This window comes from Girardinichthys multiradiatus, chromosome 18, assembly GCF_021462225.1.
Source record: "Girardinichthys multiradiatus isolate DD_20200921_A chromosome 18, DD_fGirMul_XY1, whole genome shotgun sequence".
Classification (NCBI taxonomy): Eukaryota; Metazoa; Chordata; class Actinopteri; order Cyprinodontiformes; family Goodeidae; genus Girardinichthys; species Girardinichthys multiradiatus.
Window position 1 is genome coordinate 7,657,891 of NC_061810.1, and position 144,179 is coordinate 7,802,069.

Sequence of the window (144,179 nt, forward strand, 5' to 3'; positions counted from 1 at the left end):
GTCAATTTTCACAAAGTGCACCATGTAAAGCAAAGGATGGTCATGCTTGTTCTTTAATACAATTCTGGAGGCAGAACAGATGTCGATGTGTCCGCTAGGTGGCGACCTAGGGCTGACGAGACTCAGCTCGGACTGCAGATATGCTGGATCAGTACAGCGTGCCTGCTGATGAGCGCAAAGGAGAAGAACAGACGCACTCCTCCTCACTCATGCACCGGCTGCTTTATGGGAAGCTTTGATTGCTCATGTAGAGTAAAAGATGAGGTGGTGTTCCTTAATAAAGTCTGGGTGCGCACACTCGGTGCGCGGGAGCGCGCTCAGTTGACAAAATTGATAAAAAAAAAGCTTATAGTTTATTTGGTATTCCAGTTGGTGGCTCACATATTCATTATCTTATGTGTATCTGAACACGCCATGCAGGTAGCCCACTTTAGATTCTATGACCATGCTGATGATACTTGAATTGGGGGCTGGGGGGAAAGTTAATGATTATTCGCACCCCGATTCCGTGTCCCCGAAGTTTCCTCTTTGGATTGACAGGGTGCGCGTCAGAGCGCACGGTCCCGCCTCCTGCCTGTGGAGCGCTTGGTGCGTCTCTCTCCTGCTGTCTACTTCAAACCCATATTCCGCTGGGGAACGGCAAAAGAAGACAGAGGGAGAGAGAGAGGAAGATTGAGTGTGTGTGTGAGAGAGAGAGAGAGAGAGAGAGAGAGAGAGAGAGAGAGAGCGGGACCAGAGAGAAGAGAAACGCGAGAAAAAGAAGAGAGGAAAAAAGCAGAGCCGCGTTGCAAATGGCACTCATGGCAGGGATTTTGTTCACAGTCACCGTTCTTATTTCTGGGATTTCTACGATTGGTTCCTCGGCACGGGTATACCCTCCAAACGAAGGTAAGAAGACTGCAGCAGACTTAGACTTCATCCACCCTCCCAGCTCCGCACCGTCCCTGTGTGTGTTGGTGTCGCGAAGCCCTCTCACTCCTTGGCCCCTGGCTGCGTTTGCACAGGGATCCTCAAAGAGTTTAACAAAGGAACAAATAGCGAGGGTCACTTTTTTCAGTTGTCTGTAGATAAGGGTTGCCCAAATGCGCATTGCTCGTTTTGGTCTCAGTTGCATGGAGAGCCTGGGTGCATGGACACATCTTGTGGCCCCGACGCAGGCTGTTAAGTCAAAAAGAGAAGGACAACTATGCTGATCTCAATTCAAAAAACACTCAAGCGTTGCCAGGTTTATACAAACAAAAAAATCCGGACAAAAACTCCAGAATGAGACTAGTAAAGCAGGTCCGGAGCCAGGAGTGTGAGAACTGGTTGCTCTTTATGCCACTTTGTGTTTTGGTGGAAGACGGTGGCTTTTATTTCTAAATCAAATTGTAAAAGTTGAACTGCGCCACTCTGCGCGTAATTTCCGCACCAAATGTACATTTTCATCATAATTTAGTTAAATAAATATAAAAAATATAGACATATATTTTAGCCTGACCATGAGTTGAATTAAAATAGACAGAATAATATGAAAAATGTTTACACCAAGATCGCAGAGGGTTTCGGCTTCAACTTTCTCCTGAGCGACCTGAACATCTTTTTTTTCCAACATGTTCCCGATTCTGCAAATAAAGCAATATTTTAAATAAATCTCCCGTGTGTCCCGATCAGTGGAGCAAAGCTGCGTTTGACCCAAACAGACGCGCGACTCCTCACTTAGTCTTATTTTAATTTAATATGTGATAAATAATTTCACGACTTTTCCAGAGATTCATACCGTATGCTTATTTATGATACGTGTATGGTATTTAATTAAATTATTTTCTCAGAGCAGCAGATAAAACATTTTACGCACAACACTAATTCAGCAGTTATGGTCCATATTAATAACCTAATTACAGATAACGGTCTATAATAGCTCATTGTGTGACGTCAGTCAGTCAGTCCTTTTTTATTTTAAGGCTGGTCATATTTGCACTTCGAACAGTTTCAATTTTTCGACCTTCAATCAGACACGGATGTAAAAACGCCTCAATCGCTATAAATCATTTTTCTCAACGAAAATCAACCAGAACGGCCCTCGCAGCGGGGGAAATACGCAGAACACAACACACGCAGGGACAATCCAGTTTTAATTCCCTCGCCGCACTGACATTCCTCCTGTGAGGATATTTTTCAATTTGACTGTTATTCCCTTTTGTTAAAAATTAGGAAACCATTTTTCTTCCTCCATGTGTTAAACCTTATTGGGTCAAGCATGCTGGTGTTGTGTGGACAGTCCGAGGCTTGCATGCTTAAAAGTCTCCCATTCTTGTCTTCCAGTCACCTTATTGGACTCCAGGGCCGTACAGGGAGAGCTGGGATGGGTCGCCAACCCGACGGAAGGAGGGGTAGGTACCGCAAAGAAGTGTCCTATAGAGAGAGGGTATCCATCATTTGCAGGTTAAGCGTGAGAAGGGGCCGTGAAGGGGTGGGGTGAACTATCGAATAAATACGCAGTCCTCCCTGAGTCCCTGAGTTTTTTCTGGTGGGACCATTTCAAGAATATCTGTGTAGGAGATTTATTGTGTCATCTGTCCAACCTGTCAGGATATTAGTCTGAGGGTGAGGAGGCACTAGTCGTTTGAGATTCTCACATAGAGTAAAAAAAAAACCTGTTTGTCAGAATGAACATAATAAAATTCATTGAAAACAAACTAAGACACAAATATATAATAGGATCTAATTGCTTTGTTAGAAAAGCATAATTTATTAATACCACTGCAAAAATAATATTATTGATTGTTAAAGTGACTATCTGTAGCATTTATTTATTACTTATGATTTGCATACATAAACTTGAGGAAACCTTGAGTAAAAATGCAGAATAACCAGGGACTACATTTAGAAGTAACTTTCAATCATACCTTTTAGTCATTCTGTCCATCATAGAGGGAAGACAAGTCAAGCAAGCTGATATTAAGTGATACATTTGTCAAACTATCTGCTCTGGTAGCCAGCCTGCAGTTGGCTGCTTTACAGGGATACTTTTAGTTGTTTGTATATTGTAGCTTTAAAACACTAAACTACATGACAGTCAGGGGTTTTTCACGGCAATATTTCCAAACAGCCACATTTGTCTTTTTTTGTAAGTGAGGAAAAACTGTAGCAGTCTTCTTTTAGCCAGCTGACTGGCTGTGTGCAGCAACAGTTGGATGAGGGGCAACTAAGCGTTACCCTATGCTCCAGACAGCTGGAATAAAACTCCCTCTGGCACTTTTTCTGGCATCTCAATGAAAGGACTTCAGTGACAGAAAATTTTAGTGGATTTGAAATGGCAACTTTTAAACCTTGGCATACCTTGAGACCGTAACTGGGTCATGCCTCAGGGTGAGATCATTTCTTTTAAGCTACACCAAAATATTGATAAAATAAAACGTGATACTTTGTTATACATGTGGAGACACTTCAGAACACCTGGAGGGGCCCATGAGGCTCCAGAATATATGTTGAGAACCCACACACACCCCGCATCCCCCATGCCAGGAACCCCTGCTCGCTCCCCTCTCCCTTAACCACTTCGTAATGGTCAGATGCAGGGCCTGATACTGCAGCGAGCGTCAGGTTTCCTGAATAGACGTTGAATTGAATCGGTCTTTGTGGAGAAACTTTATATCCTTTTCCACCATTCAGCCAAGGAGGGAGGGAAAGAGGGAGAGACAGGGGGGGGGGGCTTGGCAGCTTAGAGAGGGTCCACTGGAATGGATGAATAAGGCGGAAAGTGCCGTGGGCTTCAGGGCTTCAGTCTCAACTCCGGCTACAAACCAGAGAGGAAGAGGGTTGACTAAATGCGTGATACCACACTCTAACTGCCTCTGATATTAGATGTCACTGCATGAATAAAGGTTAGACACATCCCCTGGCTCTACAAAGGGTACATTTGATAATATGTTGAATTTCCTCAAAAGCCTGAATGAATACATTCTTTCATTAAACAAAGGCTCATCACTCTTGTCTTTGGTTTACTTGCACAAATGAAAAGGCAGACACAACCGAGCCTTTTAAAGTAAAAAAAAAAGTCTGCAAATTTGCAACAATTTGGCTTGTTACTAAAAATAAAATCATCACCAGACATGTTGGACACTATGCTTTGAGCCTTCCCAAATGATCTTGCCCTGCGCATGAGTCCTGCTATCGGCCATTTTATCACAAACCAGTGATTGACAGGGTCCTGGCAGCTCCTGGAGCCTGCGTTCACCCTCTCATTATAACCAATTGATCTCATTCTGCCTCATTCCTGCTATCAGGAAAAGGGGCAGCCTTATCTTAGCGGCGCTAGATTTTCACAACAAAAGGGAGAGGGGTGTTTGTGTGGTGTGAAGGGAAGGGAGCAGAGTGGAATGGAACAGCAGGGAATGATAGACGTTTTCTTAAATTATACAGCTGCAGCTGTATTTACTATTATCCCTTCTTCCTTCTGGGAAATAAGGTTTTAATCCAGAGTGTTTATGATTAGCCATTGAGTCATATCTGCCAGCATCGCCCATATCTCCCATCATCCCAGTTTTATTCACTTTCGTACAGTTTTCTAAATGGTCAAGGCTACGCCAGCCAAAGGCCCATCTTCTGTTTACAGTCCAGCTTAGTCAAAGATGTTTTTAAAACAGTTAAAAAACTTGAAGGAAGCATACTGCATTGAGCCTCGCAAGACAAGGCCCATATTTGCTCAAGGATGCTGTGTCAAGAGGGGGAATTTTTGTCGTAAGTAAAACAAACACTCCTTTTTGGCAAAAATAATCCAAATTACACAGGGTAAAATAATCCATGTGCCTCACGTCAGTGACTCCCTTCTCTCTACGTGTTCATGCTGACCTCATGTGCGCCTCGGTTTCCAGGTCCCCCTTGATTAAGTAGACGCAAAGCAGGCCTGGGCACATTAGATTGTTAGCACTTGTTCAAAGACTTTCTGCATCTGTGTAATCACATGATGGCATTCTTCCCTTCATACCTACTCTAATGTCCTGAAACATCCACCTCAAGGTTTGTGTGTGTGCTGGAAGTGGATTTTTTTCTATATCACTCCCAAAGTAATTGAACTGAATATAGCTGAGGCATAAAACTCATTACACACATTTCCTTTCCTATTTCAGTAGAAGTGCTGAATAAAAGCAGCTTTGTGATTAAGTGCTAAAATTTATATTAGGTGTCATTCTTAAAACGGGTCTTAAGGCAGCTGAGGTATTGTCTAAAACAGTCAAATGCTTCTTCAGGGTTAAATACCTAACAGTCATGTTCAGAATTACACAGCCCGTTTTGATTATGAGATATTTTTCAGATATTGTTCTTAACTCTTAACAGGTTTTTCATACTGCTTGTTACCTTACTGTTTGTGGCACATAACTTGAGTTATAAGATCCATCAAGCTTAATTATATTCTTGTAACATTTTTACTCTTGCCCTATCCCCAGTGGGAGGAAGTGAGCATTATGGACGAAAAGAACATCCCCATCCGTACATACCAGGTGTGCAATGTCATGGAGCCAAATCAGAACAACTGGCTCCGTACTGACTGGATCCCCCGTGGAGGTGCCCAGCGTGTCTACATTGAGATCAAGTTCACCCTGCGGGACTGCAACAGCTTGCCAGGGGTCATGGGAACTTGCAAGGAAACCTTCAACCTTTACTACTACGAGTCTAACAATGACAAAGAGCGCTACATCCGCGAGAATCAGTTCAGCAAAATAGACACCATCGCTGCAGATGAGAGCTTCACTCAGGTTGATATTGGGGATCGCATCATGAAGTTGAACACGGAGGTCCGGGACGTGGGCGCCCTGACACGGAAGGGCTTCTATTTGGCATTCCAGGATGTTGGAGCGTGCATAGCTCTGGTTTCCGTCAGGGTTTTCTACAAGAAATGCCCTTTATCCGTACGAAACTTGGCCCAGTTTCCTGATACCATCACTGGTGCTGATACTTCCTCGCTGGTGGAAGTTCGTGGCTCGTGTGTGGATAATTCAGAGGAAAAGGAGGTTCCTAAGATGTACTGCGGAGCTGATGGAGAGTGGTTGGTGCCTATAGGGAACTGCCTGTGCAACCCTGGATATGAGGAACGCAATTTAGAATGCCAAGGTAAACAGCTGACATTTGTATTTTCTTTCTTACAGTGTTTTTTTTTGCTATATTCTGCATTTATACATCCGCCTAACCCATGAAATCCTGACCACATTCATCCTGCGGTACTAATACTATGTTCCCTTCCCCCACCTGTAATTCCTTGTTTTTATCCCCTTTGTTTTGTCTCTTTGTCCTATGGTTTCCTCCCTCAGTTTGCCCACCTTGCACTCTGTTGGATAATTTTATCTCCTCGCTCACTTACTCTCTCCAGTTTTCTTTTCATGGTGTGCATGGGTGATGGAAGCAATGATGACTGTAAGTGGAGTAATTAGCAGGCCCATTGGGAGGTGTTGTGCAAAGGGACGTATCCCAGGAGTACTGGTAAAACTGGGAATGGAGTGTAGAGCTCCAACTGGTTCACACCGCTACTGTGTTTTGCACCCCCACCTGTTCTTTCTCTTGCTCCCAATAGAGCCAGAAGCTTGGAAAGGAGATAGACAACTTTGGGGAGAGGGGAAAGAGAGTAAAAGGCGTCATGATTCCAAGCATGTTTGGGAGGAGAGAAAATCTTGTGTTGAGGTGGTGTTGTTTGTTTGGAGACTAGCCTTTTGTGGACAATTATTCCAGACGAGATTGCTGTAATTTTACACTTGGCCATTCAATAAATATTAAAGGACATTTTTAAGTCCTCTTTTAAATCTGATTCATGATAGTCCCTAAATAGTAGTATTGAAGTCAGAACATTTTACTGTAATTTCTCAGTATTTTCTATTCCTTCTGCTTGCTTCATTGTGCACACCATGAAGTGAAACACATGTGATACAGCACTTTTTATGGAGGATCGTTGTGAGGGTTTTACCAGTCTCAGTCAGGGTTGTCCAGCAGAGCGGCTGCCAGTTTTGCTTCACTAGTTTATTGGTAGACACCTCCAACAAGCCCATCACCATTGCATACAAAAAGCAGTGGGCTGCAGCAGCGAGGGGTCAGAGACTGGGCATGGGTGATTAACGGGGAGACAGACCACTACACCTCTCCTAATTTACGAGGGAGCCTTTATCTTGGAGGACTAATTGCATGACAAACAAGTCTGGTGATTTAGGGGTGCCACTGGCTGCTTGGGGGAAAGGAGGGGTAAAGGGGTCCGAGTAGTCACAGATGGGATTTGGGGATTCTTTTTGTATATATGGCAGAAAAAAAGGCTCCTGCAACATTTTCCTTTATGAAGTTTGCTTCAAAAAATGGAGAAAGGAGATCAAAACATGGTTAGTTGTGGAGCTTTTTTAGTACTCTGTAATGACTTTTACGATCATACTGTCTAATGTTTGAAAAAGAATAATGTCCTTGATCCCATATAATACATTTTTATCTTATACTGGCTGGTGAAATTGAAGTAGTATCCTTATCACTGTGATTTCTGTTGAGATAAGTAGCTCTAACTTGCCACAGAAGGCTGTATGGATATGCAACCATAGATTTTATTGGACTAATGCAGTCTTGTCGTATTTTGCCAGCCCTGTTCTGACACTGCTGCTTTTTAAGCCAATATATCCATTTAGTTCACATATCACTGCCGCTCCTTGATTGTGTTTAAGTTAACAATGCCAGGCACTCCATTACCGTTTAGCTTCAGTTACACTGTTTATATTTTAATGATTCACTTTCAATCGGTCTCTGGATGACACGCCTCGGGTGCAGCCTGAGGTGTCAGTGAGGATAAAGTCCACTGACTCCAGGGTTAAAAGGTGCTGTCCACTATTGGTCCTCAAGTGCACTGATGAGCTGGTTAATATTCCCATAAGTGACAGACTCCATGAGAAAGGGGCTCTACTCTTCTAAGGACATGTTGACCAAGAAGCTCAGACAGAAGCTTGTTTTGGGGGCAGGGTGGTTTTCGTGACTAAGCTGAGGGTTTTGCTTTTCTGGTTGGTGTTTTTAAATTTTAAACAATTTTAATAAATCTGTGTGTCAGACTGCACTTTGACTAGATAGCTGTGCACCCGTATACTTAAAGGTTTTCTGTGATACGCACACCACAGCTGTAAGAAGGCATGTGTTTGGAGGCTTGTGTGTCCTTTCTCTTCCTGTGTATGCATGGGGTTACAAGGGCACCTTGGCCCCTGGTTCCCAGCCTAAGATGAATGGGATCTCCTCCATCATTGTTTGGGTGGCAGGAGAGCCGACTGAGGATGGTGATGTTTGGGGAGAAAGGGGAGCCGAGGGGAGCTTATGGGGCACAGAGAACTTGCATTCTACTCCTTGGTAGAGGTCAGGGGTCGTCACCTTCTGCATCCATCTTACTGCTGTGTCTGACAGGGTCGTGGATCCAGGATCGATTAAGACGTCAGGGTTTTGACAGCTGTGTCGGTGGAGTTTGTAATCGAAGTAGACCTGGGGTGACTATGGCATACTCACAGGTCCCAAGGAAGAGGAACAACCAGGGAACTGAGGGCCCCCCTGATCTAATGAGAGGGCTCTATCTGTATGCTCTGTAAGGATGGTGGAGGACTCCCACTTCTCATCTAGTGAGGGGGTTTTTAGTGTTGGAGGTACTGCAGAGGGAATGAGGTGGTGTGATCAAGAGATTAGTAAAAACTCAGCATGTCGTTACATGCATGTCATTGCATGACATTATTGCTACCACTGCATTTTTGACACGGACAGAAGAAAACGGTTTTCCAACAGCAGGCCACACAGAGCAGTTATGTGTGTTTCCATTAGAATAAGTAGATTTGCAGTTGTGATTTATTTGCTTTCATGTTGCATGGGTTTATGTATGTTGAGGATGCCGTCTTGTTAAGGTGCCAGCAGCTTCAGGTGACACTGCAGACTGCACGCTCACTGAGTTGTGAACAAGTTTCCCTCATTTCAGTCAACATACAGCATGTCTTTTGTTCTTTTGTGAGATCCCTTGTTGACAAATGCATTCCCTTCCCCTCCTCTATGTGTACTAGATTTTTGTGAGAGTTTACACCTAACTTGCTGGTTCAGAACACGAGTCCACATGAGAACAGTGTCATGTTAGTAGGAGAGATGTGATGAGTTAATAACCTCACAAAAAGACCAGAAACAAAATTGGTTTCACCAGATCAAGACCGGGAGATTTTACAGCCATTTTTTAGGGAAACTAATCCACATTTATTTAATTATCCACTGTGTCTTAAAGATGCTGTCATTGTCTTAAAGATGCTGTCAGTTCACAATAATTCAGTCCAGTCCAATTTTTTGTGGTTTTCAAGTTAGTCTTCATCTAAAACTTGTCTAATGCAAAAAAAAAAAAAAAAAAAAATAGTAAATGCTACTATAGTAAATGCTAAAAATAGTAAGTGCTCGTGCGAGTACGAGTACAATCAACTGTAAAATTTTGTTTTTAAAAAATGCTTTCATTGTACAGTTATCAGGTTGAAGTTTAGTTGGTTTAAGTATTTTAGATTCTGAACTATAGATGACCAAATGCCCCTATTAAAACTCAAAAACTGTGAATTTAGTTTTCTGGACCATTTGGAAGCTTTAAGGTTGATGCTAACCTTACCGTAGTTAGCGGCTAATAGTTAGCTAGTCATAGTATAAACCGTTCAAGTATTGCCTGTCACTCTGTCAAAGTTTCTTTTTTTAAAGAACTCAAAATGCTGCCAAATATTTTGAGACTTCTTCGATGTCAATGCAGTGTTGTCAGCCAGCAGTCAAAAAGTCTTTCTTATCACACTATGTCAGCACAAGAAGGCAGCTTCCCTTCTCATCTTAAAATAAGAGTTTTAAACATGGATAAAGGAAGTTAGACATAAAGCGCTGGCCTCAATATCTGGGGCACACAATGATAGCTTAACCTAAAACAGCCCATCGCAAGACAGACTTGACTGAATCTCGTGAAAAGATCTCATTACAACCCTTTTTGTATCGTTTTGGCTTTGGATCTATGTGGAACATCATTTTAGGGGCTTCAAAACATGTTTTTTGAATGGTTTCTAAGGTTAAAAAAAGTAAAATGCTATCTTTGAGTGTTAATGTAATTAACCAAAACACCAAACAAAAATGTTGAGGTCAGGACTCTGTGCAGGTCAGTCAGCTTTCTCCACACCAAACTTTATACACCTGCAGCCGTGGAAGTGATTGGAAAACCACCATTGATTTGGTGGTGTGATCAAATACATTTGACAGTATAGTGTAGAGTCATTTGCTGAAGAGTAATTCAGACCTAAACTTTGGTCAAAGCATAATCTAAATCTTAGGTTCAAGCTTCCTGCTAAAGTATAAAACATTATTTTTGCTTTTTCTTCTACATTTCTGGTGTCGATTACGCTAACGCTAATGCTTTAATGGAATTCTGTTAAATTAAAGATTTTCCTAGCTTTGTTGTTTTCTTGCTATCTACTCACAAAGTTTCAAGTTCACTTCATGGATCCATTTTTTTCAGCTTTCAGTTTTTTCCTGTATTACCTGCAAGACTGAGTGGATAAAAGCTTAAACTCAGACAGGGATGACAGTGTGGGATGAGAGCTTTTCCTCACCTGACGTGCTCTCCCCCACCTCATTCATGCACTATTCCCAGCAGTCTCTGCTGAGCTGGAAACCCTCATTGGTGCTGGATTAAGAGGTTTTAAGGATGAAGTTTCTCTCCTCATTGTGTGCGTGTGTATCTGGGTCTCCCATTCTCTCCATCCCTCTGTTGACAGTTTTAAATATGCGCTTGGGAGCATCATTCTAAATTCACCACGTAATTCTATTTAGCCTGCCGGTCCCCGATGGCTTTAAGTACATAGACCCAGTCTCCCTCTCCTGTTTCACCATGTGTTCCTCCCCCTCTTCCTCTGCATATGCACAAATTAGGTATTTGCATCTTCTTTTATGCTGGCTTAGTCGCTTGCTTGTTCTCTTTCTCTCCCATGTCATCCGTCTCCTTAAATTTCCCTTTGCTTCAGTGACTCATTATATGCATTTATCTTTTTTTCATCTGTATCTTTTTTTATACTCTTTTACTTTTTTTGCCAAGCTCCTGTTAGTAATTTTCACCCATTGACACCGTCTTTATTCCTGCGCCTTTCCCTTTTTTCCTCCCTCTGCGCCGGCCGTCGAGGTGGTTAGTGTTTGTCAGCCTGTCTGTGGTGGCGGCAGCAGGAAGTGGACTGAATAATGGGATTATACCTTCAGCGGCGGGGGTGGGGGGTAGCACACTGAACATCATCACCCGTCATTCTTCTCTCAGACGTGCATTCACAAGTGACACTTGTGAGTGCTCACTCTAACTCTAATTATAAACGCTCAGGCTCATGCAGAGGAAGAGGGAAATCAGTGTGCCTGCTCACACACATGCATGACCCTATGCTTGAATATCCTGGTATGCACACGTGCAAAATAACATAGTAAGCAGTAATCTTAGAGTACACTAACACATATGTACAGCAGATGCAAGCGTGCACAGCCAGAGCCGAGCTGAGTGCAGGAGAATGGAGGTGAATGTACTCATCACTCTCCCTGCCACCAGAGAGGCTCATTTTGTGTTGCTGAATAGAGACGAGGAATCTATTACCTACTGAAAGTAGGAAAGAACAACAGGTACAGAGGGAGAGGACAGAATATCCCATAAGGTTTTCCACCCACTGCTGCTAAAATAATTATTAAAATAATTTTCTCCTAAACGTTGTTGCTAAAATCCACTCAACGCACAAATCTTATTAGCCAGAGGAGGGGCTGGTGGTGGTAATTCAGACATCATTAACTGAGGTGCTGAAATGTTTTTCCTGCTCGGCCGGCCGTCCTGCCTCGATGTTTGTTCCCTTTGCAGCTCTCTGCACTCAACACCTCTCTCTAGCCCCCAAATAACCCCCACACCCCTTGTTGTGCCCTGTTTAGGGCAGGAAGCAAGCGGTGATAGAATGTGACCCACGGTGATAGTCGCTCCCACAGTGCCGGGCATACCGCAGCACGTGATTATTACAGCAGTGCTGCACAAGAAAAAACCCACCTCTGTTCATTTATCCCCCAATGAGTTCTTAACCTCTCATTTTGTAGAACCAAAGAAATTCAAAACCCTGTTTCCAATTGTTTTTCTTCTACCACCCATCCCCTGCTGCAGGGGAATTATATGTATCGTGTCAAACTTAAGTTTTACATAAAAAAAAACACTAGCCTTAGCAGCAGTTTAGAAATGATTAAGAAAATTAATATAGAGAGCAGCAGTTCCACCAAAGTGCTGTACACACAGATTCTGAATAGAGCCACCACAAGAAATTAAAAGGAAATGGATTGACAATAAAAATAACTGACGAATAAAATAAAGCATTGCTCAGAACCACTCGACCAGATCAGAAAACCTGTTTAAAGGAGTGTGTTTATAGAAGTTTTTGAAATAGCTTGAAATGTTTAATGGACTGAACTTCCAACGTGCTTTTCTTGTCATGCTGATTGCTCCAAACAGCTTTTATAGTGGAGCGACATTCACCGTTAGACACTCACAAGCACACACACATTCATACACCCATATGCTGTTCGGCAGGCAACTTTGATGAAGAAAGCTCAAACCCACTACTCTCTGTTCTGCATACACCTTAAAATATTAAACTGTATTGAGGACGGATGGCATTGTGCTTTGCATTGAGTTTTATGGTGGACATTTAGTCAGTCTGAGGCTTTTGGAACAGATTTAAGCATCCACATAGTTTAAATTCCTAAATCAGGCCAGTGTATACTGTAAGGTTGGAAATTAGATTCAGATCAAAAATGATTACACATCTATTAGATCTTCGTACATTAGCCACAATTACACAACCAACTAATCAAGCTCAACAAAAGTATGCAAACATTTTCTTTCAGTTTTATTTAGTTTTTGTTTAGACAAAGCACCTTATCTTCAATAGCAATAACAATACTCAAAAGAATGAAAATAACTTCATATTGCCAACCATCTAACAGCGTGTATCCTAAAAAAAGGATGTTATTGTAAAATATTTATTTTTGGTCTATTTATGTTTAACTCTAACAGGCAATAGTCTACCAGCAGGACTTTTCCTAACGGCAATAAGTAAATCTGTAGCCATCAGCTGGGGGTTCTCCAACTTCTTTGACAGCCTACAGTTTAGAATGACTTTCTACAGTTTAGTCGTACTCTACTGTAAGCAAATGTACATATGTATCTCTAACAAATAATATATAGGTACTAGCAGAAGTTCACTTTGACCTCCTGAAGGAGGTCCTAACCACATATTTTATGAGACTCAACTCACCCAAACTGGATCACAGTCAAAAAAAGATATAAAAATGGGATGTAATACACAGTTTTGAAAATATACACTTAGATAAATTATACTTGTGGTTTGAGCATTTTAATTTCTATTAATATCCATGGTTTATGAAAATAGTCATAAAGAAAATATTAATTTGTTGCAATGTATGAAGGAAAGGAGGAAAATGGCACTGCATCAGTAAAACAAATGGGGACATGACTTAGCAAAGATTAACAGTTTAAATACTACGAGATCTTAAACTTCTTTCATTTTTATTGCATATAACTCGGAGGACATGGCTCAACAGGAAACATTCAAAGCTTTTGTGTATTTTGTCTATTGGGTATTAATGAGTGCATGGATACAGTTATTTAACATCACAGCTTAAAATAATGATAATCGAAAATAATGATATCTGACTGTTGTCCTGTGTTAGCTGATGGTCATGTATGTTTGTGTTTTCATGTTCTGCAGAAGAGGAACCTGCTGAAAAACAGGCCTGAATATTTCAATATATTTCCTGTTTTAAAAAATCTAAATATCAGATAAAATAAATTTCATGTAACAAACCTACTGATAAAACGTTTTTGCAGTGTTTTAATTCACATTTGATCACATCTGAATTTGCAAAAACATAACATGCAAGCTTTGCATTGGACAGTAAGTACACTATTTTCCTGACAGATCCCGCTGTGTTTGTACAGAGGAGCTAGCACGGTTGTCAGATGGCATCAGCGCCATATGTGGCATGGAAGTGAAAAAAATTGACAAACATTTCTACTCTCCTCTCCTCCTCTCTCCTCTGCACTCATCCTTCTGAAAAGCATCCTCTCTTTGAAGCCCGCGTTGGGAAGAGGGAGCGATTAAAGCAGTCAGCAAGCAAATTAGCATGTCAAAAGGCCCTGAATCAATACCCCAGCTCTCTACCAACACAACCCCCTCCGTCTCTCTCTAACCATCTCTGCCATTCTCCCCATTCCTCTCCCCCTCCATTTTCTCCTGCACTCCTGCGTGCTCTTGCTCTTCTTCCTTTGCCCCTTCTCTTTTTTGCTGTGCTCAATTGAAAATCTTCCTCGCCGTTCTTTCAGCTGGCAGATGACTGGGAGAGAGGAGGCTGGGTTTGTAAAGGGAGATGGACGGATGCATAGGCAGAGAAAGACGGGTAGGGAGGGAAAAGTGGACAGGCATCGAGTGGGCATGGGTTGGCGGGCTCTGGAGAGAAGGAGGCTATGAAAGACAAAAAAAAAGGCCCCTGTCACCCTCTTTGTGCCGACTGAGAGGCAGAATGGACCTCTCACGCCAAGAGGAGCAGAGGAGATAGAGATGAGGAGGCAGGGAGTTGGAGAAAAAAATACGACAAAAAACATGGGAGGAAGTGAAGTGGAAAGAGATTTAGTTCCAGTCTGGCAACTATACATTTTCTGCACTTCATCCATCTGTTCACCATTGCACAGAAATCCCTTTGATCTAGGGCAATATGCTGCTGTATGTGTGCAAGCCATTATCTGTCCTGTATTTATTCTGTGCATCTGTCTCAACAGGCATATCACATGCTATATCATAAACCTCCATTAATGTCTCGATATGGTTGCACGATCTGAAGCTGGAGACAAAGCGGCCCAGTGGCTCCTTAGGTGGATGGCCCGCTCTCTGCTCGCTTTCTGACAATGGGAAGCTGATTGCAAACACCTTGAAAATGCTTTATCTCTCCCTGTCTCTTTTTCCCACTGATTTCTATCTTAAGCTCCCTCAGTCCCACCGGGCCAATAGTAGGTGGTCTTTTCTTCTATTTCCCCCTCATCCTTTTTCTCTTGGGGCACAGGGTTCAGTGGCCAAATCAAAGAGCTTCTCTGCAGCAATCAGTTAAGGGTTATGACAAAAAAGGCTTGCAATAAAGAATTTCTGTGCAATCTGATGGGCCCTGAGACTGGACACAGTGCCCATTTTAATGAGCTCACATCCCTCTTTTCAAATCATGGTCGCTGAGAACTTAACACCATTTTTTCACCTGTGGAAAGACATGCACACAATCAAAATATGTAATGTGAATCTCAGAACACATGCAGGTAGATGCAAGAAAAGAGTTGCTGATGCAGTAATTATCACTTTTTATAGGGTTGCAGTAGTAGAGATGCACCAATCATGTTTTGAGGCCGGTTTCAGATCTTTAGTTTTTGCAAAGATTTAACCTGCCAATACAGATTTTAGCTTCTTGTAAGCATCCAAACAGGAGTATGCAACATTATTCCAATTACTTTGTTCTAGCATTCTATGACTGGTCATTAATATATGTATAGTCAGAGCAGAAGTGATACCATATCCTGTGTGAGACAACTGTCACAGTTTACAAATATTTTAAAACAAATACATGATTTTGGAGTAGCCATGCCTTTAGCATCTTATACTGGCATGGCTAGCCTTAAAACTCAAGCCTTTGTGTGAATTCCCTAGAGAATGTGAACCCTAACCTTACTCTAAGATTTCCCAAAAGTTTCTAACTATTCCAAACACAGCACACTCTAAGACAGACAGATGTTTAAAGCTCAAAAGGATAAAACACAGTTCAGCCTTCCTGTTAATTGCTAAATGACTTGCTCTCTTGTAGCCTTACTGAGCAACAGACATGTTATGACATAAAAAAAATCTAGTTTCCTTTTAAACACATCTGGGTGGTTTTTCTGAATTTAATACTTGTATAAAATTTATAGGAAGGCCACCTTAAGTAATTGTGATGGGTGACACCTGCCTGATGTCCAAAAAGACGTTGTTGTAAGCAAGGAAGGAGTAGAGAAAGGACTCCCCCCACAATAAGTAGAATATATGGGGGAGGGGGAACAGGGCGTTACTACATAAAGCCCAAAAAAAATTCAACTCACTTTTGCACTTTACCTGGCAGTTTTTAAAAGTACTATATTCCACAGGAACATACAGCGTAAAATGTGGGTGGTTTTGAAATGGGAACATTTTAAAACTAGGCTATAGCTTAATACTGGAAAGTGGTCCTTGCCTAATATATAGAAGCAAAATTAGTTTTTTTGAAGCTTGAAGTATGCTCAGCAGTTAGGATTTGGCCATTTTTGGTTTCCAACATTTTATTTGGGAGACTGGTTTAATCTCTGTAGCAATATGATTTAAGAAACTCACAGCAGGTCCAAAATGTAGTAAACAGTGAGAAAAAAAACTCCCCTCATCTCTCCACTCACTCTTTCTTTTTCTCAGGATCTATTAAACTTGCAGGATGATGTAAATATTATGTTACAGCTTTGAGCATGCAACACATGTCTTGTGAAGATGTTCTGTATAAATTTAATTTTGAATTTGTGGGGAGAAAACAGGCAATTATTGTGCTAACTTGGCATGTTGAATCAGTCAGTAAAAATGTAAATGTCACTGATAATTGTTAAAGCTACGATAGACTTTTTTATGCTTTCTAAACCACCCATACTGACTGTGCTTATATCTCCACTGAAGAAGGTAATTTGATGGTACTCCGTGTGGTTGGTCTTTCACAGAATTCTCCAAACACTTTAATATAACAGGAAAAACATTTGAGCTAACATAAATGATCACATTTTAATAAGCGCTATTGACACTGGGAACTAAAGGCAATGCTAAAGAAGAGCATAGGCATTATTGCATACTGCTCTTGGCCAAGGGCAAAAATACTGTTTTATGCTAAGCTAGCTGTATACTAGCTTTAGTTTCATATTCAGCAGTTAGACACTGATAACATTGGATGCACCAATCCTCTAATGCAGCTCTTTGTAAGTGATTATCCCATGAAATCAAACTTTTTTGATACACCAATTATGTAACACATTTGTTGCTATTTCATTCCTCTAAAACACACAGAAAAAAAATCTGCTGAGAGCTAAAGAACCACATTTGGGAAGTTTTGCTAACTCAGTTCTTGGTAAAATATGGACTGATTCAACCCTAGACTGAATTAACACAGCAGGGTTTGGGTTATGGGTTTGACCCCTCATACTGGCTTAGCTTAGTAACCTAAAAAAAAATGATTAAATGTGTCTAAAATTAAGGCTGCCGAACACAAGGTTGAAAAAAATAGAACATATCATGTATTACTAAACTAGCCAAGTAATATTATGATTTCAATCAACTTTTTTTTTTTATTTATTCTGAAAAAAAGAAAGGAAATTTCAATATAACAGTGCATGCAATCATACTGCTCCTCCCCTTTTTGGTTGAAAGACCAGTATTAAAATAATTATTAAATAAATATGTCCAAAACAAGTATTGCTGAAATGCAATTGCAAGAAGGCTGAAAGTAGAACTATTTATATAACTTATATTGAAGCTAAAAGACTAATGTTATGTTAAGAGAACCAACTCATTTTCTAATGTGAACTAAAGTCATTAGCACAGCCAGCTGACATTAATTGTACAGCATTGTTTTGCCATGATATCATGTCTTATGTTTCTTCTCTAATCCAATAAACCCAGTCAGACCCAATGTTTGGTTAAAAATCCCCAACTTCTGTCCAAACAGCATAAATCCAGGATTTTCTTCAAGGAAATAGTCCTGTAGTTTTTGTGTGTGCAGGTAGAGATCTTTGGTCTCACCCCAGAACTCTGAGATCAACTGACTGCCCTCCTGCGAATCATCTGCGTTTCAAAATACAATCCTGTTTGTGCATCCAGCACACTGTGGGGCTGCTTGTGAGGTGCAACTTCCCTGTGGGAAAGCCGAAATGTAATTTGGGGATGTGGAGGTCTTGCAGCGTTGGGAGACCTGAAGCTGCAGCGCTCCAGCCAGAGGCAGAGGTGCGTCCATGCCCTGGCATGGACACAGGGATTAGAAACATTGATCCTTTCATTGAAGCCAGTCATCTAATAATGCTGGAAGGGTGGCTAGGAGAAAAAAGAGACGTGTTCCTCTTGTAGTTTCACACCATGTTGGTTTGTAAGAGAAAGGAGAAAACAGGAGTGGAGAGAAAACCTAAGGAGGATATGATAAAGATTGAGAGAAGAAAGGTTCTAAAATGAGATAGCTTTACTAGATGTCCTAGTGTGTATATGTGACTGAAACAGTCTGTGTGCAATAGAGAAGAAAGGAAGATGAATCAATTGTTGCCTTCTGGCTCTGATAAATGGCTGGATATATAAAGGTGAAGTGAGGGCTATGGGTATAGAGTGATATGGCTCTTTGAACAAGCCTGGTGTGGTCGTATCTCGAGCTGCTGATTGATATTAGAGCCGATATCGCTAGTGTCTATTGTTGAGCCGTTTCACCTGACACTGAACTGATTTCAGTGGGATAGGGAGCACCTTTAATAACACCTTTTTATTGAAACAACCTGAGACCCAGCAACCCTTTTGTTTAACAGAAAAAAATACCTCTAGCAATCAGTTGTAATATGGTGCTGTGTAATACCTCTGTTTTAGTTGTGTAATACATTATTGAAAGTGTTAAGCAATAGTATACAGAGTTATGAGCACATTTCTGACAAGCCTTGGGGCATATGGTATGGCATCTCCCTATAGAGTTAGGCAACATAGTTTTCATAGTGATTAAATGTTTTTCACGTTTTGTCCTTTTACTACCCCAAACGTCAGTGTTTATTGGGATTTTAACTTACAGATCAACATAAAGTGGTGCACAACTGTGGAAGTGAAATTAGCCATAATTTAAACATTTTTTACAAAGAAAAATCTGAAAAGTAAAGATTACTTTTGCATTCAGCCAAATTTACTATGATACCCACAAATAAAATACAATGCAGCAAATATTGTCAGATGTCTGTGGTAACTCTGGAGACGCTGCAAAGCCCAGGTGAGAAAAAAAGAAAAGTGGCAAAAACAAAGTCGCTGTTAATACAAAACCATAGAAAATCTGCAGTTTGTTACAAGCTAAGTAGGAACCATAGTAAACATATATGTGCCCACTGCCCACTTCTCTGAACACACCTTCTCCATGGTGAAACACGACAGTATCACGGCAGCATCATACGCAGGGAATGGTTTTATTTAGCAGGAACAGGGAAGCTGGTCAAAGCTAATGGGAATATAGATGGCAATCCGGGTGGAAAACCTCTTAGCTGCTGCAAAAGACAGGAGACTTTAAATGTGAAGGCATATAATATCAGTCTCAATGTACAAAGCTGCTAGAGACAAAGACAGACTACATAGAAATGCTTGCATACACTCCTAGTTTTTTATTTTATATGATTTTTTTCCGCTTCACAGTTATGCAATTCTCTCTTTTGGTCTATCATATAAAATCAAAATAAAATAAATTGAAGCTTGTTTTTTTGTAAGATGACAGAATGTGGTAAGAGTTTAGCAAAAAGAAAATAATTCATAAATAACACAGAGAGGGAAAAAATATTCCAATACAGAATTCAGGTTCTGTGCTACCCAAACACATGATATCCCTTTGACTCTCATACTCTTTTATTGGTCTCTACTCATAATCCTCTGCCTTTCCTCACATCAACACATCAAAGCTACATGCTACAACACATCAGCATAAGATCCCTGTCTAAGCAGATACTAACCTAAGACTCCTGTTACCACCACCGCCCCCCCCCCCCCCCCCCCCCCCCCCCCGCCCCCACCACACACACACACAGAGTAGGCTACACATGGACAACTCAGCAACATTTATGCATATGCATGTTTACTACTGGCTTAGGAAATGCACACAGTTGTTGTGCCAAAGCATGCCATGCCAACAGGAGCCTACACCATTTTAAATCAGGGGTCCCGTTTAAGGCCATTCCATTTTCATGACGGTAATGACCTCAATCGTGTTTGGAAAGAGAAAAAAAAATAACCTCGAGGAGGTAACACCACCATAGGGTAAAGGTCACTGCGTTGACACCTACACTGGAGACCACCGCTGAGTTGACATGAGCTATGAAGAGCTACTGACCTGAGAAGGTTTTTATGTACCCTCAGTGTACACACACACACACACACCCACACACACACACACACACACACACACACACACACACACACACACACACACACACACACACTCACGCCCTCACACACACATCTACGCACAATAGAAGGTGCTTTGAGGCCCCAGACAGGCTGTCGTCTAGGAGCTGCCTGTAGATTACCTAAACAAACAACCTAAAAATACTTTCCTTTTCACCCGCGAGCCGACCATTCCCGAGCCCTCCTCACGTCCCTTTACGCTCCTTCCAGAAAACCGCAAGAGGCTGATGTCAAACTTGCCCTTGAGATCACAGACAACTAGGCAATTAAACTTTTGCTTGTGTGTTTCTGTATCCTTAAGCACTGACAGATGTGTGTGTCACATACTGTAGGTCACATGTGAATGTGAGGTGTGTTTATAATCTGACTTACTACAGGGGGTTTGGTAAGATCACGTCTGAGTTTAATGTAAATGTGCCGCTGTGAGGAAGTTGCCATGTTCAAAAAATCAGATAATTTTTATTTAAAAAAACCAACACTTTTTCTGATTTACGTATAGATCTGAAACGTGTCTTAATGTAAATGTCATCAGGCTGCAACTAATTTCATAGTAATAAAGCCACCTGAAGGAACACACCAAGGAGATCTAATAGAGCTACTGGTTCTGCATAGTTACCCTAAGTGATCAGATCATAATCTCAAGAGAGATTTGTGTCCATGAAGTCCTATTTTAGAGTAAAACAAAAAATCAATAAAAATGCCATCTTTCATTAAGTTCAATTTGCTTAAAAACATATTTAGATTTTTTTTTCATCTTGTGCATTAGGTCAAAAAACTGTACAGTCAGTCAGTCAGTCATTTTCTACCGCTTATTCCATAGTGGGTCGCGGGGCAGCTGGTGCCTATCTCTAGCAGTCTATGGGCGAGAAGCGGGGTACACCCTGGACAGGTTGGCAGTCCATCGCAGAAAACTGTATAGTTCTTCAAAAAATTATTTCTTAAAATCTTTTTCATTTTCTGATGTTACAACCACAAACCTTAGGTTTTTTATTGTAATGTTTTTGATTGAAATTTTATATAATAGTAAACATAAACAAAAAATAGTAGAGCATAATTGTGACTTTGAAGGGGATTAGCATGTTTAGCAGTTTTTTTGAACAAATACAAATCTTAAAGGTGTGCATTTTTTTATTTGGCCTCTTTACAATGACACTCCTAAAAAACCCAGTGCCTTGAGAAGTCACCTGATTAGTGTGTTATTACCTGTGTGTAATTTAAGGCTTAATCCAGCTGATCAGTGAAGGCCTCAGAGTATGGCTAGAGAACATCAGAGAGCAAACAGCATCATGAAGACCAAGAAACACAGGAGGTCAGGAAGAAAGTTATGAAGACGTTTAGGCAGAAGGGTTAGATCATGAAATAATTTCCCAAAAGTAAATATGTCATTGAGCAATGTACTATTCGAAAAAATGGAAAGAGTATGGCACACCTGCAAACTTACAAATAAATGGCCGTCCACCTAAATTGACAGACCTAACAAGGAAAACGTTAATCAGAGAAGCAGACAAGAGGCTCTGGAGGAGTTGCATAGATCCATAATTTAGGTGGATAAATCTGTTGACAGAACAAGTATTAGCTATAGACTTGACGATCTTTGGCATTGTTAAAAAGTTATATTAAATTCTCTCTGCAGTTTGACACAAACCATGTTGCTTTCACAGTGGAAGAAGGTACTCTGGTCAGATGAGACCAGAACGGGACTTTTTGCTCTAAGAACAAAATGCTAAGTGTGTTAAACTAACGCTGCACTTCACCCTGAACACACCATCCATATGGCAAAACATTGTGCTGGCAGTATCATGAATGTCTTCAACAAGAACAGGGGGGCAGACCAGAGTTGATTGGAAGATGGATGGAGCTAAATATGGGGCAAATACCGGAAGATAACCTGTTAGAGGCTACAGAGCCTTCCAGTACCCCTAATGCCAGAGCTACAATGGAATGAGATAGATAAAAACCTATTTGTGTGTTAGAATGGTCCAGTCAAAGTCCAGACCTTAACCCAATCGAAAATCTGTGGCAAGACTTGAAAACTGTTGTCACAGACTCTCTCCATACAACTTGACTCAGCTTGAGCAAAAATAACAGGGAAAAAAATATTCACTGTCTAGAAGGGAGTGCTGGTTCTACAAAGTATGGACTAAGATGAAAACCATTCATTATTTCTTATCACATCACAAGCTTTTGTTGCTTTGTAATAATCCATCACAGAAAATCGCAATAAAACACAGATCTTTTTGGCTGTAACATGACAATCATGTTATATAATGGTGTAAAGGTCCAAAGGGTATGAATACTTTCACAAGGCATTCAATATGCTATTATTATCTGACTGGATTCTGCTTTTTAAATTATTACTTCTGACAGGGATTTCACACTGACCAATTTAACCAGTATAGATTTATAGTAAAGCTGGAGATAATAAGAGGATGTTTGCAGGTGCAATTAAAGCACAATAAGTAAATAAAACAGCGTGTTGCTTCACTGTGTTCTGTTTTGATTTGTTATCGATTTGCATTACAGAACGACGTGTGGTTCATACTTGTTTACAGAATTGGATGTGAGGCCCCTTTTCAATCTGCTTCCTTATCGCTTCCTCTTCCTCTTCACCTATTCTTACTGTGTGTTTGTTGTGTTTTTCTCACACATCCTCCATTTTCCTGTCCCATTCTCTTTGACTCACCGTGAGCAGAATGGTCCAACTCGCCTGATTGTTTGGCGATGTGTTGCAGCGCAGGACGATCATCATGCTCCCTTTCCCTCCCATGCTTTTGCCTATTTTTCTGTTATTATTTTGATAATAGAATCAAAATGAAGCTCTTCTCATTGTAGACAATGCCAAGAAAGGATGTTAAAACACACATATGCAAATGCACACAGTCCAACATTACATTCAGTTATTTGGAGACCTCCAAAAAATTGGTCTGACATAATGCCATGAATGTTTGTTTATCGAACATTGTCCCCGCTGTGCTGCTGTCCCCTTCTCTAACCTGCTCTCAGAGAAACACATCTGTTCAGTGGATGTGTGTGTGTGTCTGTCTGTTTGTGTATTTGCATGCATGGGTGGTGCTCTGAAGTGCATCTGCAGCGCAGAGGGCTTTTGAAGGGCTTTGTGCTTATACCTGAGTGTGTGCAGGTGTGCAGAGGTTTGTTAGCCTCTGTTTGTGGATAGCGTATATATTCTGGCCTTGTTTGCCTTGAATCATGGTCAATTATCCACCTGCTGTGTGGATCTTAGGTCACAAAAAGCCCTCAATCTGTTGGCGCTATTCCCAGCTTTTGGTGGTGCCACCTATTCAAACTTGGCTCTCAAACTTGGATGAATCTCAGCTGCACAAACCCAACATGTCCAAGTCCAACAGGATTTCTCCAAAGAAAGATGACACTGTTTTCTCCTTCTCTCATTTTAAGCTATGTCCTCTTTTCGCACTTTGCCCTCAATGTTTGTACTTTCCCTCTCGGACCTTTCTTTAGTGTTTGATCCATTTCCTTACATTCACATTCAGAAACCTGTCCCCTATTTTTAAGGAGTGGCTGTTTACAAATTAAAGTGGCTGGGTGGAATAGTTTAGAATCTTCACAATATAACCATTGTGCTAATATTCCTTCTTAAAACCAGGCTGGACAAATTAGAGGAAGTTGAGGCCCACGTGTCAATATGAACGAGGAGACCATGGTGAACAGGAAAGCCTTGAGAACAATATAAAAAAATCTTTCCACCTAAATTAGTAACAATACAGGTGGCTCCACATTTCAGTCTTAACAAACGGTACTACAGGTCCTTCTCAAAATATTAGCATATTGTGATAAAGTTCATTATTTTCCATAATGTCATGATGAAAATTTAACATTCATATATTTAAGATTCATTGCACACTAACTGAAATATTTCAGGTCTTTTATTGTCTTAATACGGATGATTTTGGCATACAGCTCATGAAAACCCAAAATTCCTATCTCACAAAATTAGCATATTTCATCCGACCAATAAAAGAAAAGTGTTTTTAATACACAAAACGTCAACCTTCAAATAATCATGTACAGTTATGCACTCAATACTTGGTCGGGAATCCTTTTGCAGAAATGACTTCTTCAATGTGGCGTGGCATGGAGGCAATCAGCCTGTGGCACTGCTGAGGTCTTATGGAGGCCCAGGATGCTTCGATAGCGGCCTTTAGCTCATCCAGAGTGTTGGGTCTTGAGTCTCTCAACGTTCACTTCACAATATCCCACAGATTCTCTATGGGGTTCAGGTCAGGAGAGTTGGCAGGCCAATTGAGCACAGTGATACCATGGTCAGTAAACCATTTACCAGTGGTTTTGGCACTGTGAGCAGGTGCCAGGTCGTGCTGAAAAATTAAATCTTCATCTCCATAAAGCTTTTCAGCAGATGGAAGCATGAAGTGCTCCAAAATCTCCTGATAGCTAGCTGCATTGACCCTGCCCTTGATAAAACACAGTGGACCAACACCAGCAGCTGACACGGCACCCCAGACCATCACTGACTGTGGGTACTTGACACTGGACTTCTGGCATTTTGGCATTTCCTTCTCCCCAGTCTTCCTCCAGACTCTGGCACCTTGATTTCTGAATGACATGCAGAATTTGCTTTCATCACTTTAGACCACTGAGCAACAGTCCAGTGCTGCTTCTATGTAGCCCAGGTCAGGCGCTTTTGCCGCTGTTTCTGGTTCAAAAGTGGCTTGACCTGGGGAATGCGGCACCTGTAGCCCATTTCCTGCACCCGCCTGTGCACGGTGGCTCTGGATGTTTCTACTCAGTCCACTGCTTCCGCAGGTCCCCCAAGGTCTGGAATCGGCCCTTCTCCACAATCTTCCTCAGGGTCCAGTCACCTCTTCTCGTTGTGCAGCGTTTTCTGCCACACTTTTTCCTTCCCACAGACTTCCCACTGAGGTGCCTTGATCAGCATTCTGGGAACAGCCTATTCGTTCAGAAATTTATTTCTGTGTCTTACCCTCTTGCTTGAGGGTGTCAATAGTGGCCTTCTGGACACCAGTCAGGTCGGCAGTCTTACCCATGATTGGGGTTTTGAGTGATGAACCAGGCTGGGAGTTTTAAAGGCCTCAGGAATCTTTTGCAGGTGTTTAGAGTTAACTCGTTGATTCAGATGATTAGGTTCATAGCTCGTTTAGAGACCCTTTTAATGATATGCTAATTTTGTGAGATAGGAATTTTGGGTTTTCATGAGTTGTATGCCAAAATCATCCGTATTAAGACAATAAAAGACCTGAAATATTTCAGTTAGTGTGCAATGAATCTAAAATATATGAATGTTAAATTTTCATCATGACATTATGGAAAATAATGAACTTTATCACAATATGCTAATATTTTGAGAAGGACCTGTATATTAAAGAAAGAAATGACTTTTGAAACCTTGAAACATTCATGTAGCAAATCTTTGCTCGTATGCTTAGTAAATACAGTAAGTCTCATACAACCATGCTTCTCAAACTGTGGTACATATACCACTGGGTTTAACTATTTAAAAGCTAAATAGGATGTAAATTAACCAATGTAAGCTAATCTATACTGTAAGGCTAAACATAAAATGCCAAAAAGATTTTTCTGGGAAATACATCTGTGCTAAAACTTCTCAAAAGACTTGGTGCAGTGATAAAATACTTTTAGAACCTCTGGTGGAAAATACAGTGGATGACTGGTAAAGGTGGAAAAGGAACAAGTACTGGTGGCTATCTATGTACCTTTATCTACCTCTGAAGTGGAAATTATATCTTTGCTCATTATAGTGCTCAGGGTAAGTTTTTTTAGCAAGGCAGTAAGGCAGTAACGATTGTTTTTCGTAACGATGTCTTCCATTCAAACACTATAACAACATGTTTATTAGCAGATGTTGTGCAGCCCTATGGACTGTGAGTGTCACATACTGACAGAAGCACAAATAACCAGCTGAGTACTGTAGCTAGCTCTGTGTCTTAAATGCATAGAGGCAATTTTGGATTTTAAGGTTCAAGTAAGTGAGAAATCTTCATATTTGATTTTCTGTTTAGAAGAAAGTCGGAATGTTGTTTATAAATGCCATGCAGAACAAAACCTAATTTTTCAATCAAACACCCATGACCACTGAATAACTTTTTATTTTGTCAATATTTGTTTTTTTCATGACATAACATTACCATCTTTAAAAGACTGGTTCATGTTGCTGATTTAAAATGTCTGTAAATATGGTGGTACTTGGAGAACTGAAAGGTTCCTCAGACTGCAGATATTATTAAAACTTTGACAACCACTGTCAGTTTGGAGTTTGGCTCTTTTACCAAATTTTTTAAACTGGGTAAAAAGTCAAGGAATCAGCACATGACTGCCACTAAGTATTCCCTGGTATGTACTCAGTGCAGAGTTTGGTGGTAATTTTAATTGTCACAATGTGTTTTACTCAGCTGGGCCCTTGGCTGGTGCTCCTGTCTGCCAGATACAGATATTTTAATGAGGGCAACATTTCTGGTAGCACTCAGTTGATGGATTGGTGCTGCTAAAATAAGTTATAAATCATCCGACATCTGACAGACAAATTGCTGCCAAGTCTCGTTCCCCCCGGTATTGGCCACTGCTACCGAAGCCGCGGTGATTGTCAGAAATGTTGGCTCTTGTGTTAATAATGTTGTTTAGCCCTGTTCGCTTTTGTTTAAATACTTCATTACCACTAGTAAGGATGTCAACCCAGATGTGACCATCCGACTTTTCTATTTGCATGTTAAAGGATGATACAACTAGTGTAGCACGTTATCCCCCCGATCCATGTCAAGGTCAAGATGTGCATCGAGTATACGTCATCAATCATAGTGATCGGTTTCGCTGGCCGTGTGTCCCTCATCCATCATGCTGATGTGTTTTGCTGGCCGCGTGGCTCTGCGTTGCTGTCGGGGCCGGAGGTAATTAATAATGCGGAGTGACGGAATTAATGAGTTAACCTGCTCCACTCTCCTGCTGTCCCCGTAACAGATGCTAACGGTCAGTCGTTAGTTATCCTGTGCTTATATGCCAGCCGTTCAGGTGAACTGATGCATAAGCTTTTCAATTGTCTACATTCTGCACAGTTAGAACATGCAGCTTTTGACTGAATGGTCAAGAAGACAAAGCACTAAAACATAGCACTACTTTCAGCAAGAGTCCCACAGTTATCATCAATCCACAGAAAGAAAAATAAACATGGTAGGAGGCCGTGCTGCATAGAGAAGGTTGTCTTAAGGTGCACAAGAAGGAAAGACTCTTCTTTGCCTGAAGGCCTGAAAGCTGATCGCTTGGTTTTTCAAAGAGCTGCTTTGTTAGGACACTTCTGATTGCTCATCTAAAGAGTGCTCTCTCTCTGTTTTGACAAAAAAAAAGGGTCTTACTTTTCGTCACTTAAGGAAGATAAAGTGAAACCATGAAAGCAGGTAAATGCCATCGATTGAACTTAATTCTCTTTTTCTGATTAAAAGACAGCTTTTGTTCTGTCTGGGTAGGGCTAGTTATTGTACGCCATGTGCTGGGTGTTACATTCCCATAGCTTTGGACTGCTATTGTGGTCTGCTTGCATAGTTTCAGTCCCCAGTGTGTCGGATACTTTGTTGTGTAGGCTGCAGTATAGCTTGCCTAACAGGCTTTGTATGTGGGTTGAACAAGGTGGGCTGTAGTGGGTGGATGTGTGGGTAGATGTGGTTTTATTTGGCTGCAATACCAGGAGCATGTATGCCTGTTCAAAGCCTGTTGTGTGGGTTGTTGCCACTCTGAAGAAAACTTTAGCTGGCATGCATGTGGGTTGCCATCATTGCATCACTAGGTTTTTTAAACACCTGCTATTTCTGTAGTTGGTTCCGTTGATTGCTTTGTCTTGAATAGATTTTTTTGCCACCCTCATACACACTGCCACAGATTCAGCCAAAGGAATCCCCACCACACTTACAAAACTACTCATTAACTTCCTCCCGCCCTCATCATCTCCTTTCCTCTCAACAGGCTTTAACTTGGATACAACAGGGATGGGGATTGGGCAAGTAAAAGACTGACAAGGGGGGTGGGACTGAGCCAGAGAAGAGGATTGAAAGAGGGAAGGATCTGCGGGGAGAGAATAGGGAAAGAATGTGATGCCCCTGTATTTGAGGGATTCCGTTTTTTCACCTTTCCAGAATAGAACAGTAAGTCACCAGTGTCTTTGTCTGCCTTTGATCTTTGAGCTCGAGGATTTGGCACCTGACAAACCCTTTTCTGTATGAAAGGAGGCTTGCCAAGAGAATGCCAAGGAGAGTGGGAGAAACAGATAGAAGGCGGAGGGAGAGTCAGTAAAAAATAATAAAGAAGATCTAGAAAGTGACAGGGGTAAAAATGGAAACTGTCAAAAAGACGGTGTGGAAAAACTGGGTTCGTCTTTTGAGAGCTTTACAAAATGATACGATGAGGGATCTCAACCCTGATCCCATATAAACTAAACACACGTGTTCAAGTGTGTCTGTATTTGCGGCTGAGTGAGGGTTTGCAATGGCTGGCCCGGACAGTGATAAATCCAGAGAGTCTTAAGGGAGATTCATGGACCACCCACTGCTGTGGTTTCTACCTTTAGACACACTCTCATGCTACTAATAGGAAGCAAATTCCCCTGCTTTACTTGGATATCAACCTCTTTTTTTCATTCTGTCATTCCTTTCTTTAGGGCAGTTGCTGCTATAAACAAGTCCTCATGTATTGGCTTCACATTTTCAAACATTTATTCTAAAACCCCAGTGTTCAAGATTGCAGATAAAGATGCCAGCACATCTTGGCGGGCATGGATTTGCACAGATAATTCTGGGACAGCCTTTGGGGACTTTGACACAGCCTGTATGGCGTAATAACTCACAAACAAATATCTCATGAATTGTGCACAGTTGGAGTTAGGCTTGGTCTTAGGCTTTAAAGATGCACTGCACTGAAGACCATGACGTTTGAGACACAATTAATTCTCCCTCCATCTTTTAGCATCAAAGACAGACGGTTGACCTCACTCTAAACTACCGACACTTTTCTGGTCAGCGCACATGTAAAAACTGTCACTGCAACTTTGTGTTTTGCTACCTGAGGTGGTCAAAACTGCTTAAAAAAACACCCAAAAATCCCGCTGTTCTTTGTCTCCAAAGGTTTTCAGGGATTCCCTCAAAGATACATAGATAATTGAAAGCACCTCCTGACTAATCTCCACTCTTTTTGTTTGTGAATCTGTGAAGAAAAGAAGAGGCTTCACTCACCCCTGCAGTCTGTAGTCAATGAGGCCTTAGGTTACGTTAGCGAGTGAAGCGGCAGGGATTTAGCCCCGATTGAGTGAGTGGAAACGAACAAAGATTGACTCAGCAGGTAGCAGCTAGCCCCACTCAGTTAATGTCCTTGTACGCTAATCCAGCTGCTCCAGAGGATAGGCTGCGAGGCAAAGAGTTTATTACGTTTACAATAGAGGGATTTTCCGGTATTTTAGTGGGTTTGTGGAGCGTTTCCTCAGCTGTTTGTATCTGTGAACGCATTGGCTGCTTGGTGGAATAAATGTTTATCTTGGACTTTCTCAATGCTGTGGTGCACGTTTGCTGATTTGATTTCTAGTGTGGTTAACATATGGGGGAGTTACTTGACTTTATGTAGAAACCTCTGATGTATTTATGACTGGTTTGGAAACCAAATGAACTGTACTTTAAGATCTGGGTTTGTTGCAGGCCGTTTTAACTAAAGGGGTACACAAAACACCATTTAGGCATGGGATATCAATATGACCACTGAAACGTAAAGTGAATATCTCTGAATATTGCTTTATTATGTCACCTGTTAATGGGTGGTATATATTAGGTAACAAGTGAACATTTTAACCTGATGTTGCCAAAAAAACTTGAAAAATGCGCAGGTGTAAGGATTTATGCAAACTTGACAAATGCACATTGGGATGGAAAGACTACCGGCTCCAAGAAGCTCCAAAACTGCAGTACTTGTGTGGATTTTCTGATCTGATCTGTAGTTTCTATCAAAAGTTGTCCAAAGAAGGAATAATAGTGAACTAGTGACAGGTTCATGGATGTAAAAGGCTCACTGATGCACAAGTAGAGTGAATGCTGTTTTGTGTGGTCCAATCCAACAGATGGGCTAAGGTAGCTCATACTAGTGAAGAGATATTGTTAGCGCTGATAGAGAGGTGTCAGAATACATAGGGCATCAAAGGTTGTTGTTTATGGGGCTACAAAGCTGCAGACAAGTTAGGATGACCATTCTAATCCTGCTGAAAGCCTAAACAATGGGCATGCAAGCTTCAGAACTGGGTCATGTAGCAATTAAAGAAGGTGGCTAGATTAGAATCTTGTTTTCTTTTTCATTATGTGAATGGCTGGGTGCCTGGTAGCAGGATGCACTATAGGAACAAGATAAGCAGGCAGAGGCAGTGTGCTGATTTGGCCAGTATTCAGTGGATTTTGCAGCACACCATGTGCCTGGTTCACACGGAAAGATAACTATGCCAATTTTTGACCTGATCTTCCCTTTCCAACAGTCTCAAGGAAGCTCCGATTATAGTGATGCCTCTAAAGATATTCTTATGAGATATTCCTGCTTTGTGTGGTGTGTTAAGAGTGATCTAGTCTGCTTGGAAGGACGTCCGAACCGCTCCAACCTTAAATCGGGGATATTCAACATGTTGGATTGTCTTGGCCCAATATCCTTGCGTGTGGGGTGTTCCCAGAGGTCAAATGAGCATGGAGCCTGTTGAATGTAACATGTAGCCAGTCAGAACGTTAGGCGACAGAAACACAGAGGGACATCAAAACGCAGAAGACAAAACAAATGCCAGGGTGCACTAAAAATCTATGCACGTTTATTTAAACTTTAATTAACCAGAAATGCTCAATGATTAGGGAACAGGGAATAAGCTAAACACAGTGTGTATCGTTTCCCAAGAAAAGAGAAATACAACTCACCTCCATATCCTAGTGTCGCAAGTAGAGCCCTTGCTCATGATGTCTCCACTCCTTTACCCAACAGCTTTACTTTTTAAAATGTGTCTTAACTGTTAAAATAAGTCCACAAACTGTCACCTTTTCCTCTTCCTCGTCAGCCATGTTTATTTACTCTGAACTCACGTTTGATCTCGAGAGGTATTGCGACATCTGATATCTGACATCTGAATGTTCTTGAGTGAATTCTGTTTATGTGTGGTTTGTTGTGCTTGCCATGTGGTTGGACACCACACACTTTAGGACCAAACCTGTTATATCTACGATTTGTTATTGTCATGTGTGGGGTCTCTCTGGTTTTATAATCAACCGACAATTGTTAAATCTTACAGTTTGAACCAGGCATAAGACCGACACTAACATTCATTGGTCAACAGCTTTAATATGACCCAGACCGAAACTCCAGGTACCATACCATTACACTCCAACTGCCAAGAACATGGGAGCCTCCCTGAATGACAGCTTATTTGGTCCAATCAGTGTTGCCACTGTCTGCACCGCACCTCTTCAAGAATTGTTCTTTTGTCCTCCTCTTCTGTTTCAGTGCTCAGGGAGTGAAATATGACCCCACTAGGTTTCCTGAGCCATTAAAGAAACAGATAGACAAAGGAGAAACTCCTTGAAAGTCGAGACCTCCAATCAAACTGTCGCTCAAAAGAAAGCCGGGCACTGTCGCCAAAAGTAGGAAAAAGTGTCACTTAGGTTACCATTTTAGAAGGAGGTGTATGTGTGTGTGTGTGTTTTTGGACTCCCGCTGAAAAACAAATCAGTCTTGTAAGAGTGACAGACCTCCTGCTGTGCCAAGAGTGGTGGCATTTGCTTGTTAAGTTGTCTGAAATGCCACAGACTCATGTTTCGATTGCAATGCAAAGTCTTGCCAGAGCTTCGTTCAAGTTGTGCGAGAGCAACAAAAGATGGTTATTTGAACCCCTATTTTTTGTCAGAGGATATTGCAACCAATACTCCTGTTCTCCTGTGTTCTGCTACCAGAGCAGAGATTTATGAGAAAAGTGAAAAGAGACAAGGCATTAGAGAATGACTTGAACACACCTTGCCAACACACCTTTTTTGTTAAATTGACAGAAATTGGTCAAGATCAACATGTTCTCTTCTTGTCTTTCATTGGAAAATGGCTTCTGTCTGCCTCTCTGATTACAGAAAGTGAAGACAATTATGTCTTCGATAACCCTTTTACAGTGAAATGTTAAATGCAACTACTGAAAGATGGCTTCAGTAAAAGATTTATTGTATTCTAGTTTATTTTATTACCTCTCTTGCTTTTACAATTATTAGATTGAGCTGTTTTGTGTATTCTTATACCCAAGATGTATTTAGTCTCTCAGCTGTACTGATTGTACACACTGACACACATCACATCTAGCTAAAACCTCCCCTTTGTTATTCTCCAGCCTGTAAGATTGGCTACTACCGTGCCCTGGCTACTGATGGCTCCTGCTCCAAGTGTCCACTCCACAGTTACTCCGTAAGGGAGGGCTCCACCTCTTGTGCCTGCGACAAGGGATACTTCCGCTCCGAAACTGACCCAGCATCCATGCCCTGCACCCGTAAGTATAGTCACATTTCATAATTTTACATTACCCACAGCATCTTCCTAGCATGCGCTGGTAAGGTGTGTTATCATACATAGAATAGCAGCCCAACACATACACACACTATCATTCTGCAACTGGCAGCTGCTGGTTTAATAGGTGTCTTCTGACTTCAAGTGGCACATAATGATCAGTCATGGTGACATGAAGAACTAATAACGTTATACAAGGTTACACCTCATCCTGAAAAGAGCAGTGGTGAAAACACTAGAAATTGGAATGTTTCCAGGAGGAGGTAAAAAAACTGTTGCTGAATCAGTTACATTCATGCTTGGTTAAGGTGCTAAAAATTAAATACAAGATCATATTCAAGGTAAGAAAGTTGCTTAGTGTGATATTTCTTGAATTATTTTCATTTTGCTATAAGTGTTTATTTCTAATTGTAGCAAAGAAGTCCCTAGTTTTCTGAAAAAAGAGCAAGCTAAGTACTTTAAGATGACAGACATTTTATTATTTTAAGTCAAAAAAATGTGTTAAGGAACTTAGCTTACAGTTAGCTCACTGTCCTGGTAAATTCTGTTGGATTCATCATTCAGGAGAATAAATGAGGCAATCAGCCTGTCTTCCATCTCTAACCTCATGCAGTGTGTGTCGACCCAAGGTCAGAAACAACCTCCTGGTATTGAACATAAGCATGAGCTAAATGTGAATAAAAACACCACAATTTTACAGTCTCCAAGTATTTACACAAAATTGGAAAAAAAATAAATAATATTGCTTTTGCATTTAGATTCAGTTTTATTTAGATTCCTGATACACAGACCTTGGAAACATGTAGAACACCCTCTTAGCATAGCAGTACTTTTTAAGTGCCTATTTGAAACATTTTACATTTCGCTGTTCTCCTTATTGATCAATACAGTTATAACCAGCTGATATTAGCTTGTTAATTAGCAGGCTATCCATTTGGGAAGAGCCTTTAAAGCAGGGTTTCCCTAATAAGACTGGTGGTTTTACATCAGTTTCCATGCCATAAATGTTCATGTCTTTCCAAATTAAAGTATTCCTAAACAGGAGGATAAATGTTCCGTGCAAACCAGGGAAAAGCTTAGTGGCCCTTTTTCAGCCACCTTATTGACAATGCGTAGCAGCAGGTGAGGGGCGGCGCTACATTACTCTATGCTCCTAATTCAGAGGGAAAACTCTGGACTTTCTTCACCATCTCACTAAAAGGACTTTAAACCATAGGAACTCAATGCTGAAAAGCTTCTTTCAACATATAAACTGAAATACAAAACATAAAAATAATGAATAAGATCTTTGGCACAATAGAAGGGAAATAATGTTTCATGATTTTAATTAGGCATGCTACAATAATTAAAATCGATGCTTCTCAGTCTAAAAAAAAAGGAAAACTAATGGAAAAGAAAAGCTCCATGCTCTGATTTAGGTTGGTTCCTGCCAATTAAAGGGCATTGTCATTCAAGGAAGGTACACATATTGGTTAGCCGGTAGCCTATTTCTTTCACCAGACCAGTTAGAATGATTTATGCTTGGTATTTTTCTCCAAACCTATTAAAGCTGTGTCTTGTTTCCTGTTTAAAGAGGCCACTTTACAGCGGGCAATATTGTTTTCAACAGCAAAAGCTCCTTTTGGCCATTCAGCTTCCTGTAATAGAAATAAGGAGTAGCCGTCTATAAATTACCTCTAGACAATCCTGCACTGGTCTGTTTTGAAGTATTTGTGCTGAATAATTTATTTGATTGGCCTGATTTTAACCTGGAATTATTTAGGAATTGTTTAGTTGCTCTTTGATATACAGACACAGCCAAATGTATTCCCAACCCAGGTTAAGATGTGTAACGTGCCTTAAAATGTATTCTTATGGGGGCACCCCATGGTTCAGTGGTAGATAAGGAGAACCAGAGGCTACAGTCCTCAACACAGTTGTCCCTGTTTCAGTTCCTGGCCCTAGGTCATTTGCTGCATGTCTTCCCCTTCTCTTGGTCCTCTGTCTTGTCCAGCTAATAATAAATAAAGGCCAGTTGTGTCACAAAAACCTTAAAAAAAATTCTTATGTGAATGCAGCAGCAAAATCTCACACTAAAACATTTAGGAAAACCCAACCTTTGATTTTATTGGATTTATTTAGTGGGTAAAAACATCTCATATTATAAAATAACTGTAACAAAATCCTAGGTGTCACAACTATTGGCAGTCCTGGTAACCCCCTTCTGCCAATAAGACAGTAATCTCCGCTAACATTTGGTTGGAGCATCCAGAAAAGGATCTTTGACCATTCCTCTTCGCCCAATTTTGAAGATTGATTTTGTGTCTGGTAAATCATTTGTGTTGGTTAGGCCATATGTTTCGGATCCTTACCCTGTTAAGACATCCAGTGATGGCCAATTTTTCAGGTTGCTGCTAGAATCCACCAGATTTCTGTTTAAAATCTCCTGGTTTTAAAAAAAAAAGTACTCCTACTGGATATAATCAACTTTTGGAAGAGAAACAGTCCCACAGCATCACAGTTCCTCCATCATACTTAAAAGTGGACTTGAGGGGCTTTTCCTGCATCCTTCGTTTCATGCCAAGCCCACCTGGAGTGTTTGTTGCTTGCTCTTACTCTAATCTGACTAAAGCACATGGTTTCAGTAAAAGTCCCAGTAAAAATCAGGAAACACCACATGGGTACATTTGAAGTGATATGATAGATATTTTTATTTCTTCAAGCATCAAGTTCTCTTGTGTAGTATATAGGGTCTTATGGTTTTTCCCTTAAGATCCTGCTCACTTTGGGTGGTGACAGGATAAATATGGGTCCTTGTCCAGCCTAGCGGCAAGCAGCTAAGAGAAATTGGCCTCTGCGTCGTGCCATATTTATTATATTTAATAAACGCCGGTGAGAGATCATGTATTACTAAATGGAAGTTTATAAAAGCTCTGATCAACATAAAGAAATCAACCAGTTGCATTTATTTTAAAGGGATGGTTGAAAGGGATTGCACATTGGATATTTTTATATTTCAGTTTGAAATTATCCTAATTGATGACATTATTTGAATGCCTTTTAGACATTTTTATCATGAGCTGACATTGGATTTATCCATGTCTGAGTGTACTGAACAAATTCAAATTAAATAATATTCAATAATAATGGTTTTTGCTTTATGAAAAAATATATAAATCCCTAAATTCTCTTACTGTTGGGCCCCAGTACTTCCCCTGCACTACTCACTTCTTTTAAATGGACGAGCTGGGAGGTCATCCTCATTGTCTTGTTAGTCAGTGTGGAATCTCACAGTGACTGCTGCAAGCAACAGCTGTCGAAGCTCATTACTTGGCTGATTTCATAAGACCCAGCTTCATCACCTCTGCGACATTCCTAACTCGGCAGATAGGAACTGCACATTAGCCCGGGTCCCACAGCGACCTTTGCCCAACCGTGTCGGCCAGCCAACATTTGATTATTGGACCTTAACCCTGTCTGTCGACTGCTGTTTTCCTTTCCCCAACGTTTTTTTTTCCTAACTTCTATCCCACATGTTGAAGCTCTGTAATTACGACTGTCACTCACACAGCATCCATCAGGATCTTGTTTTCATTTGGTTTCTCTTTCTCTCAAAATCTACTCAGAGTCACGAACAGAGCAGTTTTCAAAAAAACCTCTTGAAATTATCTCCCAGTTTGACTTGCTGAAGGTCAGCCTGAAACATGAGCCAGCATGTGTGTGTGTGTGTGTGTGTGTGTGTGTATGTATGAGCATCTTGACTCTCAGTTTAACACTGGAAGTGTGTTTAGTGTAATTCTGTTATTGAATGGCTGTTTTATAGCTTTTAACACCTGTGTGGCACCTCCTCTTGTCTGCTGTGATTGTTCTTTTGGAATGCCGGTAATGACTGCTATATTTAATCACAGCATTAGGTTTTCAGATTAGATATAAATCTCCTTCCAATTCTTGTCCTCCCACTCTTCAGCTTGACCTGCCTGACGCCTGGCAAGATGAAGCAATTACATGACTGAAAAGAAGAGTAGACCTTTTCTTTGACAGTGAAATTAGTGCTTGGTCTTATATTCTTGTTTTATTTTGCTTCTTTAGCTCATTATGATTTTATGTTTTATGTAACTGTTTTGATTTTTGTTTTATTTTACCAAAATTTCTGGTTTTTTACCAAGATTTCCATTTCTTTTATGTAGCACCTTTCAAAAGTACTTGGAATCCTTAAACCTTTCCGTATTTTGTCATGTCACAGCCACCGTATATGAGTCAACACTTGTAAAATAACCTTTCGCTGAAGCAACAGCAGCTCCCCATGTCTTGGGGTTTGTCTCTACCAGCTTGGTAAAAGGTTTATTGTTGAGGTTCTTCTGGAGGGTGGACATCCAAGTCTTCTGCAGCCTCTAACTGCTTTTCTTCCAGGATCGCCCAGTATTTAGCTTTATCCATCTTCCCATCAACGTTGACTAATATTCCCACATCATGATGCTGCCACCACCTTGTTTCACAGAATGGATGGTGTGTTCAGGATGTTCAGTGCTGGTTTTCTGACAGTGTTTGTGGGCAAATTGCAAATGGGACTTTTGGGTTTCTTTCTTGCAACCTTTGCTACCCTTCCAAAAGGCAAGATATGTGGCATTGACCATATCGACAGATTCTCGAGCCTTAGTAGTGGATCAGATCCACAGAGATCTGCTTCTTTTATTGATACTCTTCTTGCCTGGCCTATACATTTTGGTGGATGCCATTGTTTTTCATTAAAGTTTGTGGTTGTAAATAGACAAAATGTCATACGTTCAAGTCGGATGAATAGTCTTGTAAGGCACTGTGGAACCATTCGATTTTAATTTTAAATCCACTTTTTTGTATGGTGATATTTGAAAAATATGTATGAAGTTATCCATTTCAGATAATATTATCGAAATTATTAAAATATGGGGAAAAATGGTAATACTCATGATTAACCACAGCTGAATGAACAAACATGTGCCACAGAATAGAAATAATGACCAGAGAAGAACACCCCCAGGAGTTGGCTGCTCAACGATGTTCAGGTTAAAAGGAGGGATTTTTCCTCTGTTTGGGGATTTTTTCAAACTTGATGTGTTTCTCAGATTTTTTCTCAGTTTTCTTAGTAGCTGCTTTGTTGAGCTAGAAGAAGGAGGGGTGGAGAAAGGAATGAACACAAAGCTAGAAGAACTCCACTGAATGAACTCCAGCTGGATTTTAATCGCAGGGTCAATGCTCTGGCCAATTTAGCCGGCTCTCTAGCTCAGGCATGCTCAACAATTACTCATAAAGAGAAACAGAAAGACAGAGTGTTGTAAGAAAGAGCAAAAAATACATGAAGCTGAGAGAATGATAGCTTGCAGAGAGGATGGTGGAGGATGTTGTTGAAGGACACATTTGAAAGACAGGTTTAAGATGAAAGGGCAATGGACAAAAAAATGTGAGAAAGAAAATTAAACATATTAACCTGCCCTCTCTGACTATTTAGAAATGTTGTCTGAAGGTTTTGGAAGAATGTCGGCCCCGTCTCCGTCTCCCTCCGCCGTTCTCTCTCCCAGGATTAATTACCGGGTGTCAGTCACAGCCGACGGCTCTCCCACGCTCCCACTGGTGCATTCAGAGAGAGCGACAGGTACCGCCAAAGGTGCTCTGTGCATGTGTGTGTGTGTGTGTGTGTGTGTGTTCGTGTGTTTGTGTGTGTGTGCATGTGTGGGGTGTGTGTGTGTGCCAGATAAACTGAGGACATTCTGACATTGTATTTAAGACATTATACAGTTGTAAAGTTACACAACAGGGTTGTCGTGTTTGTCATAGCAACAAACAATATTTGTGATATGAATAAACACAGTCGTACCAATTTTTTTCCTCACAAGTTATAAGATCCAAGTTTCTTTACTGACGTGTTTCTGCTAGTGATTAATAACAGATCTCTTCATTTATGCTGTCATTAACCTATGAAACAAGGTTTGTTAGTTAAACAGAGATCTGGCAAAGACATTGAGACAGTGACAGTTTCTGGGGGAAGAAGCATCATTCAGAAGCTCCATATGTAACTTGTTCTCATTGTCTGAAAGCATATGGGGGAAATGAAGTGAAAGACCAACAGAGAGGGAGATAGTAAGGATCAGACAAAAAGGGGTCGCTCTGTCACAGTTTTTAATGGGAATTTATTAATAGATTTTCATTGTAGGCTGCAGTTGTGAGAGGGGAAATTGAATGTTGCTAATATTAACAGTCTACATCCTTCCATCTTTAAGAAAGCTTTTGCAGTTAGACAGGCCACTCTTCTTGGTCTATTTCCTGTTCCTCCTCTCCATAATCCTTCCATCCATTCAGACCTGCTCCTTCCATGTTGTTAAACTCACTTTATTCAGCTTGGATGAACAGGCAGTGTTTGCCTTCTCCTTCTGTGCCTTTTCATCTCAATCTTCTCAGCTTTTCGGACCATATTGCACATTCACCAGAAACACATTCACCAAATGGTGACAAGTTAGGCAATTAAAGTGTGTATTATGCAGTCAGTACCAGTGCATTCCACAGTCACCTATCACAAAACAAAGTCTTGATGCCATTGTTGATGAAAGATTATTGTTCTTATTCCTCTTATTCCTCTCCTCTTTCAGTCATGACACCTTATACTTTTGAAGTGCTAAAACATTTTATGTTGTTTTATGTCATAGCCTAACACAAAGTACTGCTTGGTCTCATCTGTGATGATAAACTGAACTTTTTGACAAACTTTCTTTGCAACATAGCTCAACTTCAGTAGGACTGGATAGAGAACATCTATGAACATAGCCACACATTTTCAATTAGATTTAGGGCTGGACTTTGACTAGGCCATTGTAGCAGACATATATGCTTTGATCTAAACCCTTCCATTGTAGCTCTGGCTGTATGTTAATGGTCATTGTCCTGATGAACGGACCTCTGCCATGGCTTTCATCAAGCTCCATCTATCTTCACATCAGTTCTGACCAGCTCCACAACTCTCTTCCAGATCTGTTTAATGTGTTCCTTGGTATTCATGATTCTGTTTGTTTTCTAATATTCTCTAAAAAACCTCTACAGAACCTCTACAGAACAGATTAATTTTCAATTCAAAGGGTGTGAAAGCACTGAGGTTAGGTATGTAAAGGCCAAGCACCTGTACAGTTGTTCCAGGGTGCAAGATGTGATGTATCTGAAGTCAGACTCAGGGCAACCAGAGAAAAGAATTTGAACAGACAAACATTTTAAATTCATTCTCTTTATTTACAATGTCAAACTCACAGCACACACTCCCTGCAATAAACATGTAATAATTTAGTGTCCATTTCAGATTCAAAGTCGGCCATGTAAACTTCTACCAGTTCCTTCTGAATTTCAGCATTCTTTCCAGGAGGTCTGGATCCATCTCTAAGTAGAAAGTAGGCAGATGGTTCGTTCGTTCGTTCGTCGTCTTCCGCTTATCCAGGACCGGGTCGAGGGGGCAGCAGACTCAGCAGAGACGCCCAGACGTCCCTCTCTCCAGACACCTCCTCCAGCTCCTCCAGGGGGAGCCCAAGGCGTTCCCAGGCCAGCCGAGAGACATAGTCCCTCCAGCGTGTCCTGGGCCGTCCCCTGGGCCTCCTCCCGGTGGGACGTGCCTGGAACACCTCCCGAGGAAGGCATCCAGGAGGCATCCGGTATAGATGCCCGAGCCACCTCAACTGGCTCCTCTCAATGTGGAGGAGCAGCGGCTCTACTCCGAGCTCCTCCCGGATGGCCGAGCTCCTCACCCTATCTCTAAGGGAGTGCCCGGCCACCCTACGGAGGAAGCTCATTTCAGCCGCTTGTATCCGTGATCTCGTTCTTTCGGTCATGACCCAAAGTTCATGGCCATAGGTGAGGGTAGGAACGTAGACCGACCAGTAAATTGAGAGCTTTGCTTTTCGGCTCAGCTCTCTCTTCACCACAATGGACCGGCACAGCGCCCCCATTACTGTGGCAGCTGCACCGATCCGTCTGTCGATCTCCCGCTCCATTCTTCCCTCACTCGTGAACAAAACCCCGAGATACTTAAACTCCTCCACTTGAGGCAGGAACTCCCCTCCAACCTGAAGAGGACAAGCCACCCTTTTCCGGTCGAGTACCATGGCCTCGGACTTGGAGGAGCTGATCCTCATCCCAGCCGCTTCACACTCGGCTGCGAACCGCCACAGCGCATGCTGTAGGTCTTGGCTAGAGGGGGCCAGCAGGACCACGTCATCCGCAAAAAGAAGAGACGAAATCCACTGGTCCCCAAACCAGACCCCCTCCGGCCCTTGGCTGCGTCTAGAAATCCTGTCCATAAAAGTTATGAACAGGACCGGCGACAAAGGGCAGCCCTGCCGGAGTCCAACATGCACTGGGAACAGGTCCAACTTAGTGCCGGCAATGCGGACCAAACTCCTGCTCCGCTCGTACAGGGACCGGATGGCCCCTAATAAAGGGCCCCCGATTCCATACTCCTGGAGCACCCCCCACAGGGCATCACGAGGAACACAGTCGAATGCCTTCTCCAGGTCCACAAAACACATGTGAACCGGTTGGGCAAACTCCCATGAACCCTCGAGCACCCTGTAGAGGGTATAGAGCTGGTCCAGTGTTCCACGGCTGGGACGAAAACCACACTGTTCCTCCTGAAGCCGAGGTTCGACTATCGGTCGGACTCTCCTCTCCAATACCCTGGCGTAGGCCTTACCAGGGAGGCTGAGGAGTGTGATCCCCCTGTAGTTGGAACACACCCTCCGGTCCCCCTTCTTATAAAGGGGGACCACCACCCCAGTCTGCCAGTCCAGAGGCACTGTCCCCGACCGCCACGCCATGTTGAAGAGGCGTGTCAACCATGACAGCCCTACAACATCCAGACACTTGAGGTACTCAGGGCGGATCTCATCCACCCCCGAAGCCTTGCCACCGCGGAGCTTTTTAACCACCTCGGTGACTTCAGCCTGGGTGATGAAAGAATCCAACCCCGAGTCCCCAGCCTCTGTTTCCACCATGGAATGCGTGATGGCAGGATTGAGGAGATCCTCGAAGTACTCCTTCCACCGCCCGATAATGTCCTCAGTCGAGGTCAGCAGTCTCCCGCCCCCACTATAAACAGTGTTGGCAAAGCACTGCTTCCCCCTCCTGAGGCGCTGGATGGTTTGCCAGAATCGCTTCGAGGCCAACCGGTAGTCCTTCTCCATGGCCTCACCGAACTCTTCCCAGGCCCGAGTTTTTGCCTCTGCCACAGCCCGGGCCGCAGCACGCTTGGCCTCACGGTACCCGTCAGCCGCCTCAGGAGTCCCACAAGCCAACCACAGCCGATAGGACTCCTTCTTCAGCTTAACAGCATCCCTTACTGCCGGTGTCCACCACCGGGTTCTGGGATTGCCGCCACGACAGGCACCGCAGACCTTACGGCCGCAGCTATGGGCAGCAGCATCGACAATAGATGCAGAGAACATGGTCCACTCGAACTCTATGTCTCCAACATCCCCCGGGATCTGGTCGAAGCTCTCCCGGAGGTGGGAGTTGAATACATCCCTGGCCGAGGGCTCCGCCAGGCGTTCCCAGCAGACCCTCACTATGCGCTTGGGCCTGCCGAGTCTGTCCGGCTTTCTCCTCCTCCAGCGGATCCAACTCACCACCAGGTGATGATCAGTGGACAGCTCAGCCCCTCTCTTCACCCGAGTGTCCAAAACATGCGGCCGAAGGTCTGATGATACGACAACAAAGTCGATCATCGACCTCCTGCCTAGGGTGTCCTGGTGCCAAGTGCACTGATGGACACCCTTATGTTTGAACATGGTGTTCGTTATGGACAATCCGTGACTAGCACAGAAGTCCAATAACAAAACACTACTCGGATTCAGATCGGGGAGGCCATTCCTCCCGATCACGCCTCTCCAGGTGTCACTGTCATTCCCCACGTGGGCGTTGAAGTCCCCCAGCAGAATAATGGAGTCCCCGGGAGGGCACTATCCAGCACCCCCGACAGGGACGCCAAGAAGGCAGGGTACTCTGCACTACCACTCGGCCCGTAGGCTGAAATGAGACCTCTCCCCAACCCGAAGGCGCAGGGATACAACCCTCTCATCCACTGGGGTAAACCTCAACACGAGACGGCTGAGCTGGGGGGCAACAAGCAAACCCACACCAGCCCGCCGCCTCTCCCCGTGGGCCACTCCAGAGTAGAAGAGAGTCCAACCCCTCTCAAGGAGATGGGTTCCAGAGCCCACGCTGTGCGTGGAGGCGAGCCCGACTATTTCTAGTCGATATCTCTCGACCTCCCGCACAAGCTCAGGCTCCTTCCCCCCCAGCGAGGTGACATTCCACGTCCCTAGAGCCAGCCTAAGCATCCGGGGATCGGGCCGTTGAGGTCTCCACCTTCGTCCGCCACCCAATCCTCTTTGCACCGGTCCCTCACGGTTCCCCCTGCAGGTGGTGGGCCCACTGGGGGATGGCCTCGCGTCTCTCGTTCGGGCTTGGCCCGGCCGGGTCCCGCGAGGAGCAACCCGGCCACCAGGCGCTCTCCGACGAGTCCCGACCCCAGGCCTGGCTCCAGGGTGGGACCCCGGCTCCGCCGTACCGGGCGACGTCACGTGCCTCGATATTGTGTTCTTCATGAGGGGTTCTTGAACCATTCTTTGTCTGACCCATCACCTAGAACCTGTTTGCCATGGGAGACCCTACCAGGGGCATTTAGGCCCCAGACAACATAGCCTCTAGGATCATTTGAGCACTCAAACCCCTCCACCACGTTAAGGTGACGGTTCAAGGAGGGGTAGGCAGATGGTTTGTGGTGCCAAATGATATCAAATACCAGCAGGAACCCACCTGCTCTACTGACACCACTAACACCCTAAGCTGCCTAATCTCTACATACTTTGCACTCTGTATCAGTTCCAATGTACTGTATTTACAGCAAGATGAACAGATTTACTACTTAATATATATTCCAGGTTTCTACCTCTCCTGCACCAGAATGTTGTTTTTATTTTAAAAAGTCTCTTGTATTTAGTGACTGAATACGATTGTGAACTCTTCTCTGGTACAAAGGTGCTCCTCTCTCTGCACTTCCTGCAAACTGTTCTCTCCTCTTCTCCCTGTCTTTGTGAAATCACTCATCGTCGGGCTGTTCCTCCAAAAATAACATTGATAATTAATTTCCGTTGTGAAACGATTCATCAGCGAACTGACTAGCTTTCATATTTCACCCCGCATCGATCCCAGGGCCAGCTTGCGTGCGCTTCATTAGTTAAAGGGAGCGCAAGTCAGCCAGGGAAAACACAGACAGAGGGAGAGGGAGCAAGGCAGAGTTAAGTCAATTACCGCTGTTTGATAGCGCTATGGAGAAAAAAAAAACCAAACACATTACTCACAACAGAGCTGACATGTAAAGTGGAAGTGATGAGCTGGAGAGTCTGCGTCACTTACCAGCACTGCTGCTTTTTTTTCTGAAGCTTAAAGTCTGTAGGTTTTACATCAGAGCAGCAACTTAACAATGGTCCAGACTTTGTCTAAACTTATGGAGCGAGACCAAATCTTCTGGATCTGAAAAGGGCTATGCTTGCCTATTGGATTTCAGCTAATTCTGAATTAACTGAGGTGAAATTGGATCATCCCCAGTTGTAATGGACAGGACATTAAAAGGAAATTCAAGAAGCCAGGGTTCCAATTAAAGGGACAACCCAGTCAATTGTGCATTTGCATCTTAACCATATCTATAGGTGTGGACAGAATTGACTGACAGACTCAGAAGGGAATGAGATTTTTGAAGTCCCCACTGAACGAGACTCTAGACTGTTTAATCTTTCATTGTTTTGCGTCATCGATTGTTGATTCACAGGGGTTTGGCGTGTTTTTCCCTCCTGCTGTAGCCAGCAACATCATTTCTTTTCTCCTCTCCCCAGGCCCTCCGACCGCACCTGTCCACCTCATCTCCAATGTAAACGAGACTTCCGTAAACCTGGAATGGAGCCCCCCTCGGAGCTCTGGGGGCCGCCAGGACCTGACATACAACGTTGTGTGCAAGCGCTGTGGACCCGACGGCCGCCGCTGCCAGCCCTGTGGCAACGGCGTTCACTTCAGCCCCCAGCAGCTGAGCCTGAAGGGAACCAGGGTGTCCATCAACGAGCTGCAGGCACACACCAACTACACCTTCGAGGTGTGGGCTGTGAACGGCGTCTCGCCTCAGAGCCCGGGGCCGGAGCAGGCTGTGTCCGTGACTGTCACCACCAACCAAGCTGGTAAGAGGAGCAGTGAGTAGAACTGTGAGCAGACAAAATACATAGTGTGCCTGGTTTCTGTTAAAGGAACTTTATTTACCAAAGAGTGATTGTGGTTTATTAAAATAATGTAGTTTTTCCTACAACAAAATACTGTCTTATTTAGCAAATTAAAAAATAGAATTAATTATAAAGGAACAAGTGAATATACAAAGAAAAAGGGAGTTCCTCTTTCATTCATTTACAGCACCTTTCAAATTATCAGTATTCTGATAAAGATGTGCAAAAAGCCTTAATAAAATTTTTCTTTTTGTTAGTTGCATAATTGCACACTGAAAAATGTAGAAACTTTAATTAATTACTTTAATGAATTAGTAAAATAAATATATATTTTTTTCAAAATTAACACATCCTTTAAAGTCAGTGTAACTAACGCATTTTTTATTTTTAAAGTATACTTTAATATTTTAGGTTAATCAGGGTTGAGGCACTTTTATGTGTAATCCAAGACTGTTTCTCTCAGGTATATACTATATAAGACGTGCCTTAGAGGGCAATGTTTCTAAGGCACTCCTCAAAATGGGAAATGCAAGAGAACATGCCATTTAAGTAAAGCAGATGGTTATTGATCTTCATATGTGAGATAAAGGCTACGAGACACCAGTAGCCTTTTCAAAAGTATTCATACCTCTTGAATCTTTTCATATTTTGCTACAAACGTCACTGTATTCTGTCTGGACTTTATGTGACAGACCAACACAGAGTAGCACTTACTTGTAAGGTGGAAATATAATCATAAATGGGTTTTCAACATTTTTTGCAAACAGAAAATCTGAAAAGTGTGGTGTGTATTTTTATTTAGCATCCCTCTGTCATTACTTTGTAGGATCAGCTTCTGCAGTCTTTTGGTGTATGTCTCCAGCTTTGCACATCTGAATTGACATTTTTGCCCTTTTTTTATGACATAATGGAACAAGCTCAGTCAGATTGGATGTAGTTTGTCTGAATAGTCATTTTCAGGTGTTCTCAATTAGATAGGGGTATACTTTGAATGGGCCATTATATCACTTCCTATGGCTTTTTTTCAACAGTGAGTTTATTCTTGACACCCTTCCATAAAGGCCAGATTTGTGGAGTGCACCACTAGTAGCTTTCTTGTGAATAGATTCTCCCACCAGAGCTGTGGATTCCCACAGCTCCTCAGAAGTTACCATTCAGCTCTTGGTTGTCTCTTTACATTACACTCTCCTTCCTCAGCTTGTTAGTTTAGGTAGGGTTACAAAAACAATACAAAGCCTAATGTTTGTGAACGATAGATATTTTTTCTTTCAAGTGTCTTGTTGTGGCTTTAAAGGGACACCATATGAAGTTGGTTACGCTGGTTGCATAAATGGGCCAGGGCAGTTTAGTTCTACTAAAAGGATATCTGGAGAAAGTATCCTAATTGTTTGATTGACTGGAGTATGAGGTTAGTGACGCAAAAAGTGGGTATGCACTATAAGCGGCACATAGGGGCGCTGCGATAGAGGGGGCAGCAGAGAGATAGCGGAAAAATTATTTCCAGTCGGCATTTTCTGTATTTAACAGCTGTTTGAGCTGAGGCACGTCAGTGATTATGCGCCCCTCTGCTCCTTCACCTCCCCTCCTGTCGCCTCTCCACACACACACCATAGGCGCTCCAGTGCAGCTTGAGAAGCCTGAGCTGGAGATAGGAGCACTGGGCTATATTTCTATATTTAGCTGTGGTGCTAATGAATTAGATGACTTCTATTGATCTGTGGAGGATTCATTACAGATGCTGGTGTATTTGTGTAAGAGTGTCTAATTATTCCTGTAGAATAAAACTATGAATACAGAGCTAAAGAGGAGTCCTTCAGCCCCAGGATGCATTCAGGGTCTCCTGTTGTTTTGTCATTTAGTCATTATGTAACCTGTTGTTGTGCAAATAGATTTTTACAACCCTTGATCTTTTCTCTTCGTCTCTTCCCCTTCTCTTCTGATTATTTCCGACAATTACCTTGTCTTGCTTTACTGCTTTGCTCTTGGGTGGCAAGCTTAGTACCTTTTTGTGTTTTTTGTTACTAATTTCCCTCCATGGGAAAATTGAATGTCTCTAATAGAGCCTGGGTCGGCAATTTAAGGACACAGTGGCTTGATTTATCAGATGGGATCCAGAAGATAGAGTTGAATGGATGTGCACCTTGTGGGAAAAGCCGCAAATCCTGCCAGACATGCATGTGTGGGAGCTGTAATAGAGCTTGCCCTAGAGTCCAGGGCTGAGTGCGTGTTCTAGCATGTCAGCGTGGTCACACAGATGCACAGTTGCGCAAAAAAGCTCCCAAACGAGCTTTTTCAGACATGGATTTATACAAAGACACAGTAACACACACATACGCACACCGATCAGTGTCCCCCTGAGGTTGCTGGAGGCTAATCTCCTGTCTCGAAGTCGTAAGATATGGATGATGTTGCCTTTGGCTCCTCACTTGTGCATATTTCACAAGTGTTCGAAGGTGCAGCTGGAAGCTCTATCAGTGTGTGTTGCGTGTCTGAGTATTTTTTGAAAGGTGGATCTGCATAGAGGGCCACCATTCAGAGCAAGTCCGAGTTAGAGATGAAGCTTGCGACTACTTGGGGCCCACCAACTGGCCCAGGGGGCCCATAAGCTCTTGAATTTACCCTGAATAGGTTTACAAATGCAACAGTTGTAAACATAGGTTCTAAAACCTTCACAATCTGAATGTTGTTTAAAACAAAGGCTGTAACAATAATTAAATAACCCAATATTTGTTGGCAGATTGAAGTCTGTTTCACAAAACACTGTTAGCATGCCTGCTTTTGCCTGACACATTGTATCAATGTTTAAGACTCTTACTTTGAAGTGAAAAGGAGGAATGTGCTCTTAAGTTGGCTAATAGAGGTATTGCCCAACAACACAGTAATGAAATCCTTTGTAACAACTGTAAGAACAGCTAACCATTAGCTGCTATGATAGCTAGGTAAAACTGCTTTACTAAAGGGCTATCTCACAGTTTGGACTACATTTCACCATCTCTAGTTCAAAAACTAAAGGACTTAGACTTCATAATGAAGAAATTATTCATAGATTCATCAAATCTTTTTTTTTATTTGTGAAAACTTAGAATTAGACTTTAAAACAGCAGTATATAGGTACAAACTTGCTCATATCTTCTGTTTTCTAGTTCTAACGAATTTGTACATGTATCCTCTCATTAATGCTAATTCATTTTTGATTAACTGATTAGTTAATTTACTTTAAAGCATACTGTAACTTTCAGTAGATCAGTAAGACAAAACATTAAACGTTGTCTCTTCTCGACTCCCCCAGATCCGTAACAATTGCAACGGGCTTAGTTGCAAGTGGGACCCTAAAAGAAATTCTGCCATGGTCTCATACAACCTTGGGTCTACCCTGTGTCTATGCTTTAAGATGAGGACGATCTAAATTTCCCTCTTGATCAATGTGTCTTTCCGTGTGGGTGTGTATTGTAATTTGTGTGCATATAAAAGTGACGGGCTCCATGCTGATTGGATTTCTTCCTGCTAATGCTCAGTAGGGGCTTTAGTAGCTCGGGTTTCAGCCGCTGTAATCCAGCCAGTCATCTGTGCTTCTCTCCCAATCACCGTCATTCATCCAGACATCATGGATCATGCAATTATTATGATATATTTATTAGGATTTATAAGTGCAGTGGAAAAGACACCCACGCCACTGCCTTCCTATAAATGTTCAGGTTTCAGATGGAAAAGAAAAAGCTTGGAAAGACAGGGATCTCCAGTGAGGTTGTAGTAGGAAGGACTTGAAGTAGGTGCCGCCAATCTAGTCAAATCCAGTCATAGATCTGTGACCAGGCTTGGATTTGTGTTGCAGGAGGTCAGATTCCGTTTGTCGCCATTAACAATTCCACCCTTGTAAATCAACCAGGATCTATCCCTTTCCCCTGGACTGCATGGAGAATGGGGCAGGGAGGGGTTGTTTTCTCCCCCGTTATGGGATCAAGTACTTTATTTATGAGTCAAAAAGGAAGAAAAAGACTCAGAGAGAGACATGTTTATGTCTTGCTACAGAAATACTTGGCAGGCTGAGGTGCCTAAAAGTGGATTAGTGCAAATGTGTGTGGGCAAGTCTTTCGGCACACATAGATGAGAGTTTCCATCTCCCCAGCACACCATAACAGGCATACATGTGGAAATGTGTTTTGGGAGGTAAAAGCAGACTCTATTCGTGGAGGATTGAAACAAAGGGGAGGGGGAACGCTGCAAGCAGGAGTGATCTTCTCTGCTCGCAATACAACAGCTCCCTGCTCGACTATTTCTCCTTGTCGGCAGTGAAATTGAGTGACTCGAATCTGGCGCCCGGGCTCCAATCTGGCGGCCACATGTGCAGCCCTGGCCGCGTGTCTCTTTTCATGTCGAACTGCTGTCATTGAAAATGCTCGGGCCCACCACTGCTCCGAGCAGCAGCAAATACTTTGCATTAAACACGACTGCAAAGACAAACTCGTTCACGTAACAAGCCAAGACAGAACCCGAAAACCATAAAATAAATGTCAGCTTTTCCTTTAGATTCCTTGGAGACGGTGTTCTCACAAACCAAACCCTGACTCACCGCACCTCTGTCAGGTTTTCAGTCACTATTACATGTGCATGGTTGGTCTGATTGAGTCTGTATGAGTAATGATATATTTTTTTGTTGCAGGTGTCTGTGTGTTTGTGTCTAGTGCTAGTGTTCCATTCTGAAATGAGATGTCATTGCGTCTAACACTTATTATCAAACTGCATTGGTTTGCCAACGCTTCCAGGAGGCTGGAACTAATTGCAGCCTTGCCCCACATAATGCATGTAAATCCACCTACAGGGGGCTTTAAGTCCTACATGGTCCTTCTAAAACACAGTCATAAGTAATAAGTCATAAGTCATTTATTTAAATTTAAAGTTTGGGTCAAACGTTTACAAACACTCATTATTGACAGAATATCATCTTAATTTAGGTCTTCTTGATCCATTTTTATGTTGGAATGATACAACTTCAGCGACTTAGATTTTATCATGAACTTTCTCAAATCCACACAGGGTCAAAAGTATACATATAAGGTCAAATAGATACATACATCCTTACTTAATATTTGGTTAAATGTCCCTTAACAAGTTGCAAAGAAACCACACCCACACATTATCTAGCCATAAACAAGGTCCTGTTATAAACCTGGCTAGCTATTTAACCACACTTGTTTTATCCGAAAAGGTGGAGCTTGACCTGATTTGATAGTTTCCCAGGGGAGAGTCTACTTTTAAACATAATCCACAAATATTCAATAAATTAAAGTTTGCCAATTCCAAAAGCTAAATGTTAGTTTACTTTATTGATTCCAAAACCAGTTTAGGTGCAAGTTTTGGATCATTTACACCTTGGAACAGCTGTATCCAGGATTCAAGTTTCTAGCTGAATTGATTTGAAGTTGCAAAATGCAGATGTTGTCTTTATTATTCCATCCACTGTGTGGAATAGGCCTGACCTCTGGCAGAAAAAGCCCCACAACATGATGGTGCCACCACCATGTTTGACAGCTGTTAGAGTGTTCTTAGATATGGAAACTTAAACAGATTCTGGAAGACTTTCCCCAAGTCTTTTAAAAGCCCTGACCTGTTGAATATTTGTGAAGTGATTGTTTAAAAAGATGGGTTTGTGCTAGAAGAACCTTCAGTTTTAATAGACCCCAGTAACTGTAATGAGCAGAGTGGTCAAATGGTCTCTCAGAATTAGGCCAGAGGCTTGTTGATGGCTGCTAAACGTGTGTGGAAGTATGTCCAGTCAAATCAGCATTTTAGTGGTTGTGTGCACATATTTGAGCCTGTATGTATAATTTTGACCTCTTTAATTAGAGAAAAGCCAGAATAAATTCAAATTTATGTGCCCAGTTCCTGATTAAAGCATTTCTGAAGTTGTATATTTTATGATTTTTCCTCTCTAAAAAAGAACAGTTGAAAATGAATGTGACATTTATGCACTTTCTGACCAGAATTGTGTCTATGTAAAGATTATGTGCACAAGACTTCACAATATTTTAAATCTGTATCACTTTCCTCTTCTGACATCTATCTGTCTAATTCATCTCAATATGCTGTAAAGCCTAACCTAACTTTGATAGATTATTTTGTTTGCATCTGAGCTGCAGAGTCAGATGATGAGCCCGAAAGGGAAACCACCCAGAAAATCACTCATCTTTATCTTCACATTAGTCAAGGGAAAAATAAAAAGTGCAACAAGAGCAGCAGAACATGATTACGTAGCCATATCTGTCATCTTTGGAAGAAAGATGAATGCCTAGATGGTCTTTGGGGAATTAAACCCCCCCGACCTCTCAGGTGTTTCCTTTCTGATTCAGTCCATCCTCGGTCAGCCCCATGAGGGCCTTTTAATTGCCTCTCGCTGCCGGGTAAGATTGATTGAGAGGGATACAAATGGCCACCATCTAATTGTTTAACAGAGACGCAACACATTAGGCCAACAGGATGACACAACCTTGGGTTAATCCTTTTACCAAGTGATTTCTGCAATTCCATCCTTCTCCATCATGACCCCCACCAGTCCCAAACCGTCTGTCCACCCCCTTCCTTCCCTTCTGCTGCTGCTTCTTCAGCTCAATGAAACCAAATCCATGGCTGGTGCTTGAATTCCAGGCCTGTTTGAACTCAATCCCTGACTAAAAGCTGGGGGTTTGTTAGGCTTAGCTTGAAGGTTATCCTCCCTGGAGTCTCCAGTTAAAGTGATGAGAATGTATATAGTGTCATAGATAATCCAATCATAATCGGTGGATTAGGGTCCCCTCATTAATCATCCCACTGTAATTTTTTAAAAGGTTGATGGTCTGGAATGAGTAAGGTTACAGTAATCGCAAAGGGCCAAAGGGCAAAGATTCCCTCCGTTTGGACCCTGAAGAGCAGATGCCAGAGAGGAGGTTATCTGGGAGTTTATGGAGATGGTTTTGTTTGAGCTGGTATGGAAAATAAATTAGTGGGATATTTTTTCCGCCAAAATGCTGGAGAGGTTTTATTTTTTTTCCCACTACAGCTCCATCTGTCATTCCTTCTTGTTTGTTTACAACTCAGCCCTTACTGAAACAACTTACACCTTACTGAAGAGTTTCTCTTGTTTTCAACACTATCTCTCCCATGGCCATAAATTCCTTGTTTTAACAATGAGAGTGTGCATAACCCAATTTTGGCCCTGTCACACTCACTGAAGATAAAGGTTTGATTTGTGCGGCGGTGATACGCTGAGGGGAGGGAACAGGTGTAGGCCATAATCTGTGCTTTAACCTTCACGTGTTAAAGGCATCTATACGCAGACAGCGCTGCTGTTTGAAATATGGCCTCATTATCAGCTGCACCAGAAAGGGCTTAAGATAAAATCACACACTGGAGCTTTAATGAAAACCAATTGATTTTCTCTGTTTAAAGCAAAAAAAAAAAATTAAAGTGTTGAGCTCATTTAACTTCATTCAATCTCTTCATAGCTACGTAGGTTTTCTCAGGGTGACCTGGCAATCTGCATCAAATGAAGTTAGGAAGAGTGGCTGAGGCAATTGTGGCACCTTGGATCAGTTTTATTGAATTACACTATTAGATCAGAAATACGCTCCACCTCTGGCAAGTCATATGTTGTACATCCAATTTTGAATGTAAGTCAGGTTCAAAGACGAATGGAAGCGGTTGCATCATTGTCTGAACTTTGACTTTCTCAGCAAGAGGAAAAGGCAGTGAGATTAAAGAGTGAGGTGCAAATCAGACTGAAAGGGATGGTTCAGTTTTGTTATCAGTAATAAAGCCCTTATCTGTTGTAGGAATATGTCACAGTGAGTCTGGTGAAAAGTCAAAAAATCCTCAGAAATCCTCAGGGCTAACAGCTGTTTTAACTGCTTTTAGCAATTAAAAACAACTCACGGTAAAAATGTTTATACCCATGGGATACATCACCATATTAACAGATATTAAATGTCTACACTTCCTCAATAAACTGTTGTCAAGGTTGTTACTGTTTTGTCAGTCGAACAACATCTTTCCCAAACGCTAAAATTAATTTGAGGGTTGTATCAATCCACCTGATCATTTAGGACTTTTTGATCCTCTCTAAATCCACCAACAATGGTGCAAATGGTTTTGAGTTCGGCTGTCATTTTATTTATTTAAATTTATTTGATAGGGACAGACACACATTGACATAAACCAACTGAACAAAACAGCAGTCCCATAGTGCAATAGCAACAGCTAATTCGCAGCAGTTGTCCCTAGATGGATTTTTTTTTAAAGTACCTCTAAAAATTAAAGCAATAATCATTTAAAATAGCACAACATAATGTTGACAACATCTACAAACAAACAAACAAACAGTGAAGCAGAAAACATCAAAAATGGGTACAATTCTGTTTTTGACATAACCAGAGTTTTGTTTGTTTTTTGAACGTACTGAAACTGTAACAAATTTTTGTAGAAAATTTTGCAGCAGCGTGGAAGATGGAAGGTTTCTGTGTTTTTTCAGTTCTCTTGTTGTAGCTGTTCTGATGGACTCACAATCAGGTGATGCTGCCACATCCTACTCTGACATGTCTACGTGTACTAACACAGACACTGCTTAGCTGAGAACAAACAGCAACAAACTCAACTAAGATTTCTTGCGATGGCTTAGAAATGTAATATCTGCTGTAGTATTGTATTGGCCAGACTAAAACATTTTCACATTGACTAAGTACTCTAAGTCAACAAGTAGCAACTGATGAGGTAGGTTGATACAGCCAGCTCCCTCAACCAACATTACCTTCTGTGTATTAACACAGACATTTGTTTGCTAAGAAAAAAGTGACAGACTAGCTGTGTTTTCACAACTGAGGTGTTTAGTCTGTTTAAAAAGAACTCTGGTTCGTTTCTCCTCTTAGTTCTGTTTGTTTCTGTAGATATGAACACAGCAACCATGCACGTTAAAAATAACCTTACCAAGGCCGTTTGGAGCAGCTGGTCTCGGTTCATGGTGTGAATGTGATCTGGCATCTACCAGGTGTACACTCTGAGCTTGAGCCAAACGCCTTGTGGTAGCAAGGTATATGTTGCATTTTGGGATGCGGTACAGTAAATAAACAATGGCCACATGTCTTTTTTTGTATAGCATAAAGCCCTGTGCAACTTTTAAGGATCCATTTGGTATACTTCTCAGATACTTTTGCTTCAAATAGTACCCAGAACCCCAGACATGTCTGACTGATAAACAGACTGAATGTTCTTGCGTGGTTTGTAGTGGTTCACTTCGAGTTTTCTCTGCGTGAAAAGAAACTGAACCATGGGAACATTTACAAGTTAATAACCCCGTCGAGTGATTGGACCAGACTGCATAAACTATGGGTTTGGGAAATGCCCTAAACAATGGTTTTGCCTAAGCATACCGTAGATGTCTGCTCATACAGAAATGTATCCCACAAAAATTTACATTTCTGTTGGAGTTGTTTTAGCTAAAATGAGCTAGCTAAAATCTGGCTAGCTGTTTGTATTCTACCACTCAGAGGAATTCTGAACTTCTCTGCAAACTCACTGCAATATAGCCAGATAAAAACTTTGTAGAACTAGGCAAAAGCAGCAAACTACATTGTAAACTATATTTCTTTTTCTCTGTTGTTAATCAGCCCCTTCTCCAGTAACTTCCATCCAGGCAAAGGACATCACCAGACATACCATCTCACTGGCCTGGCAGCCACCAGAAAGATCCAATGGTGTCATCCTGGAGTATGAGGTCAAGTATTACGAGAAGGTGAGTTGCACCATAAGAGAGACATAGTTCCCACTGATTAATGTTTCATGAGAGTAACTACCTTTTGAGTGACCGTGATTATCTCTTTGTCATCCTCAGGACCAGAACGAAAGAAGCTATCGCATCATAAAAACATCATCTCGAAGCACAGACATCAAGGGCCTCACCCCTCTCACCTCTTACGTATTCCATGTGCGCGCTCGCACTGCAGCTGGCTACGGTGAATTCAGCGGGCCCTTTGAGTTCATGACTAACTCCGGTGAGTCTCATAATAACACATCCTCTCCTCAGCCTTTCATTGCTGTCATAGAGCAGTACAGGCAGGACATCATGCCAGATCTGCCACATCATTTTATGAACAACCTTGCAATGATAGCACCTTTCATGAGTTCTTCTCCTCATCATCTCACAGGGATTAATCACAACAATATGCCGTCTGTAGAACATAAATGATGCTGAGCTCCAAAACCTGACTGGCAACTTAAGTCTCAAAAGCTGAGCCAGCAGAGGTTCAGACTAGATGGGTTTTAGACTATAAGCACTTAGTGACCTTTTCAACAGTTTGTTCATAGCTTGGCATCAGCCTCTCAAACTGCCTTGACATGGCTGCTGTATCAAGTATTACAGCATCAGAAAGTACAGCTAAAATCTGTTTAGAGCCACAGAATGTTATTGTGAATAGATTTTCACCTAATGGAGCGGATCAGCCAGAAAAAAAATAACTGTTATAAAAATAATAAAACATAACACATAGTTATGCAAAGTAATGAAATCAGCGTAATACAATCTCAAATGAAAAAAAAACCAAACATGACACATGTATTACACTGTGCCAGTTTAAACCTACAGAACAACTTTCAGTGGGAAAAACTTGAAATAATCAGATTTTTATTTAGAGGATGCTTGTACTTGTGAGGAAACAAGTGATGAAATGTGGGAATCAGCATCTTTCCAGACTGAACTAACATCTTTCGAGATTAAGAAATGACGACTGTCTCCTAAACTGTAGCACTGCTTCAGTTTATTACCATTTCCTATTTATTTATACAATGTTCTCCAGGTCTAAGTTTCATCAAACCATTAAAGTTGATTTATGGTTATTGAAAACACATTCAGGATTTGTTTATTCATCACTCTGTCATAAATCTATTTGATCTTGGACTTATTGACCTGTTGTACAGTTTATTTTCAGTAAAGTTTAGCTTTACTGAAGATGAATTTAGGTTTGGCTCTGCAATACTTTTGTAAACAGACAAGTTTGTTTGATCAAGGAGTATGATCCTTGATCAAATCAAATGTGACCTTCTGCTAGTGGATACTGCATTTTCTGGAGTCACAAAAACACAATTTTTAACAGAGGACTATGTGCAGATTACAGTAAAACGACTTTAAGGCATCAGTTCACAAAGCACATAGCAGGTACAAAACTGATGAGTGGTTGGTACAAACATCCTGTGGAAGAAACACTTAAACTTTCAATATGAAAAGACCAAAAACTACAGATGTATGAAATGTTGCAACAATGAAAGGACCAACACCTGTTTGTTGTTGTGCCCACATCTCAAGTCTTCAGAACAAGCCCAAATCAGTAGCTTTCCACCACATTATTTAACAGTCATGATGAGATGTTTTCACTGATTTACAGTTTTCAGCAAATGTGGCATGTCTGACATTGGATGAGTTGTTTACATTTGTTACTTCTTCAGTTTGCCTGACATTTATTGAATACATACAAATGTGTAATATAGCTTATGTGTCGTTGTTTATCTAAGTTTATATTTAGTTTTTTTAAGACCTTGTCAGAGACTTTCTTATGTTTTGATTTACAATGTGAGGACTTAAAGTGGTTACTAATCCTTTTTACTGTATAACAATAAAATCATCTTGACTTTACTGCTGTCATACCAAAGTGAGCCCTTTATTTCAGTAACAATGTAATCAATCCAACCAATACTTAACAGTTTATTATTCCTAACATTCACCGTCACCTTGTAAAATTCATTGCATGTACATTAAATTGAAGCGACAGAGGTGCACTAAAGACCCAGGTGTCCTCTTTGTAATGCAGATGCACAGCAGCACATGATAATGACACGGTCAAGCACACATCCTAATGGGTCATCATTGTCTCCCAATGAAGCATGTGGAGCTACAGATTTTATGGGCAGGACTATAAAATGGAGGCAGAGGGAGCTAACACTGTGCCTGGCTTGGGGAGCATATGGGGAGGAAGTAGGAGGGGGATCAGTTACTCTGACAAACACACAATGCACACCGGCTCTTTGATGCGTGGCAGCTCGGTCAAGCATAATGATGTTGACTTTTCTCTTTGTCTCTCTCCAACATTCCTCACTTTCAACTTCTCGTTCCTTCCTTCTACTCCCTTTAATTTCCTTTTGCTGCAGTCCCTGCTCCAATAATAGGTGACGGGGCCAACTCTACAGTGCTGCTGGTGTCCGTGGTGGGCAGCGTGGTCCTCCTGATTATCCTGATCAGCGCTTTCGTCATCAGCCGAAGGTAAGCGTTATCCCTCTTTCCTTCACTGTCCCGTCTGCTTTCTGTCTCTTCCTCTTTCCCTGCAGCTGAGGGATGTCTTCCTCAGGGGTCGGAAAAAGCAGCTGTCAGGAAAGTCATTCACAAATATGCACACACACATACACACCGCCAGGCAGCTTGTACAACTGGCTCATGCTAGATGAGTGATGACTCGCCACACCAGAGACGTGATTGACAGCTCCGACAGCTAAATAGATGCAATCAGCGACCCCTCACTCCCTGTCTCCTGCGTCCTTCCCCGCTCTTCTCCTGCCCCATCTTTTCCCCCTCTATCTCCCTTCTAGCGCTGGCAATCATGGTTATTTTCTCCTGCTGCGGCTTTCTGACCGCCGTGACAAAATGAACGAGAGAGAGAGAGAGAGAGAGATAGAAGTGAGAAAGAAAAAGGAAGAGCAACAGTATGACAATGAGATAAGCAGGCAATGAAAAGTAGGAGCTAGAATACAGAGTGAGATGGGGAGGCATCAGGTGGATTTGCAGTGACCCAATCTCAGAGTGTTAACCAGGAAGCAGGACAAAGCGCCATCACCCAGATGGGATTACATGCAGATGGGCTATCTCACCTCAGGGTGTTAACCACACTCTCCGTGTGTGTGTGAGTTTGTGTTTTGAAGGTGTAAATGTGTGTATCCTTTGGCAGGAATAATAAAAGTTTTGCATGTGTGACCACAGCGAGGAAGAGTAAATAGCATGTGTGTTGATTCCTGCCTTTGTGTGCGTTAATATGGATACCAAATCATTGCTTGCACAAGTGTGTTGGTGTTGAGAATGATGATCAGTGAATGGGGCAGTTGATTGTGTGTGTGTTTGTCCTCTTTTTTCCACATGATTGCCTCTCCCTCTCTGTCTCCATCCAAGCAGGTGGTTGTCTCTGCCTTTTTTATATGCATATGATGGCCGTTGTCGTTGTTCTGCTGCAGCTAGTCTGTGATTGTGGGGAGGGACTGCAATCAGGTCACCGTTTACCATCCTTGCACAACCATTGCTTGAGGACAATGTCTCACACATCTGGTCATTTCTACCACTGACCTACACATCAATATGCGCACAGGCGTCAGGCTGCCTGAGGGATTTGAAAGGATTTTTAGAGCATCTTCTAGGATTGATTCATAGTTGTTCTTCCTGCCTGTCTTCTCAACTCCATAATGATGTTCTATCCTCAGTGTCTTCAGAATCAGCCAAAGCTAAATATCCCTATCAGCTTGTACAAAATGTTCAAGTACACCATTTATTAGAGATGCAATGTCTGGTAATCATAATAGGACAATGTTCAACTTGGTCCACTCTGACCAGCTGCATGGTAACTAAAAATAAAAATTTTACCGATCAGTGAATGCATCAAATTTAATTACTTCCAGGTAACCACAAAAGACCTAAGTGTTATGTAATTGCATTGTCATTAAGGTTTTTAAAAATAAAGTCCGAAGAAGCACAGAGTAGAAGCACGTCTGCTCTTCATTGAGTCTGCAAGAGAGTGAGATATTCACAAATAACAGGAAGGCTAAACAGATCATAGCAAATATCTTGATTTGTTCTAACAAACTTTGAACCTCTGTTATTTCTTTATCTAACGTTTCTGCAAAGTAGACATAAACTAAACATGCTTTACCTATAGAAATGAGACATATTATAGATTTGCATTTACTCTACTACCTCTTTGTGATTTTCAAGTTGCTGATAGTGATGCTGATTTTAACCAGCAGTGTCTGTGTGTAATTCATCTATATAATGTGTTTCACTTAGTGAACTAAATTATTGAAATAAATGAACTTTTCAATAATATTGTAATTTACTGAGTATTACTATATATTGTTTATGGTATTCTCAAAAAACTACAACCTAGAGTAAAAATACTACAGTTTTAGGTTATTTGCACAAAAATGTAAAACAAAGATGTATAACTTAATCTTGGGATTTGGCCTAAAGAAATTATTTAGGGAAATTTGAAAAACACAAAATTAAATTTTACTTGTATTCACCTGCATGTTTGTGTGGCATAGCAAGTTTCAAAAATGCTGGAAGCCATGCTACCCCACTCATAGTTTATGCTAGGCTAAGCTAACTACTGCTTATGCTAGTAATCATTTCCAACAACGCACTTAAGAAAAGTAAGCCAAAATTACTAGCTTTCTAAAACAAAATATAGACAATTGATGAATTCAGAATTGTTCTAAAATTAAAGTGCAAATTTAATTTGTTTTAAATCTGGGATTACTCTGCTGGCTCTTTTCATACATGATTCAGATCCTTAATTGTTCCCTAAGACACTTTGACTTCTTGTCTGACTTTATCTCTCATTATCTACTATATTGTGACTTATCGTGAAAACGCAATATGACTGACCGTCCTGTTATTTTGTCCCCAGAAGGAGTAAATACAGCAAGGCTAAGCAGGACTCTGACGAAGAGAAGCACTTACATCAAGGTAACTCATAGTTCACATTCCACATATGCACTCTGAAAACTGAAAACCATTAAAGCTGTCAGGTGTGTTCGTGTGTGTGCTCTAAACCTCACACAAGTCCCATAAATTGGGGAGAAAAACAAACTATTTGGAAGTTAATGTACTTGCTTGCTAGCATGTTTCAAGCACCTCATTATCAAGTCATCAGTGTTATTTGCATGCCAGAAGAATTTCAAGTTAATGAGCTCCATCTTCATTTGAGTCAGCCACAGTGACATGAAAAGCAATGGAGTCACAGTGTGAAGTGTGGTATGGTGGGGAACGATGAGAAGGATGAGAGGATCCAGGGAGGAAGGCGGTGTAGCCTGCAGCGTGATGGAAATAAAGAACAGATGGAGGGCAGAGAGTAAAGTTGCCAGAATGAATTAACCTTATCCTTTCATTTTCTTTTTTGCTTCCTTCCATCCTTTCTTTTCATGCTTCTTTTCTCAGGAGTCAGGATATACGTTGACCCCTTTACCTATGAGGACCCCAATCAAGCCGTTCGAGAATTTGCCAAAGAGATTGACGCTTCCTGTATCAAGATCGAGAAAGTTATTGGCATTGGTAAGGAAAAAGCTTTTTAAGACCAGCCAAGCTTTTCATTTTATTTTTTGAATAGTTAAGTATGAAAAGCATGCAACAAGACATCCGTTATACCTCTAGAGAAGTCAGGAGGCAGAAAAAAAAATCAAAAGAAGCTAAATATGAGGTCCATGCTATACCTGTGGCCGGAGAAAAGTCATCCAATGACAAAATAATAAAGCGAAAGAATCAATATCCATTTCCTCTTCTTTTTCTGCTCCAATGGCTAAGAGAACGAGGAGGGCAAAATGGGGATTAAAAAGACCCTGATCAATGTTTAGAGTGGAACCCTTCAAATCTGCACACACACCCAGACACAAGCTATTTTTTCTTTGATTTATAGTCCATGGATCCAAATGCTCATGTATTATTGTACCACATTTTCAATGCAGTCTGTGTGTTCCCAGGGGAGTTTGGTGAGGTCTGCAGCGGCCGCCTGAAAATGCCTGGCAAGAGAGAGATCTGTGTGGCCATAAAGACTCTGAAGGCAGGCTACACCGACAAGCAGAGGAGGGACTTCCTGTCTGAGGCCAGCATCATGGGCCAGTTTGACCACCCCAACATCATTCACCTGGAGGGCGTGGTCACCAAATGTACGTTCAGTATGTGACTGTTTCCTTCTTTTAGCATAAAAAGGGGCTCACATATGGGGGGATTGGCATGAAACTATGCTGACATGCTCTCAACCATTTACACACACTGTTACTGTTATATCATTATTTGAGCACAGAAAGGTCATTCATTTTTGCAGTCTCGAGTAAAAGATTTATTAATAAATCATAATAAATTACATCTTTGGGCAAAGGTGAACGTGGGGACAAACCAGTCTGCCAGAAACCAATGTAAATTTCTGTGCTGTTCTCTATACTGGCAGTATGTACAATAATTGTATATGTATAGTGCCTTGCAAAAGTCTTAGGACACCTTTCAATTCTTCACATTTTATACATTACTTCTTCGAGCCTTTACATTTATGGTAGACAAGCATAAAGTATCACCTGATCATAAAGTGATGGGCCAATAATACATGCGTTTAAAAATGTTTTAAAGAATAAAATTCGGAAGAGTATTCAATTGTATTCAACCCTCTTTACTCTGATACCTCTACATAAGCCCCAGTGCCACAGATTGCTTTTAGAAGACATTTGATTGGTATATATTTTGTAATCAGCATCATGTTAGTCAGTGATGGGAATATGGATGGAGCTAAATACAGAACAATCCTGGAAGAAAAAAAGTTAGAGGCTCCAAAAGACTTCAGGATAGAGTGAGGTTTTCAGCAAGAAAACAACGCTGAACATACAACCAGAGCTACAGTGGGATGGTTTACATCAGATCAGGTTTAGAACATGCCTAAATCCAAATGAGAATCTGTGGCAGCCCTTGTCAAGTGATGTTTACCAATGTTCTCCATCCCATTTATCTGAGGTTGAGGTTTTTTGCAAGAAAAACTGTGAAAATTTTCAGCCTCTAGATGTGCAGAGCTGGAAGAGACATACCACCAAAGTGTAGTAGGTATAGCTGCAGCAAAAGGTGGTGCTACAAAGTTTTGAAAGCACAGGGGAATACAGTATACATTTACATATTCATATAGAAATTGAAACCATGCATCATTTTCCCTCGACTGCACTGTTCTGTACTACTTTGTGTTGGTTTATGTCATAAAATTCCCCTAAAATACATTGATGATTGTGGTTTAATGTGACAAAATTCAAAATAAACCTGTGCAGAAGTCAGAGTATCCAGAGGTAGGATATGTCCAGATGGACTGGGTCCAGCTTTAGGGTGGAGGTGTTGGTGTTAGAGGTAGCTGGACATTAGGGGTGAGGTAGGGGGGGCTAATGGGTTCAGGAACAGCCCCCTTCAGCACAGCTCCAGACTCATTAATCATGGTGTCAGCTGTAAATGTGTTTGGGGTTAGGGAGTGATACCCTATCCCTCCTCTATCTGCTTCTGCATGGTCACAGAACACCGGCCAGATTTTCCTCCCTCTGCCCTTGGCACTCTCTCCTCCCTCTGCCCCCTACCCCCTACCCCAATCCTTTCACACCTTCCCTCCATGGTATTTGTTTGACTGTAGGTGAGTGTGTGTACAAGCATATCGAAACGTATTTTCAGCTGTTACCATAGCTGATGTCTAGCCTGGCCTAGATGGATGAAGTGTCTTAATGCGTCGCGTCACAACAGCCTAGCCCTATCTGAGCTAGATAACACGGTCTCTACCCCTGTCATACGCATTCGACTTCACACATGCACAGCTAGAGGGACATACACGAACACGAGCTCACACTTTGCCCTGCCAGAGCTGAAAGTGTACAGCAGCGCAGATAGAATTGCTTATCACCTATCACACCTCTCACCGTGCAGAATGACCGCTCAGACCTCGCCGAGATGGCGTGAGAAAGACAGGAGACAAGGCAGACAGATGGACAAGAGGGAAGAGGAAAGAGAAACAGTAGACGAGTGGTAGTCAGGAAAGATGCAGACAGAGGTGTAGAAGGGCAGAGAGAGGCAGTGAAGTACTTAGGAGCTGAGAAAGAGAGACAACAAAGAGAGCAGAGAATGCTGGAGAGAGCGATGGTGAAACTACTGAATTGGCTGAAAAAAGAAAGAGATGGAAAAAGACAAAAGCAGAGAGATGAAGCAGAAGCAGATCATCTGCATGTCAGTAACAAAGGCTGACAAGCCAAGCCAAAGAGGACATCCGATAACTCTCACTATCTCCGCCCATACTTTTGAGAGCTTGATACAAGGTTTGGGTAAATGAGTCCTTCACATTTGAGAGTGTCAGAGGAATCTATTAAAAATCCATTATTTGAATTGCATTCCACTCTCCATTACAATCAAGTTAAAAGGAATTCTCAAGTTGGCCTCAGTTTGCTGGCATGTCCAACTGAGCCAATTAAGGCGTATTAATAATGGAGGAACTCCAAATAGGCACTAAACTCCATAAATGTGCAAAGATCTGTCACTGAAGAGTGCTGGCTACAGTCCACCATCCTGAAGTGTGTGCATACTGTTTCTATCATGTTAGTGTGTAATTAATGTCTATTCTCCATTAAAGCTTGAAATCAGATGTGATATGTTTCAAGGCTGATTTACATAAAGTTGGTGAATGCTAATTTCCTGAAAGATCTGCTCTTAAAACAGATTGTGGTTAGGTTCTGACGATAGAGAACATTTGTCCAGAACTCCCCCAATGTTGCAACCCCCTGTTGCGTCTTCTCCAAGCTCCATGCTTTTGTTGGCAGGTGATAATCGGCCCACTGATGCAGCCTCCTGCCCGGAGTTCATTGCCAAAGGCGGCAGGGCGCATTCAGTAAACAAGGAATTAGCATGCAAATGGTCTGGAGGGAAGAGGGCAGGGCTGGGAAGGCGAGAGTTTAAGGTCGCAGGTCAGACGCTCCTCAGACTTTATTGCGCAGCTGTCAATCACCGGCTACCCTGGGGCAGTAGCTCGCAACAAAGGGAACAAAGATGGCCGACAAAGAGGCCCCCATGTCTCCCCCAACTTTAATTCTACTTCCTCTTTTTGGGCATCACTGGAGTCCCCCGATAATGAACAGAGTGCCAATCATGTAGCTCGTAAGACGGCCTCTTGGCGTGGCTGGGGGCTTGTTTTGGGTTTGAAGAACTTCACCTTGAAGACCTTAGGTTCCATGTGGCTTTCTTCTACTTTTGACTTTCTGTTAGATCATGCTACTTGTCCAAGCTGCAAGTTTAAGTCAGCATTTTTCTTCAAGTAAATAAGCTTTTTAGTGCCTTGCAAAACTATTTATATCCATTGAACCTTTACACATTTTGTCACTTTACAACCACAATCTTCAATGAATGTAAGTGGGATTTTATGCTGTACCTGTATGTTTGGGGTTGTCCTGTTGGAAGGTGAACCTTCACTATCATCCTAGGTCTAGCAGGTTATCCACCAGGACTGCCGTCATGTTTAGCATCTTCTTTTTCAGTTCTATCCCGACTAAAGAAAAAGATCCCAACAACATGATGCTGCCACCACAATGTAACATCTTGGGGATGGGGGATAGGTTTCAGGGGTATGTGAAGTGTTAATTTTCCACCATAGCTAATAGTTGTCTTGTCCAAAGATTTTCCGACCTGAGCTGTGGACAGTTCCTCCAGAGTTGCCATATGCGTCTTGGCACTTCCCTTGATTAATGCTTTTATGCCCGCCAGTCAGTTTTAGTCTACATCACATTGTATTTCTGACTTTCTGCTGTGCTTCTTTGCCTTAATCACGAATGTTTAGTGACGATCCTCAGAGCTCTTCACAGAGCAGCTGGAATATTTACAGAGATTATATCACACGTCAGTGGACTCTGTTTACCAATTATGGGATTTATGCACTGGTTTTTATTTAGGGATATTTTAGTAAAGGGGCTGAATAGAAACACAAGCAGTGTGAATATGCTGTTGCAGGTCCACCACAAATGCATCACTTGAAACAGAACACAAAGGCTGTGGAGCAGACATTTGTGGCAGCAGCATGCTGTCATTTTGGGATAAAAACAAATCAGCCTGCAGTAATTTGATCAGCCCCCTCCAAACACACACTCACACAAAATCATGTTTAACTCCCCGTTTCCTCCCATCCTTCCCTACCCGTAGACACCAACGTTAAGCAGGACCCACTGGGGAACATCCACCCGTTCTGCCTTCTGCCTCTGCTCACCCCACCCTCCAAGAGAAACAGAAAGGGAAGGGTGAAAAAGGCCAGAGAGGAGTGGCAGGGAAAAGGGCCTGTGCGAAAAAATCCACACAAGAAAGAGGGGAGCTAGCTGAGAGTGACAGATGCGTTGAAATTTGACAGAGAAGAGCGAGGGCAAAGGGGCAGCAAGCGACATAAGTATGGAGTCTGGGGGAGTCTGGGTGGCAATCAGACATCGTGTAGCGCGGCCAATGTCAGTTCATATTGCATTAACACAAGATGGTGTAAGTTTGTATGTGTGTGTGGTGGGGTTTTATTTTATTGTAGACATTTCATGTGCAGGGAGACATGAGGGACAAGCAGGGCTAATTAAATCACCATGGGACAGAAATGGACGGCCTGACACAGTCAAACATGCTCACACACACTCCCTCCACAACCCTCCTGCTGTGTCGAAATGTGAATTGCATCGTTTCCCATCGTAATCATCTGCCTTTCCTTCTCCCGCTCTCTCTTTCTCTCTCCAGGTAAGCCGGTGATGATTATCACGGAGTACATGGAGAACGGATCGCTGGATGCCTTCCTGAGGGTCAGTCATGCGTTTCAGTCCGCGTGCATGTGTGCACACGTTTTGGTGTGCGACACGAGCGTAGCCTGCCGATGCCATCTTATCTCTGTAATGTCATCCACTGAAATAACAAGTGTTGGTTCACAAACACCAATCCTAATCCTTATCTGCTTTGATCAACTTACGCTTTTCATACATGGAGGTTTCACCTCTGTTTTTCAGGTTCACTACACACGAGGTGCTCACTGATCCTACGAAATATACTGAACATGCTGGGAAAGTAGGCCGGCATTTAAAAAAGGAAAATGCAAAGATTTACTTTACAGTGACTGCTCAACAGGAATGGGCGGGTAAAATCATCACGGTTTTACCTTCACTCACTATAAACAAACATTTAAACAAAAATATACAACATGATCTAAAAGCAGCTACTTTTTCTGCAGCAAATTGACTATTAAAGTTAGAATATTGTTGTCTATGATAGGCATTTTTTCGTATTTTCTCATACAAAAATTCAATAAAAATACAGAGAAAACTATGTAATACATACTGTACAGAGAAGCGACAAGAGTATTACTGTTTTCACATTCATACAAGAAAAGGCACAAAAACTGGTTTGGGAATATTTTTAGTTTAAAAAAACATCACAGTTAAGGATGGTCTTTACTCTGCCCTTCTAAAAACAGATCAAATCGCCTGATCGATGTCATAGTCATATGGGACACTCATACAAGAACCTACCCAGGGCAGCACTTATCCAGCATGTTGCTCTGTATATGTATTAGATGAATGCAGCAGGGCTAAGAGTTGACAGAGAATGAGAGGCTACAACATGTTGCTGTGGTTACACAGCAAGGGTTTAAACAATTCTCCGATTTTTACATTTCAAAAAGACTTCAACAATGTTGTTTTTATTTCCTTCTGTAAGTGATCGAAAGTCCTAGTATCTACAATAACAACATATTGCTTTTTTTTGCAGAAGAATGATGGTCGTTTCACAGTCATCCAGCTGGTTGGCATCCTGCGTGGTATTGCATCAGGCATGAAGTACCTGTCTGACATGAGCTACGTTCACCGCGACTTGGCCGCTCGCAACATCCTGGTGAACAGCAACCTGGTGTGCAAGGTGTCTGACTTTGGCATGTCGCGAGTGCTGGAGGATGACCCGGAAGCTGCTTACACCACCAGGGTAAGTGTGTGTGTTTGTGTGTGTGTGTGTGGGGTGGGGGTCTATCACCTTATTTGCCAACTTAAATTAAACAGCTCGGCATTCAATTATAGGGAGGCAAGATCCCCATTCGCTGGACGGCCCCGGAGGCCATTGCTTACAGGAAGTTCACCTCAGCCAGTGATGTGTGGAGCTACGGAATCGTCATGTGGGAGGTGATGTCATATGGCGAGCGACCATACTGGGACATGAGTAACCAAGACGTAAGTCTGAGGAAGCTTGATTGTGTGTAAAAGGTCATCAATAATAGACAGACCGGAATAGTTTCATCATTTTACCTTAAAAATAAAAATTCTGAAAAGAACATACACCAGCAACATTACTTGGTACCTTTGGCATTTATATTCCACCCTGAATTAAAATTCTCTCAAATCAAAAGTTTATTGAAGAAAACTTGATAAGACATTTATTTTAAACTAACCAACCTACCAGAATCCAACTTACATCAGCATTATTTTACTGTTTTACTAGGTGATCAAGGCCATTGATGAAGGCTACCGGCTGCCTCCACCCATGGACTGCCCTGTGGCCCTCCACCAGCTCATGCTGGACTGCTGGCAGCGAGAGAGAGCTGACCGGCCAAAGTTCGGACAGATCGTCAACATGCTGGACAAGCTGATCCGCAACCCTAACACCCTGAAGAGGACTGGAGGAGAGACCACTGTCAGGTGAGGGAGCGGGACCATTTATCTAATCTCAGAATCATAATCAGAATCAGCTTTATTGCCAAGTTCGTACATACAAACAAGGAATTTGCCTCCGGTACACTTTGCTCTTTTGTTCTGTTTTTGCATTACACAATATACAAATTTACAATTTACAATGTACAATATACAATGTACAATGCAATATTCTGCATTACAGAATATACAAATTTACAATTTACAATGTACAATTTACACATATCTAATAAAAAACGGGCATTTGCAACATCTGTATGCTGTTGTTTTGTACTCTATTGAATGTTCATCAGAGAAACAGCCTGGGGGAAGAAACTGTCTCTGTGGTGGCTGGTTTTAGTAAACAGTGCTCTGTAGCGGCGGCCTGAAGGTAAAACTCTAAACAGTTTATGTGCAGGGTGTGTGGGGTCTGCAGAGATTTTGGCAGCTCTTTTCTTGACCCTAGACCTGTATAAGTCCTGGATGGAGGGAAGGTCAGCTCTGATTATTCTCTCCGCAGTCCTGATTATTCGTTGCAGTCTGGACCTGTCCTGTTTTGTGGATGAGCCAAACCACACTGAGATGGATGAAGACAGGACAGACTGAATGATGGCAGTGTAGAAGATGACCAACAGCTCCTGTGGAAGGTTGAACTTCTTGAGTTGCCTCAGGAAGTACAGTCTCTGCTGGGCCTTCTTTTGAACAGTGTCTATGTGTGAAGACCATCTCAGGTCCTCAGAGATGGTGGTTCCTAAGAACCTGAAGTGGTCCACGGCCGATACAGTGTTGTTGAGGATGGTGAGGGGGGTGTATGGGGGTGGTGTTCTCCGAAAGTCCACCACCATTTCCACAGTCTTGAGTGGGTTCAGTTCAAGGTAGTTCTGACTGCACCAGTGTACCAGCCGATCCACCTGCTGTCTGTATGCAGACTCATCACCGTCCTGGATCAGTCCAATGACAGTGGTGTCGTCTGCAAACTTAAGGAGTTTCACGGACGAGTCCGATGAGGTGCAGTCATTTGTGTACAGAGAGAAGAGGAGTGGGGATAGAACACACCCCTGGGGGGCACCAGTACTTATTGATCTGGATCGGGAGAAGATGCTCCCCAGTCTCACCTGCTGCTGTCGGTCTGTCAGGAAGATGTTGATCCACTGACAGGTGGAGGCTGGGACGTTGAGCTGTGTGAGCTTCTGGTGGAGGATGTCTGGTATGATAGTGTTGAAGGCCGAGCTGAAGTCTACAAACAGGATCCTGGCGTACGTCCCTGGACGGTCGAGGTGTTGCTGGATGAAGTGTAGACCTAAGCTAACAGCATCATCTGCCGACCTGTTTGCTCGGTAAGCAAATTGCAGGGGGTCCAGCAGGGGGCCTGTGATGTCTTTCAGGTGCTTCAACACCAGCCGCTCAAAGGACTTCATGATCACAGACGTCAGGGCTACAGGCCTGTAGTCATTTAATCCTAGGATGGCGTGTTTCTTGGGCACCGGGATGATGGTGGATCGTTTGAGGCAGGAGGGGACCTCACATTTCTCCATTGACTTGTTGAAGATCCTTGTGAAGATTGGAGCGAGTTGATGTGCGCAGGCTTTCAGACATAATGGGGAGACGTTATCAGGTCCTCCAGCTTTCTTTGTTTTAATGCGCTGAAAGAGCCTGTAAGAGCCTGTTTACCTCTTCCTCGGAGATCTTTAGTGCAGGCAAAGGATCTGATGGTGGGGGGTTGGTTGCTTTATGGGAGGAATTTGTTCCTGAATGGGATGTAGAGGGGATGATTTGAGGTGTGAATGGCTTCTTGTCATGTCTGCAGTAGAAGCCATTCAGACGGTTGGCCAGGAGACGACTCTGTTCAGGATGGGTGGAGGGGCTCTTGTAGGCAGTCAGGTTTCTCAGACCAGTCCATACAGCTGAAGTGTCACCAGTAGAAAGGCTGTTCTTAAGCTTCTCACTGTAGCTTCTCTTAGCTGCTTTGATCTCTTTTGTTAGTTTGTTCCTGGCCTGCCTGTACCGCGCCCAATCTCCACTGCTGTGAGCTTCTTCCTTTTCCCTGCGCAGATTCCTGAGGTGTGGAGTAAACCATGGCTTATTGTTCCCAAAGGTGCAGAAGGTCTTGGTCTGCACACACATGTCCTCACAGAAACTGATGCATGATGTCACCACATCAGTTAGTTGGTTTAAGTCAGTGGCTGAGGTTTCAAAAACAGTCCAGTCTGCATTCAAAGCAGGCCTGTAGCATCTGCTTTGATTCCTCAGTCCACTTCTTAACAGTGTGAACCTTGGGTTTGGAAGCTCTTAGTCTCTGTCTGTAGGTTGGGATGAGGTGGATTAGATAATGATCCGAAAAACCCAGAGCAGCCCTGGTAACAGCATGATATGAGTCCTTTAAAGCTGTGTAACAATGGTCCAGTGTGTTTTTGTCTCTGGTGGGACACTTAATATGCTGTCTGTATTTGGGGAGTTCATGGGAGAGGTTTGCTCTGTTAAAATCTCCCAGTATTATGATGAAAGAGTCCGTGTATTTTTTCTCCAGGTCTGTAATCAGCTCAGCAAGATGTTTTTCCGCGGCAGAAGTGCAGCCATGCGGTGGAAAATATGAGCCGATTATTATAAACGAGGAAAACTCTCTCGGTGAATAAAACGGCTTACAGATTATGGAAAATGACTCCAGATCCGGGCTACATGTTTTTCCCAGCTTTTTTACGTCTCTGCACCAACTTTCATTTATATAAAAGCAAATTCCGCCTCCTCGCTTCTTCCCCGATAGCTCCGCGCTGCGATCCGTTCTGAACAGCTGGAAGTCCAGCAACAGCAGTGCTCGGTCCGGGATGTGTTCACTCAGCCATGTCTCGGTGAAGCAGAGAACCGCTGATCCGCGGAGGTCCGTGTTTTTACCGGTGAGAAGAAGCAGCTCGTCCATCTTGTTGTTGAGAGAGCGGACATTTGCCAGCTGGATTGAAGGCAGTGGTGTGCGAAGTCCTCTTTTGCGGAGCTTTACCAGCGCGCCAGCACGCTTTCCCCTCCGCCGCTATCGGCGCAGGATCCCATATAGAGCCGCAGCTCCGCTTGCCAGGAGCTCAGTGAACCTCGGATCGATGAAAGATGGTGAAAAAAACCCAAGAGAGGACTCTCTGATGTTGAGAAGTTCCTCTCTACTGAATGAGACCACAGGATTGTGGCCCGACACCACATAACTGCACAGGGCAGGGCAAGGAGAGCATTAATAAGAGAAGCAGCCAAGAGGCTCATGATACCTCTGCCAGAGCTACAGAGATCCACAGCTCAGGTGGGAGATGCTTCTCCCACAGGACAACTTTTAGTCACACTCTACACACATGTAGCAACAGGCACCGTTGCCAGAAAGGTATCAGAACTTCCATTTTATCAGGGTCACAATAAGAAGACAGTTTTCTAGCTAAATTGAGAAGATTTTAACTCTTTAACATACAAACAAAGAACTATGTGTGGGGGAAAACATCAACCCTCATTTTGGAAACAGCACTATACTGTTGGAAACGTTTTCTTTACCAGGGACAGGAAGACTGGTCAGTGTTGTAGGGAAGATGGTTGGAGCTAAATCCTGGAAGAAAACCTGTTAGAAGCTGCAAAAGATCCATTTAGATCAAAGGAGATTCATGTGTTGGAATGGCCAAGTCAAAGTCCAGACCTAAATCAAATTCAGAATCTATGAAATCTATCCAATCTGACTGCGCTTGAGCTACTTAAGAAGGCTGAGGAAGCACCTCAACAACACTTGAGCAACACAGTTGTTCCCAAAAGCAACCTGTAAATATGTAATTCATTTTGTACTAAAACTCTCATAAACTCTCACAAAATATTATGTAGTATTTGGCCACACACGCTGACACACACACACATCTATGCTTTTTATTCACATAAACCATTAAACATTATCCAGCAGCATTTTGTGGCTGTTTTCCGCACAGATACCCTCCCTAATGGATTTCTCTGCATACTCGCTTTAATGGTGCTGTACATTCAGGAACACGGCCGCTCTAACAGGGGGAGGAATTACGATGTAACGGCGAGTTAAAAACAAACACGACCCTACATCTCCACCACCATTACTCTCCGGCGGCTAAATGTGTTAAGAATGACCTATGTGTGTTTACAGACTTGACGCAGAGCAGCGGGAGTCTGTTTGACTTTAACGAGTGTGTGAGCGCATGCGAGCAAGTCACACAGACTCACAGTCACCTAATGGGGGAGCTAAGAGGAAGTCCTCTTGGAATAATTAGCTGGGCTGGATCCTATAAATGAGACTTTTTGCAGTCATGGACCAAGAAGGGTGTGTAGGTTTAAATAAATCTCCACTCATTTTGTTACTGCCTAATGAATAGAGATTACTTAAAGGGTCCAATATGACCTAACTTCACTGCAACATACATTTTTTAAAGAAGAGAAAATCATAAAAAGGGTTTGAAAGTGTGGAACAGTGAGAAAGTCACCAGAGCAGGGCCACTGCAAATAAGTCATTGGCTCCATGTACATTTGTCATGGTTGAGAAGGCTGTTGCAACCAAAGAAGAGAAAAAAAGAAGGGCGGGTAATTTGATGATGAATATGTGAAGACGGTGAGGGACTCAGCTGTGCTGTAAAATGCACCATAGTGTAGGGGTTATGTGTTTTCTGTAAACTAAGGATTAACTAACAGTGTCGGTCACATCAGGGAGGAACTGAGTTGAACTTTCTGGTAGCACCCACAAAGTGGGGACGTAAAACAGAGCCAAACCTGACAGATGTGCTGATTCGATCAAGGAGAAACAGCAAGAGAGAAATGTTGACTGGTGTTTTTTACAGCCTGTGGGGAGCTCTCCATCATCACACAGCACGTTATACTCATGAAACGGCAGCATGAGGGTTTTTTTTCTTGTAGGGCTGATGTTGTATAGCACTGTGAAGAAGTATTTCACCCTTTACAGGTTACTACTCTTTTTGTCTTTTTACTTAAATGTTTCAGACCAGCAACTAAATCCTAGTATCAGAAAAAAAAACTCGAGTAGATATAAAATGCAGATTTCAAAACATGTTTAATTATGGGGAAACATCTATTCATGCAACCTTGCCCTGAGTGTCAAAGTAATGGTCCCTAAACCTAATAATTGTTGGCCACAATAGTAGGAACTGGCAATGAGACTTAAATATTCATTTTGGGAAGCAATCAGATTTAAGTCCAAACTTTGACTAGGTCATTCCCAAACCAACACTTTTTTGAGCCAGAGAGCAATATTCATGATTTTATTAATTATGGCAAGTCATCCAGATCCTAAAGCTACCACATAAAAGTCTTCGAAATAATCAAAATTCATTTTATACCACTTGTTCCATAGTAGGTTGCGGGGGAGCTGGTGCCTATCTCCGGCGAGAGGCGAGGTACACTCTGGACAGGTCGCCAATCCATCACAGGGCAACACAGAAGCATACAGGTCAAACAACCATGCACACATCATTCACACCTAAGGGCAATTCAGAGAGACCAATTTAACTAACAGTCTGTGGGAGGAAGCTGGAGTACCCAGTGAGAACCCACACATGAAAGGGGAGAACATGCAGACTCCATGCAGAAAGACCACCGGCCGGGAGTCAAACCCAGGACCTTCTTGTTGCAAGGCAACAGTGCTACCAACTGCGCAGCCCTGCAGCCTCAAAATGTTTTGTGTTAAAAATGAGATGGGCGTTTGTGTTGTTTTTTTGGTCAGCAGTTGTTTTTGCCTTGTAACTCTTACATGAACGCTCTTTTTGTCCAATCTCTCTTTCTTATTGTTAAATGATAACTAACCTCTGACCTTAACTGAGGCAAGTGAGGCCTACCGTGCTTGAGATGTTGTTCTGGGCTCAGTCATGACCTCCTCAATGAGTCCTCCTGAGAGGTTTCACCAGTATTCCATGTTTTCTCCATATGTTGATATTGTTTCTCGTTGTGGTTTACTGAAGTCCCAAAGCCGTAGAATTGGCTTTGTAATCCTTCCCAGACTGATAGATGTCAGTGACTTTTTTCTCATATGTTCTTGAATTTCTTTAGATGAGGGCATGGTATGTTGCTTTTTGAGATTCTTTAACTTACATTCTGTTGTCATTCAGGTTTTGTTTAAAGTGATTTCTTGATTCTACATTGTTTGATTGGTATAATAATAGGAATGTGTACTTTTGTGTTAAAAAAAAGCAAAAAAGAAAGCTATCTCTAATAGGCATAATACTTCTTATAACTGTATCTTAACATTACAGTCAGTTTGCAAACTGCTTCAGAAGTCAGTCAGTCATTTTCTACCGCTTATTCCATAGTGGGTCACGGGGGAGCTGGTACCTATCTCCAGCAGTCTATGGGCAAGAGGTGGGGTACACCCTGGACAGGTTGCCAGTCCATCGCAGAGCAACACACAAACAACCATACACACACTCATTCACACACCTAAGGGCAATTTAGAGTCACCAATTAACCTAACTGGCATGTCTTTGGACTGTGGGAGGAAACCAGGGTACTGGTGAGAACCCACACATGCACGGGGAGAACATGCAAACTCCATGCAGAAAGACCCCCAGCTGGGAATTGAACCCAGGACCTTCTTGCTGCAAGGCAACAGTGCTACCAACTGCACCACCGTGCAGCCCCTGCTTCAGAAGTCATGGTGTGAATTTCTGACTTAGATGGAACCTTTAACACAGATTATAAAAACAGTGCCAAAGGGGATGACAATGATATTTATAAGAATACAAAGGGCCAAAAATAAATAGTCCTTTTTCTGTTTTCCACCCACGTCAGGCCCAACACCACCCTGTTGGAGCCAGGGAGCCCAGAGGCGTCAGCCGCAGTGGGTACAGTGGAGGACTGGCTGCAAACCATTGGCATGGAGAGATACAGTGACAACTTCACTGCAGCTGGCTACACCACTCCTGAAGCTGTGGTCCACATGACAGAAGAGTAAGTACAGTGGTGTGGTAACAGAACAGGAGGAGCCCGGAAAGAAATAAGTAAAACAACTGCTGTCCTAGTATGTACTAGGACAAAATTTATTCTATATTACTGCAAATAGTCATAACATTTTTTTTAATTAAAATTTAGCCACTTTCATGACAAGAATTAAAGTATTGATGACTTTAATAAGCGGGGATAATGCCAAAATCTATCTTCAGAGAGATGGTCACAATTGCTGATGATAAAAGAATCAAGTGCATTTTGATTAGCAGTACTAGCGGCTACTTTTCCTCTTACATCATTGTAAAAGAAGGAAGTTAATTAAGCAACTTCCAGCTTTAAGTAAACTTAGCATGGGATAAAAAGTGGTAAATGATATCAAGTAGGTAACATCTGCTACTCAAATGTCATAATACCATAAAATACTATTACTTAATCTGATGCAACACTATCCAAAAGCTTTATTTGTGCTGAGGAAATTATGCTTGAAACTGAAAGTGGAACATACAACATTATATCAATTCTTTTTAACTTGTTTAGTAATTCTTTGACCACTTGGGAGAACTTATAGACCATTGACATTTCATATCCAGATGATCAGTTGATCATTAAATATAATAATTATATAGATTAAACAGTTATGTAACAGCCAAAAGTAACATATCCTATCCTGATGCAAAAAAAACACTTAATTCCACACCTTTGATCCGAAAACACATACAGTATTCAGAACGGGGCAAGGTCAAAATCGAAAGTCATTCTTTAAAAAGAAGAAAGGACTTGATATTCCTCCAAATTGTCTGCAATAATCATGCACAGACCTGCGTAACATGTGTTTTTCAATGCGCAAAGATGGAAAAATGTGAAAGCAGCTTATGCATTTTTAGTCCCAAACTCACAAACTACAACGTAAAAATTTTAAGTTTGGAAAATGTATTTGCTTCAAAGAGTCCTAGAGATTCACCTGATTGGTCACTATATAATAATATGTAGTTTTTCATTTTGCTCTGCAATAAAAAGATTTTAGTATTACTTTAAGAAATGAAGCACCAAAGGATACTTCAAACATGTAGCCATCTATTCTACTGTATATAACCTAGTATGTAGCGTTTTGAATAAAAGAACACGTTCTTGGCTGTAACATGCAGATTTTTTCATTCTGTTAAGATTATAGAACTACGTTTTGTTTGCTGGTGGGAGAAATCTTTTACACAACAGAAACTGTATGGCCAAATTCTACTGGAAAGCTGTAAAAGTCATCATCTATATGTGGTTTTTATGTGTTTGTTATTTTTCTCCTGAGTCCTAAAAGATTTGTTGTCCTGTCTTTTCTCAGGGACATGACACGCATAGGCATCTCCTCTGCTGCACACCAGAACAAAATCCTGACCAGCGTCCAGAGTATGCTGTCCCAAATGCAACAGATCCAAGGCAGAATGGTTCCTGTCTGAGAGGAGGAAGCAAAGGAATCAAAAAGACATTTTTTTCTTATAAAAGAATGAATACATAATAAAAAACAACAAATATACAAAAACAGACAAATAAACTATGAAGAAATAGTTTACCTCATCAATGCACTTTAAATTGGATCTAAAAGAAAATAAGGACTTGATGAAGAAAAAAGGTGTCTAAAATGGCACTTTTTCAAAAATCTGACCTTTACCTAGCCCTTTTTGTTGTTTCTGAGAATGAAACACTTCTGTTTGAACCATTTGTGGGATTCATGGAGGGGGCGGCTGAAAACGTGCTTCCGAGAGGCCAATCTGGAGTGCCTTTAAAGGTCTGGAAGGAAGGAGGGAGACGTTGGAATCTTATGTATCTTCCTCCTCTTGGGCAAACAGTTATCTCTTGGAACTTTCTTTCTGGAATAATCTAAGGGGCAAACTATTTGAATTTCTGTGACTGTGTTTATTGTACATGACTTGTTTCTGCGGGACTCACAGGCTGAACCGGCCACCATTGTTCTCTTTCTCTTTCTGTCTGCTGGATATGTTTGATATCTCTCAGAAAGTGGAGAATGCTACCTGTGAATATCTCAGAGTTGAGGGCTGCATTCTTGGGGGAGATGCTGGTGCAGTGAAGGCTTAGTTCAAGGAGCTCGTTTTTGGTTTTGGCTTCCTCTGGCCTTGTTTTTCTCCCAGAATGCTAGATTTTTTGCCCTCTGGGTGTTACAGAGAATGTCTCTGATCTTCCAAAGGAGACTTCCCACACCGCTGTCTTCCCAAAAACCAGCCCTCCTACACCTTCGATAAACACACACTTTGGATTCTTCCATTCGTCTCCCATTGGAATCAAAGCCTTCACCTCACTGTTACTGCAGGAGCCACAGACTCTTCCTCACTGCTTTCAATGGACGCTTGTTTGGAACGCCTGAATTGATTGCATAAACCGGAGGCAAGAAGATGGAATTTACTCTTACTAAAAAGGAGAATGTGGATATAAATGGAATCACAACCATCAGCTACAAGAATAAATAACAAAATAATGGAGGATTACTGTAGCTGTCATCAAGGTGAGTACTGTTTCATTCTGCTGCTCAAGCTTTCTAACAAACAGATAAAGAAACAAAACAGAATTAAGTCTTTGTTGTTGAGGTGAGTTTCTAACATCATGCATGTGTAGCTGCAAAGTGAGAACCACTAGATCTCTTCCAGTCCTCCCCTCAGCTCCAGAAGCAGGGTTAATTAACACGCAGGTTGCACCACCTCAGGCAACCGGAGCAGATCAATAGCCACTGTTCTGTGATCAGTCTGCAGGCTTGTTGCCTCTGGCATGTTAATGAGAAGAATTAATCAGCAGCTGACACCCAGTCAGCCAGATAGACCAGCAGAGCTTAGAAAATTTAAAGATCCTACTCTCAGGTGCAGCTTTGTTCTTGGTGCATTTTGATAGACATTTCAACAACATCACAGTTTCTTCTCTTGCCAGTAGTCTCTTGAGAAACCTGCATTCACTTTAATGATTTAAGTTAAATGGGATGGTAAAATAAAGATTTAGCTTACACAGCCATATGATCCTCGACTGAGCTCTATAAGCATTTCCTTAGGACAGAGCTGCAACATTATTGGCACCCCCTGGTAAAGTCTTAATCTTTTTTTTAATGGAGACTCATGATGGCTCTCTTTGCTTCAGTTTTCTAGTAGTCAGCATTTGAGATTTATTTATTTGTTTTTAACTTCTCACTGTGTAAGATGGATAAACTTGGGCTCCCATATAGCAGAAGTGTGCAAATTTTGGCCCGGGGTCCATTTGTGGCTCCAGCACAGGCAGTTGATGCTGATGGACACCCTTGTCATTTTAAGGGCGATATTTTCCCCGAAATTGAATATCTTCCTAAAATAGACATTGTTAGGAACAAGAACATGTCATTCTCTTTTATTAGCTATGTTTTTTTTTTCATTTTAATTTTATGGAAAGTGGGACCACAAATTTTCAGTGACTTTAACGAAAAAACAGACTTGGGTTCATCCATTCATTAAACTTGCCAAAAAAGAGCGTGCTTTTTGAAGAAAAGAGTCACTCCTATTCAGTTCTTGTTGATGTTGGAGGAATAGACTAAAAACATTAAAAAAAAAAAATGGAATGGAGCTGACTCCATTGTAACTCAAATGTTACTTATATATATATATATATATATATATATATATATATATATATATATATATATATATATATATGTGTGTGTGTGTGTGTGTGTGTGTGCGTATTAGTAACATTGGGTGGATCTATGCATATGGTTATACTGTTAGTTTTTTACACATTTTTATGAGGGGCGCTAATGATAGCAGGGGGACCCAGGTTACTATTCTCATTTAGAAAACTGGGAAACTTTGGTTTTGTGGTGCTGCCGCTAGCTACTGTATGCATTGGCCATGCATTTTCTGTGGTTTGTCTGTTAGCATTTTCCAAAGCCAAAAGTGATTTGCTTGTGATGACCTGGACAGCATTTATGCCCCCCAAATATGAGATTTCTATGTTATTTTATCGCTAGAAGCTTGAAACTTAAAGGGTGCCAGCTAGTAGATATATTTTACCTGTACTATTAATAGTGGCATAAGCTCAATCAACAAATTGTATTTATAGGACTGAAAGGTATTAGAAATCTTAGTTTAATTCTAAACTCATGAAAATGACAAGGTACAAAAGATTTACTAATTTCTGTATGTGTATTTTGTGTAAGTGTTTACATGTGTACCATTTAGGGTTGCACTCTGAATTTCATTGTTCTGCCTCAGTTCAATAACAAAAAAATAAATTTAAAAACCCTATGTCAATTATAAGTAGTTAAATAATAACAGGTCCTCTACACAGTTTTAAAAGTATGGCATTTGTGTTTGGCATTTTCCACTTCTCTACAAGAGAGAACGGGATGAAAATAGCAGTGTTTTCAGATTATTTCCCCTTTTTTAAAAGATGAATGACTGAATTTCTCAAAACATTTTTTATATATAAAATAGATGGACCACCGTCTACCATTCAGTACCCTCTACTGAAAATCAGAACATCAGTTTAAGAAATCAGCAGTGTTTCATTAAGAAAGACACAGAGCTTTTCATGAATGGATAGAGTTAGGGTTTGCTTACTAGAAAAAAAGGGTTGGCTTGGTTACAGTCTTCATTTTTTAAACTTTTATTATTATTGTTTGTGATAGAAACAGGCAATCAAAATCCTCACCTTGGTCCATGCACTCTTTGAACTTTGAGCTAAAAAATCAGAAAACTTGAGAATAGGGAATGTCAAATAAAAACTTATTAGACGTCCTGCAATGGATCCATATTTCTGCATGAGAAACTGGTAAGGGCTAATCAAAAGAGTTATTACAGCTTGCCAATATATTCTGCTCCAACAGCACCGGCTCAACGCAGAGCATTTAACAAATACAGATGCTCTATAACTGCGTGCTTTTGATTTGTGCCAATAAATCAAGGACGCATATCATATATCACATACATGCAAGAACATGTGGCACACAAATGTCGAAGCATCGTCACCACAAAATCCATATTTTCCCCTGTGGGCCAGCACTTTGCACTCTCTCTGCAGGGCACTCTCTGGCTCTGGACTTTGTTTAGCCGAAGAGCTGAATGTGGCGTCGAGCCGGAGCTGCAGAGCAGCATAGGTGGTTGGAATTAGAACAGAGCAGAAACTGTTTACATTGAAAACCACTGTGACTGATGCAGTTTCTCATTCCTGGCCTTCCTTTCTTTCTTTTCCCCCAGATGCTGCCGTCCATCAAAAACTCGGTAATCTCGGCCTTGCTTGCCACGACTGGAATTCTTCTTGCCGCAACTCTTCCTCGTCATCCTGCATCCACCTCTGCTTCATGACCTCTCCTTTGGGGGCATCTCCTCCACCAATAAGAAAACGAATCCACCCACAAGCGCCTGTAACGTTCATCGTAACAGCATCTCGGCTTGACGGTGTAGCCACCCCCATGCTTGTGGCCATCCGGCGATGAGCTGGAGTTACAAAGAATGAATTTAACAGCTTAAAAAAAAGAGACAAGAAGAAGAATGTAACATAACAGAGAAAACCTGCTCCGGTGGATGATGTACTTTTTTAAATCACTTCATGTGTGAAAATTTTTTTTATTTGCTCTCTTTGCATGTAGAGTAACAAGAGTTTAATTTGAGTGTGAGAATGAGATCGGTGTGTGTGTGTTGTCTGATTGTCAAAGTCTCCATTTGTAATTGTGTCTGTTTTCATGTCACTGTAAGAAGGGGGGAGATTACAGAGTTGTATAGTTTTTGATATGAAAAGAGAAAAACCCTGGAATATTTTTTTTGCTTTTTGTGTCATCTATGAAAAAAAGAGAACATAAGGTGTGTTGCTGACATCATGCATACTTTCCTCTGTGACAGCATTTAATGAACAGCTTTCGAGAGTGGGTCCCATTTGGAGCAGCTTGCAACTGGACGCATAGAGACACAACTGAGATACTAAACATCTCCAGTGCATACAAACGCATATTGGAGTTTGGACTCTCTGTGCTCATTATGAATCATGGAGGAGACACTTTCTGGATGTGGGACAGAGCAAAGGATCAGAGGAGAGAGAGGGGAGGCATTGTCTTAAACTGATTTGTTGTTTAATTTTACAGACCATGTAATACAGCTACAGGTTGAACACAATGGACTTTATACTCTTAATAGACAGTTCATATACAGTAATACAACACCTCCGACCTTATTACAGCTCTGCAATCTTTCCTATTTGTTTCTCTTTGGCGAGGTGGGAAAGTGGTTATCTCTTGAAAACGGACCTGTTTGGATATATGCAAGACATGCAAGGAAGGAGAAGGAACCCAGAATGTACTGTAAAATATTTTTTCCTCTACCTAAATGTCAAATAAGTAAAAAAAAAAAAAGAAAAAAAAAATGAACATAATGCAACGGTTAATGTTTGTCATTGTAAGCCTTCCGATGCCATAATGATCTAGCCACGTAGATCTAACATCCTTTTGATCCTTTTTGTATTGTTTTTCTTTCTTCAGACATTATAATTTTTTTATTTCTTTTTGTTTTGGTCAAGGAGCTATAGGTACGTGTAACTTATGTCATTTATTTATGTCCTTTTATATCTAGTTTGTAAAATAATAGCCTAAAGTGAAGTAAATAAAATGGGTGCCAAGGTGCATCCTTATTAAAGTAGAAAGTATGTGACAGTCTATGTGCCTTTTCTCTGCACACGTGCAGTAGTTGTTCTTGCTTTTTCATCTAAACACTAGGCTATGTGGAAATTCATGCTGGGGTTAATTGGGGTTGGGAGGCTTATGGGGTTAGGATTCGAATTCATTGGGGGGTAGGGACTATTTTATTCTGTTACAGCTCTGGTTTGGGGGGGGGGGGTGGGTTTGAGGTAGTCCTGGCGGTGGTTCTCCTGGGTTTCCTGTGCTCTGGGGGACCTTTGGATGTTTGTGGTTGGGATCTCCTTCGTATCTGTCCTGGGTCCAGGGGGCAGGTCTGTGGCTCCTCACTCTCACTATTGCATATTTTTATGGAGAAACCTTGTATACACAGATACGGTCAAAATCAGACCCACAGGTGTTTAGATTCAGGTGTTAACAGATACACAAATGTTCTATATTGAGCTGCATTTACCACTAAATACATCTTGCATTGATAAGTACCGTGCACGTTTTGGTATAAAAACTGTTAATATGAATGTTTCTACAGGTGTAGAAGCAAGCAGGGTGTCATCTTGTATTCTCTTCATCCTTCTTTCTTTCCTCCATTATTTTCTCCTTCTCTCCCCCTTTCCTTTTTGCCCCACCTCTCTCTCTCTCTCTCGTAACAATTGAAATAATCCCAAAGCAGTTTCCAATAAAGTTTATTTTATAAATATCCAGCAGAGCTTTAAAGCATTAGCTGTAATGCTCCACTTGTGAAAGTAAATCTTTTGGGCTTTTTCTTGGCACTCAGACAACAATTCTGAGCGCTGCTCTGCTGGACAGAACACGGTAAAAAAAAATAAAAAATACACTAGGCGAGGTTATTTGAGGTTTTAGTTCCATTACCCATTGTAGAAAGGTGTCATATCATCGTGAGCTTTTTGGAAATTTACATCATCAAATTTAAGTTATCAAAGTGGTGCATGGTTAAAAGCAAGTCAGACATATGCTGTCTATTTTAGTTTTCAGTCAATTCAAGATGACATTGTTCAAATCAGTGAGATGCTATCTCATTGGATAATAACAGTATATAATTTCTCTGCCACATGTAATGTCGTTATCCAGGAAGACAACATCCGTATGTATCTGAAAATGTTTGAAGCTTGGGATACTGAAGTTACGTTGGCTGAGCCAGAATGAACCAATCTGTCAGATTGCCATTGTGCTCTAGCTCTGCAAAGAACGAAGTAAACGTTTGATTTTGGGGTCAGTAGATGGTATATTTCTGTGCAGAGTCACAATCAGCTGATACCCCAAATTAGCTGGTGAGGCGGCTTGATAGCTACCCTGACTAGATTGTTACCAACAGTGAGGATGTACATATTTTCCATAAAGCCTCCACAGATATGACATATTTCGACTACAGATAAGGGAATTGTTTTACCAATAATAACTTCAAAGAACCTCACTTCAAACAATATTTTAACCGTCCTGTTATCTGCTAAAATCTTTCTCTATTGAATTCTCGCATCCTGAATTAATTGCTGACATTTCTTCAAGTTTTGCAGAACAGTTTTTTTTTAAATATCACATAAACATCTCTGTACTTAATCCGACATCATTTTAAACACATTAATTGTACTAACATAAGTCTTCTTCTCTCACTAAAAGTGTCCATATTGAAGAGAGTTGTTACTGAAACCTGACTGCACTTGGTATATTCACTGACTGGATCTCTGAGTTTCAAAATGGTCGGCCACTGATCCGTTGTGCTGAAATCATAAATTGGCGGGCAATTCAGTCAGGCACGTCTCTCTTTGTATCTCAACTATTGTGCATTGTTCACTGCATAACATGATTTTGTATAATAACAGGGAAAAGGTTAAGATATCGTGTCAAGCAATTTGTTTCCCTTTTTATTTCTCACAGTTATGTAAATAGCTTGAAAAAGAACCCACAAACTCTCAGAATAATTAAAAGGGCCCCTCTGTTGACAGTTTGAGCCCCAGCACTGCACATGTTCAGCAGATAACAAGTCTGGAAGTTTAAAAAACATGGCCCTCAACTCCTCTAAGGCCTTGAAGCAACAGCTAGTGCCATTTGTTGCTTGGCAAAGAACATGTTTGTGTGAGTATAATCAGAACAACATCTGCTTCCTGCTCTCATTTCCAGCAGCGATAAACCTGATTGTCCTGAGTCTTTGATAGAGGTTGGAGGATGGTGGTTGGAAGTGGTGAAGAAAGGAAGGTTTTGAAGCTCAAGCAAACCTTGAAACAAATGGTGCTTTCCACATTCTACGACGTAAGAAGTAAAAAGGCACACTTGCATTAAGACCCTGAAGTTTGCTGAAAAGGATGGCTCTGATCTCCCTCAGAGAAAAAGTATGCCTCCGCTGTGGACTGCTGGCAAGCTTATTGTGGAAGTAAAAAAAAAGACTCACCAGGCTGAGATTGATTTATTTGCTCCATCTGAGAACACTCTTTCTTTTGGATTTTGATAAATAAAAATGGTTCAAATGTATAATTCAAATAATTATTCAGTTATTTTCTGTGATTCAAAAGAAGCATTTTGTATCCTTAGCAATTTCCCATACAATCACAAAATCTTAATTTTTTTTTATCCAAGACTAGCATCAACCAAATTGAAAACTTAGCATGTCTAAAAATTATCAAGAGTCAACCTCAATTGAACACAGCTATTTTGGGACCAAATAGGAACCAAACTGAATCTTGTTTCAATATTTAGAATGCTTTTCAAAAGTGTCCATGCCCCATGGACCTTTCCACACCCAAAAACGTATCGGGAATTCTGCACTAGACCAACAATCTACAACCTGCGGGGCCGCATGTGGCTCTTTAGACCCCTCACTGTTGCTCTTTATAACTTTGGTTAAAATTGTTTAAAAACTGAGCAAGAATTTAAAATGTAAAGGTAATTAAAAATTCTGGCTTTAGCAGGTTTTTCCAGGCATTTGCATGCAATATATGCATAACATTTCTACAAGGAATGACAATAACAGTGTTAGGAATATTTTTTTTTGTGAAGTAAATTTTTGTCAGTATGTTGCACACTACGTGCTTTTTTCCATAGAATAAAATTTATTAAACCTTAAAACTAAAATAAAACTGAAAACAAATCCCTATCATATGTACTATCAGTACAAGCTATTTTGCTATGAAGAGTCATGTTGCTTTTTTGACTTGAAACAAAAATTTGTTTAACTGGACCGAAGGATAAAATGGCTTCTAGGATTGTGAAGTTTTCTGACCCCTGCACTGGACCAACACAGACTACTGCATAATTGTTAAGTGAAAGGAAAATGACACATGGTTTTCAAAAGTGATTTTAAATAAAAATCTGAAAACTGTTCACAGCCCGCTTTACTCTTATGGCCCTAAATAAAATCCAGAGCAACCAACTGTATTTAACGGAAATAGACTCCACCTGTGTACATTTTAACCATAGTGTGGATGCAGCTCTTCTGTAAAGGCCTCTGAGAATTTTTAAAAATCATTAGTGAACAAACAGCATCTTGAAGACCAGGGAACACAGCAGACTGGTCAGTGAGAAAGTTGTGGAGATGTTTAAAGCAGGCTTGAGTTCTAAAACAATATTCCAAGCTTTGAACATCTCACAAAGCTCTGTTTAATCCATCTTCTGAAAATAGTATGTCACAACTACAGTATCATACTCTCAACACATTTGGACTTAGAATAGTTGTAAAAAGAAATTCATTGTTAAGCCATAAGAACTCCTGTTTAAACCTCTCCACAAGTAGGGGACACAGCAACCATGTGGTAGAATGTGTTCCGGTCAGATGAGAACAAAATTAGCTGAAATACAAAACCAAGACTCCACACATTGTCACATGTTGATGGCAGCTGTGGGGAGGCTTTTTTTCAGCAGTGAAGTGGAAGCTGTACTAAAAGTATGGGAAGATGCATGAAGCTAAATACAGGATAATCCTGGGAGAAAACCTGTCAGAGGCTGAAAAAACACTTGAGACAGGAATGGGGGCTCACCTTCCAACAGGTAAACAACCCTTAACATACAGCCAGACCAAAGAAAAATTGGTTTTGATCCAAACATCCTTATGTGTTAAAATGGCACAGTCAAAGTCTAGAGCTAAATCAAATTGAAAATCGGTGGTGATACTTGAAAGTTGATGTTTACAGACACTATCCATTTTATCTGACTGAGCTTGTGCAATTTTGAAAAGGAGAACATCAAAAAATTCAGTTTCCAAATGAGAAAAGGCTGTAGAAACAAACCTTGACTGACCTACAGGTGTAATTGCAGCAAAAGGTGGTTATGCAAAATATTGGCTCAGGGGAGCTGAATACAGATGCACGCCGCACTTTTCAGATTTTGCTTCACAAAACATTTTGAAAGCCATGCACCCTCTCCATCTCTCCCAATTGCCATGCATTAATACTTGTTGATGGTTTATAGTATAAAATCACAATAAAATGAAATTAAGTTTGTGTTGAAGACAATATGCCAAAAGCTGAAGGGATAAACGAACATAGCTAGAAACTAGAGCATGTGGAACAAGTTAGGCAAAAAAAAGTGATACGTGCATTATAAAGTGCCAGAACAGAACAAGGAGATATGAGGAAACCCAGACACCAAGAGTTTGGAAGTTCAGGACAACCTGGCCAGCTGCTGTTCTTGTCAAACCTAATTTAAGCTAAGTCAGAGGAAAGTTCAGGTAGTGGCAATGATTTAGCTGGAGCGTTGCCTTCATAATCCAACACCTTATTCAGACAGTTTTGAATTGTACTCTGGCCTTTTTTATGTATACAACAAGGATGGTGGAAATAAAAAGGATTTCTTGGTTCTTAAAAGGATCCGTTGTATTGGTCAAATCTTTGAATTTATAAACATAAAGTAATTCAATCATTGTGGCACAAACATTTCTGATATATAGTACCGTTTTCACCTAATCCTCATTATTAGGTTTTATAGTCAGTGCTAAAACAGTGGTGTTGACATCATTTAGTGAACACTATCCTAACCTTAGAAAAAGGTTGAACCACAATTTTCACTTTGTCTAGTAATAAGGATGGCTCTTATTTGTATTGATTTATTGGTAAACCAACCCTTGAAATTCAGATTTTTCAGAAGAATTTTCCAAATAAAGGGGGGTAAGCTATTACAGTAAAACAACTAAAGACTTTCTCTACTGTTTTTTACAATCATAACAACCACTGTTGTCTAATGTCTAATTTATTTTATTCCAGTTTAAGATGCACATTAACAATGTCAATCTTCTTTAACAAGTACAGGGGTTGGATTTGAAACTGAAACACCTGTCATTTTAGTGTGGGAGGCTTGAAGGCTAAATTGGACCAGGCTGGTAGCCAGTCTTCATTGATTGCACATTGCACCAGTAAAAGCAGAGTGTGAAGGTTCAATTAGCAGGGTAAGAGCACAGTTTTACTCAAAATATTGAAATGCACACGACATTATGGGTGACCTACCAGAGTTCAAAAGAGGACAAATTGTTGGTGCACGTCTTGCTGGCGCATCTGTGACCAAGACAGCAAGTCTTTGTGATGTATCAAGAGCCACGTTATCCAGGGTAATGTCAGCATACCACCAAGAAGGACGTACCACATCCAACGGGATTAACTGTAGACGCAAAAGGAAGCTGTCTGAAAGGGATGTTCGGGTGCTAACCCGGATTGTATCCAAAAAACATAAAACCACGGCTGCCCAAATCACGGCAAAATTAAATGTGCTCCTCAACTCTGCTGTTTCCACCTGAACTGTCCGTCGGGAGCTCCACAGAGTCAATATACACGGCCAGGCTGCTATAGCCAAACCTTTGGTCACTCATGTCAATGCCAAATGTCGGTTTCAATGGTGCAAGGAGCGCAAATCTTGGGCTGTGGACAATGTGAAACATGTATTGTTCTCTGATGAGTCCACCTTTACTGTTTTCCCCACATCCGGGAGAGTTACGGTGTGGAGAAGCCCCAAAGGAGCGTACCACCCAGACTGTTGCATGCCCAGAGTGAAGCATGGGGGTGGATCAGTGATGGTTTGGGTTGCCATATCGTGGCATTCCCTTGGCCCAATACCTGTGCTAGATGGGCGCGTCACTGCCAAGGACTACCGAACCATTCTTGAGGACCATGTGCATCCAATGGTTCAAACATTGTATCCTGAAGGAGGTGCCGTGTATCAGGATGAAAATGCACCAATACACAGAGCAAGACTGGTGAAAGATTGGTTTGATGAACATGAAAGTGAAGTTGAACATCTCCCATGGCCTGCATAGTCACCATATCTAAATATTATTGAGCCACTTTGGGGTGTTTTGGAGGAGCGAGTCAGGAAACGTTTACCTCCACCAGTATCACATAGTGACCTGGCCACTATCCTGCAAGAAGAATGGCTTAAAATCCCTCTGACCACTGTGCAGGACTTGTATATGTCATTCCCAAGACGAATTGACGCTGTATTGGCCGCAAAAGCAGGCCCTACACCATACTAATAAATTATTGTGGTCTAAAACCAGGTGTTTCAGTTTCATTGTCCAACCCCTGTATGATACAGCAGTATCATAGCTGTACATATCAAAAATGTACACTTTTTTGCAAAAGGTATTGAGTTCCACCACTAAATCAATGAATTCTGGTTTTCCAATCTCTTCCATGGCTGCAGATGTATAAAGTTTGGTGTGGAGAAATGTGACTGACCTGCACAGAGTCCTGACCTCATTCTTCTTGAACACCTTTCGAATGAATTAGGGCAGAGGCTGCAATTGTGGTTTTCTCATCTAACTATGAACAAACTCCTACATCTTGTGGAAGATGTTTACAGAATAGTTAAAGTTGCTGTTGCTGACAACGGTGGGTCCATCAACAATTTGGACCTTCTAGATTAAGAAGATTATGTCATCAAAATTCATATACCTTTAAAAGTAGACACAGAAATACTTTTGGCAATATAGTGTATCTATTGAATGAAAAAGGTATCCACATCAACTGATCAGGTATTGCCTTCTGAAGGGCTTTCCAATTATGTAGAGGAATATCTTGGGTTCAGAGGTGTCTAACTCCAGGCCTCAAAGGCAATAAGTTCTGTAAAGGTCTGGTAATCAGGTTTGTTGGAGCAGGGAACTTCTACATGCAGGGTGACATCAGACACAACTTTTTAAGTACTACCCATTGTAACTCCAAAGTCTGTCTGACATACATTTAGGGACTAGGGACCACCAGGACGGACCATGCACCCATACATTGGAGTGCATAGTTATTCACTGCAATAATTGTGCACACCAATGGTGACAATAGGGCTCCCATTGATAGAGTGCAGCTAAACAAACAGCAGCCCAATAAAAGCGCAAACCAAATTATAAGCAGTAGAAGAAAAACAACAAGACTTGACATAAGAAATACAGTGTTGAGAAATGTGCTGTTTTCTTAATTTTCATAAATCACTTTATTCTTTCATCCAGGTTTTTCTTTTTCTGTTCTCAGTTGACAGTGTGCATATCAGTGGTGCTTTATCACCCCCTAAGATGTTATAACATACACTATCTCTCTAAGCAGAACACTGTGGTTAAAGTCTTTTTATAGTAAATTTGTGATGTATAAAAAATGAAAACAAGATAAATTATTTCAAAACATCTATGTGTAATGCAACCTAGAAGCTGTTTTAGGGGTACAAATAAAAGCTAAAAAATAAATAAATTGTGGCTGTATGGGTGTGGAATCTGGCTACATTCAAACTCTTGTTAAATACCAGACAGTGCTCACCTGCCATCCAAATGAAGTTTAGCCGTGTCATTTGTTTTTCCTTAAATTTCTTAGTTGTATGACATTTCATTGACCAAAGCATTGCATCTCACTGTTTAAAGGTATCAGATCAGTCAGGAGAAGGTTACAAAAGAATGTCTATGGCATTATATATATATATCTATATATAGATATATATATATAGTCAGTCAGTCATTTTCTACCGCTTATTCCATAGTGGGTCACGGGGAAGCTGGTGCCTATCCCCAGCAGTCTATGGGCGAAAGACGGGGTACACCCTGGACAGGTCGCCAGTCTATCGCAGGGCAACACACAAACAACCATGCACACACTCATTCATACACCTAAGGGCAATTTAGAGCGACCAATTAACAGGCATGTCTTTGGACTGTGGGAGGAAGCCGGAGTACCCGATGAGAACCCACGCATGCATGGAGAGAACATGGAAACTCCATGCAGAAAGGCCCCTGGCCGGCAAATTGAGGAAAAGGCAAAAACAGCTCAGAGAGCTTGCAAAGAGAGCAAACAGTAACATTAAACATGCCACAGGTATTTCTGGAAAGTTATTACTTTGTAGTACCACTGAAAACATGTATCTGTACTATGGAAAAAGGTGGCAAAAGAGAGACACCTATTTTGAGGAAGTAAACATTTCAAGCTTAGATACATTTTCCAAAAAAAAATAAATAAATAAAAATTCAGTTTCTCAGATAGGATTATCTCAATGCTCTGATTAAACCAAAGTTAAACTTTTCCAAATTTCCAATTGCTATGTTACACGCAAAAACTACACCGCTGATCAGCAAAAGACCAAACCATACCCATGGTGAAGCATGATGGTGGCAGCAACTATAAAACCCTATTTAGGCCTCAAAAATCATTTTTATCACGAGCACTGAAATTTAATCTAAAGATTTATGGAAGGTTGCCTTAAACTGGTTTCTTTTCAGGGGTTGGACCCCATCATCACATGAAAACAAAACATCAAACACAGATACACACAAACAATGCTCGGAAGCTCAATGGTCTTGCCAGCCAATTTAATTAAGAAACCATAAAGTAAAGTTCTTGCTCTGAAAACAGGCTTAACTTCTGCCGCCCAGCACTGTCACTTCAATCTTTTTGACTTGATCAATTTGTTTTTTAATTAGATTTTCTGATTTTGGATAAAGCCCTCTCTGTTCGACCTCTAAGCCACTCACAACGGGGTGCAACCCTTCACACTTATTTTGTCTTTTGTGTTGTCATTATTAAGTGCATCCTTAAATCCATCCAGTATTAAAATATCTATGCCGGGACTAGTGTTAATCCCAAAAAGTGTTTGATTTTAAACTACAAAAGATCAGTTGTTATTTATGGCTTTGTGGAAGAAAAATAAAACTAAAAGGAGCTGGTGTTGTGACATTTATTTTAAGAATAAAATGGTGACAGAAAATAGTAGACAACATATAAAAACAACCTTTAAGACAGTGTGGGGGAAAAAACAAACAAAACCTAAAATGTCTCAGAGTATTGATTGGAGGGCTTCCAATAGAACTGGCCTTGTGTCTGGCCTGTGAAGAATTACTTCAAAGGACTTTTGATGGACAATACAGGTGTAGCACCAGAGAGAATTGGCCCAAAGGAAAGGAAAAGAAGGAACAAACAAGACTTGGAACAAAAAAAAACAAATGTAAACCCTGAGCGGAACAACACAGAATCTTACGTGAAACGTATATCAGATCCTGACCATGTATGTAACCAACGCTCTGACTCAGCAGATAGAAACCTTTAGCAACAAGCCCTGAAAAATGAAAAAAATTAGGTGAAAGGAAGCCAATTATCTAAAATAAACCTTGCTGTATTTGGTGATTTGACAGTTTCAAACATGGTGCAATGCTAAGTTGATATTTCTTCTGTGTCTTATTTAGCAGGACTTTCTTGACATTACAGTACTGTCAAGGTTCCTATTTCCTTTTTCTTTCCACAGCTTATGTACCAATGCCAGGTTTTTTTAATAATCATAAAAATATACGTTTTTGTGGATAAAGGCCCATGTATACATTGTTGATCTTTTCCTGAGGGGCCAGAAGTTCCTTCTGGAGATGGCAGATGTTCTCGCTTTGTGAACTCACAATCCAGCACCTGATAAAACAAGGCTCCTCTTAAACACATTACAGCTCTAAACAACTGTTGGAACCCCAGCCATGGGTTACGACTTGGATGAACATGGACTCTGAACTGTACACAGATGACCGTATGAACTTTTCTGGAACTTTTAAAATAAATCTCATTAACGTACTTCCAGCTTAGTCCAGGAAAAGGAGGAGTCATAGTTGACTCCCTGTGAAGTCATTCAGTCTGAACAAAAACACTGTGTTCCAACATGGCAGCCTCTACCACGTGGATCTCCAGCGAGAGCCAGATGGAGAGATACCACATGTGAATGTCTCCTAGCAGGCAAGAAGGCATATTTCTTTAACTTGGATCCACAGTGACTACGGTCACGTACCCGCCGATCGAAGGCAACCACAAAGTTAAGTAATGGTCTGCTGAGTACCTAGCTCTAATAGAAGTGGTTTTCCCCACAGCATGGAGAAGAAGGTAAAAAGTAGACATCCAGAAGGTTGGGATTTGTTCAGCAAATCATTATTTGAAATATTTAATTAAAATAATGTTTTATCTGATCTTGCCTTGTGGTAACATGTGGCTTAACTTCATTTCCAGATTCTTCAAGATAATCCTTGGTTCTCAAACATAAATAACATTGAATGGTAATGTTGCATAACTTTATTGGGCATGGTTTTAACCATCTTTGATTCCCTTGTTCATATTGTATGTAGAGTTCATTGGTTTTCCTTATTCTTTCGTTCTGCTTGGTAGTTTTAGTTGGATTGTTCTAGTATAGTAAAAAGTTTATTAATTGAAAGATGTTTGACACTGAGTTGAATTATTTTTGTTAATAAATTATTGTATTTTAAGAAACTATGTGAATTTATTTCATGTGTGTGCAGAGTTTTGCTCTTCAGTAATGCCAGAGCCTGACTCACCCATTTCTCTATTGTCCTAATACCACCACGTTATTGGGCTGGTATTCACAAGACAACACTTAACAGACCAAAATATTATTTATTATATATTAAATAATATAATCATATTAACAATCACAACACAACTGTTAAAAAGTTAGAAAGACAAAGCTGAAAGACATCAAGCCAAACGGTAAAACCAATAGGCATAAAACTGTTCCTGGTATCAAGGTATACCAAATTTTAAAAAGGCTCAGATAGCAAAACTCCAAGAAGAGCCTTTGGGTAAGCAGCTGTGACAGCTCTCATCACTTTCAATGTGTAGGAGACCTTCTCTCTCCCCAAAGCAGGATCCTGTCTGCTTATAGGTCTCCTGGGAGAATGTGGAGCTTTATCAACCCAACCACACTAATCTCATCTCTAAGCCAAAGGGAGCTGCTGGGTGGCCTGTTACCAAATGAAGAAAAAGGGAGGATGCCTACTTGACCACTCGATCTTATTTTGAACAACTGGCCACACTGCTGGTCCCACCTGATAGGCTGACCTTTGACTTTTCTCAATGTGCATACAGCACAGGCAAACATGCTAATCTCAATAGCAAAACACTTTCTCCTTCCACCAGGTCTCCTTTCATAGACTCCTCAGTGTGCAAACTGGAAGGTTTATGCAAAAAAAGAGAAGGGTAATCAAGCCAGCCATTGCTCCCCCCTTCTCCTCCCCACATACACCCCCAGGGTCTGGATGGGAGCCTGATGAAGGTTCAGCAGGCTATCAGCTTCAACAGGAACCTTGTTAGCACTGTGAGCACAATGTTCAAAGAACTATCTAAGAGACTAAAATGAACTGACAGCTTTGTATATATTGAAAGACAAAGGGAGAAAATTAAAAAATAGAAGTAAAAAGAAACTTGGAGAACCTTTTAGATAGTTGGGTTATTCAAGCCAACTATTTTTCTTCTAAATACTTTTTTTTTTTTTACTTGTATTTAATTTAGAAACTTGGCACTAAAAAGTAATACAAGAAATCAATTGGGTGAACAGCTGACATGGAGGGAAAAAAAAGACACACTGTGACACAACAGCTATCCATCATCTGCTGGTTTGTCTTTGTGGTGAGAAAGAGTGCAGATAAACGGCGACGCAAAGCTTGGTAATGCTGTCGAGAGTCAGGCTCTGGGATTTTCTCTGTCCACCACGGCTTTGGCCTTTGGACTGTTGACAGCAATCAGATTTCCATCACAACTCACAGAAAAACTACTTTGCATGCAAGCCAGCAGACACATGCACACACGCACACACCACACACACACACACACACACACACACACACACACACACAGGAGCAGAATGCGCTCATTCTTTACAGTTTTAATCCCTGTTTTTCTGTTTTTCAGCAGGTTGGAGAGAGGAATTAAAATAGCGCCCATGTAGGGGGACTGTAGTACAACATTGTGTGATAAGATCAAAACTATAGAAATACAGTATGTCAAGGCTTAGCTAATTTCAACCCAAGTATTTTTCAGTGCCTCAGTGTTGTTTGCTAAAATGAGATATGAAAAGATAATAGGGTTTCGCATTTCACATTGCAAATGGAGATTACAACTTCAACTCCTTTGCCAAAACAAATACCATCCAGACTTAAGATTTGCTTTGGATTTATTGGGTCATAAAACAATGAACATATTCCAGTACTTTTTATGACCACAGTATATTACAGGTTCGCAGTAATTCCATAAAACTATCCTACAGTGTAGTGCAAAATTCTACAGTAAAGACTTGCATATTTCTGTTGACTGACAAAAGAAATCTTTTTGTGGACTGGTCATTTTGTCCCTTCACCACTTCCTACCTGTAGTTTTGATTGATTAATCAGACGTTTTGGGTAGGAAATTGAGACAACTATGATGGGAGATTTCGACTGTATCAGTTTGTACCTACCTTGGGGAGTTTTATACCTATTTTGACAACCAACAATTTAAAGTAATTTACATAATTTACTCCTTGTAAACCAGTGTAAATTATATGCACCAGCAGGAGGTAGCTTAGAGTTATTTTAGTTTCATCAGGGGTCATATCTGGTATATTTATGAGAGTCAGCTGAGTAAATCCAGGATCAGAACCACAATAATAAATTATAGTTTAATAAATAGGCTGTAAGTAAAATCTTCTGAAAATAACATGCAATGATATTGAAGAGATTTTTTTTAACTATTTATTAACATTTGTTCTAAATGGCTTTCTTACAGGAAAAGGAAGGCAATGCTTGGGTACGAAGTGGGGACACAAACTGGGGTGAAGGGGTGAAGCGAACAGCCTTGAGAGTTTGGAAAACTGAAAGACTGGGGTTCAAAGACCAAAAACTAGACCAAAACTATTTAAAACAATCTTAATAAATCCCTTTAAGATATCAGAAAAACAAACCCAAGCAACAAAGACCAAAGGAAAAAATAGCCACTAGAAAGGGCTACAGGTCAATTTGCCCATTTGGGAATGCATACAACCATTTTGCATTTACCATGTATTTAAACCATTTCATATGATTTGACATTTTTTGTAGTTAAGGTTTTCATGGTTTTTAAAGAACAGTCTTAAAAATGCTCAAATTTAACAAAATATTTTTGTAAAAAAGCCCCAGGCATTATAAAGCCCAGTGTGCCTTTCGATACAAATTTACATGGGTAATTTCACTTTCCCGGGGCTTTACTTTCCTGCGTAAATGGTCCTACTCAGGAGATGGTCTTTTCAGCTTTCCCCGGGATTTGTCAACGCGGCGGACCTGTGTGCAGCGAGACTTGGCACCAGAAGCTTCATTAAAGGTGCAGGCTAGAATACAAATACATGTTTTTTTGCCATCGTCTGCTCTACTGTCTATGCATCTTCTACTTTATATAAATATTTGCTTATAATTATACAGGACTGATTATCAGATTTTTTATTCTGATACATTTTTTACCAAAAAACATTTTCTACAGTTGTCTTAAATGAGTTTACCTGATGATAATAAAATAAATATACTTGTTAATCAGTGTTCAGTAGTTATTGTAAATGAATCATGTAGCTGTAAAACAACAACTGCAGGTTGGTAAAAAAAATAAAAAATTATTAATTGAAACTTTTCCTGCTTATGGATCCAGTACAATTTAAAGAATATATAATAATGGAAGGAATGAATCAACTGTATAACTCTAAAGCTGCTTGTGATCTATTATTTATTAGTTGAAACAAACAAACAAACAAACAAAAATGTATTAGCTAATAGTCTTTTAAATGGTGTAAATGAGTAATGGCATCTGCTGGTTTGAAGGTGTAGTGCAATTTTCTTCACAACCTCCCCATATGTCATTAGGCTGATTTAAATAAATGCTCATCCCACGAGCCAACCACAGCCGATAGGACTCCTTCTTCAGCTTGACAGCATCCCTTACCCCCGGTGTCCACCACCTGATTCGGGGATTGCTGCCGCGACAGGCACCGCTGACTAGAGGCTGACATTTTTTCGGGAGTCCCACGGGTCAAGGGATTCCCACGGGAATCCCGCGGGACCGGAGACAGCATCAGTAAAGATCACGTGATTGGGACGGTACAGGATAAAACAATGAACGGGAGCAGGCGGGAGCGGGAGCTAACCAATAGGAGCGAAAATAAACTAGGATCAATTGTCTTTAGAAATGTAAAATAGATACTTTGTTATAAACTTTAAGAAAAAAAAAAAAACTTGAATCGATGCCGCCATTGTGTAGTTTTTTTCCAAGAAGCCTATACTATAATGCGAGTCAAACGAACTACACGAACCACAAGCCAACAGTGCTTCTGCTCGATGTTTCCCACCTGCGTTCAGAATGGAGGAAGCAAACGCAGGTGGAGAACTGGACGTGGTAAAATTGGATTTGTAACGTAAAGTCAGAAGTAAGGACTTATTTATTAAACTCATAGAGCTGACAAGAAAGTCGCAAATATTACCGAACTTCAGGAGAGTTGAATGTAGCGGTGTTAACACGCAGTCTGCTGCTTGTAAAACGTGTTTAGTTGTAATCAAGTTCACCAGTGATTAAGGGACACTTGTAAGACAGATTCTGGATTAAATCAGCCCTGCATCTCTTCATTCATCAAACCAAAAGTACCATCATGTGTCAAGTCTCATCTGGCCAACAAAATTGCTGCATGTACACTAAAGATTTAAGAAGTAAGGTACGGAAGCCCCTGAGGGGACATGGGGAAATTTATTACTTTTGCGTCCCCACGCAATACTTTTGCGTTCGGCATTTTGGAACAGCAGCACAGATGACAAACTGCTCATAAAACAAACACTGATATGTGACTGATATGGTTTATTTGTCATATGCAGGTTAACACGCAGTCAACAATGCGATTAAATGCTTAGGATAAGAAGAACCGTTCAAATCACGATAAAAACAAAAACACTAATGGCGTACAAAAAAAGTAGACATCATGCAGCAGTAATAAGCAAACAAAGTGTCACAGATGTGGTTTCGTGCAGTATTATTGTTCAGTAGTTTGTCTTTTAGTCTGATTTGAAGATAATTTTATTTAATGCTGATTTCAAAATAAAACTCAATAAATCTCAAAACGGGTGTAGTGTTTGTTTCATTTTTGCAGTTATCTGGTTTGGAAACTATCCCACAAAGTATTGCGAAATAATGCAAAGACTATTGCGTGAGAACGTAAAAAGAGAAAAAATCCCCCTTGTCCCCTCGTGGGCTTCGTATAGAAAGGCTTCATCAAGGGAAGATATAAAATAAATATGTTGTGAAATAGAAAAAAATTTAATGTACCATTAAATGTACAATTTATTTAATACATCATTAAATATTAAGTGTACCACTAATTATGTCATGTCGTCTTTAAAATTATACTTAATTATTCAGTGGCACATTTAATTGCATAATAGTCAATTTCATGACATAATGGTACATTTATTGTTTCTAATGATGTATTAAATAAATAAATGGTACCTTTAATTTAATGGCACATTTAATGTTACATTTCTTTCATGTTACATTTACTTCACTTATGGGACATTCACAACATTCATTTATTTAACGATGATTTTATTGTATTAATTTTGTCCAGTTTGACCCTCCATTCTTGATGCCTGTATAGGAGGTCATGTCAGAATTTAAATCAGGTGTTCTGGAGCAGACACACATCTAAAACCTGCAGGGAAGGGGTCCTTGAGGACCAGGGCTGTGAACCATTGAGGTACAGTTTCTAAATTATGAAGGTAATGCCTTTTTGGCCTTTTGTTCAACAAGTACAGTTCTCTTACTAGGTGCATTTTTCTTTTGTTCCAGCAACTTTGAAACATAAAAGTGATGTCATTGTTCAAAGGAAACAATCACTTAATAAATAAGTAAAATACAACTATGTACATTTTGTTTATTCAACTAAGATAGGCATGGCCTGTTTCCTTGTTTGATATTTTATTATTTCTTCATTATTATTCTTTTTACTTTAACTGGCCTTTAAGACAACTAAAAACAGGGACCTAACTGGTCCTTCAAAGAAAGAAATTGCCAAAAGACTAAATTAAAAAAACAAAAATGGGAGTGGCACAGGAGTGGGAGTCGTTCTGAATGGGAGCGGGACGGGAGTGGGAGTCAATTTACCAGGAGTGGGACGGGACAGGAGAGAAAATCCACTCCCATGTCACCTTCTACCGCAGACCTCATGGCCACAGCTACGGGCGGCAGCATCGACAATAGACACGAAAAACATGGTCCACTCGGACTCTATTGCCCCTTTTCCACTGGCTTAATTTGGCCAGCCTGGAACAGCTCCGCACGGCTCTGCACGTTGTGTGTTGCATTCCATAGACCCGCTTTCGCTCCGCTGAAGGGAACACTTCCTGGAGGTGCGGCTTCAAAGCATCATGTGTCATGCTGCATAACAATGAATGAAGCACTGCCGCGATGTGCGGTAAAAACCTTGGCTGGCCATTTGATCGGCTACATCAGCAAACACCTTTTCATTCCTTGTCGCCCCATCCAGCTGCCCCTGAATATTGCAGTCTCCTATGATCGCCAGAGAAGATTACACCTCGTTGTTGCTCCAAGGCAAAATTAAATTCAAATTCAATTCAAAAATACTTTATTAATCCCAAAGGGAAATTAAATGTTGTTGTAGCTCATTATGAGGGTTTCCTCAAAGAGCCGTTGTAGATGCTGATGGCTGTGGGCAGGAAGGATCTCCTGTAGCGCTCCGTCTTACAGCAGATCTGAAGAAGCCTCTGACTGAAGACACTCTGTTGTTGTAGGACAGTCTCATGAAGAGGATGCTCAGGGTTCTCCATAATGTTCTTCATTTTATGAAGAATCCGTCTTTCCACAATGATCTCTAGAGGTTCCAGAGGAGTCCCCAGAACAGAGCCAACCTTCTTTATCAGCTTGTTGAGCTTTTTTAAGTCCCTGGCTCTGATGCTGCTTCCCCAGCAGATGATGGCAGAAGAGATCACACTTTCCACAACAGACTTATAGAAGATATGCAGCATCTTGCTGCAAACACCAAAGGACCCCAGCTTCCTCAAGAAGTACAGTCTGCTCTGTCCCTTCTTGTAGATGGCTTCACAGTTGCATCTCCACTCTAGTCTGTTGTCCAGGTGAACACCGAGGTATTTATAGTCCTCCACCTCCTCCACTTCTTCTCCCATGATAGAAATAGTTTTTGACTTATTCCTGTTTCTCTTAAAATCTACAATCATTTCCTTTGTTTTAGTCACGTTCAAGATGAGATGATTGTTTCCACACCATGCCACAAAGCGGTCCACCACCTTCCTGTACTCAGCTTCTTGTCCATCTCTGATCCACCCCACGACTGCAGAATCATTCGAGTATTTCTGCAGATGACAGGAGTCTGTCTTGTACTGGAAGTCTGAGGTGTACAGAGTGAAAAGGAATGGTGAGAGTACAGTTCCCTGTGGTGCTCCTGTGCTGCTGACTACCTGGTTAGACTCATAACCCTTCAGTCTCACAAACTGTGGTCTGTTTATCAGGTAGTCTTTGATCCAGGAGATTGGTGAGGCCTCCACCTGAGTCTTCTGGAGTTTCTGACAAAGCAAATCAGGTTGGATTGTATTAAATGCACTGGAGAAATCAAAGAACATGATCCTCACAGTGCTGCTGGCTTTGTCCAGATGACAGTGAGTTTGTTGAAGCAGGTGTATGATGGCATCTTCAACTCCAACTCCACAGCGATAAGCAAACTGAAAGGGGTCCTGATGGTTTACTGTTTGCTTACTCAGGTTGGCCAACAGGAGTCTCTCTAGGACCTTCATGATGTGGGATGTCAGGGCAGCAGGTCTATAGTCATTGAGGACTGATGGGTAAGTTTTCTTTGGTACCAGAACAAGACAGGAGGTCTTCCACAACACCGGAACCTTCTTCTGGGCCAAGCTACGGTTGAAGACGGTTGCAGAATCCCACAGAGCTGCTCTGCTCAGGCCTTCAGGACTCTAGGGCTGAGATGATCTGGACCTGCAGCCTTATTCCGATTCAGTCTCTCTAGTTGCATCTTCACTTGACTTCTTGAGACACACAGGTGGAAGGAGGAAGCAAATGAAGCATCAGCATCTTCTGATATGGTTGAAGGCAAACATGTAGAAGCAGAAGGGTCTAGGGCTGAGGTGGAAGATAAAAAATTTGAGGTGTTACTGGACAGCTGTGGGTCCTGTGGGTCAAAGGAGGGTGGGATGTCTGTTTGGCTGTGAGCAGGAGAGAATGATGCAAAGCTTGTTTCTGAACTGAACCTATTGAAGAATGTGTTCAGTTCATTGGCTCTGTCCAGACCTTCATCGGTCCGATCGTCCCTCTGCCTGAAGCCCGTGATCTTCTTCATCGCTGTCCACACATCTCTGATTTTGTTTTGCTGGAGCTTGCTCTCCAGCTTCTTTTTGTACACCTCCTTGCTGTCCCTTATCTTGACTTTAAGTTGCTTCTGTAAACTCCTCAATAATTCTCTGTCTCCCTCTCTGAAGGCTCTTTTTTTCTTGTTAAGCAGCTCCTTCAGGTCACTGGTTATCCAAGGTTTGTTATTGGGAAACATCTGGTGGGGATGATGTTATCCACACAGAAGTTTATATAGTCGGTTACACACTCAGTCATGGCATTGATGTCCTCTCCATGTGGCTGGCACAGTGCCAGTCCCAGTCTGTAGCCTCAAAGCAACCTTGCAGAGCTTCTTCAGCTTCCTGTGACAATTTTCTCACAGTCCTCTTTATTACAGGCTGCCTCTGAACAAGGGGCTTATATTTCGAGCAGAGAAAAACAAGATTGTGATCTGATTTGCCTAGAGGAGGTCTTGCTGTAGAGATGTATGAGTCCTTGACATTTGCATAAAACAAATCCCATGTTTTGTTTTCTCTGGTAGAGCAGCTGACAAACCTTTGAAACGTTGGAGGTGTAGCAGAGAGTGAAGCATGGTTAAAATCACCAGAAATTGCCACAAAAGCATTGGGGTTTTGTGTCTGTAGCTTAGCAACAACTGAGCTGATGGCATCACATGCAGTGCCGGCAACAGCGGAAGGTGGAACGTAAACTGTTGCCAAAATAACACTGGTAAACCCTCTGGGTAAATAATATGGACGAAAACTTACTGCCAACAGTTCAATATCTGGACTGCAGAGATGACACTTCACAGTTACATGTCCTGGATTACACCATCTGTTGTTCACAAGTACTGCCAGTCCATCTCCTTTACATTTGCCGCTCCTATGTAAATCTCTGTCTGCTCGTATGGTTAAAAAGCCCGGCAGAGAGACGCTGGAGTCGGGGATATGATCCTGCAGCCATGTCTCAGTAAAACACATAATACTGCATGCCCGGTACTCTGGCTGGGTCCTTTGTAGGGCTTGGACGTCATCCAACTTGTTTCCCAACAATCTCACATTGCCCATCATAATCAATGGAAGAGATGGTTTGAACTTCCTCCTTCTCTCTCTTCTCTTTACTCCTGCTCTGCATCCACGGCATCTCCTTTTCAACTCATCACGGATTTGGGATTGTAGTTGAAGTATTATTTGAGCTTTTGAGATATTAATCAGCTGCTCCCGGTTGTAAGAAACAACCCCGTTGCCATGGCAATGCGTCATGACAAAAGTCCAAAAATAGAAAGTATTAGGAAAAATGACTTAAAAATAACTTCTCCGGATAACTCTGGACTCCATCATATGTTTCTCTCAGTCGCTTGAATGCACGTTTGAAAATTGCGAGGTTTTTTGTACGATGGTCGACTCTTCGGCTGGCTGTGCCCATGGCCAATCAGTGAACAGCCGTTTGTTCACGTTACGTACAGTACCGACTTGGCCTTGCTTAGCCCTGCTAAGAAGGAGGTACCAAAAAAGTAGGTACCGGTACTGAAGTAATAGTAATGGAAATGCTCACAAAGCAAGCCGAGTTGAACCGAGTCAGACCAAATCGAGCCAGTGGAAAAGGGGCATATGTCTCCAGCCTCCCCCGGAATCTGGTCAAATCTCTCCCGGAGGTGGGAATTGAATACATTCCTGGCCGAGGGCTCCGCCAGACGTTCCCAGCAGACTCTTACTATATGCTTGGGCCTGCCAAGTCTGTTCGGCTTTCTCCTCTTCCAGCGGATCCAACTCACCACCAGGTGGTGATCAGTGGACAGCTCAGCCCCTCTCTTCAACCGAGTGTCCAAGACGTACGGCCGAAGGTCTGATTACACTGTTGTGGAATTTTCTTATCAAAGTGGGTAGAAGTTGACTCATAACAAGAGAAAATCCGGACTTTGTCTTTATAAGTTTTATTCAAAGGCATTCAGCGTTTGAAGACCCTGACACTGAGGTCAGTGAAACAGAGCCCCGATCAACATTTACACACAGTATTTATACCAGAACATGACAGTGTTATCTCAACTTCAAAGAGTCTGTGTTTTACGACCCCAGACCCTTCCCGAGTTCAGAGGTGACAAAGTTATCTGGGAACCCATCTGTCCTTCCCAACACATCATCCTAACTGTGGGTTTTAACCATTAAACGTCTGATAATGGCATTTACAGCTTACTCCCTAACACAGATGTTCACAGAAGTGAGGTAACCTAAAAGTCACACACTTTGGAACACTTAATAAAATAATTTCCATCACACTCCCTTCTTCTGATTACAAGATAATCACAACTAAAGGAAAATTCTTCAAAACCATCACCCCTCTCAGCTAACAGATAATCCAAATCCATTCTATTTTGCAAACTCATAGTTATTATAGCCTGCTGCTCCGTAGTTAGAACAGTGCAACCTTCCTCAGATAAAGCAGTAAGATTAAAAGTTAACACAAAGGGATCAGGGACCAAAGATCCTGAAATAGTAGAAGGATCAGTTCTGATAGGACATGACTCAAATTTATGTCTGTTGATTAAAGCACATAAAACAGATATAATAGCTTCGCAACCTACTGTCTTCCCAAGGAAATAAGGTGTACTTTCCTCCTGTGTAATACAAATATCTGGATCTTTAATCAGATTTCTATTACCCCGAATTCTATAAAGAGTTCCTGTAGACGCACATGTTAAATTAATCTCACTAGAAAATCTACTAGCATTTCTGCTTTCCCTTACACTATAATTCCTCACAGTTTTGATGCATCATTTGCCACCAAACATTATCAGTATGATCATAGTAGTCAGAAAAGTGATGAATCTCTCTTCGAATCTGCTGATGAGTATTATTAGTCAGATTAACCACACGTTGTCTTTGCTGTACCTTTTCCAAAATGAACACAAGAGTTATAAAAATACTTGCAATACCAATCATTAGCATCAGAACAGACCATCTTCCATATAGCTGCATCGTGACCTTGAAGTGGTATGTCCTTTCTTCTGGTACTGAAAGCAAACAGTTTTTTCCAAAGAAAACAAATTATAAACACAACTTAAAAAACAAAAAATCCTGCTGTCTCTCCTGAGTGGCTTCAAGCTGCCCTGTTACCAGTCTGGTACAGGTGGGCAGTCGTAGGAAGTTCCTCTAGAAATATATTTAGAAACAGGAACTGTAACCTGCTGGAAGTTAGGCTTCCATAGGCCAACTAAACAACGGTGGAAATGAACACATTCAAATTTGTAATAATACCATAATGTTAAATATAAAGCAATAAACATAAAAGTTAGATAAAAGCATCCGAGATTTCCTCCTCAGAGTCAGTCTCGCTGTCAAAGTGGGAGAAAAGAATTTGGCTGACCCTTGCTGTCCAGGCAAAGGAGCCCCTAGTAGCCACCAAATGTTAAGAAATTAAGGAGAATAAGCATCATGGCGCATATTTGACTGTATTTCTGTTGCAGACGTCACCAGTCCATCATCCAGAGAAAGGTTATGTGCAATGTGTAGAGGTCTTCCCTCTCACTGCGGTGTGTGTGTGCAGTGAGGCAAATGACCTTATGATTTCTAACTTTCAGGCAATGCGATGGCCTTAAGTAGATTCTGAAATAACGTTGCACTGCCCAAGGGATTATTGTGCCCTTGTAAGAACAGTGTTCTTCAACCACCTCTTCAATCACTCGCCAGTGATCAGCTTACAGTTCTTTGTCTTGTGGTGGTCCGCTGTCCTCAAACCTGTCAAGCCATTGATGATCCAGTTGGAAGATGACTTGTCCTGGAAGCCAGATGAAGCTGGGGGAGCTGGAGCTTTCCTGCAGCTTTCCTGGGTGTCTAGTAGGATCTGATATGGGCCATTCCAGCCCTGGACTTCCTGTGTTTTCTCCTAAATTCTCTGAGCAGAATCCAGTTGCCAGGAATAAAGGACTGGAGGGTGGAAGTGGCTGTTTCTGGTAATGCAGCCTTCACCATCTGTGAAACTTGAGAAAACACAGTGGACAGGTTTTGACAGTAAAACAACATCCTATCTTCACACAAAGATGTGGAAGAAAATTATTTTGGCAATATCCCCATGTCCAAATTAGGAGACCTGCCACACAGCACTTCAAAAGGACTGAGATTTGCCTGTGTCCTTTGTCTCAATCTCATATAAGTGAGAACAATAGGTAGAGCCTTCACAACACTTTTTCAATTCAAAGTCCCATTCTCAAACCTAAGTGCTTAACTACATGAACTTCATCAAAACATCCAACAAAATCAAAAGAATTGATCTTCTGACTTCACCTGATATACTAGCAGTGACCATCAGCTAAATATTCTGAATATCAAAAATGTGACATGATGTTTGAGGAAGGTCTGATTACAGGTCCATATTTCATAGTTTCAGAATACCCAAAAATAATTTCAAAAATGGTCTAATCTGTGGAGATGTAAAATTTCACAAAAGAATCAACACCATAATTTCAGAGAGGTTTTCAGAATGTGGTCTTAGGGAGCTATGCACCATTTATAGAAACAAAGTACAACGTCTCTCTCGCATTGTCACTAAGTCCTCACTGGAGGTCTGAGCTACCCTTTTTCCCATGAGTGCTACAACTTTTGGAACCCCATGTTACTTTATTCTGACATTCCCCTCTCCTGCGCAGGGTCCAACCCATGCGACAATCCAGCAAAAAGTTGGTACAAAAATGTTCTAGTAACCAAGATCACATTACATAGAACCAAAGAAATGAATTCTGACATAACTATGTGTCACTATGAATTTAATGAAAGCAACATAAAGAAAATCCAGATGTTTTTACCTGCAATTCAGTTCCATTAACAACTAAACACAAACTTTAATTATTCAGTTCATCAATGTCTCACTTAGAAATTAGTCACATATCATCCTGATTTGTCTTGTATAAAGATGAGTATTAGATTAATGGACATCTAATGTAATTCAGATGCATAAACCCTACAAAATCGGATCTAATAAATAATTCCCACCATGTATAAAGTCATGACTCTGATTCTTTATCAAAAATATATTCCTTACTCTTGCATATCTTGAACTGTCAGCTAGTTTAATGGTACCAGGGAAACGTTCAATCTAATAAATCACCAATGATTGTGCATGCAAAACTAATTCTTCAAACTAGTTTAAACTATTTCATTAACCTTTTAATAATAAAACACATAAAATCTAAATGTCATGCTACATCCTTAATTATTATACAAAAAAACATGTTTTTAAGGCAACAATCACTACAAGCATTTTGATTCTATTGTCTCTTAAACAGTGTTAAAACTCAGGAAGGGAGGTGCTGAGCGTTACCATGACAGCAAAGGCATGAACCAACCTGGTAGGTGGGCGGAGTCAGGCTGAACTAACGTCTGATTGGCAGCCTATGGGCGGACCCACAGTTTCTTCATTCAAACCCATATTAGTGAACCTTAAACTGCAAAGCTGTTAACATGCACCTACCTCAGAAACAAGCTGCTTCTTAACTCTCCTGAAAACTCAAAGTTTTAATCAATCTGGGATTTAGAAACATTATTCTAAACATGGATTATTGTTTCATGCAACATATAATCAAATATTCAGTCCAACAAAACAAAGACAAAACATCAAAGACAGACAAATGGCCAAATTTGAAGCTTCAAGAATTCAAAGAAATTTTTAACAATCTCTTTTCAGAATATGTTTTCTCAACCATATCTTTTAATGCTATAATTGATCAATTTTGTTATGACAATCGTCAGGATCTTTTTTTAAAAATGAGTGCACATAGTCCAAAAAATCTCAAAGTATTTAGAAGCACAGCAACAGTTTTCTCTTAAATGAATCCAAATTTACTGATGCTGAAACCTTTTGCTAATTCTTTGTACTGTAACTCTGTAATAATAATAACTACAATCCTGAGAGTTATTGTTATAATTCTCTTTTTGTTTGGCTCAATTTGATCGCAGCTGTATTGCAGAATTTCAGGTTAAATGCAAATAAGTATTTAATTCAATTAAATTCAAATTCAAAGATACTTTATTGATCCCCGAGGAGAAATTAGAAAAGTCGGCGTTGACATTTTTATGATATACCCAAACTAAACAAAATCTGCAGTGTTTGACTTAATCAGAAATTAAGATAAGAAGCTTGTCTCCAAACTGGACTTTTTCCCACATAGTGTTTCAAAAAGAACAAACATCATTTTCTTTAATTTGGACTATTTAAAGTTTGAGAGTTGGGGAAAACATATTACTAGAACCCTTCTTTTACAATCCAAATGCTGATAAATGTTCCAATATTTTATCTCTTAGTAATCTGAAATCACCTTGTGTACCTTTGTACTCATATGTATTCCTTTAATCTTTAAACCCTAAGAAATCAAACAAGGAGACTTGAGTTTGAGTCGACCATCCTCTTACTGTTAAGAGAGCCATTATTTCCTTTCTTTTCCTAAAATGAAGGATTTTACTTGTCTTGATTCTGTTATACAAATCTTGACCTTGGTTCCAAAACAAAACTCTTCAACCCCAATCTGTGTTCCCCAGAGTAGAAATTTTGAGTATTATTGCATTTCAAAGCCACCAAATGACTGGAACTTATCATTGGCTTAGATCTATTTTAATAGGTAATCGTTCTACCTTTAATTAAATATTATAATTTTATGGACCTAAAATCTATGGCTTACAGGCTTCAGGAGTCCAGGAACCACAAGTTGAGTACTACTGCATTAAACAATGGTGTTAACTTTCTGCAGAGATTGAAGGATTGGCTAAATATATTATTTCTGCTTGGACAATAATCAGATTTAAAATTATTAGTTCACAGCTCCTAATTTACCTCAGATCATATTTGCTCCTAACACAGTTCATAAGAAGCTTCAGACATCATTATGCTAAAAAGCCAAAAACAAAACAAAAACCAGATCTGTTTTAAAATAAAGAAAAAGCATGCTTAAAAAACTTAGTACTGTGGTGGAAAATAACTCCACGGTTCTGAAGGCCTTTTCATGCAGAGTCTTTTAGGAAACATGAGATTAGTTTAATTTTTGTGTGGTACCACTGTCCAATCAGATTCTTTCTAAATAACCCAATTTTTCATTCTCATTTTAAAGGTTTGTTGTACCAAGGGAAATGTGTTTAACAAAACCAATTACTCTCAAAGTTTTAAAAGTTTTTAGCTGGTGATATCTTAGAAAACAACTAGTGTTTTAATATTTCTATGCAACACAGAACTGATCAGGTTTCTCTTTCCTTCCCCAAAGGGAGAAAAAAGGAAACTGCAGAACCAAGCCTTTCATAGTTTTTTGTCAGGACCTGATATAAGGTACAGTGTAAATCAACACGCTGCATGAATCAGAAGAGGTAAGAAAAAAACCTAATATAACCTCTTCCCAGCAGCTGCTGTGAAAAACAATGAATTTGTACTTTCCATAAGCGTCAGTTAACACTTGCGGACAAAAACTGCACCAAACTGTAAGTACTGTGTCAGAGACTGTATGAAGACCATCTGCAGTAAAACTAAGCCTGTTTTAATGAGGTCTCTACCCATTAGATTTATGGGATACAAACTCTGACAACAGAAAATAATACCTGAAGGAGAAACCCATCAGGTTTTACGCATGTGCTGGGTTTTAAAAATGCTCCTTCATGAGATCTGTCCTGAGAATAACAGAGAAACACATGGTTACTGCTGAGTTTTGGAGATGTTGTAACTTCCTCTGCTTTTAATAACTTTTAATAACTAGAATACTTGACCCTGAATATTCCACGACAAAAGAGAACTTGCTTCTCTGAAAGAATTAACTGGAAAGTATCAAATGAGTTAAGTTATCACCCTTTTAAAGATACTTTTCTAACCCTAAAATAATATTTTAACCCGCTATATCTGTCAACGTCAAGCAAGCGTCACATGAGCAGCGGTTAATAAGCGTTCTTCATTGCAGAAAATAGGAAAAGTTTTATGCAAATGTGTGTGTGTGTTTGTACGTTACCCCCCTCAGTTTCTAAATCGCTCCAGAGTCAGACTGTCATGGCGCACAGTTCTCTATCAGTCCAAAAAACAACCAGGTCCTTCCCAGGTCTGTTGGTGAGACATTCAATCATTCTTTGTCCACTTTAACTTCTCCAGGAGGGAGAAAGAAGAAACTTTGCTCCGGTTTCTCTTCTGCCCGCATAAGATGCTTTCAATATAAATCCAGTGTATCACTCTTCTGGCTCTTGCAAACAGCATGGATCGTTGTCCATCTCAGTGGGTCCAGACTTCTTCTGAGTTTTTTTTTTTTTTCTTGTAGAAAGTCACACTGCAATTTTCAACATGCAGGAAGGCAGATCTCTCTCTTTCAGGCCGTGCTGGAGAAGCGTCTCTGGCGGAGTAGCCATGGAGAAGGGCAGGTTTCTAAAATCCAGACTCAAAAACGCAGATGTTGAACTCAAATCCCATATATGTGTGTATTTGTGTGTGAGAGAGGCAGAAGAAAAAGTTTAGTATAGGTTCAGATTTTGCACAAAGAAATATTATCAGTCAGTCAGTCAGTTGTCCCCCTGCCTGTCACTTCCTTCCACAACATGCACTATACTCATTTCTAAAACAACTTTATTTTCGACTCTCTAATGCCCCTTTTCACTTTTACCTTATTTTACGACTGATCGCAATATTTAAGACAAACGAAACTTCCTTCAGGAAAGTTTTAACTCTTTAACCCCTTAATTGATGCACTCTCTGCTTTTTAATCTTTTTCTTATGTTTTTTTTTATTTTTCCATCAACTGTTTTACTTGAAACTATTTAAACTATTTAACTTATTTACACTCAAACTTCCATGCTGTGAAAAACCAAACTTATCTTCCAAATTAAAGCACATTTAACACAATCATCCCCACTTTTTCCTTTCATTATTTTATAAATCAGAGTATGAAGAAGGAGACACTCCTGATGCCTCAAGGTTCCGGAACCATTTTTTTTTACCCATTCAGTGGCACGTCTGCCGTCAGGCTTTTCTCCTTTATGAGGTGTAGAAAATTGCTAAAAACCACCCGCAAAACCCTGTGTTCTGCTTTATCCCATTGTTACCAATGAGAACCTCCCTGTTTTCCTAACAGGGTGACCGGGCCCGCAGCTGATGTCCTCCCTCTCGCAACTCTGGAACCTAATTAATTAGTTAGGAGATGATGGTTAATGTGTAATAAAAAATAATAATATACATTATATCATACACAGCAACGTCTCACCCAGATATATTTGAAGACAAATAGTTCGGATCCAATCGGCCAGAAGCCACAGGCAGGCAGCAGAACTCCCCTCCGTAAAATGGAAGTGGACTGAGAACAACTCTCAGGCTGGCCAGGCGTCCGTGTGCCCCTCCTGCGGTCTCCTCTTGCACGTTAGAACCTGTTCGTGACGCTAAAATTGTTGTGGAATTTTCTTATCAAAGAGGGTAGAAGTTGACTCATAACAAGAGAAAATCCGGACTTTGTCTTTATAAGTTTTATTCAAAGGCATTCAGCGTTTGAAGACCCTGACACTGAGGTTAGTCAGTGAAACAGAGCCCCGATCAACATTTACACACAGTATTTATACCAGAACATGACAGTGTTATCTAAACTTCAAAGAGTTTGTGTTTTACGACCCCAGACCCTTCTCGAGTTCAGAGGTGACAAAGTTATCTAGGAACCCATTTGTCCTTCCCAACACATCATCCTAACTGTGGGTTTTAACCATTAAACTTCTGATAATGGCTTTTACAGCTTACTCCCTAACACAGATGTTCACAGAAGTGAGACGTAATAAAATAATTTCCATCACAACACGACAACAAAGTCTATCATTGACTTCCTGCCTATGGTGTCCTGGTGCCAAGTGCACTGATGAACACCCTTATGCTTGAACATGGTGATCATTATGGACAATCCGTGACTAGCACAGAAGTCCAATAATAAAACACCACTCGGATTCAGATCGGGGAGGCCATTCCTCCCAATCACACCTTACCAGATGTCACTGTCATTTCCCATGTGGGTGTTGAAGTCCCCCAGTAGAATAACGGAGTCCCCAAGAGGGGCACTATGCAGCACCCCCGACACGGAGACCAAGATGGCCGGGTACTCCGCACTACCACTCGGCCCGTAGGCCGAAACGACCAACAGAGACACGTTCCCTATCCGAGGTGCTGGGATGCGACCCTCTCATCCACTGGGGTAAACGCCAACAGGAGATGGCTGAACTGAAGGGCAACAAGCAAACCCACCCCAGCCGACCGCCTCTACATGCGGGCCACTCCAGAGTAGAAGAGAGTCCAACCTGTCTCGAGGAGCTGGGTTCCAGAGCACACGCTGTGCATGGAGGTTAGCCCGACTATTTCTAGTCAATATCTCTCGACCTCCTGCACAAGCTCAGTCTCCTTCCCCCTCCAGCGAGGTAACATTTCACATCCCTAGAGTCAGTCTAAGCATCCGGATATTGAGTCGCCGAGGTCTCCACCTTCGTCTGCTGCCCGATCCTCTTTGTCCAGTTTCCTCATAGTTCCCCCTGCTGATGATGAGCCCACTGGGGGATGGCCTCGCGTCTCTCATTCGGGCTTGGCCCGGCTGGGTCCTGCAAGGACCAACCTGGCCGCCAGGTGCTCTCTGACGAGTCCCGACCCCAGGCCTGGCTCCAGGGTGAAACCCCAGCTCTGCCGTACCAGGCAACGTCACATGCCTCGATTTAGTGGTCCTCATGAACGCATCTTGAACCGCTCTTTGTCTGACCCGTCACCCAGAGCTTGTTTGCCGTAGGAGACCCTACCAAGGGCATTTAAGCCCCAGGCATCATAGCCTCTAGGATCATTCAGGCACTCAAACCCCTCCACCACGTAAATGTGGCGGTTCAAGGAGGGGTTAACTCAATGTGTTCTTATCTAATTTCAAGGGTACCTGAACCACACTGCGTGCAGCGATCCACCAATCCAACATTTGCTCTTAATCAGTTGCCGAATCAGACAATACGCCTGCACATGAGTCGCTAGTAACAATATTGAAAATGAGCAATGAATAAGAAAAAATCACGGCAATTATTTGGCACTTCCAAAACGAAGAAAGAAATAACGGACGCTATCATGCTTTATCTGGCTAGGGTCACAAAACAAATGTATACTGTTTCCAAAGATGGTTTAAAAAAATTATAAGCTCGCTTGACAAACGCTATGTTATACCATCATGTACCATTTTTTTCTCAGGTGGCCATCCTGGAGGTGTATGAGAAATGCAAGGCAGAAGTTCAAACAGAGCTGTCGGATGTGAAGCATAATGCAGTGTCTCACTGTCATTACTAAGGAGTTCAAAATTAGAAGTTGCTGTTTGCAAACACAAATATTTCCAGGAGGACCACGTGCATGTTACAGTAACATGCACAAAAAAGAGGTAAGATTGGTGCAGGTTAATCGTCAACAAGATGGCAGCTTGGCAGCATAACCTTAAGTGTTATTCAAGTCATCTGTTGATAATTCCTGTATTTTTTCACATCACAATATATATTGCAGGGTTAGAGTAAATCACAATGTCAGTTCTTTCCAATATCAAGCAGCACTATGTCCAATTTTCATGTATCCTTGTTCTGATCCTTTTTCCAGCAAGTCAGCTCATATAAAATACGACAGTTTTATGAATGCTGATGAAACCAAAACAACTTTAGGCATCCTACAGCTGTTAGACATGATTATATAACCACAGGTCTTTACATCATTCTTCTTAGTTTATCCATATAACAAGGTTTTAGCTTAAAACACTTTGATATTCACCTTCCTAAAGAAACAGCAAAGAGAAATAAGGGGTGACTCAATACTTTTACAGTTGAATGTTCTTTCATAACAGGTTGGGGTTCTCAGCACTCCAAAGGTTTTCCCAGCGCAAAATAGGTTGGGAAGAATTAATTCCCATTTAGCCTGCATGGTAAGCCAAAGTGTTTAGTGGATGTTGGGAATAGATCAAACCCCTTAGTAGTCCTGAAAAAGGTCAACAGGTAGAAAATTAAAGCCTTACTAAATTAAGATAAACAAGCTGAACTAGAGATCACATATGGGGATGTGAGGAAGACGTATGCTTTTTAGACACTAAATCTCGGCATGTGTTCTTCACACAGCTAAAATGAGTTGTGAATAATAAGTATGCAGTGAGAACTCCTAATAAGCGAGGCTGTTATTTGGCTGCATATTTTTCAAACATTTTCTTCCTATGGTCTCAGTCAGCCAGCATCGTATTGAAGTCATCATTTGCTCTCTGAACATGGGCCCCAACAGTCCTGGCTCCTGAAGCCCCCCTTGGTGTGAGGGATGGTGGAGCAGGGCTGAGTTCCTCACCCATAGACGACCCCATCAACTGAGCAGTTCTCCACCAGCTAAATGATTGATGCTAGCTTTAGCTAACTGGACTCCTAGGTTCTAAAACAAGTGAGGTTGGCTGGTCAGTGGGCTGCAGTCTGACTGTGTCGGTATGTATGGATGTGAGTGTGTGTATGTTATCAGCCCTGGAGACTCAGTACAAATAAATATACTGGAAAGAGGCACAGTATGTTTGTGTACATCTGTGAGAAAATGTGTTTGTGGCTATAAAAGTTTAAAATAGCAAGCCTTTTGAGTAGTTTGGAAGACCGCGTTGAGAGAGGGGAGAGTTTCTGTGAGCACTAAGAAGGTCCGACATTGCGATTAAGATTCATGCACTCATCATGGTGCATGGATCTCACGTTGATTTTAGGCTCTTATTATATTATATGAGCTGCTCTTTTTCCTGGGTGGAATGATGATATGGGAAACATATCCACTGAGTTTTAAAATCAAGAGCAACACCACAGTTTAGATTGTGGACTTTATAAGGTATAAGTACGTATAAAAATTATACATACACACCAGCACTATAATTTGATAAAATGGACCTTAGTAATTTGTGTTTCGACTCTGGCTGCATATTTGACCACTCTTCTTCGCAGAATTGGTAGAGTTTTTTTAAACTGGTTGGAGTTTTAAGCACAGTCCATAAATTTTCAATTGGGTCAAGGTCAGATCTTTATAAGAGTTTCATATTGACCTCCCCTTTTCAATAAAAAAGCCAACATTCATGCATTTTTTGGGATGAGTTTGAAACAAGCTTCTCCTAGTTGTTGAGAGGAAGTTATAGGAGATAGTACTCTGTTTTCAGAACTCCTTCTACTTCGTGTGATGCACAGGTACCCCTGGCAGCTCACAGATCTTCAGTATGATCCTCCCACTACCATGGTTGACAAATGGCACAGTATTTTGGGGTTTGAAAGCCTCACAATGACTCCTTTAAATGATCTTTTTTGTCTTTCAGGCCAAATAACTCAATCTTGGTGTTGTAACCATCAAACGTTTTTCCAGAAGCCTTCTGGTTTGACCCTGAGTTCATGTTTAGGTTTCTTCATTGTGGACTGTGAAACTGGTGTTCCAACAGCTTCCAGTTTGTGATCTGCATTACTCTTGGTGGTTTCTGCCATTTTAATAATTCTCATTTAATCTCAGGGTGACACTTTAAGTCAGATGGTTGAAAGCGGGACAACTGGGTGTTTGACAATGATTCCAAACACACATCAAAACTGTAAACTTACATTATGATTACATAAACCAGGGCAATATTAAACTTTTGGAAAGCTTAAACCTCTGCAACCCTATTGGAAATATATGGGCTTTGCATTAACATTAGGTTTGTGGCAGGAAATACACTTTACCAATTCTGTCAGAAAGAGGCAGTTTCGAAGCTTGATGACTATAAAAAGAGTTTGGTCAAGATGCAACTCCATAAATGACATTTAACCAAAATTCTTGTGAATGTATGTGAATATTAAAGCTTGTATGTATAGTTTCAACCATGTCGGTATCAGAGGAATTAAGTTTGATCAATCAAAACTTGTGCACCATATTATTTGTTTTTTTACATTTACTGAAGCTGTTTGTTACATAATCATTACACCCTGGAATTCAAATGGTCAAAATAAGATTTATGCTCATCTTCAGTGACTGTAAACGCCAGGCATGCAATGTATAAGCTTGATTTCTGAGATTACTTGTAACTTCTATGTTTGGCCCACAAACCCAACATTTACGTTTTAGGATTTTTTTTTCAATATAAGACATCACAAAATGCACTAATAGTGACAGGTTAATGTATAATAAGATTACGACTGAATGAATTGCATCAGGCTTTGGTTCATCGATTAGACTGTTAGCTCTTTTTGAGCCTCTGACAGTAATCGAACTGTCCATTTAGTAGCCACAAAAGACCAGCTGTAAACAAGGATTGGCTTAAACAAGAAGATGTACCTGCACATCATATCACTTATCATTCCAAGTGACAGTAATACAGCATGAAATCCACTGAAATCCACCATTCACTGGAGATTTAAATTTGGGATCAGGTCACTAACCTTTATTTTCCACTCAGCTCTGTATCCTGTACCCATTTATGACTATAATTGGTATATTTTTACTATCATTATTGCAGGTCAATGAATTCATCTAGGGAACTTAAGGTTAGACGGTCACCATGGAAACCAGCCTTTCCTTTCATTAAACAGCAATTAAAGTGGGTCAAGAAACCTTTTCTAACAAACCACATAGGTCCACTAACTTAAATGTCCTTGTCGTTCAACAGCCACGCTCTGTCTCATGAGGATTTGTGATATTATAATAATGAAGGAAGCAGCTCTCCAGTGAAATATGAAGGCTAAGTCTGCCCTTAAAGGCCTGGTAGAAACTAATGTAGATATTGGGTTAAACAAGACGTAAAGAGCAAAGTTTGTGCTGTGTGTACACAATTAAGGGGAGACTAAAACTGGAAACTAAAATCTGAATGTTCTCAGACTTGAAAAGATCTCAGCTACTGCTTTAGTTTTGCCAGATGCGGATGAAAACATGTCCCGACTCAACAGCAAGCAGTTTCTTAGTCAACCTTCTGGAACACTTCTAAGCGCAATGTGTCCCTGCTGCATATTAAAATGATAACACAAAGGTAAGATGCGTTTAGAAAATAATAAAGCCTCTCAGTATTGTGATAAATGAACGTTTTTTTTTTTTTCTCTACTGTGCTCTGTGTGATGTCAGGACTCTAGAGGACCCGAAAGACTCACCTAACCAGTAACATATGTTCTGTTGGTTTTTAGGATTTCACTTCATTTGAGGGATGAGGTGCTTTCTTGCATTGTGCTTAAAACGTTCCAGGGTCAAAGAAGTTTTCGAATCCGCACTGAAGACAAGTACGTTTCACTCAAGCATTTTCTCAAGGATTATACATGTTTTAAAGCGATTAGTGAGAAATCACATGACTTTTTGTTTTAAGGGCTTCAGTTCACCTTACAGCTTTCCCTGAATTCTCTCACCTCTGCCCCTGCTTATTCTTACTCTATCTCTGGACTAAATTAATGTCTGTAGAGGTAGTTTGGTGCCTGAAACAGAAGAGATTAATGTATCCACTGGGGAAAACAGAGAGTAAAGGGAGAAAGATGAAAATAAAGTGTCAGGAATCCAGTTCATTTAAAAATAGACTTATTGCCTTTTTCAGGTCTGACTGAGTGGCACTGAAGCCTTCTGGTTCAACAGATAATACAACATTTGTACAATTGAAACTGTCGGTGTGAGTTTGAAAATACCACTGAAACCAAATATTTCAGTGTATTCTATTGGGTTTTAATGTGGTGGACCAACAGCAAAGTAAAATGGTTTCCAAATTTGTCACAAACAAAGATCTGAAAAGTGTGGCATCTATTTGTATTCAGCACCCTTTAATCTGGTCCCCTAAATAAATAACAATTTAACCGATTAGCTTCAGAGGTTAGAGAAAATACATATAGCACCCCTCTGCATAATTTAATATTATAACAAACACAGCTGTTCACATGAAACACCAGGAAAGGCACTGGACAGATCAAGGGGGAAAGTTGTGAAAAAGTTTCAAGCAGGGTTAGATTCTAAAAAAATATTTCAGGCTTTAAACATATCCTATGGTACTGTTAAGTCAAGTATTCTAAATGGTAAATGGCCTGTACTTGTATAGCGCTTTGTCTAGTCCAAAGACACCAAAGCATTTTACACTACAATCAGTCATCCACCCATTCAAGCACACATTCACACACTGACAATGGTTGACTCCATACCACTGGCTACAATGTGGCTGGGCAAGTAGAGCACTGGATAAAAACATCCAAGATACTCATGGTTATGGCGCGGTATCAGTGTCAAAATAAAGAATATTGCGCAATAAGTGGTGGCTACTTCTTTATTGCAGGAGGCTATATCCATTCCGATCTGATTATTGATAGGCTTGAACTGATAACTGACTGGCCGGCACTGGTAAATGAGAAGAATGTGTTAGCATTGGAGAAGCTAGGGACTATCATGCCCAGGCTGGTGACGAAGCTGAACTTGGCTTCTGATTGATGCTTCGATTTGGTAAACAGTTAAAGGGCAATTCCTCCTCATTTGTCATCATCTTTAATCAACATCTTTAATCTGCTCCAACTCAAAAACTACAATACTTAGACACTATAAACCTGGACTAGATTGTTCTACACTAATAACAGAATCTTATAAACAGAATTTGGAATTTGTGAAAGCTTTATTTGATTTGTTTAATGAAGGGCGATACAGGTCCTTCTCAAAATATTAGCATATTGTGATAAAGCTCATTATTTTCCATAATGTAATGATGAAAATTTAACAGTCATATATTTTAGATTCATTGCCCACTAACTGAAATATTTCAGGTCTTTTATTGTCTTAAAACGGATGATTTTGGCATACAGCTCATGAAAACCCAAAATTCTTATCTCACAAAATTAGCATATCATTAAAAGGGTTTCTAAATGAGCTATGAACCTAATCATCTGAATCAACAATTTAACTCTAAACACCTGCAAAAGATTCCTGAGGCCTTTAAAACTCCCAGCCTGGTTCATCACTCAAAACCCCAATCATGGGTAAGACTGCCGACCTGACTGCTGTCCAGAAGGCCACTATTGACACCCTCAAGCAAGAGGGTAAGACACAGAAAGACATTTCTGAACGAATAGGCTGTTCCCAGAGTGCTGTATCAAGGCACCTCAGTGGGAAGTCTGTGGGAAGGAAAAAGTGTGGTAGAAAACGCTGCACAACGAGAAGAGGTGACCGGACCCTGAGGAAGATTGTGGAGAAGGGCCGATTCCAGACCTTGGGGGACCTGCGGAAGCAGTGGACTGAGTCTGGAGTAGAAACATCCAGAGCCACCGTGCACAGGCGTGTGCAGGAAATGGGCTACAGGTGCCGCATTCCCCAGGTCAAGCCACTTTTGAACCAGAAACAGCAGCAGAAGCACCTGACCTGGGCTACAGAGAAGCAGCACTGGACTGTTGCTCAGTGGTCCAAAGTACTTTTTTCGGATGAAAGCAAATTCTGCATGTCATTCGGAAATCAAGGTGCCAGAGTTTGGAGGAAGACTGGGGAGAAGGAAATGCCAGAAGTCCAGTGTCAAGTACCCACAGTCAGTAATGGTCTGGGGTGCCGTGTCAGCTGCTGGTGTTGGTCCAATGTGTTTTATCAAGGGCAGGGTCAATGCAGCTAGCTATCAGGAGATTTTGGAGCACTTCATGCTTCCATCTGCTGAAAAGCTTTATGTAGATGAAGATTTCATTTTTCAGCACGACCTGGCACCTGCTCACAGTGCCAAAACCACTGGTAAATGTTTTACTGACCATGGTATCACTTTGCTCAATTGGCCTGCCAACTCTCCTGACCTGAACCCCATAGAGAATCTGTGGGATATTGTGAAGAGAACGTTGAGAGACTCAAGACCCAACACTCTGGATGAGCTAAAGGCAGCTATCGAAGCATCCTGGGCCTCCATAAGACCTCAGCAGTGCCACAGGCTGATTGCCTCCATGCCACGCCGCATTGAAGCAGTCATTTCTGCCAAAGGATTCCCGACCAAGTATTGAGTGCATAACTGTACATGATTATTTGAAGGTTGACGTTTTTTGTATTAAAAACACTTTTCTTTTATTGGTTGGATGAAATATGCTAATTTTGTGAGATAGGAATTTTGGGTTTTCATGAGCTGTATGCCAAAATCATCCGTATTAAGACAATAAAAGACCTGAAATATTTCAGTTAGTGTGCAATGAATCTAAAATATATGAATGTAAAATTTTCATCATTACATTATGGAAAATAATGAGCTTTATCACAATATGCTAATATTTTGAGAAGGACCTGTATTAGTGCCCTTTTTTTGCATCTGAACTATTTAAGAACTGACCCTGCTCCAAAACTACAGTACCTATACTCTTCAAACCTTGACTAGATTGTTCAACACAAATAATACGTAATGAGCCTAATTTAAAGAAAACTCAAAACAGCCTAAAAGGGGTGTGTGTTTATGGGTTGGTTCGAGGTCACAAGAAAGTAGGCCCTACTTAAAAAAGTAATAAATGCACAACGTCAAACTTATACAATACTTTTATTATTAATGCAGTTCTTTCTTAAACAGATTTTCTTGGATTTCAAAGATTTTAATGTTTGATTTTCATGCTCCCAGTTGCCTCAGAATCTTTTCTAACTGCAACAAAGGCATTCAGCTATGTTTTTGTTTTAGAAATCGTTTTGTTCTTTGTTTACATGATTGTTTTTGATTATCGTATTTCTTCAGTCACTCTTCTTCTCTTACCTCTCCTCCATCTGGCCACGCTCAGTGTGCTCCACTGCCTCTCTGACCTTTTCCAAACCAGTTATGGATGCCTAAATTAGCCTACATCACAAAGTAAATGTTAAAAAGCTTCCCTTAAATATCCTAACAGTTACTAAGCATTTTATTGAAAGTTGTTGAAAACAAACTAAATAGAAGATATAGAAAACATTTAATTTTACTTTCCATTAACATGTTTCATAATTTCAGACCCTGCTTCTCTTCACCCACTCCTGCTCTGAGCTACCATCTGTTTGTTGATGGGACCTCCTGACCTTAGGAAAAACTGCTTTCTTTCTTGTGACACAATTGGCCTTTATTCATTAGTATCTTGGCAGGAGGAAAGGCAGAAAGAGAAGGGGAAGACATGCAGTAAATAGCTCGGGAACTGAACTCAGAACAGTTTCATCAAGAAAAACCTTCCTGCTATGGTGCACCTGCTCCAGTGCTGAGTCGCTAATTTCTTAATGACTATGCTTTGTACTATTGTACCCCTGCATAATTCTCAGATTTTTCTTGTTTTTTTTATGTTGATTTAGTTAATTTAATAAAGTTTACCATTACACTTCTTGTAAATTCTGAAATAGAAAAATATCCACAGACATGAGCTTAAAAAAATTACTTGCGGTCGTAGGACAAAAGGAACTGTTAAGAGGAAGACCTCACTAATGATTCGGAGGATTACACAAAATATGAGTCACAGATGTCTCTTCTTCTGCTCCATAAGAAATAAGACGTCCATTTGCCATTTTTATTATTTATTGGCATTAAAATGAATAATTTGTTGGTAAAACTTTTCTCGATGTCTCTGCAGTTGTTAGTTGTTGGCTGAATGTGCTCACTACATCAAAGGCCAGATTACTCGTTTAAAACTTAGCTGCAGGTCTCATCACTAGCTTGCTTGGTGGAATAAATGGTGCAACAGCAACAACCTCCTCGCCCCACAAACCTGTTCACTAAACACATTAGAAGGTGTGAAGTCAACCGATTCTGGTGTAGAATTGTTTTGTGAAAATGGCTACAAATCCATTAGCCATCTAATAGGCTCCAATTAAAAATAATTATTAAAAGGACCGCTAGAGCCACATTCACCCAATCGCACTCACACATTCATACACCGATACACAGGCAACTTGAGGTTAAGTGCCTTGCCCAGGGGCACATTGACATACAGCAGGAGGAAGCTGGAATCAAACCCACAACCTTCCGATTGCAAGACAACTACTCTTCCTACTGAGCCACAAACAGTGATACAAATGGGACCCTATACAAAAGTTGTTAATTTCGTGAAAAACATTATAATCCTAAAAGGTGCAAGGCAATTGGATTGCCTGATTAAATTTTAATCACCTGTAATTATATCAAACCTTTTTACCGAGTTACAAGCCTTTAACACATTAATGCTCAAAGATACATGTAAACAAAAGTCTAACTGACTTTAGCTGCATGAACTTCCATCAGACATCCAAGTGTAATTCTTAAAGCACGACAGTCTAAACTAGTCAGGAATGGTGAGAGTATGAGTAAAATGACTGGAGGAGCAGAATATTAATCCTGTATGGTAATATAACATGGTATAAACATGTAGACATGTCTGTCTGACGTTAAGTTATAATTTCTGTGTATGAGTTTTATTTAAACGAGAAAATCATATATGTTTTTCCACACCTGAGAAATGTATAGCAAAATGTCAAAACTTTTGATCTAAATAGACAGTTTATAAACATTAACACATAGTACTGATAAAAAGTACCTTTATATTCTGATAATTCTCCTTCTCATTTGCCAGCGGTCGCCGCTCAGTTACCATCGCCACACTATCATTTTTCAGATCACTAATTGGCTTCAGAATGAGATAGCCTCCTGCGACAAGGAAGTAGCCGCAGCTGAGTCAGCAATAGTCTAAATTTTGGCACTGATAGGCACCATACATGGTAACTCTGGAGGAGCTACAGCTCAGGTGGGAGATGTTGCCAGGACAATCAGTTGTTGTAGAAAATCTAGAATTTATGAAAGAGGAGAAAGCCATAAGAAGTTTTTCACAAGTCATGAAGGGGACAATTGTAAAAAGGTGTAAAATATGACCAAATTCAAACACACTTTATACAGGCTGTAAAATGGTGCTGGCACCATTATGCTGTGAGGATGCTTACCTTCAACAGGGACAGGAAAGCTGGTGACAGCCAATGTGAATGTGGATTGAGGAAGCCAACCTGTTTAAGTTGTAGAAGCTTTGAGACACATAGCCAAAGCTACAATAAAACTTAAAAAATGAAGTGCAGATGTTTCCATCCAATCTGAGTGAGCCTGAGCTATTTTACGAAGAAGAATGGGCAAACATATCAGTTTCTTGATGTGTGTAGTTTGTAGAGATATACTCAAAATGACTTACTGCTGTAACAGCAGTATGAGGTCATTCTACAAAGTATCATCTCAGAAGGACTGAATGGAAATGCACACATTTGTAGATGAATTTAAATTTTATGTTTGACTTTTATTCCACTTCACAATTAAAACTTTGTGTTGGTCTCACATAAAATCTCCATAAAACAGGATGATATTTTTAGTTGTAATGTTAAAGGGGTATTGATAATTTCACAAAGAACTGTATGCAGTCATTGTAGGTAACTTGTAGATGAGTTGCTTTTTTATTTTCACCCAACAGAGTTTTATTTAAATTTACTGAAGCCATCAGAGTATCTCAAGCAGGCAACATGACAGATGATCCTTCAATTCTCTCAGGTCGCAGTGTGCTACCAGTGCGGGGCAAAGCTAAAGCGGAAACTCAGCAACTGATCTTTAATGTGATACGGCACCAGCTACTCACCGAAGAAAGGTACTGGAAGAACGGCTGCTGTGTGACTGCGTGAGTGTGTGTCTGATGAGTTATGGCCAGCTCTTGTGGTGGCATTTGGAGTGTTGAGAGGCAAAACCAGGTGGATTAGGACAACTTGCATGTGTACGCAGTATCCAAATGGCTTTTAAAAAGTTTCCCTGTGTGCAAAAGAGCAAAAATACCCAAAAGCTCTAGAGGCAACAGCTTTAAAATCATCCAAAGAAAGAAAAATAAAGTACACAAACCACACAGACAATAAAATGTGAAAAGAAAAACATGGCTTTGGAACTCTAACCCTGAGAAAGCAAACTGTGGCTTTGTGGGCTGACGGCTGGTTTGAGGCTCTAAACCTCGTGATATACACTTCCTCTGGTGTTTTCTTCAGCGGGTCACAACCTCTCCGATCTCCAAACAAAGTGCCTGCAAGAAATGAATACCTGCATCTGAAAACCAGGAAAACTGGACCAGTCAGTAGTTGCCAAAAAGAAATGTCTAAAGGCATTCCAGCTGAGAGTCACCTACTGCCAGGAAAGACTTTTAGAATAAAATGACATTGCCATCTTTTGTTTGTTTAGAGGCAGTTCATGAAACCAATGGAACTTGATTTAAGTCAAATACGTTGAAGATGCAGCTGAAGAATGCTAAGATTATGCCATGAATCCTTAACAGTTTATAATAAATGTTTGCTCCTTTGAATATGTATTCAAATCAAATTCTTGAAATTTTCATTTGATCTACTTCCTAACACAAGTGGTAAAGGAAGCCTGATATAATTTTTCTCAACCAAACTCCAACCTTTCACAGTATGTCTGCAAATATAGGGAAACAATAAACTACAGTACTATATTCATCTAACAGTGCGCATTTAAAGTCTGCTCAGAGCATGCATTTCTAATATGCACAATAAATGGTGGACATGGTTATTGTGTTACAGGCACCTAAGGAAACCTAATCCTTGAGAACAGATTCTTACAAGGTCATCCACAGTTTCCAATCCCCGTGGGAACGTGAGACTTGTTGTTTTTCAGCTTTTAGCAAAAACATCTCAGTTTGGCTTAAAATGTACCTTGCATATATTCATAGTACAAAAAGCTTGAATATCCTGGAGAGAAATCAAATAAGATAGACAGCAACAGGGAGATCCTAAAATGGAACTACAAATGCACAACCAGAAACACTTTTAAAACCTGACTAGGCTACACTCAATATTAGGGATATCCTATTCAGATCTCAGGTGTCAGGTCAGAGTCCTGATTCAGATTTTTCTTAAAAACGTCAGTGTCAGGAGTCTTTGAAGATACTGAACTAAACTGAGGTGAGCAGATTTCTGAAATTTATTTTCGGAGACATTTCCAGCTCGGAGATAAAAAAAGAATAAAATGTTATCATGATTAAATGAAGAAACTGGAACAGCTAACGTTTCATAAATCTTAACATATTTATTTATAAATCAAGTGTAACAGCAGGAATGTTGACAATACTAGTTTCTACAGCGAACCAAACCTTTATCACGACAAGGATCAGTCCAGTCCAAACAACAAAGAGAACTTGACTGCATACTGAGGAGGTAATCCGACCATAGATTCAGGTGTGTTGGACCAGGGACACATCTAAAATTTTGAGGACTGGAGTTTGACATCCCTGCTTTACGTAGTGAAAAGGAGACTGCTGCAGCTTCTAATCTGCCTGCAATGCCAACCAAATAAATACTAGTGTAGCAAGAGATAGCTACGCAGGGACATTAGTCTCAGCTGTTCCTCATATCCTCCAGATTACTCACACCTGCAGTCTGTTATTTTTCCATTCAGTAAGTTTCCTCATTTCACTGAATAAATCATGCTCATTAAGTGCTCCAGTCTGCACCAAGGTCCTGCTCCTCCACCACACCCTGGGACAAATATTTCCAAACGGTAGAAATTTAATATCAACAGAATCATGTCAAAGCAAAAGCCATACTGCAATAGTTCCAATGATGCACTACTGCATAGTAGTGAGTACGGGTACAACCAAATAGAGTTTTCAAAAGTTTTTTTTTTTTTTTTTTTAACGGCTTCTGTCGTTCTTTCTTCTAGACATATAATGGTTTAATGATATGGAAATAGTGTAGGAGGCACAAGAACGACAAAATGGCCTAATTTTTGTTTTCTCTTTTGGTATCATTAAGAAATCAATTGGCATCTACTGTTAATGCTTGTTTCACTACTCTTCTCTCGTGTAATGAAGAGATTTATCTTTTTCATCTGTTTATCCCTTTCATGAAGACGTTCATCAAAGTTACCCTAATCTCATGTTTTGCTCACATGTGTTTTTCTGAGTGCAAGTGAAGTGGCATCCGTAAACAGGATAATCCCAGGTCGAGGTGTAAAACATGGTGCTCCAAATGGAGACAGTGAAGGAGACATGGAGGAGCTGGGTTTATGAGGTATCATCTGTGTCAGATGAAGTGAACGCCTATCGATTTACATCCAGGACCGCTGTGGTTCGCAGTGAGACCTTATGCATAATTCATGCAGAATCTCTGAAAGAGCCATAAATGCAGTCACTGGGCTTGTCAGCATAACACACTCTCAGCACTTTTGGTCACTTAGCACTGCTAGTTAAGCTGAGGAAGTAGTTTGATAAAGGGATGAAGAAAAATAGTAGATGCAATTAAGATGATAAACGGGTCTTCTTGTTTTTCCACTGACTGGTGTTTTAGTTTTTCACTATTATTTTGGATTTGTAAGCTGCCTTTGAGGAATGCTGCTCCTACAGGGCTCCTTGATAACTTCTGCGAGACTGAAATCTGATCTATTTTGAAGTTGGACAACATAGTTGTTGGGGTTTTCAGTCCAGTCGGTGCTGCTTTGATGACCTGGTGGATTTACGTGAGCTGTAAACTGGCCACTCGGCTTTTATCCCTTTCACCTCGCTTTTACAATGTTGAGGGGAACGGGAGACTGAGTTATGGTCTTTGTTTGAAACTGAAAAAAAATACAATAAAAATGCTATACAACTGAGCAGTTTCAGAGATGTCAAGAAGGATTGGATGCTTTTCATGCGTCGTGAATTTATAGGGGGCCAGTCAGGAACAGAGGCGGCCGAGGGTTGTATGGGACCTTAAGCAGAATTTAATTGGAAGCCCCATTTTGAGTTAAGCCTATCACCCTCCAGCCACCACAGCAATAATTACATCTCTTGAGATGCACTGATCTGAATTCTGTGGAGGATTTCCATTCTTGGGTAAAGCTTCTCATTTCTTTTTAAAGGCAATAACAGAAGGCGGGAACGGTATTGAAAATGTATTTTATAGCTTTTCTGCTTTTAAAAGCATTTTTTAAAGGAAAAACAAATCATCTTAGAATTTAGCATGCCAAATTAACAATTAGCAATGTGATTATCACTAAAACAGCAGTCTTCATATTATTTCTCAGGAGAATGTAGATCCTTCCCATAACTGTGAGCTCCGAATTATGCACAGATAAATAGATCACATTTTTTTTGTAAGCGACCAGCTGATTACCAGTTATTGCTGATCAAGCTGAAAATCCTCCAGTTGCAGTCACAAACCATCTAAGTTGGATTTTTTTTTACCACTCTTAGTAATGGAGTTTTGACGAAAATTCAGAATGAAAGACTCACCATCACCGCCTCCACCTTCCAGTGACTCTTCTGTGCGTCTCCCGGCCTTCCAATCACCATCCTGTCCGTTTGATTCTCCATCCAATCACCTTCCGACGCCTTGCTTTTAAAGGAGCTTCTACCATGTTCATCTTTGCTTGTCAGCTGAGCTCATCCCTCCTCCACCCCACCTCCACCATCTTCCTTCACATCTACTCCTGGCTTCCTCGCTCCTTGGCCGCCAATCCACCACCAGTGTCAGATCAGGGGGAAGACATATTTAAATCTAAGCCTTACAAATGATCATCTTAGCTCATGTCATTCTCAGCATTCATGTCTTCCTCCCAGGTCCAAGCACCAAAGAAATAACCATGTAATTTCTCATCATTAAAACCTTTCTAATTGCCATCCCTCTCTTTGTGAGTCTTTTCAGATTGAAATATAATTTAACAGCAATCTAAAAAGTTAGTTGATCTTATCATTTAATGTTATGACTCACATTATTCTCTTCAAAATATATTTTGAATTGGAATAGATGGGTTGGGAAAGAGGGGCCAGTTCTTGTATCCTTGGAAGGGCCTCACTTCAAAATTGAAGCTGAGCATGAATCTCACAAAAATCTGTAGTGAATCTAAAAAGAAAAAAATCTGAAATTCATATAACAACATTTCATTGCAGAAGACTTGCAATAATTTAAAGAAAATTCATTTAAATTGTCAGTTGTATTACTGGGTATGAAACATCCCCCTGGTGTATTGATGCACAAAGCTAGATAGATGGAACAATTCTGTTTCGGAAACAAAATTGGGTACAAAACGACCAAAAGAGGAAAGATGAGCCACATACATAAACCTTCAAAGTAATTTTAAAGCAGAGTAATTGTTCATTAACATACAGTTACATCCATAATTATTCACACCCCTGATAGACTTGGGTTTAAAGTGCAGACATTATATAAGATTAATCAATACTGTCCTTGTGCCAACATACAGTGTGCAGTAGTACAGTCTACTGAACCACATAAGGTGCAAAACTATGTGCAACATAAAAATAAAGACTGCATAAACAGCTCAGCAATAAAACAGAGAAAAATAAAAATTGTACTTTATATGTTCCACATGTGTATTGCACACGGCCCACTTCAAGAAAGCGATGCTTTGATCAGAATTATTACACTGCTGTAAAAACTCTCCGAGTGTGTTAGTGCATGACCTCTGCACCTTAAACACCTGGGCCCGTATTCACAAAGATTGTCAGAGTCCTCTCAGAGAGCTCCTATGTGTAATTCATAGATCTACGTTTAGTCTTAGGACTCTTCATTAATATGTGCACTGATGTCCTGGGTGTGTACAGTCTCTCAGAATTCTGCATGCCTTTCTGAAACAATAAGGTCTGACCAAGTTCTTTAATGACTGAAGAGGGAAAACATATTACTTCTGACTGGAAGCAATATTAACCTTTTTTAACGATCTAGCCAAAGTCATAACCTGAATTTGATGGCGAAGCAGTTGAGGGACCTCAAGATTAGGGTGATGGTAAGGAAGCCTTGCAACCCCAAAGATGATGCTCATCACTGAGGATAAATCATAGAAAACCAAGTGGGACCACACAAAAAGATAGTAAGCAATTTTAAAAAAGGTTTAATTGTCATAATGCCAATAATGATTTTTTGATTGATTATCCAATAAAGTATAAACAATTGTTGGCATGCAATTTTTAACGACTGTAAATGAATAGGAATACATTGTTTTTTTGGTTCAGAATTGATGTTACATTTTACATAGTTTTATTTTCAAGAGATGCTTTTGTCACTTCCTGATGGTAACAAACTTCTTGGATGAACACAAATAATTCAAACTCTGTATTCTGTGTGAGAAGTCATGCTACTGTGCACATATAAGGCATTCAGAAAACAACTTTTTATTAAAAAGAAAAATGAATCAAGTGAAATGTTTCAGAGCATTACAAGACAGAAACAGAGGAAGAATTTGCTGGTACTGAAGATAGATTTGTCAAACAAGAACATGTATGGACAGAGGACTCTCCTACACAATACACACTGTGAAACAAGCGCTGCCTAATCACTTGAAATACACACCGCTCCATTACTCCAAGCTGCATGTTTCCCTTAGACACTAAATCTCCACACCACTCAGGTTATCACCTTACAATGACTCCTTCTCATCATCTATCTCCCCATGCTCGCTGCCCCACCTCCACAGACCAAGAGTGCACATATTCCTGCACAAGAAAAAAACAAACCTTCATTTCAGCCCCTCTCCTCTTCACCATTAAGCAGTAAACTGCTGCTCTGTCCTTGAACATGAAAGTATTAGGGAGTCGGAGAGACGGAGGAGGAGAGCGACAGCCAAGAAGGGAAACAAGGTAAAAGAAAGAGCTTTTTCATAATGACAGTCAGCTTAATGAAAAAGCAGTTAGGGCTCGTATATCCGTTGGCCCCGAGGTGCAGCCTCCCCCTCGTCTCCGAGCCAAGGAGAGCCTGTGCTGGGTCAGGCCACCCCGAGGAGATTCGGGTTCGGATGAAGAGAGCCAAAGTTTGAAGTATTGCGAGGGAGGGTCAGGGAGGGGATGGCCTTGAGTGTGGTACAATCAGGGACATCAATCCTTCGAGGCGGCCTAGGAAGGATGGGACATCAGTCAATGGAGCTGCAAACTGCAGAATGCAGCGCACCAAATCCCCAGTTACACACTTTGTGCACCCACACAAATTATCCCCCCTGTTTTTCCTCTTTAACTTAAGCAGATCCTTGCACGGCTCTCAGCTTATCCAGCAACACATTCCGAGAACAAACACATAATGCCTAATTAGCAGCAAACAAATACATCAAAGAAGTCAGCAGTAGTGGAGTGCATGCACAAGTCCTAAGCTTATTTCCTTCAACATCACCACAGTGTGACTGCACTACTCTGATGCATGAGACTTTCTGTCCTGCTGCAGAGTGAATGATGCGGTCAATAAAGTTCAACAGCACGTGAAACAGCCTACGTGGCTGCCACACCGACGAACTCATGTGATGAGCTATACGGATGAACTGGGCCAAGGGTATCTGCTTCAGTCCCATGTACACAAGGGAGCCTCTATCCACAGAAGAGCAAAAGTATTTCTAGGCCAAGAAAGTTGGCGGTGTGCACAGGAAAATGAGACAAAGAAAGCATTTGTCCACGCAAATGATATTTGAGAAGTTATGAAGGCATTTCAATTAATAAAATGTGCATTTGGGAGATTTGGAAGGTCTTGTTGGGTGTTATGACCCGACTCAAAGGCCACAACAAAAATGGAGACACAGTTCTATAATATAGATTTATTCAATACAAACAGGGCTGCACGGTGGTGCAGTTGGTAGCACTGTTGCCTTGCAGCAAGAAGGTCCTGCGTTCGATTCCCGTCCGGGGGTCACTTAAAACTGTGCACATATATTTATATTATATTGTAGATATGTTTATACTGTTTAATTTGTATTGTATTGCACCGACTACGCCAAAACAAATTCCTTGTATGTCCAAAAACGTACTTGGCAATAAAGCTTTTCTGATTCTGATTCTGATTTCTGCATGGAGTTTGCATGTTCTCCATGTGCATGCATGGGTTCTCACTGGGTACTCCGGCTTCCTCCCACAGTCCAAAGACATGCCTGTTAGGTTAATTGGTGACTCTAAATTGCCCTTAGGTGTGTGAATGAGTGTGTTCATGGTTGTTTGTCTGTTGCCCTGCGATGGACTGGCGACCTGTCCAGGGTGTACCCCACCTCTCGCCCGTAGACTGCTGGAGATAGGCACCAGCTTCCCCGCGACCCACTATGGAATAAGCGGTAGAAAATGACTGATTGACTCAATACAAACTAAGGTTTAAATCAAAAGTTTCTAACATGACGTGTGAAAGACAGTTTAATCAGTGGCATATGGTGTGCATGAGTGGAGAACATATGTGAAAGTGTTGTAATATGCTATCAAAATAATCTAGAAAGCAAAATGTGGCAGCATACCTGTGGAGGAGAGCAGACACAAGTTAGTTGGCAGTCAGGGTTTTAAAGAAACAGAGCCTTACCAGGTCCTCAGGTGTCCCACATAAGCAATCAGTGCTGCACATGAAAGGCAAATGCCCAACCCAATCACAAGAGGCCGTAACTTTGGGTTTTAGATTTAGCATAAAAAACTGTGATGAAGGTGAGGTGGTACCATCTATCCATGGCCCAAGTTTAAACTATATTGGGTCCTTTTTTTTTCTTTTTCACTAGCCTAATTTCCTTTCTTGAGAGAAGACGTTACTTTTTCCTGCCCACTGCTCCTCCTGCTTTTGAATCACTATAGCAGGGGTATCCAAAGTGCAGCCCGTGTTCCATTTGCAGTTGAGTGGCCCATCATCTCAAATCTGACTTGCAATCACAGTCAGTTGATTTAGATGGAGAATTTTTTATTGTTAAAGGTGTTGGGAGTAATGGTGTTACAAAATAACAACGTTTGTAACTGCGTTACTTTTACGGAAACGGAGTAATCTAACTAATTACTTTTCTCATTTTGGTAAAAGCTTCTAGCCAATAAACAACTAGATAGTAACTTTATGGCTAATGTATGTCAACATATTTTATATATATAAAAACAAACACTTTCAATTTTAAGATAGATGGGAATTATAAAGTATTTGATCCCCTCTGGCTGGTCTTAGATAATTATATAATAATGCAGTGTTTTTGGTGTATCTACTTGCTTTGATCACTTAAAATATCCAGAAGTATGCCTTAAAAAAATTTGTTTTTCCATCTCCATTCTTCCCTTTTCTAGACCAGACCCCTTTACTGCAGTCCTGAAATGTTTCTTCAACCAGGAGGACACAAGGCCTGATTTTCAGCTGAGCAGGGAGTCTCTGGCAGTGCTGCTTAATCTTTTGCACCAGGATCAGCGACATGGATGGGGTGCTACTATTGAGACCTTGGTTTTTCTTTTCTAGCTGGCAAGTGGCACATCCTACAGAGTAGTCTGCAGAGTGTTTGGGATGCCTCGCTCTACTGTCCATCGCATCGTCCACAGAGTTACAGAGGAGATTGTGGCTATTCGTCACGAGGTTATCTACCTTCTAAAGACCCCTGAGGACTTAAGGCAGTGTCCCGTGGGTTTGCGGGGCTGGCACGCCACAGAGCGTTTCTTAAAGCTGTGGGTGCAATTGACGGCTGCCATATCCGCTTCAGGTGTCCAAGCAGCCCTGATGGTCAGTGCCACAGGAACAGGAAACTCTTCCCTTCCATAATCCTGCAAGCAGTTTCTGACCATCAGAGCCATTTTATTGACACGTATGTGGGCTGGCCTGGGTCAGTGCATGACTCTAGGGTGCTCCGCCACAGCCCACTGTACAGACAGTCAGTTTATCCTCCTCCAGGGCATTTTATCCTTGCTGATGAAGGGTACCAATGCCTCCAATATCCACTCCCCCTCATCACTCCCTACAAGAGGACAAGACAAGGTGTGGGAGCCCATCGCTTTAACAGCCATCATTCCAAAAACACACTCTATAATAGAGCGTGTTTTTGGAATGTTGAAAACCAGATTCAGGGCCATCTTCCTGCAAGCGCTGGAGGAGCACCACACCTTTGTACCTCACGTAAGTTTTGACCTAGATCCATTTTATATATATATATTATACATAATATATACACATACACATATATGCACCCTCTTTTAAATTGTTTTCAGGTCATAACAGCATGCGCCATCCTCCACAACATCTGCCTTGGTGCTGGGATGTCATGGCCCCAGAGGATGACCCAGAGGAGGCTGTAGAAGAGGATGAGGGTGAGGTCGGGACTCAGGCAGTCATCGTTGCACTCTGGCGGGACCAGCTTTCAGCTGAGGTGTCTGCCCTGGAGGAGGTACCACCAGAACATGACTACTGTGTGCAGGCAAGTATAATATTATAGATGTGATTAATTTTTGTGTGGTATAACTAATTGTTATATTTTGTGAGCACAATCTTCTAATTCTGCATATTTCCGATTACATCTTAGTGATGTGGCAACCGTCAATTCAGCCAGCCCTTTAAACCCACTTGATAGACGATACCGTGGAGAGCGGAGAGAGGCATCACAAACATCTGCAGACCACTTGTGTGATGCTTCGCTCACCATCCAGAAAAGACAAACCACAGGTCTCAGTTGCAGCTTCCCATTCATGTCTCTGACCTTGTGAGAGATTTAGCCACACCAACAGACTTTCTGTTCAGAAAGAAATCAGTCTTTTCGTACTGTTGAAGAGGTGTTCCAGGAACTGGTCACTCAGGTTGATCCTGCTGTCGCTATTGTAAATACTTGTACATAGTTTTACTTTATGCCTTTTGTTTCTTGTAATCTTGATCTGTTTGAATGTTTTCTTCCCCCATTCTGTTTAAAGTGCTATTTGTATTTTTCATAATAAATTATGTTTATAACTTTAAATTAAGTTGATGTATTGTTAGATCAAATGTAAATAACATTAGTGACAAAAACTATTTTGAAATTTATTAGAACACCTTAAAACTTTAAGAAACAATCTGAACAAAACTTAATATTATTTCTTTTTTAGCACCTTATTTTGGTGCCATTCTTTCTAAGATGGAAAACAGTCTGTCCATTCTCTGTGCCCTCTTCTCCTCTGCTTCTCTCTGTAGCCTCATGTCCTCCCTGATCAACTCCATCATCTCTGTCCCTCTTTCTTTTCTGACCCCTTACTGCTGTAAGGATTATGATTATTGATTAATTAATATTTATCAAGAATTATAATTTAAAATCATAATAAAAAAATAAAAAATCTTAGCAAAAATCATTACTTACAAATAGAAATCAGAGATGTCGTCTGGTGTTGTGATCATGGGCCCAAAGCTCTTTAATAATTACAAATTATTAACCAAACCACGCACTGTCACTGTTTTTTCAACCACTTCACCAAAGGTGGGGGAATTTCGACCTTGTTTTTGACAGACAAATCACTCTTACGTCCTCCTGTTGTGCTGATGTCTCGATTGCAGCGATCAGCTGTTAAAATGGTGGAGCCACGCCCCTTTAGCCTCTAGCAGCTGATTGCTCCAAATCTTGACAAAGAGTCATAAAACTCTGTGGAAAATCTCCAGCAATAAAACTGGAACAAAGAGTGGTCGGGTGAGGCCCAGACCGCAGTTGCTTTGAATGAAAACTTTTAGTCCAACTTCTAACTCCTGGCTGATTTGGGATCAGCTGGACAATACATTAACCACGCACAATTCCGCAGCGCTGGAGCAGCAAATCAAAACACAGCTCAGCACAACATAATTCAATCGGTATTGCATGCAACGAGTTAATACCTGAGACTAACTACTGGTGATTACAAATCACCTTCACTATGCCTCATCCTGCCCAGACCTCTAAATGTACCTATCCGGTTTAATATGAAAAGAACGAAATTACTTTGAAGTTGATTTCTGCTCTCCACCAGTTGAGGATGGGATCAGGTCTGAAGAAAAAGGAGGGGAGGGGACCACGCGTCCATGATCAAATTAAAGAAAACAAAAAGGTAATTTCTCATCCGGCCAGGAGGGGAAAAGATGAACCGTTAGTCGACTGCATTACACAAGGAGGAAAACTCATTTCCATGGACATAGAACCTCTGTGGATTTCCACCTGCACCGGGTGTCGGTGTAGTCTTCGATCGGCAAATAAATCTCCTGATTTTCTCATATCAGACAGATTTCCAGCTTTCAAGCTCTTCCGGGAATGGCATTGTGGAGCAAAAGTTCGCCTCCATTGCGCTGTCCTGTGAGACAGGCGGGAAATGGCAACGAAACTCTGCATCTCAGCTGGTTATTATTCTGATTTGATGGCTGGTTACGTTGACCGTTGTGATTGGTTTTTGCTCAGAACGTCATCTGCAGCAGTGAATTGTGGGTAATATACTTCGGCGAAGTCCGCTTAAATGCGGGCTTCGCCGAATGGCGGATTGATGGCACAAAGGGGCGAGGCTAAGGACCACTCTGGAGAATTGGGACACACTACGCACTCGAACCCATCAACGGGAACGCGCAATTCAGGGACACAAGGGTGGAAGTGCGAGTATTGGGACAGGGCCTTGAAGTAGTCTCAGAAGGATTCATGAATTGGGACAGCCTTCATCGCCACGCTGTGACATAATCGGCCTACAAATACGGCTTTCGAAGGATGCAGCCCCTGAATGACACACCCACTATGAGTGCAACCGTTATAATTTCTGGGTCAGCCTCGGCATTGGTACATTCCGTTTCCGGTTGATTTTGTCAAATGTAAATTTGTTTCAGTACTTGTAAAAGTGTTTCGCATCTTGTTAAATTGTTTTCTGAACTATTAATTTGTTTTCTGAAATGTAAATTTGTTTCAGTACTTGTAAAAGTGTTTCGCATCTTGTTAAATTGTTTTCTGAAATGTTAATTTGTCTTTAGGTTTGTAAAAGTGTTTTAGAGTTTATAATGTTGGTTTGCACCCCCCGGCCACCGTAGAAGTCTTGTAAATTCAAAACCAGTGTTTGCACATTGGAAGTATTGGCAATATTTCACGTTCGCTGAAGTTAAAGGCAAAAATGTGCATGTGATGTGCAAGTTATGTCCAGGAACAACGAAATTATCCACGTCCGTGACCAGCAACTCCAACCTTATGAAGCACCTTGCATTGCCTCACCTTCCACAACACTTGTGGCTAACAACCCAAGCCCTGCTGCTGCCAGCGCGAGCTCCGACCATCCTACATTGTGCAAACAGAAAATGCTTGATTTTCCTGGTCAGCAACTTGTAAAATCATTTCAGATTCTAAAAAGTAACTGAATAGTTACTTTGCCTAGTAACTAGTTACTTTGATAGTGCAGTAACTGAGTTACTAACTCATTTACTTTTGGGGAGAAGTAACTAGTAACTATAATTAGTCACATTTTTAAAGTAACGTCCCAACACTGGTTAAAGGTGACATATTCTCATTCAATATCCAGGTTTCTGCATTAATTTTAATTTCATAGCAAATAGAACCATTAACATCCTGGAACTTCTACTCAGAAGCAGACATGGGTTAAGAAAATAATTGACTCCAAAAAGTAGGAACCTGCATGCCTGACCCTTTTCTATGTTTTAGAACTCCAGTCAATTCAGATTACTTTTCTACAAAAATCTGTTGAGTTCTTTTCAATAAAATCTTACTTGCCTCCCCAATAAAGTTGTGTAAAAAGCCTTTAGAATTAATACCTTTATTGCAGTAGAATAATCTCAAATTGATAAATGTGAAAAATGTAACTTTCGAGCTAAGTACATTTATCCAGTGGGGAGATAAATCACGTATTTTATTTGACAAAATCACTAGTTCCATGCCCACTGCTGTTATAACTTCGTACAACAGGATAGATCTTAGTGTTCTTCTAAAACATTTCACAAGGTTGGCGCAGGCAGAGAGAGAGAAATCTTTGACATCTCTTTTTTGCACTAAATTAGGGGTTTCCAAACCAAAATGCAAGAACAGCTTGCTGGCACAGGCGGCTGATGCAGATACATATTTCAAAAGAAATGTTAGATGACGACAAAATCTTAACATGGAAAATATAGGTGCTACAGAAAGTGCTCACCTTTTATTAACCATGTTTTTTGCCTTTAATTTAATTTTGTTTGAGTAAATAGGACCATAAATATCCAGTGATTTGCTTTAAAAAAGCAGACATGGGCACATCCATTTATTAAACCTGGCTAGGGAAAGCAAGAATGATCCGCATCCTGTTCTTGTTGCTGAAAATACACACACACACGCACACACACACACACACACACACAATTAGACCAAGAAAATCATCCTGAAACCTTTAGGACATTGTATGCTTTTTTTTTAAATGGACAAACCTGTGAGACCATATTTATGTTTTGGCCCTACAGTAATTTACAGATCCCCTTTCTGCAGAAATCAGACTACTTTTCTTGTTTCATTGAAATATGTTGTGTTTAGTTTATTGTTAAGCAGTAAAAAAAAAAAAGAGGTTTTTGCAATTGTAATAAAAAAATAATAATCAAAATGTCGCAGCTCCCTTAGTACTTCCAACTTAACATTTTGGCACACATGGTAATATGTTTGGACACCTCTGCTGTATTTGTAACTTAGTCAAACTGAATTGTAATAAGTTCCCCTAATCCTCCAAAAACACACGTTCCAGGATACAATGCTTCTCATCAGCCTTCAAGTATCAAGGATTGACTTTGAGTCAGTTCAAGACAAAAAAAAAAAAAAGCTGTGCTAAACCCAGATTTTTTTGACATTCTATCACTGATTTATTTAATGGTAATGCTTAGACAGGGGGGTATCTGTTACTACATACAGACAGAAAGACCAATCTTATTTGCAGTACGGCATTTGTGAGCAGCAGTGAAGAGAGGTAGTGGTAGCAGACAGGTACGTCTGGAATGCTGGGATGGAAATCAAATCTGCCCTCTTTTGTTCTCAGTATCTCACTTCACTACGCTTTTTTGCTTCTTAGAAGTGTGATTGTGCAGAAACTACAAAACAGCCCCACACCCACCTAAATGTCAATCCACTCAGGTACACAGTTTGATCAGGTTTGTTTATGCTTTATTGCCTGTAGACATTATCTGTCATCTTCTGATCAATTTTATTAATTTGTATCATTTTAACTGATATAAACTGCTGTAGAGAAGCAGCTGAGAGACCAACACAAAACATTGCATATTTGTCAAGTTGAAATAAAATGATACATGATTTTCACTGCGACAGAGAAAAGATTAAATGTTTGACTAAGTATAATTTGTAAAATTGCATTTTTTAAAGAATTGCAAAAAGCAGGAGCAAAAATGGTCCACTTTTCCCCACTTACCCTTTTTTTTAAGACAAATCTGCCACTGACCCTGTGCAAGGGAACAAGACCTACTGTTGCCGATTGCATAAGTTGCCAGGACAGGATACACACAACTGCAATCCTGCTTTCCTGCACTAAGGTCCAAAATATTTTAGCATGATTTGCAGTGGAGGTTAGTTGAAAAAAAATTGGCTGGCTAAAAAATAATGCTCCAACCAGGAAGTGTGAGCAGAATTTTCTATAAAATATACTCAGATCTAGGTGGCTTCTAAATAATTTTTGTATTTCAGTGCTTTTACAAAGTGAAACACATACCTTTAAAGCACAGAGGGTATTTATCCTATAATATTTCCCCTTTAATGTAGAACTGGGAAAAGCATAATGTAGAGCAGATATTGTCTGGTTCTTTTAACCATAACAATCATTCTTCCATAATAAAAAGAAAGGCACTATTAACCTTAAACTCAAAGCAGGTTAGGAGACCTTCTTGGTTTAAATTCAGGTGCAGAATTCCAAATCCATGTTCCACCTTTGAATTTTCTGTAATCATGATTGCACTGGAACAAACACAGACGTCACCGAAACATCTGACATGGATGTGGATAACTACCGTCTTCTGGACCCAGCTTGTAAGAGTATTTATATTGTACCCATGTTCAGTAAAAAATCTGAAGGATAAATTCCTGACCTTTCAATTGAATAATCTTTATCACACATTTTAAGAAGAATCAGAGGATTTTTGTATATTTTTAGGTATTAGAATTTATTAAGAATCAATCAAAGATAATTGCACTTCAGCAACAAATTATAAGAACAATCAGTGTAAGTTTTCTTTTTAAAATATTTTCTTTAGACATCAGAGAGACATATTAGTTTCGAACAGTCTATTCCTGTAACCAAAATCCTAACTCATTAGTTCTGGGGCGGATTTCACTTTCATTGTTTCAAACATGTAATCATTTTATTTAATCAGATTTATAAATTAGCCAAATAGGCGTCTTCATAAAAGAAGGACTACATGTATTGACAGGCGTTAAGACAACTTTTTTTAGCATTGTAACTTAGCAAGACTACTTACTTCTATACTGCAGGAATAAGCAGTTGTTTTATCACAACTACGTATCTGCAAGGACGTTTTGAAGGAACCTGGAGAAAAGCTGTTCTTGAAAGTAAAGGTTCCCCTCTAAGGAAGGCAGGCCTCGCTACATAGGATTTAATTCTCCTTTTATTTTGTCCCCTCTCTCTCGTACTCTTTTCTCTTTATGAATTTCAGCAATAACTTTTCCGTGCACATTCCTGCATAGCAGCCCATTTAATAAACACTGAATTTCAGCCCAGGCCTTTGGCCCTGATGTGAGTTCTGAAAATGTAGGAGTGTAATAATATGTAAGTGCACAATAATAAACAGGGAATGTGTCTGTGGGTTAACGTGGCGCTGGTGACCCCGAAACCCAAATGTGTGATAAGATGTAATGAATTTCTGTGGCCTGACATAAAACATACAACACTGACTTAGTGTTTACACTGCAGCGGAATGCCAGATAACCAGACCCCCCTTCCACCAACCCCACCTCTACCCACACCGAGGCTGCACTGCATTTCATGTGGGATGACCGCCATCTCACACCTACACCCTCACCCCAATAGGAGCCTTAAATTCACAGCATAATGTTAAAATTTTTTACAAGGCTGTTAAACTAAGGACAAGGTGTCTGGCAATATATGTGTACATTGTAGACTTCTTTGTGCTGCTCGTACAGAAAATACCTGTGATTATTTCCTTTGTCCTTTCATCTCGTCTCTATCTTTATTGTCTCTGAATTTATTCATCTGTGAGGCGACCTTCAGGACTAACTTTATGTAATTGTTCCCTTGTGCCAGGATTGATAACTGGATTATGGGCTCAGCACTGAGTACACAAAGGCTTCTTTGATAAAGGCAACACAGACAGAAAAAGGAGGGCAGGAGTGGAAACTGGGCCTCACTGGAACCACTGTGGATTACTAAATAAAAAAGCTATAAAACTCAGCCCTTTGGCTTTTGGCTCTCACAGGGGAAAGCTTACACTAACACACAGCAGTAATGATTTTAATACCTATGTTCAGAACAAAGGACCACACGCTGTAAATAACCAACCCTCCTCGTGCTGAGATACTCCCCTCAACTAGCCTTCCATTTTTCTTTACTGTAAAGAAGAAATACCACAATTATCTCCTCTTTATAGGAAAAAAACCCCCAAAACAATCCTTTGTATTTTTCCTTTTCAAATTTTTGGAAACACATAAATTCCTTACTATAACCATCTGACCTCTTCAATGGAATCATCTGTAGAATCATCTACATTTGGACTTTGTTTTACTGACTGCATTAATGTCAACAGGGACCCTTTTGTCTCCGCTGATCAGTCGCAGGCCTGCGAAAATTAAATGTCCGAGCAGCGAGTCAAATTAGGCACATTTAAATGCTTGTGTTGTGTTCTATAACTTGGCAATTTTGCCAAAATATGATAAGAAACAAAAGCATGAGAACACTGAGTATGTCTCTAAATCTGTTTGCTGTTAGCAGGAAAATGATATCAGGACCCCTCCTCTGCTTTAGACATGATTTCTGAGCCATTTTTGCTCCTTTAGAATTTTTGTGCAGAATTTTTTCATTGTGATTTAATGGCTTTCTTCAGCACTGGCTTAAGATCTATAGAGTGCCTGCCACATTTACTGGCAGCTCTGGGAAAGAAGTGTTAATTATTATATTGGATAATTTGTAAAAATCTAGCTGACAATGTTGCTGGTACCTCTGCTTTTAACCCATTATCCAACCCCCCTTTCACAATAGGAGAGCGATATTTCTCAAGGTTGAAGCTTACTGAGAGGGGGATTTTTGACCAGTCTCACCACATCATGCAGTTCTGGTTCCTCTGTTATACTGCCTTCTTTTCAACTCACCGCACAGGTTGTCTGCAGGACTTATGTTTGGGAACTGAGATGGCCATGGAGAAAGGTTGCTCTTATGTTTGGTGAACCATTTTGGGTTTGATTTGATATCATGTTTTTGTCATGAGGTGTGGTTGTGCAATAGGATCCAGGCGCAGACAGGAGTGTGGGATGAACATGGTAATTTTTTGAAAGAACAGAAAATTTACTGGAACACAAGGAAACAGGACGAGAATAAGGCAGAGTCACAGGTGGAACACTGGGAAAAGAGACCGGAGATAATGGCCATGGCAACAAGAGAATCCAGTTGAAGGGAGCTTATATACTGAGGGAGGTGTGGAAAAAGGCATAGAATGCAGATGAGAGCAATCAAATGATAAAATGGAACAGCTGAGGCAGAAGGAGGGCAAAGGAGCTGAGGGAGGAAGACTGATTAACTAAGAGACACCCAAACACAGAAACCCAAAAACTGTTTGTGCTCTTTATTCCATCTACAGATTACTGTGGAGGACCCCAGACTCTCATGGTATTTCGAACAGTACATGCCATGCAGGCTAACGAGATTCATGGGGCACATGGAAGAGAATCAGGCCCACAGCATCACAGATCCTTCACTGTACTCAGTGGCAAGCATGATGTGCTTTTCCACTTATTCATCCTTTGTTTCACAGCAAATCCACTTGGCGTTACTGTTTGTTACTGTTTATTTACTCTAATTTCATTTTTGTGTCATTAATATGAAATATTGCTTATTCCTTGCTGTTCTCAAATGTTCTCCTGGCTCCCCGGTACCCCGAGAGCTTTCTGAAGGTTGACCAGGTAACAGCGACAGAAAATGCATGAAGTCAAACTTCTTCATAAAGGTGATGCAACATCTGTGCTTCATTTAAGTCTTTCGGTTATTCAGTTTACTTTTTATTTTTTATTTATTAGAGGGTAAGCTGGCATTTCTTAAGGAGCTTCTCAAAGTCCTTTTTGTAACTGCCACACGTGTGGTTAATAAATCATCCATCAAATCATAAATGGTAGTGGTAAGCTTCGTATTTTCCATGCAGACAATGCCTGTACAAATTACTTTTTAGCCAGACATTTATGTAAGCAGGAGATAAAGGAAGACAAATTTCAAAGACGATATTACAGTGGGTTTTTTGAGCAGACTGATGATGTCTACAGTGTTACACCATAAGCTGAAAAATGTAAACAAACCTAAACACCAGACTAGGATTGTGGCATGCAGTGAATGAGGAGAGACATGAAAAGAGATGGTCTGACTCTAGGCTGAAAGGAAAATAATGAGCAGCTAATGCCTGGCCTTAGGATGAAGATCTCCCAACATATTCTTAGTTTTTTTCCCAAAGTTAAATTAAAATCTACCATTGGCTGGAACACAAAACACAATGTGAGCTCAATTTAACTTGTTGACTAATGTTATCAAGTTATATAGCACAGACCAAAAGTTTGGACACACCTTCTAATTCAAAGAGTTTTCTTTATTTTCATGACTATGAATATTGTAGCTTCACTCTGAAGGCATCAAAACTATGAATTAAGACATGTGGAATTATATACTGGACAAAAAGGTGTGAAACAACTGAAAATATGTCTTATATTCTAGGTTCTTCAAAGTAGCCACCTTTTGATTTGATTACTGATCTGCACACTCTTGGCATTCTGTTGATGACCTTCAAGAGGTAGTCTCCTGAAATGGTTTTCCAACAGTCTTGAAGGAATTCCCAGAGTTGCTTAGCACTTGTTGGCCCTTTTGCCTTCACCCTGCGGTCCAGCTCACCCCAAAACATCTCGATTGGGTTCAGGTCCGGTGACTGTGGAGGCCAGGTCATCTGGCGCAGCATCCCATCACTCTCCTTCTTGGTCAAATACCCCTAACACAGCCTGGAGGTGTGTTTGGGGTCATTGTCCCGTTGAAAAATAAATGATGGTCCAACTAAACGCAAACCGGATGGAATAGCATGCCGCTGCCAGATGCTGTGGTAGCCATGCTGGTTCAGTATGCCTTCAATTTTGAATAAATCCCCAACAGTGTCACCAGCAAAGCACCCCCACACCATCACACCTCCTCCTCCATGCTTCACGATGGGAACCAGGGATGTAGAGTCACCGTTCACCTCTTCTGCGCCGCACAAAGACACGGTGGTTGGAACCAAAGATCTCAAACTTGGACTCATCAGACCAAAGCACAAATTTCCACTGGTCTAATGTGCATTCCTTGTGTTCTATAGCCCAAACAAGTCTCTTCTGCTTGTTGCCTGTCCTCAGCAGTGGTTTCCTAGCAGCTATTTTACCATGAAGGCCTGATTCACACAGTCTCCTCTTAGCAGTTGTTCTAGAGATGTGTCTGCTGCTAGAACTCTGTGTGGCATTGACCTGTTCTCTAATCTGAGCTGCTGTTAATCTGCGATTTCTGAGGCTGGTGACTTGGATTAACTTATCGTCCGCAGCAGAGGTGACTCTTGGTCTTGCTTTCCTGGGGCGGTCCTCAAGTGAGACAGTTTCTTTGTAGCGCTTGATGGTTTTTGCAACTGCACTTGGGGACACTTTCAAAGTTTTCCCAATTGTTAGGACTGACTGACCTTCATTTCTTAAAGTAATGATGGCCACTCATTTTTCTTTACTTAGCTGCTTTATTCTTACCATAATACAAATTCTAACAGTCTATTCAGTAGGCCTATCAGCTGTGTACTGTATCCACCTCCTGCACAACACAACTGATGGTCCCAACCCCATTTATAAGGCTTGAAATCCCACTTATAAACCTGACAGGGCACACCTGTGAAGTGAAAACCATTTCAGGTGACTACCTCTTGAAGCTCATCAACAGAATGCCAAGAGTGTGCAGAGCAGTAATCAAAGCAAAAGGTGGCTACTTTGAAGAACCTAGAATATAAGACATATTTTCAGTTGTTTCACACTTTTTTGTTCAGTATATAATTCCACATGTGTTAATTCATAGTTTTGATGCCTTCAGAGTGAAGCTACAATATTCATAGTCATGAAAATAAAGAAAACTATTTGAATGAGAAGGTGTGTCCAAGCTTTTGGTCTGTACTGTAAGTAAAGTTTTATTTTTAGTTTTTAAGAATCTCAATGCGTTGAAATCCCATTGAAACTTTGAAAAATCTCTTTAGAGCAAGTGGAGCCAGATATTCTGAAGCAAAGAAAATAAGAAAAAATTTAAGCTAACTGACATACCAGATGGTTTCTGCATTTATCATATTTTTGTCGTGAATTGCGAGTTCCATATGAATCTGTTGTGTTTTTTTTTGCTGCAGACATAAAGTGCTGACAGACTAAGTTATTTTTTAATGTTGTGTAACATCTGAGGCTGAGAAAACTAAAAATGAACAGGAATCTAAAATGGCAATTACAATTGAACAGTGAAGGAGCAGCTATGCATCACTCCCCTGACATATGATGGTATAAAAACTAGAAAACTCTTATTAAGCACTTGATTGATAGAGTTCAGGATAAATTTGAAAAATATAAATAGTTTATACACGTTTGTGTTTTGTAGAGTTTTGAGAACAAATAAGTAAACCCTATAAGAACCACTTTTAGCAGCAATGATTGTCTTTAATCAAATTCTGTGACTTTTTATCTCACACTGTTGTGAATGAATTTTGGACCACTTTCCTTTAGCACATTGCTTCGCAGAGATTCATTCTGCACAGTACCACACAGCTCATCTGTTGCAGATTCCTTGCTATGTTAGGAACAATTTTCCTGTTGCGGACTTAAGTGCATTTGAGTCCATCTGCTATACAATAAGCATTAATACACCACGTCATGTTCAACTCAATGACTGCAAAGTGTCCTTTCCAAATCATCACTCCTTCACCACCATGCTTCAGAGTGGGTATTAAGTGTTTGTGTAGACGGTGCACCTGGTTTTTACCAAGCATTTTGCTATGGATTATTGGTTTCATCTGTCCAAAGTACATTGTTCCAGAAATCTTGTTCATTCAGATCCATCTATTGAAACCTAGGTTGTGTTGCCATTTTCTGATTTTCAGATGCAGGCTCCTGGCCTTTGTACCAAGCAAGCCATCTATCCATTATTGTCTGAGATCTGGTCAAGCTCCTACATTTTTGTTATTTCTGTGAGAATTGCAGATTCTGACCATCGGGGCTTGAATGTTCACTTGTGGGAAATTTTCTAACTGTTGTAAATGTCCGATTCTTTAAATATGAACAATAACCTTTTCCCAGACTGATTGTGGCACTAGTTGATTCTCTGAAGTTACTGTTGATATATTTCCTTATTGGCATTGAGTTAAGGAGCAACTGTACGTTCCAGACAAGCAAATTGCCAATATATACTGATAAATTAATCATGAGTATTGGATTAGCACATGGGTGCTACTCTCTCCTTCCTTTGAAAGCAGCAAGGGTGCCCTTACATTTTTCCATGACTGTATCAACATTCATGGCATCTTTTCATGGCAGTTACTGACTTCCAACTGAGTCTAATGTAAAAATGACACTGGTGTAAGAGTTAATAAAACTGTTGTTTTAAGATGCCAGAAATCCATTTGGTCTGGGGTTTGCTCTTATCTGTAGTTAAGGTACCAACTATTTATCTCCACAAAGTCTTATTTTAACAAATTTAAGCTGTCCCTTTAACAATGTTCAGCTTAGCCATTGCCATTACTGGAGAACCTTATTTTACTGGCCATCTAACACACATTCACCCAGCAGCTCATGCAAACCAACAATGCTCACTGTGCAGCTGTCCTCTGGTTATATCTGTCTACAGTGGTTTATAGCAGGAGCATGGCATCTCATTAGTGGACAGCGGTTGCTGCACCTCCTTCCTTACTTCACATATCTTCCATCACTCCCCTCTTTGCCGTGCCCTCACCCTGAACCTGTCCTGAGGGGAAAGATGGGGAATGAGCGAGGAGGAGGAATCATTTTTCCTGCATCAGAAAAGGGAATGTGTGGCTTTTCAGTCTGTGTGGTTGACGATCTTTTGGGGTGTGATGATGAAGTTTCTGATGAGAGTCTCTCACGGCAAAAATTCCACAGTGAGTTCTGTCAGAAACTTGTTAATCCCCGGTGAAGCTCACTGTGGCAAGTGGGTTTGGTGTTGGTCTCAGCTGGGGGTTTGCTTTAGTCATGCCCAAGCAGCCATGTCTCTGAAATGATTAACAGACTCTGCAGAAGAATATACATCCCGCAGAGAATGGGAGAATTAACCATGAACTCTCTGGCATGAAATACTAGATCAGCTGAGTTTTCTGTTTTCAGTCAGATGCAACTGACAAAACACTTATCTGTCCCATCTCACGTACCTTTTTCTCTGGGAGAATAAATCCAAGCTGTTCTGCTGGGGGAGCCGTTCAACAGGAATCCTTCCCTGAAGGGCCCGGCTCTTCTTTCATGTCTATTCGACTTTTACAGGACCCGGCATTAAGAGGCTGACTCCTGCAGCGTCGGCTTCTGATTGGCTGGAGGGCAGAGCGTGGTTTAGCGGCACAGGTGCAAAACATTACTCCTCCTAATCAGAGCCAATTAGAAACAGGTGGGAGTGCGGTCTGAGCAGAGAAGGTGATTTTTGAGACGGCTGCTAAGCAAATCCTGAGGCCAAGGACCCGTTAC

At 40.9% G+C, this 144,179-nt stretch overlaps 1 protein-coding gene and 2 long non-coding RNA genes across 5 annotated transcripts; 2 read left to right on the forward strand and 1 right to left on the reverse strand.

The window, feature by feature from the left end:
- Positions 1-470: 470 nt before the first annotated feature.
- Positions 471-81,121, forward strand: epha4l (eph receptor A4, like). Of its 3 annotated transcripts, none has more exons than XM_047391575.1 (18): positions 471-888; positions 2,305-2,372; positions 5,430-6,093; positions 32,656-32,811; positions 44,708-45,043; positions 54,715-54,839; positions 54,939-55,098; positions 57,245-57,356; positions 59,764-59,819; positions 60,291-60,404; positions 60,830-61,024; positions 65,610-65,671; positions 66,630-66,839; positions 66,932-67,081; positions 67,350-67,546; positions 74,312-74,470; positions 75,801-76,976; positions 79,684-81,121. In XM_047391575.1, exons 1-17 carry the CDS (start codon positions 486-488, stop codon positions 75,913-75,915), a joined length of 3,282 nt encoding a protein of 1,093 aa, XP_047247531.1. In that variant the 5' UTR covers positions 471-485; the 3' UTR covers positions 75,916-76,976; positions 79,684-81,121. The 3 variants fall into 3 exon arrangements, with proteins under 3 accessions (XP_047247531.1, XP_047247530.1, XP_047247532.1); XM_047391574.1 differs by having other exon boundaries at positions 474-888; positions 59,761-59,819; XM_047391576.1 differs by having other exon boundaries at positions 476-888; positions 59,761-59,819; positions 60,830-61,015.
- A 33,076-nt stretch (positions 81,122-114,197) lies between these two features.
- LOC124884579 lies at positions 114,198-129,657 on the forward strand. Its single transcript, XR_007042471.1, has 3 exons — positions 114,198-114,909; positions 121,110-121,203; positions 129,604-129,657. It is a non-coding gene; the product is annotated as an uncharacterized LOC124884579 (long non-coding RNA).
- Positions 129,658-141,956: 12,299 nt separating this feature from the next.
- LOC124884639 lies at positions 141,957-143,951 on the reverse strand. The gene is made up of 2 exons (XR_007042482.1): positions 143,873-143,951; positions 141,957-143,735 (listed from the first exon to the last, which is right to left on the reverse strand). It is a non-coding gene; the product is annotated as an uncharacterized LOC124884639 (long non-coding RNA).
- Between the last annotated feature and the right edge of the window lie 228 nt (positions 143,952-144,179).

Excerpts from the sequence above, each read along its gene's own strand:
- epha4l (XM_047391574.1), top strand. The coding sequence starts at position 486 with ATGATTATTCGCACCCCGATTCCGTGTCCCCGAAGTTTCCTCTTTGGA. Across the intron at positions 6,094-32,655 it reads ACGCAATTTAGAATGCCAAG|CCTGTAAGATTGGCTACTAC; the intron begins GTAAACAGCTGA and ends GTTATTCTCCAG. Across the intron at positions 65,672-66,629 it reads CGCTGGATGCCTTCCTGAGG|AAGAATGATGGTCGTTTCAC; the intron begins GTCAGTCATGCG and ends TTTTTTTTGCAG.